The 135866-nt window shown below is 57.9% G+C and overlaps 7 protein-coding genes across 14 annotated transcripts; 1 reads left to right on the plus strand and 6 right to left on the minus strand.

The window, feature by feature from the left end:
• Nucleotides 1-4365: 4365 nt before the first annotated feature.
• Nucleotides 4366-22209, minus strand: CDC42BPG (CDC42 binding protein kinase gamma; the record flags this gene model as incomplete). Of its 3 annotated transcripts, none has more annotated exons than XM_084895788.1 (37): nucleotides 4366-5500; nucleotides 6466-6563; nucleotides 6655-6769; nucleotides 6963-7080; nucleotides 7256-7376; nucleotides 7506-7590; nucleotides 7668-7765; nucleotides 8999-9598; nucleotides 9717-9779; nucleotides 10707-10923; nucleotides 11590-11671; nucleotides 11769-11908; nucleotides 11985-12118; nucleotides 12312-12417; nucleotides 12665-12724; nucleotides 12807-12902; nucleotides 12985-13037; nucleotides 13301-13389; nucleotides 13466-13614; nucleotides 13821-13935; nucleotides 14020-14126; nucleotides 14342-14414; nucleotides 14501-14622; nucleotides 14767-14859; nucleotides 15072-15251; nucleotides 15348-15445; nucleotides 15726-15806; nucleotides 15895-15992; nucleotides 16707-16786; nucleotides 17099-17347; nucleotides 17467-17667; nucleotides 17921-18014; nucleotides 18474-18622; nucleotides 18921-19016; nucleotides 19375-19458; nucleotides 19542-19633; nucleotides 22050-22209. In XM_084895788.1, the coding sequence occupies 37 exons, from the start codon at nucleotides 22207-22209 to the stop codon at nucleotides 5444-5446; spliced, it is 4653 nt and encodes a 1550-aa protein (XP_084751914.1). In that variant the 3' UTR covers nucleotides 4366-5443. The 3 variants fall into 3 exon arrangements, with proteins under 3 accessions (XP_084751914.1, XP_084751915.1, XP_084751913.1); XM_084895789.1 differs by having other exon boundaries at nucleotides 6466-6551; nucleotides 12807-12905; XM_084895787.1 differs by having other exon boundaries at nucleotides 12807-12905.
• A 7092-nt stretch (nucleotides 22210-29301) lies between these two features.
• Nucleotides 29302-47640, minus strand: EHD1 (EH domain containing 1). Its single transcript, XM_084895866.1, has 5 exons — nucleotides 47053-47640; nucleotides 42079-42176; nucleotides 32678-33090; nucleotides 30400-30564; nucleotides 29302-30025 (listed from the first exon to the last, which is right to left on the minus strand). Exons 1-5 carry the CDS (start codon nucleotides 47454-47456, stop codon nucleotides 29501-29503), a joined length of 1605 nt encoding a protein of 534 aa, XP_084751992.1. The 5' UTR covers nucleotides 47457-47640; the 3' UTR covers nucleotides 29302-29500.
• Nucleotides 47641-62885: 15245 nt separating this feature from the next.
• ATG2A (autophagy related 2A) lies at nucleotides 62886-79252 on the minus strand. Of its 5 annotated transcripts, none has more exons than XM_084895751.1 (40): nucleotides 79000-79252; nucleotides 77196-77358; nucleotides 76959-77111; nucleotides 76767-76869; nucleotides 76301-76436; nucleotides 76081-76179; nucleotides 75695-75791; nucleotides 75448-75612; nucleotides 75211-75351; nucleotides 74622-74859; nucleotides 74292-74529; nucleotides 73741-73830; nucleotides 73394-73637; nucleotides 72967-73063; nucleotides 72715-72874; nucleotides 71834-71976; nucleotides 71609-71742; nucleotides 71356-71513; nucleotides 70884-71034; nucleotides 70578-70777; nucleotides 70402-70482; nucleotides 70188-70294; nucleotides 70006-70098; nucleotides 69327-69397; nucleotides 69106-69182; nucleotides 68509-68679; nucleotides 68274-68400; nucleotides 68001-68197; nucleotides 67363-67571; nucleotides 67010-67145; nucleotides 66404-66610; nucleotides 66179-66280; nucleotides 66010-66094; nucleotides 65780-65912; nucleotides 65245-65317; nucleotides 65000-65082; nucleotides 64664-64785; nucleotides 64367-64521; nucleotides 63592-63741; nucleotides 62886-63520 (listed from the first exon to the last, which is right to left on the minus strand). In XM_084895751.1, the coding sequence occupies exons 1-40, from the start codon at nucleotides 79168-79170 to the stop codon at nucleotides 63284-63286; spliced, it is 5697 nt and encodes a 1898-aa protein (XP_084751877.1). In that variant the 5' UTR covers nucleotides 79171-79252; the 3' UTR covers nucleotides 62886-63283. The 5 variants fall into 5 exon arrangements, with proteins under 5 accessions (XP_084751877.1, XP_084751875.1, XP_084751876.1 ...); XM_084895749.1 differs by having other exon boundaries at nucleotides 68515-68679; nucleotides 73741-73899; XM_084895750.1 differs by having other exon boundaries at nucleotides 68001-68149; nucleotides 73741-73899.
• An 8215-nt stretch (nucleotides 79253-87467) lies between these two features.
• On the plus strand, nucleotides 87468-95904 carry PPP2R5B (protein phosphatase 2 regulatory subunit B'beta). Its single transcript, XM_084895891.1, has 14 exons — nucleotides 87468-87806; nucleotides 88242-88700; nucleotides 89340-89536; nucleotides 90078-90179; nucleotides 90334-90426; nucleotides 90528-90658; nucleotides 91903-91962; nucleotides 92056-92164; nucleotides 92603-92656; nucleotides 92730-92780; nucleotides 92893-93012; nucleotides 94312-94439; nucleotides 94676-94777; nucleotides 95134-95904. The coding sequence occupies exons 2-14, from the start codon at nucleotides 88502-88504 to the stop codon at nucleotides 95279-95281; spliced, it is 1494 nt and encodes a 497-aa protein (XP_084752017.1). The 5' UTR covers nucleotides 87468-87806; nucleotides 88242-88501; the 3' UTR covers nucleotides 95282-95904.
• A 154-nt stretch (nucleotides 95905-96058) lies between these two features.
• On the minus strand, nucleotides 96059-97650 carry GPHA2 (glycoprotein hormone subunit alpha 2; the record flags this gene model as incomplete). The annotated part of the gene is made up of 2 exons (XM_084895991.1): nucleotides 96584-97650; nucleotides 96059-96429 (listed from the first exon to the last, which is right to left on the minus strand). The coding sequence occupies exons 1-2, from the start codon at nucleotides 96684-96686 to the stop codon at nucleotides 96059-96061; spliced, it is 474 nt and encodes a 157-aa protein (XP_084752117.1). The 5' UTR covers nucleotides 96687-97650.
• Nucleotides 97651-99074: 1424 nt separating this feature from the next.
• Nucleotides 99075-112579, minus strand: MAJIN (membrane anchored junction protein). The gene is made up of 10 exons (XM_084895950.1): nucleotides 112470-112579; nucleotides 110196-110241; nucleotides 108370-108445; nucleotides 108071-108196; nucleotides 107109-107140; nucleotides 106462-106553; nucleotides 104516-104579; nucleotides 100410-100482; nucleotides 99511-99628; nucleotides 99075-99416 (listed from the first exon to the last, which is right to left on the minus strand). The coding sequence occupies exons 1-10, from the start codon at nucleotides 112568-112570 to the stop codon at nucleotides 99371-99373; spliced, it is 774 nt and encodes a 257-aa protein (XP_084752076.1). The 5' UTR covers nucleotides 112571-112579; the 3' UTR covers nucleotides 99075-99370.
• A 16975-nt stretch (nucleotides 112580-129554) lies between these two features.
• Nucleotides 129555-134134, minus strand: BATF2 (basic leucine zipper ATF-like transcription factor 2). Of its 2 annotated transcripts, none has more exons than XM_084895948.1 (3): nucleotides 133912-134134; nucleotides 132749-132853; nucleotides 129555-131315 (listed from the first exon to the last, which is right to left on the minus strand). In XM_084895948.1, the coding sequence occupies exons 1-3, from the start codon at nucleotides 133948-133950 to the stop codon at nucleotides 130671-130673; spliced, it is 789 nt and encodes a 262-aa protein (XP_084752074.1). In that variant the 5' UTR covers nucleotides 133951-134134; the 3' UTR covers nucleotides 129555-130670. The 2 variants fall into 2 exon arrangements, with proteins under 2 accessions (XP_084752074.1, XP_084752073.1); XM_084895947.1 differs by having other exon boundaries at nucleotides 129555-131318; nucleotides 133912-134128.
• Between the last annotated feature and the right edge of the window lie 1732 nt (nucleotides 134135-135866).

Genomic DNA, 135866 nt, shown 5'->3' on the forward strand with positions numbered 1-135866 from the left:
CTCCATGCGTCCTGAAATGGCTCCACAGGACACATCGTTGAAGGAAAAAAATATGCCGTACAACATGTTTGATCGGATAGTACTCACGTTCACATTGTAAACCTTCACAACAGTCCTAAATAACTTACACAGAGACATTCATTCATACCCTTAGTCATCCCTCAAACAGATTGTTGGTGCCTACAATGAGTCAGGCACTCCGTTCTAGGCACTGGATATGAAACAGTGAATAAAGCAGGTCAAATTTCTGCCCTACTTCACCTCTGTGGCTTTTCTTCTTCAAAATCCATAAGCCTAGTCCTGGCCAGTGTGGCTTCCTAGTTAGAACTTCGCATCAAAGGATCATGGATTTGATTTCTGGTCAAGGGCACATACCTCAGTAGCAGGTTCGATCTCCAGCTCCAGTCAGGGCACTTGCAGAAGGCAATCAATTGATGTCTCTCCCACATCCATCTCTCTGTCTCTGTCTCTCTCTCTTTCCTCCCTACCACCCCCACCTCCCTCCCTCCTTCCCACACTCTCTAAAATCAATGGAGAAAATATCCTCAGGTGAGGATTAATAACAAAAGCCCCCACTAAAATCCATAACCTTAGTCTGATCATGAGAAAACATCTGGCAAACCAAACCAAAACTGAGGGACATTCAATAAAATACCTGTCCAGTTCTTCTCAAAAGTGTCAAGGTCATGAAAGACAAGGAAAGACTAAGAAACTGTTGCAGATTAGAAAAGATTAAAGAGACAGGACCACTAAATGCAATGTGGCGAACTGAATCCTGGAACGGAAAAAGGACAAATGGAAAAGCTGGTGAACAGGGTGGCCGACTGTCCCAATCTGCCCAGGACTGAGGGGACTAGGGGCATATGCAACTGTCAGTTTTGTTTTGTTTTTATATATTTCTTTATTGATTTTAGAGAGGAATGGAGAAGGAGAGAGAGAGAGATAGAAACATCAACAATGAGAGAGAATCATTGATCGGCTGCCTCCTGCACGCCCCCTACTGGCGATCAAGCCCGAAGCCCAGGCATGTGCCCTTGGTCGGAATCAAACCTGAGACCCTTCAGTCCGCAGGCCAATGCGCTATCCACTCAGCCAAGCTGGCTAGGGCACAACTTTCAGTTTTAAAACCAACCCACCCCTCACCCTTTACGCAATGCACGTTTGTGGGAACCTGGTGCTAAGCCATTTGTTTCTGGGCGGGGGTTTCACATGTAGCTGAGCAGTGTCCTCGCAGTGGTCTATTGAAAGTCAGCCCTCGACACAAGGGATTTTGTTTTTATTTTATTTAAAATTAAAGAAAACACAGCAGTCAAGTCTTGGGCACCTCGGAGCTTGCTCTACTTGTGAAATTCAAACAAAGTCTGTAGCTTCGTTCGTAATTTTCATCAATTGGTTTTGACAAAGGTGTGTGGTTGTGTACGATATTGACATTAGGCGAAGCTCTGTGAAAGGTATGGTGGAGATGAACTCACCAAGTGCTGAGTTCTGGTTTCTCCTTCTGCTGAGGTTGGGAGACAGGGCGGGGTCAGCCAGGGAAATGGGGGAACCCCAGATGAGCGCCTGGTGCGGAAGAAGACCAGACTTGGAGCCGAGGCCTATGGATAGTGTCAGAGGCTGCTCTCAGGTCAGCAAGCTGAGTGCCAAGGAAGACGGACTGGATTTAGCTCTGTGGGACCTTTTGGTGACCCCAGTAAGAGCAGTTCAGAAGAAAAAGCCCGAAGTTCTTGGGCATGAAAAATGGGAAGGCCCTGGCCGAGTAGCTCAGTTAGTTAGAGCATCCTGAGTATGCCAAGGTTTGGGGTTTGATCCCCAATCAAGGCACATACTAGAATCAACCAGTCCTGGCCAGTGTGGCTCAGTTGGCTGAGCATTGTCCCATGCACCAAGAGATCTCTGGTTTGATTCCCAGTTAGGGCACATGCCCAGGTTTCAGGCTCATTCCCCAGTAGGGGGCATGTAGGAGGCAACGGATGGATGGTTCTCTCTCACATCCATGTTTCTCTCTCTCTCCTTCTCCCTTCCTCTCTCTCTTTCTAAAATCAATTTAAAAAGAAAATCAAAAGTAAAAAGAGTAAGCCAATGGCCCTGGCCAGTTAGCTCAGTTGGGTGTTGTCCCAATGCACCAGGGTTGCAGGTTCTATTCCCTGTCAGTGAAGGCATGAATGAGTGGTACAGCAGATCAATGTCTCTCTCAAAAACAAACCAACCGCCAAAACCGGTTTGGCTCAGTGGATAGAGCGTCGGCCTGAGGACTGAAGGGTCCCAGGTTCCATTCCGGTCAAGGACATGTACTCTGGTTGCGGGCACATCCCAAGTAGGGAGTGTGTAGGAGACAGCTGATCGATGTTTCTCTCTCAATGATGTTTCTAACTCTCTGACCCTCTCTTCCTCTCTGCAAAAAAATTAATAAAATATATATAAAAAAACCCAATCAATCAATGAATGCATAAATAAGTGGAACAACAAAATGGATCTCTCTCTCAATAAATAAATAAATAAATAAATAGGAGGGAAAAAATTGGAGACAGGGATAATATACAATTCTGTCAGGGAGCTTTGCAGCAAAGGGAAGGAGAAAAATAAGATGGCAGTTGTGGGGAGGGGAAGAGGGTAAATTATAAGGTGGTTGTTGGTGCTGGTGCCTTTAAAAAAAAATCAGGGTTTATTTGCACCAAACTAACAACATATGCTGGGGAGCAAGAACTCAAATGCTCGGTGTGCTGTTCTTTAATAGGAGAGCATTGCTGCACTGATGCCTTGAACGATGGAGGGAGCTCCTGAGTGACAGGTTAGGCCTTTGCCAGGAGCGCGGCCAGGGGACACCGGCACATGTGACGAGTACTTGAATTCTCTCAACGAAATAGGAGGCCTCGTTGGTCTTCCTCCCTCCCTCCTTCACACTTTTGCTCAAATGTCACCTTCTCAATGAAGCCGACCCAATCCTGACTAGACCTATTTAAACTCAGTCTCCAACCCAAGTTCCTCTTTCCATCCTACCACTCCACTCTATTTGTGTGTGTGTGTGTGTGTAATTGATTTTTTACAGAGAGGAAGAGAGAGGGATAGAGAGTTAGAAACATCGATGAGAGAGAAACATCGATCAGCTGCCTCCTGCACACCCCCTACTGGGGATGTGCCTGCAACCAAGGTACATGCCCTTGACCAGAATCGAACCTGGGACCCTTCAGTCCTCAGGCCGACGCTCTATCCACTGAGCCAAACCGATTTCAGCCTTGTTTTGTTTTGTTTTTTCTCGAAGGCAGTAACATCTCTGGAGCAGGTTTCTCAATTTACGCTGCAGTGACTTGGGGGCCAGATAATTCTTTGTGTTTTGGGACTGCCTGTGCACAGTGGGATGTTCAACAGCATCCTGGCTTCTACCAGCAGATACCAATAGCACCCTCCCCCTGCAGTGGCAATGGAGATGTCTCCAGTCATTGCCAAAGGACCCATTGGTGGCAAAATTGCCCGTTGAAGACCGCTGCTCTAGTACATAATACAGTTTACTTACTTGTTTACATTGTTTGTCTTCTACCAACAAAACATAAGCTCCACAAGGACGAGGAATGTCCCACCCATAACTGGTGTTCAACAAATATTTGCTGAATAAATAGAATACAATCATGCAAAAAAGTGGCTACAATGAATGCCTGGCCTGGAATCAGGCTGTGTGCGGAGACATAGAACGACACGGGAGGGGTGGGGAGACAGCAAAAGTGTGGATTGTAGGTTCCAAAATTCACTGGAGCTGGAGGGCGGTGGATGGGGTGTTGGGGGGAGGGGGATGCCTGACATTAAGAGTATGTCGTTACGGGCAATGACAAGATCTGGAGCGGTGCTGCCAGTGCAAACATAACATGAGGGGCATGTGTAGTTTTTTAAAAATCATTTTTATTGATTTCAGAGAGGAAGGGAGAGGGAGAGAGAGAAACATCAATGATGAGAGAGACAGTGGTTGGCTGTCTCCTGCACACCTCCTACTGTGGTCAAACCTGCCACCTGCCAGGACCTGCAGGGAAACTGAGCTCCCGCCAGGGAGGAGGAGTTTACTTCCTGGGAGCCTTCCTGCTCGGCCATGGCCAAGTTCTCCTGAGCCCCAGCTCTTCTCGGGGAGCACCACCGCATTCTCCTGCTACGTGGGGTCTGGGGCACCCCCCCTTCCATGGGCTCCCTAATGCGCCACCCCTTTGTTACTGAACACTCTTCACTTACCCCATTGGATGTGTCACCGGATTCCTGAAAACACGGGAAGACAACGTGGTCTTCAACTTTCTTCAATACCCTCCCTCCTCCTCCATTTCTGACACCCCCCGCCCCCCCCATTTTCTGAACCCCAGGGAGACAGATCCAGGCAGGGAGGCCAGCAACTTACAAAGTTGTCTTTATTGCTTTCTTCCTGCCTCGCAGCGCATCAGGCCGACCCCTCCCGGGAATAGGGCATTTGAGGAGATAAATACTTACTTTGCCCCTCACTCACCAGTAGGGGGAGGTTTAATAAAAATAGTAATATAATAATAATAATAATAATAATGGCTGTGCTCAATAATAAAATGTCCCCTATGACCCCCTAATACACAGTTGGTCGAAGCTTTGAGAAAAAGGACCCCCCCTTTTTTGGGGGAGGGCCAAAGTGTGCCTGGAGACCCGCCAGTGGACCGCCGGGTGCCCATCTCCCACCGCGTAGCCCCTATAAATACCCTCCCCTTCCATCCCGGCTCAGGAACCTCTTCTCCGGACGGATTAGGTGACAAGGTCAGTTCCTTATGGAGCTTCTCCGTTCCCAGCCCCACCCTGCTCCTCCCCAGAGAAAGGACCTGTGGGTGTGTTCCCCCAATCCCTCTCCCCTCGTCTCTTGTTCATCCATCTTCCTTCATCCCGCTCTCCTTTTCCCTTTTCCCTCCTCCTAATCACCATCGCCTCCTCGCTCCCTACTTGCCTCTCACTTTCTTCACCTGCATCCTTCCCCCTGCTTCTCTCGCTTTCTTCCTCTGGCTCAGAGCCTGTCCTTCTCGCCCTGTCCCTGAGCAGGACTGGGATATGCCCCAACGTGGCCTCCCTGGGGGCCGGACAGGGCGCAGCCCAGACCTGAGTCTGCTCCCAGGGACTGGCCCTTCTCCGTCCCTGACTTCCAAAGCCCGAGGCTTGGCACTGGGAACGAGGGCTTTGGCACGATCACCCGGACGCCAGGCGGAAGAGCCCCCAGCCCCCAGCAGAGGGGGCCGCTCTGTCCCGTGCGAGCACAGGACGGGCTGGGAGAGAGAAAGGCGGGGTGCGGGCTGGGAGCCCGGCTCCCAGGCCCCAGGGACTCGGCCTCCCAGCGGCTCCCAGCCGGGCTCTCCCTGAGTCCGAATCTCCATGTGTCCGGGCCAGCCGGGCGTGGCCTCCTCAGGCTCTCTGCTCCCTGTCTCAGGCCCGGGATCCGGGTGGGCCCTGCCGGAGGGTGTCAGGGGGAGCTCTCGGGCTCAGGGGCCGGGGGCAGGCTCCGGGGCCGCTCCGAGACCTGGAGGAGGAGAGAAGGAAGGCGGGGTAGGGGAGGGAAGCAGGACTCTGTTCACGAGCCCCCGCCTCCGGGCCTTCCTGGGACCATCACCGGCCGCAGCAGGGCCCTGGGAAGCGGCTGATGTGGGGGGCTGGGGGGGTTACGTGAGAAGAACCAGGGAGCTCGGACTTAACCCTGGAGTCCAAATTAAAGCCTCTTTGTTCACTCGCTCCATTCTTCACTCAACCAACAAGCATGCTTTCCTCTGGACGGAAGACAAACCGATCCCGCCATCAATGAGCCCACGGCTGGGAGGACTGGCACCCAGACAAAGCCAAAGCACAGCAGCACTGACAGGAATGGGTGGGAGGCGGCACCACCCCAGCGGGCAGACACCGGACCAGGTAGTCGGGTGGTCTCTGGAAAAGGTGACACTGGTGCAGAGCCTTGAGGTGGCCTGGCATTAATCAGGTTGAGGACAGGAAAGAGCATCCAAAGGAGGAGGAGAGCAGGGGTGACAGAACAGGGCAAGGCCCAGGCTCTGAGTGCCTGTGTGGCTGGGGGTGGTGATGGGGTGACAGCTGGAGAGAAGCCTGGAGGGTGAGCAGGAACCCCCCATCTCCAGCCAGAGCGAGTAGCTCTCTGCCACGGCTGGGCCTCTGCTAAGAATCCCAAGAGGTCCCTCTGGGGCACTGTCCCCCGTGAGGAGCTATGCACCAGGCCTCACAATAACTGCGTTTTACAGGCCAGACAAGCTCAGGGGCCAGGCACCTTCCTGGGGCCACACTGCGGGGCCAGGCAGACCAAGATCCCCAGCGCCAGGCTCTGCAGGGCCCGCTGTGGGCGAGGCAGGAGACAGTCTGCATCGCTTGGGATCCCGGGCAGGATGGGCTAAGCCTGTTCTCCGGCCTCGGTCCCGGTGAAGGGCCTAAGACCGAGCACACCTGCCTGTGCTTGGGGCGGAGGGATCCGCCCCCCCGGCTCACCTGTACCAGGGAGGCTGCGGGGCTCAGGGACCCCTGCGGGCAGGACACGGACTCGCTGGACAGGGATGTCCACGGCTTCTTCTTCACTGTTCCGGGAACAAGAGGAGGGGCAAAGGCACCGGTCAGGTGAGAGGGGCCCGAAGGGTGTGGGAATTGTGGAGGTACCGGAGGCTGCGGGGCTGTTCTTACTGGGGTCCGCGTTCCCATCGCTGCCCATGGAGGCGGGGCGCCGCGAGGCCTCGGAGAAGCTGTGGGGCCGCTGCGGGACGGAGCTGCGGGCACCGCGGGCCTTCCCTTCAGGAGCCTGCGGGGGGCGGAGCGGAGGGGGGACTCAGCGGCTCCATAGACAGTGACCCTGAACCCTGAACCGCGGCCAGCCGCCGGCGCGTCGCGCCGAGGGCCCCGCACCAGGTGAGCTGGGGCCGCAGCGAGCGCACCGGAGGAGCGCTGATTGGCTCCACCTCACCGCGGAGGGCTGTGATTGGCTCTGGACTCACTGGGGGCGGGTCCTTGGCGCCGGGCTTTCTGTCGGTGAAGCCCACGTGCACCAGGTGGTTGAAGTTGGTGGGCGGCGAGATGAGCTTGGAGCGCACGAAGGGGTCCTTCAGCATCTCCCTGCGGGCGGGAATGGTTTAGGGCGGGGGAGGAGGGAAGGCGAAGGTGCCATCCCCCCCCCCAGCCCGCCCTAGACCCCTCTCCCGGGGCCGCTCCCGATTAGCCCCGCCCCCAAGAACCGGAGCCCCGCCCCCAAGAGCCGGAGCCCCGCCCAGCCATTGCGTCATGCGCGCACCTGCGCTGCTGCTGCCGCTGCTCGTCCGACACCCGGAAAAAGAAGCGGCGCTTGCTCTTGGTGCGGATCAGCTGGCGCCGGCTGTTGTCGGTGAGGTCGGGGATGTTGAACTCGTCCTTCTCTGTGGGGGAGGCAGAGCTGGGCAGTGCTCCCAGGCCCCCGGGCCCCGGTCCCGGGCGCCGAGCCATTCGCCCACCGTGCACACAGGTGAACGTACGCTGTACCCACAAGCACAGCGAACACGCCTCACCTGCCAGACGGTTCCTGAGGTAGGTCAGGCGGACCTTCTCGGTGCCGAAGAGGAACAGGGAGCCCTCTGGGTTCAGGGGCCGCACCTGCGGCAACAGGCGGAGGTCACACCAGCTACCCCGCCCTCCCCCGGCCGGCCCCAGGGGCCCCGGCGGGCCCTCACCTTCTTGAGTGGCACCGTTTGGACCCATTCTGCTTTCCTCACATCAAACACGTCGATGGAGTTCTCACTGAACACCGTCAGGTAGGGCACCGCGTAACCTGCGGGGCAGAAACCGCCCGTGCTGTGCAGCCCCGAGCAAGTCCGCCGCCTCTCTGGGCTGTTCCCGCCCAGCACCTCGGGAACAGCCTGTGCTGCCAGAGCACAAACTTTCTGCAGGCTTCCCAGGCGGCCCCACCCAACTTCCACCACAAACAGAGATAACGATCTGGAGTGCCACTCTGTGCCATGCCTGGCATAGTTCTAACCACTTTGCATATTTTTCCTCCTGTAATTCTCAAACAGCCCCCGCCTGACAGATGCGGGATGGGAGCCCTCAGAGCTGAGTGGCGGGCAAGGTCACCCGGTGGTGAGTGAGAGCTGGGAACTGGCCCCGGGCTGTCTGGGTCCAACGCCCACATGTTGAAAGTCAGGGCTACACCCAACCCGCAGGCCCCGCCCAGAAGAGCCATGGCTCATGCAGGGAGCTCTGTCCCTCTTTCAGCCCATGCTCCATTACTCCAGTGACCTGTGGATGTGCCAAACTCCTCCGCCGCCCCACTCATCCATTCATTCATTCCTCCAAACTGTCCTAGCACCTGGAGTGTGCTGGGTGTGACAAAGAAACCAGCCCAGCTGATGTGCAAGCCGCCGGTGCACAGTCATTACAAGGTGCTAAGAGCCGGGGCAGAGGTCCAACCACAGAGGTGGGGGAGTAAAAGGGAGCAAAGGACCCATGATGAGGAAGAGCAGGGAAGGGAGCATGGACCCATGACAATGAAAGCAACCATGGGGGTCCTCTGTGGAGGGCCTGCTCAGGCCCGGGGGCTGGATGCACGTAAGAGTCTGCCAGCCATACCTGGTTTAGCTCAGCGGATAGAGCGTCAGCCTACGGACTGAAGGGTCCCAGGTTCGATTCTGGACAAGAGTAGGCTTTGATCCCAAGTGGGGGGCATGCAGGAGGCAACCAATTAATGATTCTCTCTCATCATTGATGTTTCTCTCTTTCCCTCTCCCTCTCTGAAATCAATAAAGATATTAAAAAAAAAAAAAAAAAAGAGTTTTCCAGGTACAAAGAGAAGAGCAGCTCAGGCAGAGGGACGATGGATCTAAGGCATGGAACATGGAAGAGGACCATCCTCCCAGGCCCCGAGGGCAGGGCGTGGTCAGCCAGGAGGTGCAGCTGGCTTCCAGTGCACGCTCCGGTGTCTTCCTCTGATGCATGGGCTACGCCTCAGCTGCCTGGCCCTCCCCCAGCCAGCCCCAGGGGCCAGGCGGCTCTCTGTGGGCCTTACCCCAGCCCGTGGGCAATGCTGGCCACAGCAGCTCGTGGACGCGAGACTTGCGGCCGGCGCCGTCCACGTAGACGCCAGCGGTGGTGAAGAGCAGCAGGAACTCGCTGAGGCTGAGCTCCACGGCCCCCAGCGCCTCGCCCAGGCCCCCTCTGGATGGCGGCAGCTCCTCGGGCATCAGACTGCCCCCCAGCGCTAAGGGCGCAGCCTCGTTGAGCAGCGGGTAGAGCGAGAAGGCCCCAGCGGCACCCACACACAGCCGGTCGCCCAGCAGCTCCAGGCTCTGCACGGGTGCTGGTGCCTGCAGCTCGCGGATGCGGTGGTGCCAGGGCCCGGGGCCGGGGCCCAGCTGGTAGCAGAGCACTTGGCGCTTGACAGCTACGCAGAGCACAGGGGTGCGGGCCTGCAGGATGCGCCCGGCCGCCAGCGCCTGGCAGCCTCGGGACTCGGGGATCTTGGCTCCGGCCACCTCGGCGCTCTCCAGCTCGGCCAGCGGGAAGAGGCGCACGCTGGGGCCTCGGCCGCACAGCACGGCCAGGAAGCCCGCGGTGGGGCTCACGGCCAGCCGCTGCACCCGCCGGCACTCCCCCACCTGGAAGATGTCTGGGGGGGGGGTGAGAGAGAGAGTCCCCATCAGGTGGGGAGAAGCAGCTCAGGGCCCCTCCTCCTGCGCCCTGGGGCGAGCCCCACCCACACCAGCCTGGGCCCGGCGGGCACGTACCATTGCTGTGCAGGTGGATCACAAACAGCCCCTCCTCGGTGCCCAGAGCGAGCCGGTCCTGGTCTGGGAGACGGGGAGAGGGGGGGCAGGGGGTCAGAGGGCCTGCCCAGAGGCAGACTGGGCAGTCCGCCTGTCCTTGCTGAGCCTGCTTTACCCTGTCCCTGTGTCCTTAAACCCTTCTGTCCCAGAGTCTAGACTGGCTCTAATGGTACAGGCTGTGGGGGCAGGGGTCGGGTGAGAGGCCCTCCACCCCAAGCTGTGGGACCCTGGGTAAGTCTTGGAGATTCAGTTCCCCCTAACGCAGTGGTCGGCAAACTGTGGCTCGCAAGCCGTGGTTTGCCGCTCCGTTGACGAATGAGTTTGCCCACCACTGGCCTAGACTCTCGATTCCAGTAATTACAGGCTGCTGTTGTTCCTGGTGATTAAGCCCCCATCCATTGGTCGGCAAACTCATTCGTCAACAGAGCGGCAATCCTTGCTCCATAAACACCCCTGAGCCCCGGCTCCTGACTGACACAGGCACCTGGCGGCCCGCAGGAGGCCCAGGCTACGGGAGCCTCCCCCGCGCCCGCCTGCCTGCCCGCCCTCCTGCCCGCCTGTCACGGAGGCTCCAGGCTCCTGCTGACCCAGCAGCCTCATGGGAGACGCGCGAGGCTCAGGCCACCCAGCTGCTAGTGCGGAGGGCTGAAGGCAGACACCTGGCTGATTTCCCATGAAAACCTTCACTCTGTTCCCTCGCCCGAGATTCTCTCAGGAAAAGCGAATGGAGGCCCAGAGAGGCTGAGCAGCAGCAGCCAGGCTCCCGCCCCGGCCCGGGCTCCTCACACAGCCAAGCCGAGGGGAGGCCGAGGAGGACTCGTGTGCGAGGCGGAGTCCACCTCTCGTAGCTGCAGGGACCGGGCAGTGACGGCGGCCCTCGTGATGGCGGCTGGCAGGCCCTAACCGCTCCCCGGGCCTCCCGGCCGGGCCGCGCCCCCGCACGAGGCTCACCGATGATGGCGGCGCAGAGCGTGTGCGACAGCAGGGGCAGCCCGTTGTCGTAGGCCTCCTTGAGGGTGTACACGGGCCGGGGCCTCGGCCGAGCGTCCAGCAGCAGCCGCTGCAGCTCGCCCAGCACCTGCAGCCAGCGCTCCCGCTCCGCCTCGCTCTCCGCCAGCAGCAGCACCGTGCACGTGACGGGCGGCACGGTCAGCTGGGAGGCTGTCACCTGCGGGCAGAGACCGGGCTGCGGGCTGCGGGCCAGGATCCTTCCCGCTCTCTCTGAGCAGCAGTTGATGCTAATTAACTCAGACGTGAGCTTGCTGGGCGAGAGCTCGGCGCTGCTGAGAGCAGGTGATGAGCGAGGCCGGGGGTCAGACAAGCACAGGGACACCTGCAGGGCCCTGAGCGGTGCTGTGGGCGGGGTGTGCGGGCACCGCGGGGACACAGGTGAGCCGGGAAGGGTGATCTCCCAGGGAGGAGGCAGTGCGGGAGTGGCAGAGGAGGGGGGGGGACTGGCGGAGGGAGCGGAGGTGAAGGGTCCACAGTGCCGGGCCCTTTCAGAAGTGGAGAAAGCAGGGTGTGGTCAGGGCAGAGAGAGACTCCGGGAGAGGGGGGGAAGGCCTGCCGGGTCAGAATGCAGGGCCTCAGTGGGAGCTGAGCGTGATGGAGCCACAGGTGAGCCCTAGCAAGCAGGAAGCCAGCTTCCCGTACGAAAACTCTGCCTCCAGGATGGGGCGGGGGTGCCCGGGCCGAATGGAGGCTCGTGTAGCCACCCATGTGGAAGGGAGGGGCCGGGATGCAGGGTCAGCCGGGGAGATGGAGAAAAGCCGGTGAAGGGGTCAGCCTGTCAGTGGACAGATGGTGACTGGCCCGCCCCGCCCCAGGCACTCACCCTAAAGATGCGTGGCAGGTCCTTGGATTGGGCGTGGATAACATCAGAGGCCAGGACTGGGGTGGCTGAGAACTGGGGGTCCCTGCGAGGTTCATGGAGCAGGTCAGAGGTCACGCTCCCCCTGGCTGCACCCCATCCACCCACTTGTCCCGTGTCCCATGCCGATGCCTGGCACCCACCTCAGATCCAGGGCCTGCAGGAGGGCCCCGCTGGCCGGGCTGAGCCGAGGGTCCGGGGCGTCGAACAGCAGCAGGCGCGAGTCGCTGAGGGCGGCGAACACCCGCTGCCAGCCGCGCCGGACGCCGGAGGGCCGCGGCACCTGGGGAAGGCAGGCATGGGAGGGCCCGCCGGCCGCCGCCACCGGGCCGCCCTCCCCCTCCCCGGCCCCAGCTCACCGACAGGAAGCCCTCGTAGGCGGTGCCCGTGCCTGTCTCGGGGTGCACTCCCAGGGCCGTGCAGAGGAGGTCCGGGGGCACGGGGCAGGGCGGGGCCTGCGGGGCGCAGGCCCAGTGACAGAAGTAGCCACAGGCTGTGGGGAACGCAGGAGGCGGGTGTGAGCCTGGGTGGGCACAGCCAGAACCAGGGCTTCCCCAAGGCCCCCGAGCTGTCACTATTCCCCATCAGGTGAGGAAAGAAAAACATGGCATGGGAAGGGCAGCCCGGGCTCAGAGCCGGAGCCTGGTGTGTGAGGATCGGGGCTGGGCAGGGGCGAGGGGTCTCACCGTCACAGCCCAGGCCCTGGCGGCCCAGGCCCAGCATCAGCGAGGTGCAGCGCAGACACTTGGTGGGGGACGGGAAACTCCGGGGGCGCAGCGTGTGTGAGCCAGGCTGGGGGACATGGCCGTTATTCACGTCAGACCACAGCCTCTCAGGGCCCTGCACCCCCTCCTGAGGCAACCCTGGGTGTCAGGCAGGACCAGGGATTGAGCCCCTGGTCTGTGGCAGCGCTCAAACCCATTGCCACCGCCACCCGCGATGTGGTCTGGGGCCCTGGTGCAGGTGGAGGAACCAGAGGGCCCCTGGGAGCCCAGCAGGATGTGCGGTGCCCCCACCCGCTCCCCCTCTGGGCACCGACCTTTGCAGGAGGACCTTCTGCAGGGGCTGTGGGAGCAGCGGGGCCCCTGGGGAACACAGCCTGCGGGGAGGGTAGACGGGCAGGTGAGAACTGCGAGGGCAGAGCCCCCCACCCCCCCACTGCAGCTCCCCGCCGTCCTCACCCCCAGGCGCAGGCTGCGCCGGCCCTCCGGCCTCAGCTCCGGCTCCACTCCGGGTCTTGGGGCCTCTCCTGAGATGCCAGGGTCCTTGGCAGCATCCTTCTGGGGTTTGGGGGCAAAATCAAGGCCTCGGTGCCTGTCCCAGGACCCTCCCCCACCAGCCCCAGAACCGGGCTCTTACCTCTGCGCTCCGGGAAGGCAGGAAGGGAATCAGGGAGTTCGAGGACTTGGTGTCTGAAAAGAGGGGGCGGGTCACGGGGTGGGGGCTGGCCCAGCCTGACACTCATTCCTGAGGAGCCAGGGGCCAGCGGGGCCTCAGTTTCCGCCTCAGTAAAGCGGGGCCTGGCATACAGTAGGTGCTCAGTAAGTGCTGGCTAACAGATGGGGGCTAAGCGAACAAGTCCTTGCCTCCGCGCCCCGCCAGGCTGTGAGGGACCCGTGGTGACGGAGGCTGCGGGGGGACTTGCTCCCAGACAGCCGTGCCCACGGCCACTCACCTCCCGGCCCGCGGGTGCACAGCTCCTCCCGCAGCGCGGCCAGCTCCTGCTGCAGGCCCCGGTTCTGCTTCTCAGCCTCCTGCAGGCGGCTGGGAGAACGGCGAGAGAGAGCTCACCACCCGCCCAGCACGGCCCGGTGCCCGCTGCCGCCGGCCCGGCGCTCACCTCTCGGCCTGCAGCTGGGCCTCCTGCACCTGCGTCAGCTGCTCCTGCAAGCTCTGCCTGGCGCGGATCTCGGCCTCCAGGGCCAGCTGCAGCTCCAGCCTGGCCGAGGCCTCCATCTTCTGCAGCCGCCTCGCCTTCCACTGGTGGTCCTGGCGGCCCGAGGGCACCCATGTGAGAGGCCCCCTGGGGCTGGCTGCCTCAGAGGCCCCCTCCCGCCAGAGCACACCACTGCCGATGCCACCCGGTCAGGCGCATGGCCCCAGCTCTGCCAAGGGCACTGTGGGCGGAAGCTGTGAGCTGTGTCCTCCCTTCAGAATGAGACACCTCCTCCCCACTGGGTACCTCTGGGGCTCACCAGCGGCCTGGCAGGGAGTGTCTGGGTGCCCACGTTCCTCAAGGACTCCAGCTCCTCTGCCATCTTGGTGGCTAGGGCCTGCAGGTAGCCTCTTGAGACCTTCTCATCGTTCACCCTGGTCGGGAAGGGGCCTCGGGGTCAGGGCTGAGCCCTGAGCTCCACCTGCGCCCGGCTTCCACCTCCGGCCCATGGCACCCACCAGCTGAGGATGTCGGCGATCTGGGCCTCCCAGTTGCCCTCTGTCTCCCGCCGCTCGCCCTCCAGCCGCTGCCGGCTCTGCTGCTCCCGCTCCAGCTCTTCCACAAGCTGAGGGCCAGGGGGGAGGCGGGGTCCGTCCCAGGAGCCCGAGCACCAGAGCCCGGCCTATGTCCGCCCTTGCTCACCCCCTTACAGCCTGCCTGCTGCGGGCACTCCTCCAGGGAGCCAGCCGGCCCTGGGCCCTGGCCTCTCTGTCCGCCCCTCCTGCTGTGCCCGTCAGGCCCCTCTGCCTGGCTGCCTTGCCCTCTGTGTGCCCCACTGACCCGCTCCTGCTCGCGGCTCAGCCGCCGGTTCTCCTCCTGCAGCCGGCACAGCGCCTCCTCCTTTCCGCCGGGCCTGGAGAGGAGAGGAGCCCTCGGTCACTCCCACCTTGGGCCCTGGTCCTGCCCCCCCGCCCCCGCCCCCGCCAGCCGCCCACTCACCCGTGGCCGCGGGCCTGCTCCAGCTGCACACGCAGGGCGGCCACCTCCTTCCTCAGCTGAGCCTCCTGCGGCCCGCCCTCGGGCAACCCCGTGCCGTTGGTCTCAGAGGCAGCGTGGACGGTCTGGAGGACATGGAGCGGGCTCAGGGCAGGGGCCTGGGAAGCCGTGGCCCACTCTCCCGCTGGGACACGGGCCTGGGCGAGGGCCCTGAGTCGGGTCAGGCAGCGGGAAGTGCCCTTAGGGGGGTGGGGGTTAGAACGCAGTACCTTGACCCGGGAAGATTCTTTCTCGAGGCTTCGCTCGCGCTGTCTCTGAAGCTGGGTCACCTCCCGGCTCAGGGCGGCCACCTGGGCCTGCAGCTGTGATGGGTGCAGAGGCAGCCAGTGCTGACCCGCCCACCCCGAGCCTCTGCTGGCCTCGCTGCAGACTCTCAGCTTTGCCAGCCACAACGGGAATGAGGCGGGACCCCCAGCCGCCCACCCTGACCATCACCCCCTGCTCAGGCCTCTGGTGTTCCCAGAACCCTGACCCAAGCTCCCTGGGCTTCCCCCAGCCACGAGGGGTCACACACCTCCCTCCGGGCGGCCTGCGCTTCCTCCAGCTGCGAGCTCAGGGCCTGGGTCTGGCTGGCCGAGGCCGCCTCTCTCTCCTGGGTCTCCTGCAGCCTTCGAAGCAGCTCCTCCTGCCCGCCCTGGGCTCTGCTCAGCTCCTTCTCCTGTGCCCGCAGCCCTGCCTGAGCCTCTGCCAGCTCCTGGCGATCGAGATGTGGAGGACAAAGCCTGGAGTCAGGGCCAGGGCCTCCTACCATCGAGCCCCGGGCCAGTCACCCACCTCCGCGGGCCCTCACCTGGAGGAGCCGGTCTCTCTCCTGCTGAAGGTCACTGCCACTGCCAGCGGGGGGCCCATCCGTCTGGGACAAGGCGGCCTTGCTGTCCCTCAGCGTCTCTGCCGGGAATTGTCACTGAGACGGCACACACTGACTGCCCGGCCTCGGCCAGGCACCCGCGTGCAGTGTCTCCTGGAGCCCCGGCCGTGGCCTGGGAGGGGGTCTGCTCGGCCCGTTTCCCATGTGCAGGCTCAGAGTTTAAGATAATTCCCTGAGCTCACACAACGTGCACAGCGCAGGACCGGAACCCAGGGTGGACTCAGATGTTCTGGGGAAGCGGGTCCGCCCCACGGTGAGGGCAGGGGGCAGAGAAGGGGCAGGGTGGGTGAGCGGGGATACCTGACAGCCTGTCCTGTAGGGTCTGGACTTCCTTCCGCAGCTGCTCCAGCTCCCGATGGTCCGTGGGGGTCTGCAGGGCCTCTGCCACGGGAGAGCCACCGGTGAGCAGCTAGTCCGCGGCAGTGGCCCTGGTCAGACCCGCGGCCCCGGCCCCGCCGGCTCCCGGTACCTTGGAGCTTCCGGCTCAGCTCCGTCTTCTCCTGCTCCAGACAGCGGAGCTTCTGCTCCAGGGCAGCCAGCTGCTCGGAGCCGCTCTCGGGGCCGGGACTGGGGAGGGCAGGGCAGCAAGGTCAGCAGAGACCCCACCCGCCAAAACCGCCTCCGTTCCCCTGCATCCCCTCATTCATTCACCCAAGAAACACCCGCAGTGTGCCAGGTCTGTGCCCAACCCGGGGCTCTGTGCCAGGAGGAGGAACCAATCCGGCCAGACCCTGCCGTGGGAGTCCCCAGGCCGGTACCATGGGCAGCAGCCGAGGGCGGTGGCTCCCGGACCCCCCACAAGCCATGTGACTAGGAACAGTCATCTAACAGCCGAGCCCGTTCCTCCCAGGACAATGAGGTGATAACAGGGTTTCTTCAGGGACTGACAAGAGGCCTCGGGGACATGGGTCCCGCGGGCCCCACGCCTGGGCGCCATGAGGGCGGCACCCAGATGCACTGGCTCACACCGCAGCGCCTCTCCTCCCGGACCCCACTACGGGCTCAGGCCAGCCCCGTGCGTGGAACGGGTCATCCCGCCCATTTCACAGAGGCACAGGTGAGGCTCGGGCAGCAGGACGGCCCTTCCAATGGGAGGCCTCTGGCTTGCAGTCCAGGATACTGCTGGTCTGTGAGGGCTGAATGCCGGGGCGGGACCCGGAGGGGCCTGGGCGTGGACTCACTGGGACCCTGCGAACATGGGCCTGCCTCCCCGCGGGCTCAGAGCACACCTCCTCAGCCCCTGCCCCAGCTTCCCACCAGCGGGGCGAGGACCAGACGCACCTGCCCGAGGTGTAGGTGAAGCCCACGAACGGCAGGTGGTGGCCTGAGAAGGCCCCGTGGGAGGGGGGTGGCAGGGTCCCCTGCGGAGGGAGGGGAGAGGGTTAGAGTCTCCGGGCTGAGGCTTCAGATGGCCCCCACCTGACCAGACCGCACTTCCCATGAGCCCTTGAGGCTGCGGCCACCCAGGCACCACTGGGAGACTTCTTCCTTATAAACCTCTGGTCAACAGAATGACGCGAGGCAAAGGACCCTCGCCTGGCACAGCCCACCTCGAGGCAGGTGGACTGTGTCTCCCAAGAGCCTCTGGGGTCTGAAGGCCTCAGGCCCAGCCCAGCAACTGCTCTGGGGAACCTCTAGGGGGTCCCCGCAGCCAGGGCGGGACCCCCACTCACTGGGTGGTTGAGGGTGTCATCATCCACGTCGAAGTTGGAGGTGTCCACGGGCCCGCGCAGCTCCGGGATGTAGGGGGCGGTGCTGCTCGCCAGCCGCTCCCAGTCCACGCCCTCGAAGAAGGGATGGTTCCGGAAGTCGTCCAGCCCCCCTCGGCCCAGACGCTCCTCCTGGCGGCACAGCAGCTGGCGGATCAGGTCCTGGGCGCTGGCCGGCACGTCGGGCACGTCCGGGGGGAACTGCAGGTGGTCCTGAGGCCGGGGGAGCGGAGCGGTAGGTATCCGGAACCCCACCCCCGCCCACAGGCATCACCAGCCGCCTGCCCCGGGGGGCCCGCTGCCCGCCCAGGAGCCGGAGCCCGCAGCCGGACCTCGTGGTTCATGATCTTGGCGTAGGTCTCCACCAGGGACTCAGCGTAGAAGGGCGTCTCCCCGTAGAGCAGCTCGTAGGCGCAGACCCCCAGCGACCACCAGTCGCACTGCGGGCCGTAGTGGCCCTTGCCCTCCTCCATGGCCTGCAGGATCTCGGGGGAGATGTAGTCGGGGGTCCCCACGGCCACCGACGAGTCCACCTGTGGGCGGTGGTGGTGATGAGGACACGAGGACAGCCCCCGGCGTGGCTGGGCCCGCGGGCCCCTCACCCAGGTCTAGGCCTGGCACCCCCACTCCCGAGGGGTCGGCTGGCCCGGTGCTCCCCCTGGGCCCTGGGCCGAGTCCTTCCTTCCCCTGGGAACCGGAGGCCCCCTGCACCAGGCCGGGTGCCCCCTGGGCCCCGGGAGCGTTTCCAGCCACGTGTTCCCTGCCCCCACGCAGGCGGGGCCTCACCATGCCACTGCTGTTGAGGCGCAGGCAGGAGCCGAAGTCAGCCAGGCGGATGTGCCCGTTCATGTCCAGGAGGATGTTGTCCGGCTTGACATCCCTGGGGGAGGCGGGGGAGTGAGGAGCCTGACCTGTGTGTGGCTGGGTGTGTGCTCGGGCTCATACGTGTATGCTCACACGTGCTCCTGCATGCACGCGTGTGGGATGGGTGAAGGCCGGTGGCCAGGCCCCCGAGCTCCCAGGAAGAAGGACGGTGGCTGGACTGGGGAAAGGGACCCGTGAGGACGACCCTCCCAGGCAGCGGACACGGGAGCAAACCTGCGCCTGGCCGCCCACCAGCCGAGTCACCTGGAACAGGCAGGTGCTCACCGGCGCTGAGCCCTGACTCGCTCATCTATGGAACGGAGCGGTAAGCAGCCCCGTCACACAGCTTTTGGGGTGAGCAAGCAGGTGAAGCGCCCCCAGCAGGGCCAGGAACGTGGTGAGCGCTCAGCAATCGGCAGCTGTCCCCAGAGCCGTCAGCAGGGACTTGGGCGGGCGCGGGGCTGCGCGGGCCCACCTGTGGACGTAGCCCAGCTGGTGCAGGGAGTGGATGGCCAGCACCATCTCCGCCAGGTAGAACTGGGCCAGCTCGGGCGGCAGGCGGTCCTCGAAGCGGCTCAGCAGAGTGAGGAGGTCCCCGCCGGCGTAGTAGTCCATCACCAGGTACTGGATGGCGGTGGGGGGGCAAGAATCAGGTGGAAAAAGGGACACCTGCCCAGGCCTCACCTCCCAGCGGCCCCGTGGGGCCCTGGGAGGCGGGGCTAGTCCCCATCGGCTCTGGGGCGGCCAGCTCCCAGCCAGTACTCAGCCGGAGGTCGGAGGGTCCAGGCCCTGAGCTGTCTGGGAGGGTCAGCCTGTTGGTCCCAGTAGGAGGGACCTCTCTCCCCTCCGGCCCAATGCTTCTGGACCCCGAGGGCCTCCTCTGTCCCCGGGCAACCCCTCCGCCCTCGCCCGGGGTCCTCACCAGGTACTCCTCGTCCTGGAAGGCGTAGTGCAGCGCGGTCACCCAGCGGCCGTCCCCCTTCACCAGGACATCCCGCTCCTCCCGGAAACAGGCCGTCTGTAGCGGGTTTGGGGGCAGGGGTGGGGTGGGATCAAAGCCCAGGAGAGCCCCACGCCGGCTCAGGGGATGGAGTGAAACTCAGGGAGCCTAGGAGCTCTGATTAAGGTCCTCTGTGTGAGCCAGAGCCCATGCTTCTCGGCTCTGGGCCTCAGTGTCACCACAGGGAAATGGGAACGACTGCAGGTGCTGCCAGGGAAGGCTCAGAGGGAGGAAGGGATGGGGCTCGGCAGCTGTTGGGGGTGGATCCTCCGGCTCTTGGGCAGCCACACCCCTCTTCTCCCGCAGGCTCTGTACATCAGCACCTCTCGCCCTCCCCCGTTTTTAGGGCGCCTGTCTCACCAGACTCCAAACTGACCTCGGCCCTCTTCAGCATCTCCCATTTGTGCAGCATTTTCATGGCGAAAATCTGCCCGCTGTCCCTCTGCCTCACCACGGCGACCTGAGGCCAGAGAGCACGGGCTCAGCGCCGGGTGCAGACACCCTCCCCACCCTCCCCCCCCGCCTGCCGGGCCGGCCGCTCACCTCCCCGAAGGCGCCTCGGCCGATCACCTTCAGGATCTCAAAGTCCTCTCTCTGCAGCCGCAGCTCCTTCACTTTTGTGACGAAGGGGCCGGCTGAGGAGACAGAGTGGGGCTCAGGGGACCTTCGGGGGGGCCCCAGATCCCGCTCCCCCCGGGGGAGGCCAGGAGCTATAACGCCTCTGAGGCCAGGGTGGGGATGAGCTCCCTGGGCAACCCTGGCTAAGGGGGTCGATAGGGTGCAGCCCATTCAGCCATGATCAGGATGCACGCAAGGTGGGTCCTGACTCTGCTGACCACCTGGCCCTGAGACCTCCCTGAACCTTAGCCCTCTGCCCCCGACTCCAGACAGCCTGGGTCCCAGGGGCTGATGGAACTTGTAGTCCTCCCCAGCGTGGGGCTGCCCCTGGCCAGCCAGGTCCCCCAGGCAGGCGGGGAGACCATGCCCACCCCCAGCTCCCAGTTCTTCACCACCCAGCAAGGCCGGGCCACAGCCTGTCTCGGGAAACTGGACAGGCAGCATTCCTCGTCCCCAGAGAGGCTTTTCTGCCACCGAGGAGCGTGGCCCAGTCCTGGGCCGCGTAGGCACCGGGTACCTCGGTTGGGGTGAGGCCTGGGGAGCCCAGAGGACAGGCAGGGCAGTGTCTCCCCGAGGGAGGCCTCCTCGTCGGCAGGCACAGAAAGGTCTGCCCAGAACCTCACAAGACTCAAGTGCAGGGCCAGACACCTCTCCCTGGCTCAGACGCTGGCAAGGAAGATGTGAGCACTCAGGGCCTCCTTCAGGCCTGACCAGCCCTCCTCCCCTCGGGACTGGCCTTCACCTGGCAGGAGCCTCCTCCTCCTGCAGTCCCTGACACGCCCACTGGCACCTTCAGCCACTCCCGGGCCCTTCCGGGCCTGGAGGTGGGAGCCGGGGCCTAGAAACTTAGGGAGGCCACGAGTGACCAGCAGCAGTTGGGGTCAGCTGCAGTCTGACTCCCTGCCTCAGTTTCCCCCGCCAGGAGGCACACTCCCTGCCAGATGGGCGGGCGTGTGGGTGGGACAGAGAGCTGCTCCACAGGTTTGTCAGGCAGAACCCCCGCAGCAGGGGTGGAAACCTCATTACAGACATTAATTGTCTCTTTCCCAGGTCTGTGTGCGCGGAGAGGAGCAGCCACAGCCTCCGAGGGGGAGCTGAGGCTGAGAAGGCTACCGGTCAGCCAGACGGGGGCCCAAACCGGGGGCCCACAGACAGGAGGATGCGGGTCCCCGGACAGGCTGCCCCGTCCCCTGGCCCTGCCCTAGGGGATGGGGCCCTAGGATTGGGGACAAGTTGGGGCAGGAGCAGAGTGAGTCACCACCCTGCGAGCTACCTCGGGAGATGTCAACAGACAGGCCCCCGCACGGGGGTCCCGGCAGAGGCGCCAGAGGCAGGCAGGGAGGAGTACATGTGTGTGCAAACACACAGACACACACACACACACACAAACACACACGTGGGTGTGGCATCACAGGGGGTGATGACAACACAGTGAGACAAGCATAAGGTCCGGGAAGAAGAGGAGGCGGCAAGGAGATGGGGCCTTCTTCCCGCCCTCACCCCTGAGGAGAGGCTGGGCTGGGGACCACTCACTGCCATGTCTCAGACCCCCAGCTGCACCAGGCTGGGCCGTGAGCCTGCCCAGAGCTCAGGAGAGCCTGAACACCCGTTGCCCACCAGGCAAACACCCTCGCCCTCCCTCCAGGCCAGGCCCCATGCCCTACCCCCATGGCCTGGCTGGCACCGGCGCTCACCGTGAATTCAGGGTCACCCCGGGCCAGCCACTCCCGGTGACTCAGAGGAGTCAACCAGGAAGGGGTACAGATCCACCTCCAGCCCGGCCTCCCGCCCTGGCCCTGGGGAAAAGCCCTCAGGAAACCTGGCCAGCGGCTGGCACAAAGGGGCTGAGGTTGGTGTCTTGGATGCAGGGAGATGGAAGTGTGTGGGGGAAGGGGGACGGGTGTGACACCTCCAGATTGTGAGCAGAAACAGGTGTCTCTCCACCAGCTGCCTATGGCGTCCCAGCGCGGTCGTGTGGTGTGTGGGAGACCGAGAGCCCATGTGTGACAGTGGGTGACATGCACGGAGTCTGCGTGTGAGTCTGTGTTCTCACAGGGCATGAGGTGTGATGCTGAGGGAGGGATTCTGGCCGGGCTCTGTGTAGAGCGGGTATTGTACCTGTGTCTGGGTCTATGCCTGGGACCACGTTTATTTGAGTCTGTCTATGGGAGATGTGTGTTGTGTGCACGGCCCAGGCTCTGTGAGTGGAAGGGAGTGTGTGACTCTGAGTGAAGGTAAGGTGTGCAAGTGACTAAGAGGCCCCGGGGTCCGCTGGCTCGTGTCAAGGCCAGTTCCCTGCGTCTGCGGTGGGGACCGGGGCTGTGGGTGCGCGGAGCCCAGCGGGAGAGTCTGGGCGTGGGGCGCGGAGGGAGAGGGTCCGGCCCCGGAGTCCCGCGCGGGGTCCCCCCCTCCGGTCCCGCCTGAGTCACTCACCCCAGCTCAGGAACTGCGCCACGTTGCGCTCTCGCCGCAGGGGGGCGCTGCTGAGCTCGTGGTGCAGCCCCAGCAGCAGGTCCAAGAGGCCGTCGAGGCCCGGGCCGCCGCCGGCCTCGCCCCGCGCCAGCCGGTCCAGCGCACGCAGCCGCCGCTCCATGGCCGCGGCCAAGGCTCCGGCCCGGGCTAGAGCCGGGCCGCCCGCATGTCCGCCGTCGGCCGGTCCGCCTGTCCGTCCTCGGATCCTCCGCGCGTCCTCCCCCCACCCTCCCGCCCTCCCCGCTGTCACCTTCCTCCGAGGCCTCCAGCGCGCCCTCACCTGGGCGCCCCGCCCCGCCCTCGCCCCGCCCCCCGACGGACGGGCAGGTGCGCGCCGACCAATGAGAGAGCCGACAGAGGGGGAAGGTGGGAGGGCGGAGGCGCGCGGGGCGGGGCCAACCTCGGCCAGGAAGTGGGGGGGCGGGCCGAACGCGACCCACTCCTGGGCGGGCGGGGCCGGGCGGGGGTCCAGGGCGCCGGGAAGGCCGGCCAGATCGCCGTGCGGCCCTAGACCCAGCCCACCTGGGCCCCGCCGGCCCCTCACCTGGGCGGGGGTGCCCGGGCTCTGAGCTCCCCTCCTCCGCCGGGGCAGCGGCCGCCTCTTCCTCAGCCTTGGGAGAGGGGCTCGGGACGCCCGCGGCCCCGGAGCCGGATGGGAGTTGTAGTCCGCTCCCTTCCCGGGATGTCCCCCTTCAAAACACTCGCTAGTTTCTGCTTTCATTTTACTTGTATCGCGACAGCCACCTGGGAGGCAGGTATGTGAGGCAGGAATAGTTACACCCATTTGGCAGATGGACACACTGAGACTTGGGAAGGACACAGTGAATTGAGGGGCTGAGGATGAGGGGACCCTTAGCTAAACCCTCCACCGCAGGCTCGGGGTGTGTGTGTGCTTTTATTAAAGCCGGTGACTGTGAGATAAGGAAGGGCTTAGCACAGGAGAAGCAACAGGAAAGCCTAGGCAGGGCTGCTTTGGTTCACTGAGAAGCCAGAGAAAAGGGAGCCTTGGGGACAGGCTCAGGGGGTTAGCAAGAGCCAAGCTGCTGCTGGCCATTGCTTCCCTGATTGCAAGTCTGGGGGGTCCCTTAGAGCTGAGGACCTGCACGCCTGTGGGGGGAGGGGAGAGTAGGGGAAGGGAGCAGCAGCCCCCACAGGCTCTCAGAGCCCCGGTGGGAGCAGGGCCATGGCCGGCCTGGAACTGAAAGGCCGAGGAGAAGTCTGGCGGAGCTGGAGGAGGCCAGGGAGGGGCTGGCTTATCCAGTGGTATTTCTGATTTCTGCCCAGCTGTCTGCAGCTGGGCCGGGCCAGAAACCACAGGACTGAGTCTCCGAGGGGAGGAATCAAAGGGTGGGGTTTCAGCGGCTTTAGATAACACATTCTTCATTAAAAAAGATCTCTCCGGGGGTTTGCCTCCTCCCTCAGGCGGAGACCTTCTGGAGTGTTCTGGGTCAGGCTGCGAGCCTTGAGGGAGGAGGCACTCGGAACATCCTAGAGCTGGAGTAAGCATCCCGAGCAGCCCGGGGCTGCCCCACCCGGCTCTCCCATTTGATCTCCTCCGAGGCCCGTCCCTGGGAAAACCAAGACATACAGGCTCTCTCCCCACCCGAGACAGGTGGGGGAAGGGAGCCAGGGTTTATTTATTTTTTTAATTCTTCTTTTTCTCTTCTTCTTTATTGTTGTTGTTGATGTTGTTACTACTACCAGAATTTAAATTTCAATGGCCTATGTGTCTTCTGGGGAAGGTGTGTGTGTGGGGGGTTGGGGGGGTTGGGATTGAGTGGTTGAGCACTCCGGGTTCTCACCTGTTGCATTCTGGGCCCTCCTTTTGGGGGCGGGGCAGGGGTGGGGCCCACCATAGGGTTAGTGCCCAGGGAGGCCACAGGAGGGTGCTAGAGACCAGAGGAAGTCCTGGTGCTCAGGACAAGCCCAAGTTCCCATCTTCTGGGGAGTTATAGGGTAGGGAAAGGCTCCTGGGTGGGAAAACAGACCATCCTCATTCCCCTCCTGGACTCTGACCCCAAACCCACTCCCGGCCCCCAGGGTCAGCAGTCAGGGGCCAACGGGTGGGGCCTCTGGGTCCTGGCTGACTCGCTGTGTGACCTGGGCCAAGTGTCTTAGCTTCTCTGAATGCTGGTTTCTCAGACAGGTCCCTCCCTGGCCCTTCATACTCCCTCCCACGAAGAGCAGTAGAGGGAAACGGACCAAACCTGAGACCCACTGGTGCCTTCGTGGGGCGGTCCATCGGGTACGTGATCCTCTTTGGTCCTGCGTTCCTTTTTGTCACATCCTGTTCCTAGCCTCCGTTTCCTTGTCCGTAAAGGGGGTGGCTCCCTGCTCCTTTGCAGCTCAAGGTCAGAAAACCCCTCAAGACTCAGTCTGTGCCTGAACCCCTGCTCCAGAGCCCACAAGCAGCCAGTCCTCCAGCCCAGCCATCACACACAGCACCTGCCCTGGGCCCAGCTTTGCCCCAGCAGGTCTGTTCTCTCAGCTTGTGTGAGCCAGGCCACAGGCTGCACAGGCCTCACCCCGGGAGCAGGGTCTGCGTGTGGCAATGGCCTGGCCCAAGGAGTCTGAGCAGAAGACCTCCCCACCGCCTCCTCATTCACACTCCCTGGTCACTGCTTCCCGGAAGCCCTCCAGGTGCAGGGACACCTGTTCCTCCCCCCTTCCCAGCCCCTTTGTTTTGTTGTTGTTTGTTTTTTAAATATATCTTATTGATTTTTTTACAGAGAGGAAGGGAGAGGGATAGAGAGTTAGAAACATCAGTGAGAAAGAATCATTGATCAGCTGCCTCTTGCACACCCCCTACTGGGGATGTGCCCGCAACCAAGGTACATGCCCTTGACCGGAATCGAACCCGGGACCTTTCAGTCTGCAGGCCGACGCTCTATCCACTGAGCCACACCGGTTTTGGCCCCAGCCCCTTTGGTATGGAGGTGTTGGCACTAGCTCTCGGGAGCCCCGGGGATAGCAGACCATGGTGATTCCATCTTCATTCCCGTGGTCCTTAGTATTTCAAAGCTAAGATCTGCTATCTTCACACGGGCCCTCCCGTGACAGATTAATACCTTGAGGCCGGGGAGGTGGGCGGTGCCGGCCTTGAGCTTCCCCTGGCTCCAGGCCTGGCTAGTGCCCGGCAGCAGCAAGACAGCCCGTGGCCCCAGACTCTGGGACAGGGGACAGGAGAGGCCAGAAGGCGGTGGACTTGATGTAGGCCTCTGGGAAGGGCCTTGATGAGGAGAAGAAAAGAAACTGTCAGGCCCTGTCTGATGTGCTCAGAGTGTAGACCCACGTACCGAAGGGTCGAGGGTTCGATTCCCCGTCAAGGGTATGTATCTGGGTTGCAGGCTTGAGCCCTGGCCCTGCTCAGGAGAGAGCAGAAGGCAATCAATCAAAGTGACTCACATTGATGTTTCTCTCTCTTCTCCCCTCCCCTTCCACTCTCTAAAAATCAATAGAAAATATGTCCTCTGGTATATTTCTGAGGCTAGTAGAAAGAAAACAGTGGTTCAGATAAGGGGGCTGCCACAGAGAGGGAGGTGAAGTGCAGGGGAGTGGCAGGGAGCCCAGGCCTTCTGAACCCCAGGGCATAGGTCCCTGATCTGGGACTGGCTGACACGGCAGCCTCAGGGGCTGTCACCGCCACAGCCGGGCCTGCAGGGCCACTGGCAATGGCTGCTGCCCTGGCCGCCGCCCACACCGGAAGCACCGTGCCCCACTCTTGCCCCTGAGAGCCAGGGACCAAAGGGCAGCCGGCTGTGGGTCAGCGTTGACCAGGCGTGTGGCTGGGGCGAGTGGTCCCCCTCTCTGGGCTGCTGTCTGTTCCCAGGGGAGGGCTGCCCCAGCTCAGGGGTGAGGGGCGGGTGGACCACGGGGCGCCCACCAGTGGTCGCGGGACTGTCTGGGAAGAGTGGCTGGAGGGTGGGGGCTGCATTGCCACTCAGGCCCCAGGTTTTATCTGAACGCGTGTCTGTGTGGGGGAGAGGCTGATGGAAATGGTGATGTTGAGGGTCCCCACTCCTCCCCAAGCCAGTCCTTGGCGGCCCGCACTCCTCCTCCCCGCCCGCCCAGCACAGCAGGGGCGTGTCCTTTGCAAAGTCCGAAGCTCCAAATGGGTGGACATATGGCGATTTCATCATCCTGGCTCTGCTTCCCAAACCTTCTCTGCTGCTCCAGCTCGCCACGGGGGCCCCACTCTCCACGGAGGCTGCGGGCCATGTGGCTTTATAATTAGCAGCCCTTCTGGGCGCCAGGAAGCCAGCCTGAGCCCCATGGCCACCACCCCGCTGGCCCACGGGCGCCACCGAGTCTGAGCTGCTCTAGGGAAGGGTGGGTCCTACCTGCTTTGTTCCGGGAGTTGGGCGGGGTGCTGGGCTCCCGGCACCGACCCTTAACCCCCACCCTCCCCGCCCCGCTGGCCAACTGCACTGGGTGCCGAGCAAAGGTGGCCACCCGAGGACCCTGCCTGCCTCTGAAACAGGAGCTTCTGTTTGCATTTGGCGAGGAATCGGGCTCAGGAGGGAAGACAAGTCTCAGCGAGCGAGCGAGCGGCAGAGCTGGGATCCGGCCCCCGGCCTTCCGTCCTCTGTCTCAGGATGGAGGGCAGAACTGGTGGCTGGGCGTCCGAACCCTCTTGAGCCTGGTGGCCTTGGGCAAGTTCAGTGAAGAGGGCCTTTCTCTCAGGTCCTGGCCAGCCAGGGAGCTGGGGACGAGGTGAGGGGCGGAGGCTGCCCTCCGAGGGGTGGCCACACCTTTGCCCACACACTGGCCCTCCCTGAACTCCCATCACAGCCCGAGAAGCCCCCCAACCTGTAAAGCTCAATCCCGGGCCTGAGCTCCAGGCCAGAGGGGAGCAGCCACCTGCCCTTGGCCCTTCCTTTAAGTCTCAGACCCGCCGCCACTTCCTGGGGTAGCTGTGGTGGTGCACCCTGCCTCTGCGAGGGGGGAGGGTGCCCAGTGTGGGTGCGGAAAGCCCCGAGGTGGTGGGCTCAGTGGAGGGGCAGGGTGGCCAGGCACTCTGAGCGAGCTGCACCTCCTGGTGGCCCTGGGAATGAGGGCTGTGCCAAGCCCCAGGGCCCTGTGCTGCAGTGGTAGATTTAATCTTTTCAGTCTTCCATGTGGTTTCTCAGATGGAAGAGCCCACAGCTATGGAATTGGGGGGATGGGGGAGGGGGTTCAGCTGCAGGCTTTGTTTTGCCTTTGAAAAGGGAACTTTGGATCAGAGGCTGATGGGCACACCAGGTCTGAATCATCCTATACACCTGCCCTCCCGAGCCTCGGGCTGTGCAATGGGGAAAACACTGACCTTCCATCAGGAGGATCGAGGTAACCCCGGTGCAAGGCACACTGCCCGAGTGGTGCCAGGCTGGCAATCAGATACTGTGTTCAGACCAGACACCCGCCAAGCTGGCTGGCAGAACCGAGGGCACAGGTTCATACACTGTCTTTTGCCTCCAGTGAGCCTGGTGCGCTCCACCTTGATTACACGTCTGAGGCCTGCCTGGTGCATCAGCTCCCGATTTGTCCCCTTCCCTGGGCTGGCACCCGCAGCTCCCCTCCCCCACCTGAGGCAGTGGCCCCACCCTTAGTAATTGTATCTCCCCCCGCCCCCCACTTCCCTCCAGGGCCTAGCACCAAGTCCAGTCACCCATTGTCTACTTGACCCCTCCCAGTGCCCAGAGCCCATGGGCGCCCACCTGTCTGCCCACTCCAGGGCGAGGCCCAGTTGGAGGAGATGCTGTGAAGATCATACCTTCTTCCCACCCCCAGGGCAGGCAGCCTAGTTCTGTCACCAGATTCTCCAATTCTCCCCGTCCTCTCCTAAAATAACCACTGCTCAGCCCCTCCGAGCCCGGGAAAGGGGCATCAGCCTGTCTGCAGCGCCTACTAGGAGGCAGTAGCTGCCAGACCTGAGCGTGCCTGTGCCCGGGCCCGCCCTGGCAGGCCTGCCAACCTGTCCCTGCCCTGCCAGCGCCCCAGCAGGCCCCGTGGGAGCAGGCCCTGGGAGAACGAAGCACCAGGAGCCAGCTTCAGCACAAACGTCTTTAATTCAAGAAAGTTTTGTCTTAGTTGCTTCTCTTCCCACAGGTGAGCGTGGAAAAGCCACTGCACAGGGAACAGTGAGTTCTCAACAATCACCGTCACCCTCACCTAACACCGTACGGCATGGCGGGCCGGGCCTGCTCCTGGCCACTGGGACCCCGCGGACGGACGCCTGGAGAGCAGCGCTGGGGGCTGGCGGGCCGGAGAGGTCAGAGTGCAGGAGTCCCTGAGGCCCCGGGGAGTGATGACAGTGCAGGCCGTGGGGCCAGCGGTGTGTCCGGCCTCCACGCTGCTCGGACGGCCCGGCCGCGGCGGCAGTGAGGCAGCCTGAGCTGGCCACGCGCTGCCTGGTCCTCCTCAGCCTGGGAAGGGGTTGCTCTCAGGGCGCCCCACCTTCCTTTGGTCAAGGGAGGGAAGGTCGGGGCGGCTTCCCTGGGAAGTGATGGAGGTAAAGGAGGGAAGGGGCTGGTTGTCCCTGGTCTCTGGCCGCGAGGCCGGGGCTGGAGCACCAAACCGTGCCAAGTTCACGAGGACCTGGCACCCACCCCAGGGTGGGGCGGGGAGGTGCACCGGAATGTCCAGGGGGTGAGAGGGTGCCGCAGAGAACACCTGTGGGGCCCCTGGCCGGGAGCTCGGCACACCCCCTAACGGCTCCTGGGCAGAGCTGCCCCTGGTGAGCACAGGAATGGAGATAAAAATCACAGCTTCTGGAGGAGTGGTTGGGAAGGGACTGGAACACTCATCGAGTATGAGGGGTATTCCTTTTCCAGAACCAACACTAGCTTATGTATCTCTGGAAGATGTTCTCTTTCACACACGCCCCACCCGACCCCCCAGAGGCAGCTGGGCCTTGCTTCCGTGACTGCCAAGCGGGGACGGGAGGCTATGGGAGCAGAGCAGGGCTGTGCGCAGGGGCTGAGGTGGCGGAAGGCACAAGAACGGAGTCCGGGACATGGGGAGGCAGCCAGGAGCGTCGCTCAGCTGAGGAAAAAACCAGATCCGGTCACTCCTGTCCACACGGGCCCAGCGCCCGGCAGCTGGCAGGGGGGCACCGGGAGTGGTCGTGGGGCGCTGCCGAAAGCTGCCCAGCCAGAGGGAGAGGCAGGCGGGGAGGCCAGCGGTGTGCGTGAAGGCATGGGGCTGTCAGACGGAGGAGGAGGCAAGAAAGAAGGCCGCCTCTAACGTTATATATTAAAAATATCCATAGTTCTTGTGCATAAAATTCCATCGTTCACATACGAGAATCACCCTGCCTCCCCTTTAAAGAAAGATGGTGGTTTCCTTTTCAGGTCCACTCAGTCTTTATGGCCTTGAGAACCGGCGGCCCTCCCTCCCCCCGTCCCGCCGGCCGGCTGCCCGGGGCCAGCTGGTCACTCGAGCCTCCGCTTGGAGGGCGGGATCAGGTGCGGGGGCAGGTCGGCGGGCAGCTCGTGGCCCTCCAGCTTGACCTTGATGAGGTGGTTGGCCAGCGCGAACTCCTCGTCGTCCAGCAGCCCGTCCTTGTCCACGTCGGCCAGCTTCCAGATCTTGCCCAGCACCGTGTTGGGCAGCTTGGACTTCACCATCTCCTTCTTGGCGTTGGCGCCCGTGATCTTGCCGTTGACGGGCGACAGCGTGTAGAAGATCTCGTCGTAGGTGGGCTTGTCCTTGCCCACCACCCACTCGATGTCGTCTATGCCTTCCCCGGCCCCCTCGCCGTAGCCGTGCCCGAAGGGCCCGTTCATGGTGCCTTCGAAGGCCCCGCCCTTGACGACCTGGGTGGGCATCTGGGACTCCTCCTGGCGCACCATCACCATCAGCCGGGCTATGTCGTGGGCCAGCATGTCGTCCACTGTGTCCAGCAGCTTGGGCTTCAAGGCCTGGAACTTGGTGAAGTCCTGGGTCTGCAGGAGTTCCTGGGGGGGAGCGGGGAGAAGGGTGGGTTGGGCCCTCCCAGACTCCAGGCGGAGTGGGCAAAGCAAGGGTTCCCAGGGGTTTCCTCCTCCAGCCCGACCGCTTCACAGCTCAGGCCACTCGGTGATCCCCACGGGCCCTGCGCCCCCCATTCGTAACCTGGAAGGTGAAGAGTCCCTTCCCGGCAGGGCTATGGAGGGAATGAACTGGGATGAGGCCGAGGGCCTGGCCCTGACCCCATTCCCTGAGGACCTTCGGGTGGGGGGCTGGGGACTTCCCAGCTGCCTCCACCCTGGGAGCCCCACCCACAGAGGCCCCGCGCCCTGGCTTCCTCCCGCCCGCCCCCCCCCCCCCCCCCGCGGGGGCGCGGCCGGACCTGCATCTTGCGGAGGCTCGGGAAGTCGCCGGCGGAGATCTGATGCTCCCGCTCGATCTTGGCGTAGATCTCGCCCAGGTTGTTCACCAGCTCCTTCTTCTTGCTCTCTTTGCCGAACATGTTGGGCATCTCCTTCTTGAGGGAGCTGATGATGTAGGCGTGCACCTGTGGGGAGAAGGCGCGTCACAGGCTTCCGGGCCCTCGGCAGGAGTGTGCCCTGCACCTGGGCTGTGACCCAGGGGAGGTGGGGTGGGAGGGGGCAAAGGCAAAGGCAGTCCAAAGCCCGGGTTCTGCTTCCTGCAGCCTCCCTCCCCCAGGGACCCCTCCATGGGGCAGCCCCACCCCCCGCATGTGCAGACACGCGGACACTCACATCGAGGTCATTAAACTCCCCTCTGTCATTACCAAAGCCTTGGGGATGACTAAGGGTTAGAAAATGCCACCAGCTTTCCCCGATGTTTCCAGCTTTATCTCGGCTCCAATGCCTTGCTCAGACATTTGCCAATTTAAGGCGGCACACCTTCTTTCCTCAGACCAGGCTGGTAATGTCGACCCTCCAGGGCACCAGCCCTTCACATCCTCTGCCTTTGCCAGCCAGTGCCCAGCCAGGAGGGCTGCAGCCAGCCAGCCACCTTCTCCAGACTGGTCCTCCTCCATGACCGCCCCCTTCAATCCCCCCTCGGCCTGGCCGGGCTGCCCTGGGCCGGGAGCCAGGCTGAGATTGGCCCGAGGGAACAGGCCTGTCGCAGAGCCGCAGCCAGAGTCAGCACAGAGAGCGCTCAGTCCGGGAGCAGGAGCAGCAGGTGGGGGAACAGGTCTGGAGCCGGGTTTCCCAGGCAAAGTGACTCCATGTGCCCTCAGGCCTGGAGGGACACAAGCATTTCTGAGGGACAGGCAGGAGGAAGTCTGCCCTTTGTTCTGTCCGGGAAGAGGGGAGCCGCCCTGCCCTGGTCTCTTCTGCGCTCACAGCCCTCCTCCTCCAGCTGGGGTGTCCCTCATGCTCTGAGGTCAGGAGCCAATCACTCAGGTTTTCTCACAGGCAGCTAGAGAAGCTGCAGCCGTGTTCTCTGCGGCCTCCGCAGCCCGTCTAGGCACAGACCACGGGCTCCGTCCACATGCACACGGCTCAGCAGGGCAGACGGGCCTGAGAACCCGTCTCCCAGCGAGCTCCCGTGTGCTGGTCCGGCACTCTGGGCAGCAGACCCGGCCGGTGGGGAAGGATGAGGATCAGGTCTCATCATTCAGGCCAAAAGCTACCTGACACCAGGCCTCCAGGCAGTGTGGGTGCCCTGGCCATGTGCTCTGTCCATGGCGGAGTCTCCAAACTCAGGGCTACACACTGCAGCGGCTCCCTGAGGCAGGACAGGCCCGGAGGGCTCTCGGCTCTCCCGGGACAGCCCAGCCAACCAGCGGGAAGCCCATCCTCAGACCCGTCCTCAGGGGCCCCGGTGACGGCTTCGCAGGCCACAGGGCTGCTTTCTCCAAAGCCAACGCCCACCGCTGCCTCCCTAGCCTCTGCGCGCCGCCCTGCTCTCTGCGGCCCTTTCATCAGAGATCGCGACACACAAGGGCCTCTGCAGGCCACTGTCGCTGACCGGCCACCCCAGGGCCTCATGTGCTTGGCCAGACACTGAGATTCCAACGTCTTGAGCAATTCAGAAGCTGCCAGAGGTGCCAGCAGGCCCCGTGCTTCCGCAGAGGGGCAGGGCGGTTCAGCAGGCCTCTGGGGACAGGCCGCCCAGCCTCCTCTCTGGGCCCGCAGGCTAGAAGCCCACCTCTCCACCAGCTTCCTGTCCTGCTTAAGCATCAGCTCCCACCAGAGGCCCCCAGCCTGGCCTGGCCCACCAAGCTAGCTCCCCAGTCTGCTTCTGCAGCGGCCTGTGGTCTCCCCAAATTGTGCTTTATATGCTGTATGCTTCCCCCCATGGCTGACCAGCGCTGTCAGTCCCCACTGTGTCCCCAGCGCCAGCATCTGCCGAGTGCACTTCGGTGCTCAAGGGACCTGGCGGGGGAAGCCCGCGAGGCCTTGAGCTGCGCCTCCGCCCACTGCCACTCCCCAGGCTGCTGGGGTACAGAGGGGCCTTCCAGTTTGAGGTTTATGCACATGAAGAATTTCACTAAACAGTTGCGCCCACAGGTGCCGAGAGAGGGCTGGTTCAGACAGTGCAATGGGGCTGGGGCAGAGATGGGCCTTGGGCACCCCGAAAGGCAGGGCAGACCAATCCCGGCCCCAGGGGCAGTCCCGGCACAGGAGCCCGCCGTGCCCACCGGGGCCTACCTTGGCCAGCCTCGCCCGCTTGATGAGGTCGTTGAGCTTCCGGAGGGCGGCGTTGCGGGGCAGGGACTGGATGTCTTTGAACAGGTCCTGCTCCTCGGCCTCGAAGAGCTTGCGGTTGTCGGGGATGAGGAGGGGGTGGGACCAGAAGGAGCCGATGTAGACCCGGACCACCTCGGGCGTGTTGATGATCTTGCCCAGGGACCACATGAGGGCCCCGTACACCCGCATCAGCTGCTGCGTCTCGATCTGGTCGGCCTTGTTCAGCACCACGCGTATCTTGTCCTCGTGGTTCTTGAGGGCCTTGATGACCTCGGAGAACTCGTCCGAGATGTCCAGCTTGTGGGCGTCGAAGAGCAGGATGATGCGGTCGACGCGCTCGGCGAACCACTCCAGGACGGCCGCGAAGTCGTACCCTGTGGGGAGAGGCGGTGAGCCCAGGCCCCGGGACAGGCGGTCCCTCCCTCCCCACCTGGTCTTTACAGCCCAGAACGGGCTCACGGCACCCTGAGGGCGTCATCGGGCCTCCCCCTTCTGTACCCGCCACAGCAGCGCCCTCACCCATGCAGGGCCTGGCATTAAGAGACACTTAGAAAATAAGCAACGCAAAGAAGTCACGAAGCCCACGCTCTGAAGTGGGTCTGACTATGGCCGGGGTGAGGAGACCCCAGCAGCGCGGCTCAGCCAGGGTGGCAAGGACAGACTCTGCCAGCCGGGCGCCCTGGCACAGCAGTGACGCCAAAAACAGCGCCCGCGCCTGCGGCCGCTGCCTGCCAGGCTCCCCGCTCTGCGGGGTCTCTGCAATCCCTACAACAGGGGCTGGCAGACTGCAGCGCGGGGCCCAAATCTGCCCCCCCCCCCGCTTCCCCACAGGAGGCTCCACTGGGCTGCACGGCCAGCTGCACTGCCGAGGCTGCTTCTGTCTGCAGCGCAGAGTTCAGGGGGTTGCGACAGACGGTAATGCCTGCCGAGCCTACAACGCCGAGTCTCTGACCCCGAATGAGCTTGCTGACCTCTGCTCCACAGCGCGCTCACGGAGCAACAAACCACTTCCCTCGCGAGACACTTCCCTAAAGTGCAGGCTGGCCTGACTGTTTCCCCTCCTAAGCCGGCGGGGCCCGGGCCCGGGCGTGAGGCAGAGCGCTGACCGGAACTCTTCCTTCAGCACAACTGTCCTGTCTCAGCTGGACACCCCCTCGCCTGGCTGCCCGGCAGCAAAGGAACAAGAACAGGAGTGTGACCCTTTGTCCTTTCTCCTCTCCTTGGCTAGAATGTCCACGTGACCATGGAGCCGGAGCGGCCACCTTGGGGTCGGAGCGCAGAGCCGAGCGGCCAGGCTGGCCTTGCTGGCTGCTCCTTCGCACACAGCCACCTGATATCTGACCGAGCGGGGGTTTGGGGTTGGATTTGTATCCTGTGTTGTAATTACACTTCAAAACGTTTCCCTTTCCCTCACTGCCCCCAGAGAAGGGAGCCTTTCTCTCCTCAGGAATCCCGAGGAGAGGCAGGAACCAATGGGAGCAGGGACAAGAGTCTGGGAAGCCTGGGTCCCAGCCCCCGTGCATGCTCCCTCTCCGGGGATTCTGGGCACCCTCCTGTCCCTGGGACCTGTCCTCTCTTCCTCACCTGCTCCCCACGGGCCCCCCAAATGTGGGCCGACCCTCTTAGGAGCCCCCAGTGCTTCCCAGAGGGCAGCTGGGCTCCGGAGATTTAGCCAGAGAAGCCCTCCTGTGGAGAAGAGCCAGGGACACAGACCAGCCACACCGATCTCCCCCTCCCCCACCCCTCAGTCCCCTGCCGGGTGGGGATTCAGACCTGTTTTCTAGGCCATGGCACAGAGAAGCAATCAGGTCCAGGAGGAGGACAAAGAAAAGAACAAAGTGTCACGAAAGGCCCAGCGCAACCCACAGGGCCGGGAGGGCAGCCCCGCACTAGGAACCTGAGCAGCGGGCCGGCTCAGGGCTCAGTGCCAGGCCCCGGCCCGGCCCGGGAGGCCGCCTCCCTGGGCCAGAACCCGGGCCCCTGCTTGGCTGGATAAACACTCTGGCTGCCAGGCCCCAGGTTCGAGTGCTCCTCAGAGCTGTCTGCACGCCTGGAGCCACGGCGTTCCCAGCCTCTCCCCGGGAACTCAGAAAACAGGACCTTAAAGACGGATCTGGGTTCAACTCCCAGCTCCAGCCACTGACTGTGACCTTCAGTGCTTAACTCTGCGTTACTCCTCCTTCGTCTATCCAGTGTGAACACCAAGTCCTTCTAAGACCTGGGAGGTCACATGAGGCGATGTGCTGGGCTCCCAGCGCAGGCCCAGGCACTGGGATGACTTCCATGGAGGCGGGGGCGAGGGGAGAGGTGACAGGGCCACTGGAACAAGGGACAAGCAGCTGGGATTGCGTCACTGCTCAAGAACTATGCGACCGGTGTCGGGTCTGCTCCGAGGCCAGGGGCAGCTCTCCTCTTTGGCAAGACACCGAGACTTCAGGAAGCCCCAAATCCACTGCTCTGTTCACATGGCAGCCTCTCCGGGCGATGTGGAGGCTTCACCCACCCCGGCAGCCAGGAAACAGGATGCTCTGACCAGAGGCAGCCACTCAGCTGGTTGGGGTTTCTTAACGCAGTGGAGGTAGGTGGAAGGGGGCGGGGACAGCAAAGCCCTCAGGACTCTGAACCCCAAGGCTGGCAGGGGCGCAGCCAGCCCTCCGAAGGCCCGGGCAGCTGGCTGGAAAGGCAGGGCCACCAGCCTCCCGTGGCAGTGTGGCAGGGCATGGAGCAAGGCATGCTGCTGCCAAAGTACAGCTCCGTGGCCCCAGCACATGGGGCCCAGCGCCACGGAGCACGCCCAGAGCGAGCGGCCTGCAGAGAGCAGGAAGGAAGGCGGAGCGCAGGCGGGGGACAGCGGGCAGGGAGCGCGGCTGTGCGGCTGGGGCTCCGGAGGCTGCCGGCTGCCCAGGCCGCTCCGCCAGCGCCTTTTATGGCTGGCTCTGCGGCCAGCAGGTCAGCGCTGAAAAAGCGATGACTCAGGCCTGAACAGAGGCTCCCTCTCAGCAGAAACGAGGCCCCACTTCTCCCCTCGGCAAGCCATTTGTCCTCAGACTGACCGAGTTCAAGTGACCAGGGTCCCGCAGCTGGGGAGGCAGCGCTGCCAGAATGAAAGCCCTGGAACAGGGGCGCCCTGATGGGCTGGGCTCAAGCCCAAGTGAGCTTTGGCCCAGGAGTGAGGACAGCGGCGGGGAGCTGAGGTCACCCCCACACTCCACCCAGCGGCCTCCTCCTCCCCCAACGGTGGGGGGCCAAGAGCACGACGGGAAAGGGAGAGGAGGAGGTGGAGTGAGGCCCAGAGCCCCAGCCAAGCTGAGCGCCTGGCGGCAACACACTATCGCTCACCAACACCTCAGCTCAGAGCCAACAGAGCTCAGCCCGTTTTCTGCAGGTGAATGAAATTTCCTGTTTATTATGGAAAGCGCTCACTCTTGGTGAGAGAGAAGGGGGAGGTCGCGGTTCCATTCCTGGTCAGGGCACATGCCTGGGTTTGGGGCTTGACCCCTAGTAGAGGGTGCGTAGGGAGCAGATGTGCAATGATCCTCTCTCATCATTGATGTTTCTCTCTCTCCCTTTCTGAAATCAATAAAAACAATCTTTTAAAAAACGGTTAAGTCTAGCTCTGGCCAGTGTTGCTTAGTGGTTAGAGGGTGTCGGGTTAGATTTTTGGTCCAGGGCATGTTACCTGCGTTGCAGGTTTGATCCGTGCGGGAGGCAACCCTCTCCCCACCCTCTCTGCTTGACCTCCCACCCCGCCCAAGAATCCCTGGAAAAAATACCCTCGGGTGAGGATGAACAAAACATGGGTAAGTGTTACGTTGTGCACATTTAACCCTCCCACACACACAGTCATGGGGACTGGGAGATGGGAGGGGCAGGGTGGAGCCCATCAGGCTGTGAGGACAGGCGGCCCTCACCGTGGTGGCTTCCGGAGCCTCCTCTGGGTCCCCTCTGCCTTCCGGGGTGCCTCCTGAGGGTCTGCCTTCCCGGCCAGCCGTGCTTCCCTCTCCCCACCCAGCACCCAGCTCCGAGGCGCAGAGGCAGCACTGTGATTGGCGCCGGCTCTCCTGTGCAGCACCCTCCAGACACAGGCGTTCCAGCAGCCAGAGGGGAAAAGCTGCTTCGTACATTCCGAGAGCTTCTAGAACATGAACAATAGAGCGTTTGTCTCCAATCACCTTCTGTTTCCTGCCATTCAAGCCGCGTGGGCCTGGGCATTTCTTACCACAGCTCTCCATCACACACGTTTCCAACTCGTGCTGGACCAGGAGAGCAAAACAAATGTTAAAGCGCTGAGAATCACCCAGCTGGTGTGGCTCAGTGGTTGAACTCTGACCCATAAACCAGTAGATCCCAGTTCAATTCCCGGTCACGACATATGCCCAGGTTGCGGGTTCCATCCCCAGTAGGGGGTGTGCAGGAGGCAGCTAATAATTTTCTCTCATAACTGATGTTTCTCTCTCTCTCTCTCCCCCTCCCTTCCTCTCTCTGAAATCAATAAAATTAAATTAAATTAAAATCTGCACTGTACACAAATGTTTATAGCAGCTTTATTCAAAACTGCCCCAAACTGGAAATCCAAATACCCTTCACTCGCTGAGCAGATAACAAACGCTGGTGCGTCCATCGGCTGGGCCAGCACAGCAACAAAAGGGGCAAACCACTGACGCTGAGGCACGTGACCAACCGAGATAGCACAGGCCGAGCGAGAACAGACACACACCAGACACAAACGGGATGACTCCACTTCAGACATTCCGGAAAAGGCAAAGCTTTAGGGACCAGTGTCAGAGCGGTGGGTTGCCTGGGATCTGGAACTTTCTGGGTGATGGGAAGACTACACCTCGGTCACGGTGGTGGTTAAGGACTGCTTCAGGGAGCTGTGCACCTGAACAAGGTGTGACTGTGTGTGATGTAGACCTCAGGACACCTGACCACAAGACAGGAGGACAGGGCCAGAGGGAGGACAGATGGACTCTGGAGCCAGGCCCCCATCTGAATCCTGGAACTTCTCAACAACCAGCAGCGTGGCCCCAGCAAGGCCACGTTCCCTGAGCCTCAGCGTCTTCATCAGCGATGTGAAGCCCTGCTGAGGCATCGAGGAGCGCCTGGCACACTGTAAGATCTTGGTAAATGTTTGCTAGTATTTACTCCAGGATCTGGACTCTGGACTCAAGAAGCTTTGGTTCTGATGGGTGTGTGGGCAACAACCGCTCTAAGGCGTAAGAATGCCTCGAACCCCAAATATAAACGGAACATTTGCAGGCGCTCGGGCCAGCTGCTACCCAGCCGGCCGCCGGGCTGGCAGCCCGGAACAGGTGCCGCGTGCCGGCACCAGCTGGTACCACTCCTCCGTAGGCAGTGCCCACGCCCCTCGGCAGAGCCGGCAGTTTCTCATCCTGGGCTTGGGCCAAAAGCTGTCCGGCTGAACAGGGGCGGGTGTGGGGGGGGCAGCGGGGAGAGGAGGGCTTTAGGAGGGAGCTGCCCAGGGCCCGAGCACCCAGGGGACCTGGAATCCGAAGGGAAACCCCGCTGAGTCAGTGCTCCCCACCCTCCAGCTCAAGATGCTATTGGGAAGAGCGCCTTCCTCATCAGTCTGGGAAGTCCTGGGTTTCCCGGCGTCTTTGTTTCCCATCAGCTGACACTGCAGGGCACTCAGCTGTGCCCTGGGCACCGGGGCAGGAGTCCATGTAGAAACGCCTGCAGCCCGGACCCGAACATCACCCTCTCCCTTCTGTGCAGCTCCGGCCCTAAAGCACCGCCCGGGACTGGAACCTCCCGCCATTAGCTGTGCTGGGCGCTGGGAAGCAGGAGCACGCAGCACTCCCGCCTGACAAGGGCCTTTTGGGAAACTCCACAGAGCATCCTCTGGCTGAAAGCCTGGGGAAGCTCCGGCCTGGAGGGCTTTGCGGGCTGGGCCTCTGAGGAGCGGTCAGCATGAGGGTCAGCGCGAGGGATGGCTCAGGGATGGGGGCTCCGGCTCCGGGCTGGGGAGGCAGAGCCAGCAGGCCGGCTTCCGGTCTGAGACAGACCCTGGGGCCAGGGACAGCGAGAGGAGGGCAAGTGAGAACCCAGGGACCAGGCAGCCGTGTCAGGGCTCCGAGGGCTGGTGCAGCGGACAGGAAAGGAAGATGGCAGCCCGTGACTTCCGGGCCCTGCTGGGCTCAGGCTGGCAGAGAAGCCCTGCTCAGTGATGACCACAGAGGGTCAAAGGCTTGTCCGACCCAAGCTCTCGGGGCTCCCTCACCCAGGGGCCCTCTCAGCACGTGCAGTGTGATCCCACCCTCACACCAGCGTGTCATCTTGGGCTAATTACTCAACTTTGCTAAGCCTCCGTTTCCTCCTCTAAAAGCAATAGCTTCCTCTTAGGTGCAGCTGCTGTGACAACTGCGAGAAGTGAGTTCACGTGGCACAAGGCCAGGCGCAAGGCCAGCCGGCTCCGACCTCCTAATCCAAGTCTAAGCAGCACTTCACCGCTGCCACTCCTTCCACACGGAAAACCAGACACGAGTTCCGGCTCAGCCCAGCCACGCGGCCACGGCAGGGAGCGACTGGCTGGGACTTCCGCCTGAGGGTGCCTCCCCCACTGCTACCAAGACCCTGATGCCACCGACTGCAGGCACCGAGCAGCGGGGAAGCCCAGCCCCCGCCCGGCCGGCCCGGACGCCCTTTGGGGCGCCCTGTCTGTCGCACAGGCAGCACTCCCGATGCAGCCTGCGTCCGCAGGTCACTCTCTTGCTGACACAGGAGAACGTTATCTACAAAGTCCCTCCGAATATTAGCCCAACAGGGAAGTGGGCTGCTCGGTCCCCCCTTAGCTGCCAGCAGATCCCCTGCACACATGAGGGACCACGGGAAAGGCAGGGACCGGCAGCAGGGTGGGAAATGGAAGCCGATGCAATGAGCAACTCCAACGCACACACTCCCTCCAGAGGATGCTCTGTCTCCAGGGAGCAAGGCTGGCGAACCAGCCGCCATGCTGCTTGCCCGGGACCGGGGCTGCTGCTGGCTCTGTCTTTCTGGGAGGGAAACACCTGCTTTCCACGCAGCAAAGGGAGCAGAGGCGGCGGCCAGGAAGCCTGGACACACTGCCCTGCTCTGACGTCCCTCTGGGCCAGGCAGCACGGGACCTTTGCAGGAACTGACGGTGGGCTTCAGAGAGAAACCCTCTCCCGGCCCATCCACCATGGCCAGCACCCTGGACCCGCACCCAGCACCTCTGAGAGGCCTTCCTCCTGCTGACAACATGCTGACACTGACATGTTCCACGGCAAATTCCCAGGACCTGCCATCTGCCCGCGGCTTGGGGCCAGGGCTGCCTCGCCCACCACGGGCTCCCCAGCCCCCAGTCAAACATGCTGTGTGACTGGAGGGAGCGCGGAGGCCCTGCTCTGGGAGAGAAGGGGAGGCAGGGCGGCAGCACCCTAGCAGACAGGATCTGGGCGCCTAATGCAGTAAGACATCCACTCCCCCCTTCTCAGCGGCTGAGCTCTGCACAAGCTGAAGTGCTGAAGACAGCCCAGCAGGGGACTTCCCAGCACTGGTGCAAAGAGCTTTCTGAGTTCCCTTTTCCGTGACAACAGGGGCCATAGAACCCTAAATCCTCTCCTACACATCTTCCCTCCCAGCTCTGAAGGCCGCAGAGGGCGGCATTCTGGGAAGATAAGCCTCTTTGTGAGCTCCTGTCCTTTATGCAAAGACACACACAACTGGCCTGTGGGGCTGGGAGCATGTGGAAGCCAGTCAGAGCCCCTCCAGGTCATTAAAAAGAATGCTCCATAGAGGTTCAGAGAAAGTCCCTCTAGGATAGCTCACCCTGGAGGAGATTGAGAATAAATCCCCCTTTGGGGGACTCGCCCTTTAAGAGTAACCGATTCAGCTTTTCTGGCCTTATTTTGGCAAATGTCAAGCCTTCTGCTTATCAGGCACTTTCTTAAAACCAGGCTGGAACAGTAACAGCAATAAGAGAAAACTGGCCCTGGCCTTTAAAAAGGGGTCCCTAAATCTGCTCCCTGAACCCCTAGGATGTCACTATCCTTGGGAGGAGAACCTAAAAGCTTAAGACAGAGCCAGAGCCAGAGCTAGAGCAGGCCAGTGAGCTCTGATGCAATCCTATAGGCAGGGACTCAGGCCTGGGAAGGAAGAGAAGGTGCGCCAGCACCAATGGCTGGGCCCAGCCCTCTCAGCTACAGCAGACACACACTACCCCCCGAATCTCAGGCTGCGGGCGTCAGTGCAAAGCTCATCAGCGCTGGGGGCCCTGAGGGAAAGGGTGCAGGGAAAATTTTCGAGTTGATGGTAAACAAACTTCCCTTGTCCTCAACCCCTCTGAGACTGCTCTCTTTTCATTTTCACATCTGCAGCTGCAGGCTTCACGCCTGGCCTGCCAGTTGTCCTCTGCCTGCCCTCGTGCACCTCTAAGCCCCGTGCCCCCCTGCCTTCTGCAAAAGGAGGGGCTGGGGGTGGACAGCAGAAACAGAACCCAGTTCAGGCACATCCTGAACAAGGTCTTCAGAAAAGCTGGACAAAACCGAACCAGGAGTTCACACAACTGAATGTGTCTGATGCCCTCATACTCAGCACAGACAACTTCCGCTGGGAGGCTGCTGCTTGCAGGCATTTAAGCAAAAATTTCAACACATTTCCACTAGCCCCTAAGCATTTAACAAATTCCTGCCAGTCTCCTCTGGGGAGCTTGCTAGAGTCCAGCTGATTTCCCACGCGCCTGCAGGACTCACTGGGAATGTGTACGGCGTTGGGAGGCAAAGCTTTAAAACACAAACTAAGGTGCGTGAGCCCAGCCGGGCCGGCATGGCTCAGTGGTTGAGCATCGACTTATGAACCAGGTCACGGTTCGATTCCTGGTCAGGGCACCTGCCGGGGTTGTGGGCTCCATCCCCAGTGTGGGGTGTGCAGGAGGAAGCAGGTCAATGATTCTCTCATCACTGACGTTTTTATCCCTCTCTCCCTCTCCCTTCCTCTCTGAAATGAATAATTTTTTTTTTTTTAAAGGAGTGAGCACAGAGAGCCGGGGCTGGCTTGTTCACGGTCAGCAATGCTGGCTGAGGTACCTTGGAGCCCAGATACTAAGCTATTTTCTGTGACCGCACAGCCAGCCGGAGGCCCCAGCTCCAGTCCTGGCTTCCTTCCCAGCATGCCCCAGGGGCAGGAAAGCATGACAGCCACAAGTTGGCTGTGGTTTCACCTGATGGCTCTTGTAACTTCAGCAAAGGAGCCCAGGAAGGAAGGAGCTCCTTGGCTGCGAGAACTGTGACAGAGGGCTGGTGGGCCATGGGCTCCCCTCAAGGGCAGCATCGGGGCTGCATCGCAGACCTCAGATGGGAGCGGCCCTGGGCTGCGGTCCGTACCTCTGCTGATGCGCTGTTTCTCTCCAGACAGGATGCCGGGCGTGTCGATGATGCTGATGCTGTCCAAGACCGGGTTGGGCAGCTGGGCGCACATGAACCTGCGGACAAGAGCCGGGAGAGAGGTCAGGACTCAGTCATCGCTGCTCTAGAGGGCACAGCGGTGCTTTCTTTCTTTCCCCCTAATTTTTTATTATTATTGATTTTTTACAGAGAGGAAGGGAGAGGAGAGTCAGAAACATTGATGAGAAGCATCGATCAGCTGCCTCCTGCACACCCGCTACTGGGGATATGCCCAAAACCTAGATACATGTCCTTGACTGGAATCGAACCTGGGACCTTTCAGTCCGCAGGCCGACACTCTATCCACTGAGCCAAACCAGACAGCGGTGCTTCCTGTGCTCCATCGCCACCTCTGCTTCCTTTCCAAGAGCGAGAAACTTACAGGAGGTTTCTATCATCTTAGCTGCCGGGGTGGCCAGCAGACTGCACACAGTCTCTTAACTGATCCAGCCAGCAGGCACAGACTGACCCACATCAGCACGTCCCTCACATTCGGCTTTCCCCCCGGAGATCAAGGGTTCAGCACTCAAGCTGCTGACATGTTAGCATGAGCCTAGGTCACCATTCAACCACGGGCTACACTTCTTTCTTTTTAAAAAATGTCTTAATTTATTTAATTTTGTTAATCCTCACCAGATGATATTTTTTCATTGATTTTTTTAGAAAGTGAAGGGAGAGGGAGAGACAGAAAGGGAGAACTGTCGATGTGAAAGTTCCCTCTTGCATGAGCCCTGATCGGGGCCAGGAATTGAGCCTGCAATGGAAATATATGCCCTTGACTAGGAATTGAACCTGAAACCCTTCAGTCCAAGGGCCGAAGCTCTAACCACTGAACTAACTGACCAGGACTGGTTTTTATTGATTTTAAGGAGAAAGGAAGGGAGAGAGAACCATCACGTGAGAAACACTGATTGGCTGCCTCCTGCATCCTTCCCCGTGCCCCCTCCACCCCCCACAGTGGGAATTGAGACCACAATCTGGGCATGTGCCCTGACAGGGAATTGAACCAGCACATCTTTGGTACATGAGACGACGCTCAACCAACTGAGCCACACTGGCCAGCGCACCACTACCTTTCCACACACCAAAGAGAGTAAGGAGATCCTTTGCTACCGCTGCCGGGCCCAGCCCTTCCCTTCCACCCAGCTCCGTGGGGGAGGGACTGCGGCGGGTGGCCAGTGAGAGCTGGAGGACTACCCAGGGTGTTGGTGGGCAGGGAAGTAGACATCATTCTCTGAAAGTCAAAGCGTGAAGGAGGCAGCTGATCAATAATTGATGTTTCTATCTCTTCCCTCTCTGAAATAAAAATTTAATAAAATCTAAAAAAAAAAAAAAAAAAAAAAGAATGAAGCCACAGAGAGGCTGGCAACTCATGAGGGAGAACTTGGCTGTGTGTGCCTAAGCTCCCACTGGACTCAGAGCAGCCCAGAGCAGCACGGGGCTCCCAACTGGAGCAGCGACTCTTTTATATATATATATACATATATATATATATATATATATATATATTTTATTGATTTTTTACAGAGAGGAAGAAAGAGAGCTAGAGAGCTAGAAACGTCGATGAGAGAGAAACATCGACCAGCTGCCTCTTGCTCACCCCCCACCGGGGATGTGCCCGCAACCAATGTACATGCCCTTGAATGGAATCGAACCCGGGACCTTTCAGTCTGCAGACCGACACTCTATCTACTGAGCCAAACCGGTTTCGGCAGCGACTCTTGATTAGACACAGAAAGGCCCTTTGACAAGGCCTCTGGGAAAGGTACTGTGTGCGCTGACCCAGCGTGTGCAGGACACAGGCTTAAAGCTGCCTTTCCAGCAACAGGGAGGAATCCAGCCGATCAGCTTCCCCTTTCGGCCCCACCCCTTGGTGACCAGTGGCCCCCAGGCCAAGGGTGGAAGGACCTGCCTATAAACAACAGAGCCCAGCCAGCTGCCCTCAAGGCGAACAAACCTTGGACCTCACCCTCCCGGTGCCGGCAGCGCTGTGTGCTGTAAACAGTGTGCGCCAGGCCTGGGCTCCTGCTGGGGAAGGCGTCACTGGAGAGAAGGCCAAACCGAAAGGATTCGGAGGAAAACTGGCTCCGGTAGTGGCATACGAGTACACAAATGCCTTGTAGCCCTGGCCATTGTGACTCGCTTGGTTGGGTGTCGTCCAGTGCACTGCAAGGTCACTGGTTCGATTCCTGGTCAGGGCAGGTACCCAGGCTTCATCCCTTTTATCCTGATACTAAGCAATTTATCTTGGTGCAGGAGGCGGCTGACTGATGTTCTACTCGGGCATCGATGTTTCTCTCTCTCTCTAAAATTCAATAAAAACGTTAAAGAAATGAAGCCTGGCAGATGAGCCTGGTGAACACGCGTAGGACGCAGAAACGACTGCTGTGCGGTGGAAACACTCGGGAGCAGGCGGTACAGGGGCCTCCCCTCCCATTGTCTCACCAACAAGGATGCTCAGATTTCTCTTCACGACGAGGGGTGGGAACGGCCACACAATGAGTTTTAACAGGACCAACTTAGGGCACTGACTGCCCTGCCTCCCTCAGTCAGCTCCATCCGACTTTGGTCTTAGAACAGCCACTTGGGGGGAAAAGACCGGAAAGTCAAGTTCATGACTCAATGGGTCTCTTTAAGAGCCTGGGAGAGGCTGTGCCAGCCAGAGAAGAGCCCCCTTTGTGTGCCCTGCTGGCCAGGAGGCACAGGCTGACACAGCCCGGGCCCTGGCGTCAGTGCAAACCCAGGCCCCCCACCCTCAGCTGCCAGGCCTTCAGGCAGGGCCATAGCATGTGGGGACCCTCTTGAGATGAGGTGGCGGCAAGAAGGACAGTGTGGCTGCTGGCCGCTGGATCACCAACATCACCCAGCCCTCCCGAACGGCTCTCTGCCAGGAGGAAGCGGCAGCAGCGGGCTGCACACACAGTCCGCAGGCAACCACCTGGGGGTGAGCGCCACAAAGCACCTCGGCTCAGGGCCGTTAGTTCCCTAAACTAATGAGGTGGGGATGGCCTAGGTCAGCGGTTGCCAACCGGTGGTCCTCGGGCCACTGGAGGTCCGTGAGGTCTGAAAGGTTGGCGGCCGCTGGCCTAGATGCTGAAATCCCTTCTAGCTCCCAAACTAGGTCTGCAAATCCAGAGAAGAGGTCACATGCGCTGGTCGGGTAGTTCATTTGGTTAGTGTCGTCCCAATACACGCCAAGGTTGTGGTCAAGCACATGTAAGAATCAACCAATGAATGCATGGATGGGTGGAACAACAGATCTCTCTCTCTCTCTCTCTCTCTCTCTCTTTCTCTCCCTTCCTCCCTGTCTAAAATCAATGAAAAAAACAAACAGGCCACATGCCCATTTCTTCTTCCAAAAAAAGGTTTCCTATCACAGCCGAAGTGGAAACCTGAGGGCAAATGAGGTAGGCATAGCTACCCTTCCCGCCAGCTTCCCAAAGTCCTGCGCGAACACAGAGACCTAATCACGCCTGGAATTCCCGGCATAGCGGCCAAGTTTTCCACAAGCTGCACCGCGCCCACCAGCTCGCAGCCTGAGCCAATCCCCTATCTACAGGCACGGCAGCTCCAAACCCAGCATCCCGGGAGAGGCTCCGGCTGCGAGGCCGCACCTCTCCAGGCCTCCCCAGAGGGTGCTCAGCTCAGGCCCCCACACCCAAAGCCGCCCGCCCGCTGTCCAGCAGAAGGGCAAAGACAGCAGCAGCCTGTCCCCCTGCTGACGGCCAGCCCTGTGACTGCAGACGGGCCTGGGCGGCGCGGACCGGGGGCAAGCCGGTCCTCCCTGCCCAGCTGGACAGCCTGGGAAGGAATGCCACCACACAGGGCGGGCGGAGACCTGGAGACCGGACCGAGCCCGGCATGCGCCCCTCCTTGAGTGGGAGGCGGCAGGTCGGTGAGGTCCCCGGGTACGCACCATGGGGAGGAGGGTAAGGAGTTTAGGAACACGGACTGGGGCTCCGAGCTCCTTTACGGAAGAGAGAGTTTGGCTGGGTAAGTCAGCTGGTTAGAGCATCGTCCTCCTACACCCGGGTTCCAGGTTCCATCCCCGGTCAGGGCACACACCAAAATCAGCCCATGAATATGTAAGCAAGTGGAACAACAAACTGATGCTTCTCTCTCTTTCTAAAAAAATTTTTAAAAAACCAATCAATAGTATTTTTTTAAAAGTGAGTTTGGCTGTTTGCACTCCTTAGAGGTCAATGCCTCTCCTGGGCAGCACCGTGAAGGACAGACTTTTGGAGGACCGATCCTCTCATCAGGAGAAGGCAAGTTTCACCCATTTAACCGGGGAAACTTAACCAAGTAGGTGAAGGAACCTCCTGGTGCGTCTACAGAGGGATTCCGGGTCCCAGGGTCACCCCCTGACCCTTAACCCCTAAGGCAGCCCGCCCAGACCCTGAGACAAGTGTTCCAGCCCAGGGGGCCCTCCCTGTCCCCCCCAAACCCGCGGCCCCGGGGAGGCGCCGCACAGCCCAGCAGCAGAGGATGGCTAAGAGCTTCACCACCTTCTCCCACTGAGAAACAGACCCCGAGGGAAGGAAGGGGTGGTTTGAATGAATTCGGTGCGTCCAGTCTGGGGGAAGCATGTGGGGACAAGACTAAACCCCTGGTTCTGAGGGGAGTGGGGCTGGGCTCTGCGGGGAGTTAAGCTGATCACCTAGAAAATTCCGGGAGGTGACAGACCCGGGGATGCCCACTCCCGGAGCCACAGGTGGGTGTCCCAGGGAGCGGCAGAGGACCCTGTCCCGGTCCCTGTCCCGTCCCAGGGAGTGGTCCTGAGGGTCTCGCCGGGGCCTCGGAGACAAAGGACGGTGGCGGGGCGGCGGCCGCGGGGGAGCGGAGCGCGGGGCCGGGGCTACGGCGGTCCCCTTCCCCGGCTCCCCGGGACGAGGGGCGAGGGGCGAGGAGTACCTGTTGAGGAAGGCGTTACCGAAGGCGTTGAGCTTGCGGAAGGGCCGCCGCGGGTCCACGACGAGCGCGTTGCCCGGCACCACGCCCTCAGTGGGGCCGTGCATCACCGCGATGAACGAGTCGGTGGTGGGCTCGGGCCCGATGCGCATTCCCGGGAAGTCCTGCTCGATCAGGTGCCGGATGAAGGTGGTCTTGCCGGTGCTGTACTGGCCCACGAGCAGCACCATGGGCTTGTTGTCGAAGTCGGCATCCTCCAGCGCCGGCGAGTGGAACTCGTGGAAGCGGTAGTGCTCCTCCAGGGGCAGCAGCTTCTGCGAGTACAGCTGCCGCAGCCCCTCGGCCACCGTCTGGAAGAGCTCCGGCTCCTTCTTGCGCCGCGCGTCCTTGCTCACCCAGCTGAACATGCTGCCGGACGCCGGGCGGGCTGCTGCGGGGAGAGCGGCGGCTGCAGCGGGCAGAAGCGCGCACCGAGGCGGGGCCGGGCCGGCCGAGGGGCGGAGAGGCGGCGGCCGGCTGGCGGGGCCGGGGGCGGGAGGGGGCCGCACTGCGCAGGCGCACGTCACAGGCCCTCGGCGGAGTGAGGCGCGCCCCGGCCGGCGCCCTTTATAAGGCCGGCCTCGGCGCGGGGGCGTGCGCGCCGCTGGGGGCGGGGCGCTGGGAGCGGGAGGCGGGGCCCGGCCCGCGGACCCCGCGCCACGTCTTCCCCGCACCCTCTCCCATTGGCCGATTCCAAATCTCGCGAGCTCTGCTGGCTCGCTCCCCGCCCGCCCGGGTGCCATGGCAACCACGCTTGTTTCGCCTCACACTCAGTGGGCGGCTCCCGGAAGTGCTGCGGTGGGAAAGGCGGGAAGCGGGGCGTCGGGCTCGAGGAGGCCGGGGGCCCGCGTGCCTTCCAGCCTCCGCGAGATGCCCAGTTCAACACCCCAGCTTCCCGACCACGGGCCCTCCCGCAGTGACCCCCCAAATGGCTCAGAATCCCAGGAGGCTGGGAGGGGCCCGAGGCCAGCGCCCATCCGCCTGCCCTTCCTTGCCGCCTCCATCCTCTCGCTCCCATCCCCGCTCTGGGAGAGGCAGTAGCCAGAGACGGTAGAGGAAGCTGAACATCCCGGGCGGGGTGGTGACTCGCAGAGAAAAAATGCGGAGGGTGAGACCATGGGGAAGTCTGACTAGCAGCAAGAGGTGACACCCTCAGGCCAAAGGGCTGGGAAATCGGAGATGGACGCGGCCGTGGAGGACGCATAGGACACGGGATGTGGGGGAGAAGAGATGCCGTCCTTACAGAGGCTGCATCTGTGGGAATGGGGAGGGGCCATGAGGAAGTTGGGGCACTCTGGCCACGTGCGCTGAGAAGAAGAGGAAATTCCCCCTGTGGGGAGGAGGGGGAACGTGGGGCAACAGTGAAATCTTGTGGGAACTTTGGGGGAATTAAAAAACCCCAATACTTCCGCTTTCCTCTCAGGTCACCACCAGTTACTCTTACCTACCGGTTCCTGGCTGTCCCGTTAGGCTCATTTTCCTGCCATCATCCCTGGCCGCACGCAGGCCCGCTGCTCTGTCCAGGCTGGTGGAACCCTGCATGGTGATGTCAGAGCTGGGGGACTGATTGTTAGGTAACCGGAACAGGACACCAAAGTGCAGGAGGGGGTCCGGGAGGCTCCGGGCAGATCTGAAATGTCCTTGGGAAGCTCCTGTCCAAACTTCCGGCTCCTGGGAGATGTGGGAGCCTGGAGGGCCGGGTGCCTGTATCCGGGAAGAAAGCAGACCGACTGTCAGGCTAAGAGGACAGAGGGAGGAACTCTGAGAATATACACTTTCAGGGGAGCTGGGCCAAGGGGAGTCAGAGGGGGCAAGATAGGAGGTTGGTCTCCCACCATTAGGGGGTCAGGCCTCAGTGTCTTCTGAGAGAATAAGGAATGTTAAATTCCCCTTTTTCTCTCGGCATTGGGGAGCCCGGCCCGTACGCTCAGGCCCCTGATTTACCCCTTTCATTTGGATTTCATTAGCATCTGTTCATCAGTCACACAGGAAAGCATGTGAAAAGGCGTCCGGAGCCTTTTTGAGCATTCTCCTCTATAGCGGCTATGGGAGCCCCGGGCAGGCGGTCTGCGCCTCTGAGGCGGGGTGCCAGCTGTGGCGGGAGCCTCCGGGCCCGGCCAGACTTCCTGGGTCAGCCTCCGAGCCAGAGGGCTTGGCACGCACAGGGTTCCGCCCCGGAGATGCAGCTTCTGGGCTGTTCCAGGGAAGGGCCCGAGGCTGGGGACCCTGAAAGGAGCGGTTGTCCAGTGGCCTGAATGCGGTTTTGAGGACCCGGGTCCCCGCACACTCCCACTGACCCCCCAAGCATCTGTCCCCAGAGCCTGCGTGCCGGGAAGGCCCAGCCTATAAAACTGGAAACAAAATGTTCCTGGTTATTTATAAACGGAGCCCAGCCCCTGTGGCTCGGGGATGGCCGCTGGTTTTCTCCAAGGAGCGCAAAGGCCGGGAGCGGGGCTCCGTCCCCCGCAGATGTCCGCTTCCCGGGGCTGGAGATCCGCGGCCTCCGCTCTGGGACTGCGGCTGGGAACGGCTCTCTCCTTGCTTCCTGAGGAAGGTAGTTTCTACTAACGAGAAAGTTCTGTGAACCCCAAATGAACCCTTTCACTTTTGGTTTCTCCGTTTCACTTTCTGTCTGTGCTCGGACCCGGGGAGAAAGATTGAGGAAGGTTTCAGATGTTTTCTTTATCTCAGAAATGATGTCCATCCCTCACTCCCAGTGTGTGTGTGTGTGTGTGTGTGTGTGTGTGTGTGTCTATGTCTATGTGTGTGTGTGTCTATGTCTATGTGTCTGTGTGTGTGTGTGTGTGTGTGTGTCTATGTCTATGTGTCTGTGTGTGTGTGTGTGTCTATGTCTATGTGTCTGTGTGTGTGTGTGTGTCTATGTCTATGTGTCTGTGTCTATGTGTGTGTGTGTGTGTGTGTGTGTGTGTTCACAAGCACACACCTGCAAAGCCCACGCTCCTCAGAGACGGGCTCAGGGGCAGAAAGGGGCACCTGCTTTCTCTCCGGGTGGTTTGTCCCGTCCCAGGTGGCCTGGTCTAGAGAAGTGTCTAAAGGTCTCTAAAAACAACCTAAAAAAAAAAAGAACAAAAAAATGGGTTGTTTTTTCTCCAAATATGGCAGAAGAATCGGGCTGGGGGAAGCCAAGCGCACACAGGTTTGTCCCGGGGTGAGAAGTGGCTCACTGTCCCACGGAGGAAGTGTGCACACAGCGCAGCCTCTGGTGCCGCCGCCATGGGAGTGATTTGGCCGACAGATCCGTTTTGCCAAAGCAAGGTGGTGAACTGGAGAGGCTGCTCCCCGCCAGGGTCTCCGCGCCGCCCAGAGGGCACCCCCAGCCCCCAGGCCTCTCTCCCATCGAGGCCAAGCCGAGCTCGGCCAGAGCGCGGGCTCCCCACGCCTCGGGGGGTCCAGCAGCCGGGGCGGCCCGCTTGGGAGCGACCATGTCCGGCTGCTCGGGGTCTCTGCTTCCGGACTCCAGGAGCAGAGCCCCAGGCGCCCGCAGTCACCGGGCTGGGCGAGCAGCTGGGCCTCCGGAATGCAAACACTGCTCTGGCCACACTCAGACCATCTGCAGTCGCAGGGCGGGCGGCCTGGAGGCCCAGCGGGGAGAGGGTGTCAGAGCGTCTTTCTCACGAAGCAGCAGCCCCTGCCCTGCGGCCCGAGACTCCCAGGGATACAGTGCTTTCCTGAGCTGAGCTGCAGAGGCCTCCGAACACTTTTAATACAAACTATGGTGGGCCGAAACCGGTTTGGCTCAGTGGATAGAGCGTCAGCCTGCGGACTGAGGCGTCCCGGGTTCAATTCCCGTCAAGGTCATGTATCTTGGTTGCGGGCACATCCCCAGTAGGGGGTGAAGCAGGAGGCAGCTGATCGATGTTTCTCTCTCATCGATGTTTCTAACTTTCTATCCCTCTCCCTTCCTCTCTGTAAAAAAATCAATAAAATATATTAAAAAAAGACAAAACTATGGTGGGCTGGAGGTGCCACCCACGGCCGGGCTTCCACCCTCTCCCCCACCCGTGACTTGAGCCCTTGGCCAACGGCCCCATCTCTCAGGGGCTGCGGGGCAGACCGCAGCGGAGCACAGGCTATGGAACACGGTGTGGGGGACTCCACGGGGAGTGATGCACACGAGAACTCTGCCTCACAGTTACTACCAGGGATCCCTGGGTGGGTCCTGGGTCCCCTTTCTCTACACTGATGGAAATGGGGGTGTAGCCTGATGTCGCTCCTCTCAGCAGCCTGACATGAGGTGCAGGAGTGTTGCTAAAAACCTGGTCTTAGCCCTTCCTGTGCCAGCACAGCCGCGTGCCCTCCTCACCTCCTCTCCAGGCACGTTCTCCGCTCCCCACCATGGCCTCTCCCTCTCCACAGCCTCTCCCTCTCCACGGCCGGTGGCCTCTGCCCCCTCCGCCCCCACAGCTGGAAACCAGCCTGAGCCTCACAGCAGACCTCACAGGTTGGGGGTACAGGGTCACTCTGTCCTGAATCATGTCATACTAAACCACCAGGGCACAGATCCCGGCTCATCCTTTTTTATTATTATCAATATGATTTTATTGATTTCATAGAGAGGAAGGGAGAAGGAGAGAGGCATCAATCAAAAGAGAGAATCATTGATCGGCTGCCTCCTGCATGCCTTCCACTGCATGAGCCCTGACCAGGAATTGAACCCTGATCTCCAGATTGGTGCTCAACCATTGAGCCACATTGGTCAGGCACCAGCTCTTCTTTAATGAGTCCATCCTCTTGCCTCTGGCCACCCCTCAACTCCACCCCTTAATGAGGGGTCATTGTGTCCAAATGACCCACCAGTCCCCTCCACTGACCTAACAACTCCCTCCTCTTCCTCCCATATCAGTCTCCACACAGGCCACTCTGAGCTGGGTGGTCCATAGCGCTGCCCAGCCAGTCAGTCTCTCCTCCTGGCCCGGCGGGAACATTGCTCTGACCTTTGTCTCCTCCTTCTGCCCTTAAGTGCAGGCCATGGGGGTGGGTCACCTGAAAAGGAGCTGGATGCAGAGGAGATGAGGGCCACTCCCGGTTCACTCCCAGACGTACCTGTTCCGGCTTCTTCCAGGGCAGGAATGCAGCGAGGCCCTCTGGGAGCTGGGGCCAAGCCCCCATCTCCTGCTCATCATCAGCGTGGCCTCCTGCCTCGGTTCCATGAACTCGTTCTGAGACACTCTCTCACACTTGGCCATTGTGGACAGAATTCCAAGATGGCCCCGAGATTCCCCACACTGCCGTGCACACCTGGAATAATGCCCGCGGTGGCCAATATGGTGGGCTCCCTCACGTGACCGCTCATGTGTGATGGCACAGTTGACTTTAGATCAAGGATTAGCCAAGTGGCCTGACCTTATCACATGAACTCTAAATGCAGGGCTTACTCCGCTGGCGTCAGAGGTTAAAAGCAAAAGAGTCAGCCCGCCCTTGTTGACTTGAAGAAGGAGGGGCCGCACGAAAGGAATGTGTGTGGCCTCTGGGAGCTGAGCACAGCCCCCGGCTGTGAGAATGGACAAGTCATCTTTTCTGTCAAAGAACAGTTTAAACAGCCGCCATGTTGGCCACATGGCCTGCAGCTCCCCTGGGGGCCGCCATTTTGAAACAGCAAAGGCCACCCCCTTCCTTTCAATTAGCCAATCGGGGAAAGACTGTGCACCTGAGCTCCAATCAAGAGCAAAGGACAGCCGAGACCGGTTTGGCTCAATGGATAGAGCATCGGCTTGGGGACTGAAGGGTCCCGGGTTGGATTCCGGTCAAGGGCATGTACCTTGGTTGCGGGCATATCCCCAGTAGGGGGTGTGCAAGAGGCAGCTCATCGATGACTCTCTCTCATCGATGTTTCTAACTCTCTATCTCTCTCCCTTCCTCTCTGTACAAAATCAATAAAATATATTTAAAAAAAAAAAAAAAGAGCAAAGGACAGGTCACGTGCATAAGGGATTATAAATGAAGCAGCCCACCTGCTTGGTGTGCACGCACTTCCAGACCATGTGTGCGCACCCTTCTATGTAGAAGTATGTTTGCCTTGCTGCCTGGCTCCCGAGTGTTTTGTATTCTATCAGAACCCCTGACTATTTCTAACATGGCTGACTGCCATCAAGGAAATGGGGACGTCAGTCCTACAACTGCAAGGATCTGAATTCTGCCGATCCTGGCCAACCATCAACAGGAGCAAGTGTGGAGGCAGATTGCTCAGAGTCCCTAGGGGTGAGCGGAGCCAGGTTAACGTGTATCTCCGCATTCCAGACTCCGGACTCCTTACCTTCAGGTCCTCAGGCTGATAAAGTGGCTGTTGTGGTACAGGTATCCCTCCGAGTTCTGAAAGCTCACAGCACGTCACTGCCCTTATGCGAAAGACCTCCATCAGTGCCTGTTTCTGCTCACCAGAAGAAACCCAAAGGGGGTTTTCACTTCTGGGAAAACAGGGTTGTGTGTGGTTAGCAGCGAGTTCTTGCAGAGCAGCGGTAAGGCTGGCGCTGCTTTTGGTGTGCGTTAGTGGTTTTTTAGGTGTGATGCGTTAGTTGGTAGGCCTGGAAGTTCATTTTTTTTTGGTCTGGAACTGCTCAAAAATTTTTCACATAAATTCATGGTTATTGCAAAACAAGATTAATGGTGACTGCTTCTTCGCTGTGCACCATGTCAGCTTAGGACAGGTTTCACAGGCCGGGCCAGAGGGGCGCAGCTGGTTGGGCATTGTCCGGCGCACCTAAAAGCTGCCAGTTCAGTACTCGCTTCGGCAGCACATATACTAAAAAATTGGAACAGAGAAGATTAGCATGGCCCCTGCGCAAAGATGACACGCAAATTCGTGAAGCGTTCCATAAAAAAAATAAAAAAATAAAAAAATAAAAAAGGTGCCAGTTCACTTCCCAGTCGGGACACATACCTTCAGCGGTACGGAAGGCAACTGATTGAGTTTCTCTCTCACATCAATGTCTCTGTCTGTCTCTCCTCCTTCCTCTCTGGAAGTATGTTCTGGGGTGAGGATTAAAACAAAAAGGTTTCACAGGAACACTCCACTTCCCAATGGGGGTGGGGAGGGGAGCCCTGTAGTTTGTTGCACAGCAATGAGCGGTTACCACGGCGACGGATTTGTCCTTTTGTTAATCAACAATCTACTTGATTGCCAACACCTGGAAGCCACTCAACAGGCAACAACAGAAAAGGGAAGGAAACTAAAGTGATCATGGAGTACTGATAACTGGGAAAGCAGATTTCAGAACTGAGTACAATGTGACCCGGCTTCACACACACACACACACACACACACACACACACACCACACACTACCAGCACAATCAAGAGGGCAAAGTACACAGGTTCAAGTTCTAAAGACTGTGTCATCGTTAACAAGACCCCAGGTGGCAGGGACCGGATGTAAATGGGATGATAAAGCCCTGGCTCCCAGGATTCCATGAGAGTCCACAGACCATCAAAGCCACAAGCTCCAGTGGTGACAGGAAATGTCTACAGGGCTACCCTTGCGTCATAGGAACTGGGGCAATTTTTGTTTACTTTTCTGTGTTGTTCAGATTTTATATCATGGACATATTTCTTTAATGAGGCAGATAAACTTTAAAAAATATGTTTGTATTGGTTTTAGAGAGAGAGGAGGGGAGAGGGAGAGAGCTAGAACCATCCATTGGCGGCCTCCTGTAGGCCCCCTCCTGGGGATGGAGCCTGGGCATGGGCCTGGGGAATCCATCGATGATCTTTTGGTGCGTGGGATGACACTCAACTCATTGGGCCACACCGGCTGGGCTATATCGTGAACATACTTCGATTTTTTTTTAAATATATATTTTATTGATTTTGTACAGAGAGGAAGGGAGAGAGATAGAGAGTTAGAAACATCGATGAGAGAGAGTCATCGATCAGCTGCCTCTTGCACACCCCCTACTGGGGATATGCCCGCAACCAAGGTACATGCCCTTGACCGGAATTGAACCTGGGACCCTTCAGTCCCCAAGCCGACGCTCTATTCATTGAGCCAAACCAGTCTTGGCTACTTTGATTTTCTTAAGGCGGGGGGTGTGGGGAGGGCAGGAAAGGGGAGGAAAAAGCTGAGGGACATTCTGTAAAATAGCTGGTTGGTATTTTTCAAAAACGCTAAGGTCTTAAAAATAAAGAAAAGCTGAGGTGGTTTCTATTAAAGAAGACTGGAGAGACCTGACAGCGCAGTGTGAGGCAGGGACCCATTTACTGGACACAGAGACACCGGAAGTGGCCGGCAGCTCAGATGTCAGCATTGCGCCAGGGCCACTGTGCCTGGATGTGGCAACCGTGCGGTGGTTGTGTAAGAGATGCCATTCTTCTGAGGGGACGCGTGGTGAAATGTTTAAGGGGGAAGGGTCATGACCTACGTAACGTACTCTCAAATTGTCCAGAAAAAATGTGTATGTGTGACGAGAGAGAGAGAGAGAGAGAGAGAGAGAGAGCTCGGGCGCAAATACATTCACTATTGGTGAATCCGAATGAAGGGTATATGAGTGTTCATTGTACATTTCTTGCAACTTTTCTGAAGGTTTCATAATTGTCAAAAAGAAAAAGAGCCCTAGCTGGTTTGGCTCAGCGGATAGAGCATCAACCTGCGGACTGAAGGGTCCCGGGTTCAATTCCAGTCAAGGGCACATGCCTGAGTTGTGGGCTCGGTCCCCTGGGGCTTGCAGGAGTCAGCCGATCAATGATTCTCTCTCATCATTGATGCTTCTATCTCTCCCTCTCCTTTCCTCTCTGAACTCAATAAAAATATTTTTAAGCCCTGACTGGTTTGGCTCAGTGGATAGAGCGTCCGTCTGCGGACTGAGGGGCCCCAGGTTCGATTCTGGTCAGGGGCATGTGCCTTGGTTGCGGGCACATCCCCAGTGGGAGGTGTGCAGGAGGCAGCTGGTCGATGTTTCTCTCTCACCAATGTTTGTAATTCTCTATCTCCCTTCCTCTCTGTAAAAAATAAATAAAATATATTTTATTATTATTTTTTTTATAAATTATATATATATATATATATATATATATATATATATATACTGTATATATAATTTATTATTATTTTTTTTTTAAAGAAAAGGCTATTAACAAAATGCTCCCCCTCAGACATCACGTAGCCTGGCCCAATATTACATTTGCAGCCTCCTGACCCTGCAGTACCAAGGTCTAGTTATAGGAAGTAAATCAATGTATTCTGGTCATGCCCCGGGCCACTGGACAGCAGTGAATGAATGTGAACCAACTATGGGCTCCAGCCACCAGATGGAGACAGCCAGACACGGCGGCAAGATTCATTTATATCATAAACAACAGCAACCCGGGCCCGATGGACACCTGGCGTGTGGGGCTGCGACACGGATGGCCAACCTCAGAGAGAGACAAGGAAGTGACTGAGACAAGGAAGTGACAAGAGAGAGAGAGAGAGAGAGAGAGAGAGAGAGAGAGAGAGAAAGAGAGAGAGAGAGAAAGGGAGGAACATCTACGTGAGAGAGCCGGTTGCTTCCGGCAGGTGTCCTGACGGGATCAGGGATCGAACCTGCAATTCAGATACGTGCCCTTGAACCAGGAATCGAACCCGTGATCCTTAGGCACGTGGGCCGACCCTCTAACTAACCATTGAGCACACTGGCCAGGGCTCTTCTTAACTGCTAGTTATGCAAGGACTCACTTTATAATTCTATGGGTGTCCAGGTTACATTTATGCTGAATACACACCTGACAGGTGTCAATGTCCCACCAGGAACCCCACTTTGTGTGAGGTGAGCACTGAGCGTCTGGGGCATCTGTGAGGGGCGCCCACAGTGTCCGGCCTGGTCCGGAGGGGCCTGGGGCTGCTGGCGGACAGGCAGGGGTGGAGCGGCGAGGGCTGCCGGCTCAGCACCCGCGGGGATCGGCCTGGGGCGCCCTCTGGTGGTGGCCGTGGGGCGTAAAGCTTAGGGAAGAGCAGGCTCCCTGGTCCCCGCCTCCTTCCCCTTTCTGCACCTTGGTCCCCGGCATTCCTTCCTTCCTTCCTCCTCCAAGGCTCATGGCATCTTCCTGGGCTTCAGGCTAGACTCCTCGCCTCTCAGGAGCCTTTCCCCTCGAGGCCGCCCCGTTCTGACCTCTCCTCCCCCCACGGCCTGCCTGGCGGTGGCACTGTTTGCACACTCTCAGCATCGCCTTGGTGCACGTGTGGTGACGGTGATGCAGACGGAGACGACGCAGGTGTTGGAGGGCCTCCTGCCTGCAGGCGCTGTCCTGATGCCTTCGGGCCGCTGACGGCCGCTCTGCCAGCACGTCGCTCCCTGTGGTCCACCTTTCAGCGGGCATTCACCTGTGCGTTTATTTGTTTTATAGTGACGCTCTCCTCTCTGCCCTGCAGCCTTACCCACATGTCAGTGTCCGATGAATGTCTTTTCATAGGCTCCTGTCTTTGAAACACCTGGAGCTCCTAAGTCATTATAAGCAGGTAGCATTCGTGGGTAAATGGGGTTGGGGAAATTGATAAACGGTTGGGTAAGTTCTAGAGAGATCTCAACATCATGCCTCATAATAACCAAGTATATCGCTCTCCTCGCTCTCTTCTAGCTAGTCCTGCTTACGGGCTCTTTATCAGTTCCTGCATCCAAAAAAACCCACACGGGACCTCACCTTATCCAGTCTTACCCCTCTCCCCACAGCCCAGCCTTCCTCTCTTCTAACCCTTACACCTGCTCCTGCCTCGTCTCCTCTTCACCAGCCTCCTTGTGTCTCAGCCCCGAAGACCTGCTCTCATTGCCCCCCTGTGACTCACTCTCGGTCTCCATGGGTGCCCCTGGCCGGTCTCCTGTGGAATGGCACCTGGCTACGCTCCCACTCACCCTTCCCAGGAAAGAACGGGGACGGGTTCCGGAACCTGAGGGGGAAAGGCCCCCGGTGCAGTCCGCGCCCTTCGCTCCCAAATGAGAAAGAAAGGAAATGGGGTGAAGGTCCCATCCATCACTCAACACCCCGCCAGGCCTGAGGGAGACCCTCCCATTCAAACACATGGACATCCCCGGGCCGAATGTAGAGATGTGAGTGAGAGGAGGGTGTAAGGTGAGTGTGAACTGACGCTGTTCGGTGGGGTTGAGTGTGCATTTATTTTTTATTTTTAAATATATTTTATTGATTTTTCTTACAGAGAGGAAGGGAGAGAGATAGCCAGAAACGTTGATGAGAGAGAAACATCGACCAGCTGCCTCTTGCACACCCCCTACCGGGGATGTGCCCACAACCAATGTACATGCCCTTGACCGGAATCGAACCTGGGACCCTTCAGTCCGCAGACCGACGCTCTACTACTGAGCCAAACCGGTTCCGGCTGAGTGTGCATTTATTAAGCACCTACTCCGCGCCGGTCTGACACCACAGGAAACAAGACGTCAGTGGTCACGGCTCCGGGGCTCACAGAGCATCATGGGACGGGGGCCCTACGAGAGGCCGCAGAGCATCATGGGAGCCAGTGAGTAGGGGTCCGGAGAAGGAGTGGGAGGGGGATCCCATCTAAGCGAGATATGCACAGGCCCAGGGCCTGCTGGGTAAAGGCCGCAGGTCAGGAAATGAAAGAGCCGTCAGAGGGAGCTGGGCTGGCCTTGCTCACAAGCTGGGACAGTGCCTCTGAGAGCTCTCTGGAGGCGATGGGGACACGCAGGGCACGGCTGTGTCTCCAACACCTTCAAGGCTGCCCACCACTCCCAGGGGAGTGAGTCACGGACTTTATCCTCCGGGAAGGTGAGCACACAGAGCCCTCCAGGAATGAGATAAGGGAGAGAGGCCCACAGGGGGCGGGAGCGGCAGGAGCAGGTCAGGGTCACAGGGTGGGGGGATCTCAGCAGTGGGGATGGGGCCCAGGGATCACAGGGCAGTGTGAGCAGAGCTGCAGGGGGTGGGCGGTGAAGACACAGGACAGTGACAGAGACCAGAGCAGGGGCTGCACGGGGTCCTCAGCGGGAGGAGGCCCCTCCAGCTCTGTGACTGGAGCAGCTGCTCGCCCCCTCGGAGCCCGTGTCCTCTCCTCCCAACCAGGCTCCCGGGAGCCGCCTGCAAAGCGGCCGGAATGAGTGCGGGTGATGGATGTGCCGGTCACAGGAAGCACTCAGAACCACTTCCTGGTAAAGCAACTTGAGCTTTATTCCCAGGTGCGGGTTTCCAATTTTTAAATTTTTACTTAAAAAAAAATTTTTTTTATTGATTTCAGAGAAGGGAGAGAGAAACACCAATGATGAGAGAGAATCATTGATCAGCTGCCTCCTGCACGCCCCCTACTGGGGACTGAGCCTGCAACCCAGGCATGTGCCCTGCCCATGAATCGAACCATGACCTCCAGGTTCATAGGCCAACATTCAATCACTGAGCCACACAGGCCAGGCTTGTTTTACTTTTTATTCACCAGCAGAAGTCTTTGTGTTCAAATGAAGATCCCCCCAGAAGACCCCGGGGTAAGAGCCAGGCAGGAGAGAGGCTGCTGTGGGAAGCTGGAGCTGAGGTGAGGCCACCTCTTGTCCACTGGGCTCTGGCCCGGACACTCACACCACAGGCCAGAGCGGTGCTGCAGGGGCATGAGGACGGCAAGAGAGAGGAGAGCGGCGAGCAGGGGCGGTGGGCGCAGGCGCCCTGTCTTCGGGGGCTCAGCACAGGCTGGGACCAGGGCCCTTGGCTCCCACGGCCACAGGGCATGCTCCCGGGCGTGCAAGGCGGAGGCTCCGATCTGTTCAAACATGTGAGCGCACACCCGGGCTCGGCCTGGGCCGGAGGCTGAGCTCACAGTGTGGGGGGACAGAGCAAGGGGGGAGTCTGTACTCAGGGGGAGCACCAGGTGCTGGGCTGCCGGCAGGCACCGGGCTCCAGCGGGCTTCCGGCAGGCAGCACGCGCGGAGGCAGAGCTTGGGATGGTCAGTAGGTGAGGCTGCAAAAAAGCTGGGAAGGGTGTTCCAGGCAGAGGGAACAGCATGGCCAAGCACAGAGGCACGCCGTGCGGCGGCAGGCAGCACAGGTGTGGCCAGAGGAGGGCAGGCTCAGGGGGGCACGTGGGAAGGGGAATGAGACAGGAGGGCCGTGGGCCTTGCGTGCTGCACTGGGCCAGCAGCTCTCCATCGCCCCCTGGACACAGCCCGCCCCCCCCCTCCCCCGCCTGGCAGCTGGCATTGAGGCGAACATACCTGTGACCTATGGAATTGGCAGCCAGAGGGGAGACAGAGCACTGGCTGTCAATTCATAGGTCAGAGCCCTGTGCACTCGGTCTCCGCGGCCTGCCCACAGCCCGCCCCCCTGCCACCCTGGGCCTGGGCGCCGCCGGAGGACCGGCCGCCACCCCCGATAACAGCAGCCCCACTGGAACCAGCGGGCACTTCCACATGGAGTTGCTGTTACAGGGGGTGGCAGCCACTGGAGGCAGCTCCGCTCGGCTGAGCCTGCGCCCTCAGGCCCCGGGCCCGGGCCTTTTTATTGGGGCTCCTTATCGTGCGGGGCCCACTCCTCTGGGCGAAGTCCAGCCTCAGCCCAGCTCTGCCCACAGAGCCGGGAGGGGCCCTGCCTTACGCTCGGCGGCAGCCTTTGCCCCTCTGACACCCACACCCTCTGCCCAGGTTCCTGTTTCCTCGTTTCTCTCCGAACCAGCCCGGGGCCCCAGTGCCATGCCCTTTGCCCACCCTTCCTGCCGCAGCCACAGGGCAGAGGGGCAAGGGGCCTCCAAATGCCCAGATTCCGCAGGAGGGCCCCGTGGGAAGGAGACAGACACAGAGAAGGGCGGGTGCAGGGGAGGCAGGGAGAGGGGGTGAGTGAGACGGAGAGAGGGATGAGGCAGAGAACGGAAAAGGGACAGAGCAAACAGGGGCAGAGAAGGGGAGGGGGAGGGAAAAGGGGAGGCAGGGAACTTGAAAAGATGCTGATACACAAACCTGCTGGCAGGATGGTGAGAGCAGGGCTGGAAAAAGCACTGGGCACCCGGGGGGCCTGGGGGTTGGGTGACCTTGAACCTGTGCCGCAGCTGGCTGCTCGGATGCTTTGGGGCTGTGGGCGTTGTGCACACTGGCCTAGACCGGTGGGCAGCGCCCTCCCTGCAACCTGTGGGTCTGCCCTGCTGTCGGGAGGAAGGAGCTGCCGGTGGGGGTCCCTGCGCTGGCCCCGCCCCCAGAGAGCAGACCTCTCCTCGGCCGTGTTTTCTCGTCCCCCCGGGACCGGCACTGACCGCCAGGCTTGAGTGACAGGCTCCTGCCCAGGGGACATTTCAGGGACCCCAAGGCTCTGGAGAGGAGCTGGGCTCTGAGCTCTTTCCGTGGACTCGGCCACTCCCACCCCCGCCCCCCGTTTCCCTGCGTGGAAACGGCCCAGAGAGGCCAAGAGGCAGCCCAAGGTCACAGAGCAGGGCCTCCAGGCCTGCTCTGCATGCAGCCTCCCTGAGGGGCGTCCTCCCAGGATGCTGGGGGGCAGCCTGTGGTGAGCACGCAGACCAGTCACCCTCCCTCCCACAGCCGCCGGCCCTGGCCCTCCGGAGGGCGCAGGGGCACAGCCGAGTGCCCCGTCAGAGGCAGCACTCAGGAGCCCCGCTCCCCCCTGGCGGCAGCGGAGGCCGAGGATGGCAGGGAGTGTGATCACTGGCCATCGCCCGGACCCTTCCTTCCCCCCGGGCTGGGCGGCCTGCGGAGGCGGCGGAGTGGGCTGAGTGCCCCGGGCAGGGGGCTGCAGGCTTACCTGGGTGCGGGCTGGCCCCGAGGCTCAGGAGGAAGTGGGGCCGCCGGGCCCAGCGCCTTTTGAGCCGTTGGCCCAGCCCGGAGGCAGTTAATGATTACCCCGCCGCCCGTCAGTACGACCACAGTGCGGTTCAAAGGGCAGCACACCCTGGACTGTGCCCGGGCAGGGGGCAGCGCCAGGAAGCATCAGGCCAGGCCCATCGGCCCTCCCGGTGGCACCAGTCCGCAGCCATCGCCCTCCTGGCACCCTCCGCCTGCTCGGCCTCGGCCCCCGGTGCCCATGCCCAGTGAGGACCCCGGGCCACCAGGACCCACCTCCACCCTGTTCACGTGGTGCCATGTCTCCCGCACGGGGAGGGGACACCAGGACACAGAGGGGAGCAGGGGGGCACTTGCTAACCAGAGGGGTCTACAGATGGCCCTACCAGGGGAGGGTGCGCTAAGCCTGTGCCTCAGTTTCCCCACCTACCTCAGTGCAGTGCTACTGGGGTGTGGGCAGGGCAGGGCGGGGTGAGCTGAGCAGCCACTCCTCCTTGTTCTCAAGAAGCAAGGTGTGTGGGGGGGAGGCGGTGCAGACAAGGGCCATTTCCTGACCCCGTGAAGTTTCTCCGCTGCTGCCCCCGTGCCCCTCCCCTCCAGCACCCTGTAGCTGGGACTCCGGCCGCTGAGGATGGTGGGAGCAGCCCCCAGAGGCCAGCCCTCCGGGAAGGGCCCTGACTAGCCCTCGGTCCTTGTACGCTGGGCAAGGAGTATCAGGAAGGAGCTGAGCTGAGGCCACGGGCCCGGCAGCCTGGGTCCCAGGGCAGCGTCCTCAGCGGGCCCCTCACACCGGGCCCAGGTAAGGCCGGACACCGGGCCCTGGCAGGGGCGGAGCCCAGGAAGTAGTGGGCGAGGTGGCCTCCCAGGGCTGCCCGGCCTCTCCCCTTCTCAGCTCCCACCACAGGAGGTGGGCCGGGAGGCAGGCTCCTGTGAGGGGGTGAGGGGGAGCCCAGGGCAGCGACGCTGACCATGGGGAGGGGGTGGAGGGTGGCGAACCGGCAGGGACGTGGGAGGTCCTGGGTGCAGAGGTGGGAATCCGGGTGCCAGCCAAGGGCAGTGCAGGTGGCGGAATAAGGGCTGGCGGTGGGCAGTTTATTCCACGTCATGCAGACACCGACCCACACGCTCAGGCGGTTAAAAATAATACATTGAACCACAGCGTCTCCCCCCACGTCCCCGGAGACACAGAAGACACTTGGCTGAGTGGGTGGGTCCGAGGGTCCTGGGACCAGGCAGCGGGTGGCCCTGGTTTGAGTGGGTCCAGGTGGAGGGGCAGGTCCTTTCTCCCCAAGAAAAGTGCAGAGACAGGGCCGAGGCCCAGGCAGGAGGCCCCACTCTCAGCGACGGGGTCCTTCCGGTCCTTCCTGAGGGCCCGGCCGCCAGGCTGTCCACGCCCAGAGGGCGCAGGAGCCGAGGTGCCACTGGCTCGCTGGGTGGGCTGGGCGGGCGGCACCCCGGAGTCCGAGTGCTCAGTCCTGGGCCTCGTCCGACCGCCACTTCTGCGTGTGGTCCTTGTGTGCGTCGGGGAGGATCTGGTTGCGCATGCCCCCGAGCAGGTTGGACGTGGCCTCCGTGGCCAGGATGAGGGGCCTCACCACCGTGGGGGGCAGCTGGCGGATCACGCCGCCCACGGCCCCCGTCAGCCCCTTCTGCTCGTGGCCCCGCGCCGCCACGTCACAGAAGGTCTGAGCCGTGTCCAGGAGGCCCTGCGGGGGCGGGAGGTCAGTGCGGCCCGGGCGGGCGGGGTGGGGAGATGGGGAGAGGCTGGGCTCGTTACCTCTCGGACGGCGTCGTAGGCCTTGGCCACACCCTCCCGGAGGTCGGCTGGCTGCTGGCCCTTGCGCTTTCGCACCGAGCGCTTGTCCTGCAGGGAGCGGGTGACGGGGGCCGCCGGGGACAGGATGTCATACACCGTCTCGGCTGTGGCCTGGGGAGCACAGGGGACACCAGTGAGGAGAGGCGCACAGGGCCACAGGATGCACCCCTAAACCCTGGTCCAGGGGCCCCGCCACTGCCCCTCCCCCACACCGTGCTTTACAGCCAGCTCAGGGCTTCGGGCGGCCTGCATGTCACCCAGGGCGGCTCCTTCCCACCCAGCCTTGGCTGACCCTCTAGCCTCGCTCTAGAACCCGCCCCTGCCTCATGGGCTGCACTGCAGGGCCAGGAAGACCCTGATCCCCACGCACCTGCCGCCCACCTGCCACGACCGCCCACCACGCCTGCCCCAGCCCCACGCCACGGGGCCCCCTGCAGGAGCTACTGCCCAACGACAGCCCCCAGGGCCTAGCAAGGTGCCGGCCGGAGGGAGCCAGGCCCGTCCGGGTCCTACTTTCCAGGCTGTAGAGCGCCCTTCCCTTCCTTTTGGGACTTGGCCAGGAGCAGAGACCCAGTGGCTACAAAGACGGGGTTCGCTCAGCCTCCTGCAGGGGGCACAGCCGGCCGGGGAGACCCGGCTGTGGGGCCCAGCCAGGGACCCGGCCTCTCCCTCCCCGTGACCGCTCCTCGGAAGACGGTGCAGACCCCTAGGCCCCGCTCAGCCGGGCGCCGCTCACCTGGATGGCCTGCACCAGCCGGTTGCTGAGCTCCAGGGCCGCGGACGCGGTGGACGAGCCGAAGGAGGCCGCGCCCCGCTGCAGCCCCCGCATGAGGCGCCCGTCCTTCCGGTACTGCTCAATGGGCAGCCACAGCAGGTCCCGGAACCCTTGGACTGGGGAACGGGGTTGTCAGGTGCCCGAGGCCACAGAGCCCCCCGGCCTACTCCAGGGCCTCCCCTACATACGCCCAACGGCACCGTCCAGGGCGCCCAAGACTAAGCCGTCCGTCCCAGGAGCCCCAGCGCCAGCACTCACAGAGCTGGACGACCGAGTGCATGGGGCCCACGCCCCGCAGCAGCCCGGGCAGCTGGTTCTTGCGGATGTCCTGCAGCCACTCGTTGAGGGCGTAGCCCAGCACCTTGTCCACGCCCAGGAGCCTGGGGAGGGGGAGGAGGATGAGGGGGGTTCACAGGGCCAGAACCTGAGGCACCTCACCATGCCCGATGGTCCCACCCAGCCCTGATCGGGGGAGGGAGTTACTGTACCCATTTTACAGAGAAACTGAGGCCCCAGAAGGTTGATCTCTTGGGGGTTGGGAACTCTCGGGGCCCCGGAGAGAGGCCGGGGTGCTGGAGTGTGAGGCGGGCTCACCCGTGCCGGCAGCAGAGTCGCTTTAGCTTCAGCTCCGAGCAGTTGAGCTGGGCCAGGCCGACGAGGAGGCCAGTGAAAGTGCCCTGGAGGGAGAAGGGCTCGGGTTTGCACCGGGGGGAACGGGGCCCTGCCAGCTCAGCGGCTGAGGGTGCCCGGATGCAAGCCCCGGCTTCCTGGTCCCCAAGAACAGGCCACCTGAGCAGAACGGGGACCCCTCAGCCATCCTGCCCGACGGCCCCCCTTACCACCTGGTCCATGGAGATGTGCTTGCCGTGGTAATCCAGCCAGATGGGCACCTCAGATGTGAACCGGAACTCCCTGGGGATAAGGAACAGGGTCCTTTAGGCACTGACCTGGCCTGGAGCAGCCCGCCCAGGCCCAGCCCAGACCCTGCCCAGGCCCAGCCCAGGCCCAGCCCAGGCCCAGCCCCAGGCCGCCCAGGCCCTGCCCAGTCCCAGCCGCAGCCCAGCCCCAGCCCAGCTACAGCCCAGCCCAGGCCCAGCCCCAGCCCCAGTCCCAGCCCCAGCCCAGCCCCAGCCCCAGCCCCAGCCCCAGCCCCAGCCCAGCCCCAGCCCCAGCCCCAGCCCCAGCTGCAGCCCGCCCAGGCCCAGCCCAGGCCCAGCCCAGGCCCAGCCCAGGCCCAGCCCAGGCCCAGCCCAGGCCCGCCCAGGCCCAGCCCAGGCCCAGGCCCAGCCCCAGCCCCAGCCCCAGCCCAGCCCGCCCAGGCCCAGCCCCAGCCCGCCCAGGCCCTGCCCAGTCCCTGCCCAGCCCAGGCCTCACCGGAAGTAGATGGGCTGCTGCTCGGAGGAAGCGCCTTGGCCACCCCCTGCGGCCTCGGGGGTGTCACTGGTCTCCAGGCCCTCGGGCTGTCCTTCCTGGGGGCTGCTCCCCGGGGCCCGGGCCTCTGGGTGCGCTGGAGAGGAGACAGGCCAGGGATGGGCCCAGGGCCGGGGGCAGGGCGGCACGGAAGCAGGAGACCATGACCCAACCCTCCCGGTCCGGCCGCTCACCCTCGGCGGAGGTCTCTGCCGGGACCATGGGGTCGATGCCCGCCGCCAGGCTGGTGAAGTAGTCCTTGAGGAAGAGCAGAGCGTCCTGGGGGCCGGAGTGGGGGCACAGGTTGGGCTCGGGCGCCCGGCAGCAGGGGCTCCCGCCAGCCCGCCCCGCCCCGCCCCTCACCTGGTCCACGTTGAGCCGCAGGGGCATCAGCGAGACCCGGAGGCAGCACTCGGGGGCGCTGGGGTTGGTCATGGGGACCACGTGCAGCGCTTTGATGGTGAGCTGGGGGCAGAGGCGAGCCGGCGGCCCCTCAGCTAAGCTGCGGGAGCCGCACCCCCCACCTCCCTCAGCCCGGCAGGCGGGCGTGAGCCGGGGACACGGCCGTCCGCCGGCGCGGCCACGCACCATGTTGGAGTGGGTGCGCCGCGGCATGCGCTCGCTGGTGTACAGGTACAGGAACTTGTTGATCTTGGAGGAGGGCAGCCGGTCCCGGACCTCCAGCTCCTGCACGATGAACACCTGCCGGGACAGCGGCTGCTCCTCCGGCTCCCGGTCCGGGGCCGCGGGGCCGGGGGCCGGCTCCACGGGGTACGCCTCGTGCTGGAAGCTGACCTGCGGGGGACGGAGGCGGAGCCAGGTGAGCAGGGGGTTCACCCCGGCCCCTCCTCTCCCAGCCCCCCTTCCTGTAACAGCTCCGTCGCAGACCCATGCCCAGGGCGTCTGTATGTGGCCATCACACAGGTATTTCAAACCCACACGGCCAAGATGACCTCTTGACCTACCCCCGAATCTCTGTCTCTGTTCCCTCCTGCCTCATCACCCTAAGCATAAACCCTGGTCCAGCTCTCATTCTCCAACCTCTCCATCACCATCATCAGCTCTGCATCCTCAGAACACCTTTCAAGCCCCCTCCACAGTAGTTCCCAAGGAGTCCCGGCTGAGCGGCCGGGGTGGGATGGCCTGCCGCTGCCCCCACCCAGCCAGCGCCTCGCACCCCCAGCCCCAGCTCACCTTGCTGAGCTGGATCTCCATGAAGACCTGGTGCTGCCGCCCGCCGCCCCCCTGCACGCGCCAGGAGTTCTGGGGCCGGTTGGGGCCAGAGCAGCGAGAAGGGGAGCCCCGGGGGCCTGTGAGGCCAGCTCTTGCCCTGGGAGGAAGGAGAGGGGACAGGCTGGCAAGGGGCACATCCCTTCCTCACCCCTCCTCTCGGCAGGCCTTCCAGCCTGGGGAGACCCCTCCGGGAAGGCTGGGCAGGAAAGAGCAGGCCGGGGAGGTGAGGACGGCGCCGAAGGTCAGGGCCGGAGCCCAGCCCAGGCCCCGTCTCCTGGGGCGGGGGTGAACCCCACTGTCTCTCTCCTCCTTACCTGTGGCTGGGGTGGGGGCCGAAGTCCCGACCCCCATAGAGGTGCCAGACGAGGGAGACCTCTCGCAGCACCACGCGGGTGCTGGGCACGGGGAAGTGGGCAGGCGCCCGCAGCAGGTCGGTGCTGCCCAGCGGCCGCGAGAAGTGCCCGTCCTGCACGGTGATGGGGCCTGGATGCAGCTGCGTCACCACGGGCTCCCCGTCCTGGGGCTGCGGGGAGGGGGTGTGTGGCGCAGACACCCTCCCCCGTCCAGGCACCGCCACCCGCTCCTCCCCCTCCAAGTCCCCCTCCCGTTCCTGACGAAAGCTGACCCTCCGGGGTCACTGTCCCAGCCTGTCTCTGAATACCCCGGCGAGGTCGGAGCTGAGGTCCCTGCTCCTGCCAGCCTCGTCTCCCTGGGCCTGGGTCCTCCTCGCCCTCCCGCTGCCCACCTGCCCTCTCCCCCGACTCTGATGGCCCAGCCCCCGCCCCAGACGCAAGCCTCTCTTCCTCTGGAATCCCCCAGCTCCTGCAGAGCCCAGGCTCAGGGCTGCCTTCCCACGGAGACCTCCCAGCCTCACCCCCCCACCTCCCTTTGCCTCTCTCCCCTCCAGCCTCCCTCTCCCACATCCTGCCCTGCCAGCGTGCCCACCGCATACCGGGATGCCCAGGCCGGGAGCATCAAGGATGCAGAACTCGTCACTGTCCAGAGTGTCTCCATCGCCCTCCTTTTCACTGTCCTCGGCCTCTGAACTTCCGGCAAGGACCCCCACAGGGGGCATGGGAGGTTGGGCCCCACTCCGTTCACCTGGGAACAGGTAGACGGACACGGGCGAGGCCTGAGGGAGGGTGCCACCTGTAGGAGAGAGGACGGTTTGGGGGAGCCTGACATGGTGCTGGTGGTGTCCGGCGCCCCCAAACGCCCCACCCACCTGCAGACTGGGCCAGCCCCCGCAGGCTGCGCTCGGTGTCCAGGAGGGCGTCGGTCAGGTCCCGCTGGTTGATGAGGGCCGTCTCCACCGGGGGGCACGAGGGCAGGGAGGCGGGGCTCTCGGAGAGCTGGGCCGGGCAGGGAGGGGCGGGGAATGAGTGCCAGGAAGGAGGGAGAGCACCCGGGGCTCCCCATGCCAGTCCTGGGGGGCCACGCGGGGGAGGGCCGGGCCTCACCTGTACCTTCTGGCCGGCGATCTCGGTGGGGCTGGGGGGCCGGGGCGGGGGGTGCAGGTCGCCGGTGCGCGTTACGTACTGCAGCAGGTTGACCAGCAGCGCGCAGGAGTCGGCGCAGGTGTGCACGTGCACCACGTTGTTGGAGCAGCGCAGCTCGAACAGCGGCTGGCTCTGCGGGAGGAGGCGGTGCTGTCAGCCCGCCCCCGTCCTCCCTGCTCAGACAGGACTGCCGGGCCTCCGGGGGCACTCAGCCTGCCGCACCCACTCAATGGATGAGCACCCTGAGCCCAGAGAGCGGACGGGCGTGGCTCTGCGAGTGCAATCCCCCAGTGAAAGGCTACATGGGCCCCGGCCAGGCAGGCAGGCAAGGTCCCCGCCTCCGTTCTGCAGACTCCCGCTGCCTGCCGGCACTGCCCTCTAGTGGCGGGACTCACACCGAAGGACACCCAGGAGGGGCCGGGCCTCCCCAGGAGAGCCGATCCCCCAGCCCAGCTTGGGAAGGGCCAGCAGTGACCATGACCTGAGCGTGAAGGTGACCCCGAGGGCCGCCCCGGCCCCCGCCTGCGCTGCCCGGCCTCCGGGGAGCGCCGCACTCACCAGTTTGCCCTCGGTGCTCCCCTTCCAGGTTTTGATCACGAGCTCCAGGAGGTCCACATCCAAGACGCAGACGTAATCTGAAGCAGAGGAGAGGACACGTTCCGGCCGGCTCCTCCACGCAGCCCGACCCGCCACCAGGGGGAGGCCCGGGGCTTGTGTGGGCGCCGAGCGGCCCTCAGGCGGGGAGGACACTGTGTGTGCCCGGGGCCCAGGCTGCCCACCTCGCCGCAGGTCCAGGGTCTCCGCCTCACACTTGTCGGACAGGTACAAGGCCGAGTCGTCGAGGATGAACCTGGTGGGGAACGGGGCTGAGACGGGGCCCGGAGCAGCAGAGGGACACCCGCAGCAGGTCCCAGGCCCATGAGACGGCAGCGGACCGGGTGCCATCCGCATCTGGGGGCAGTGGCCTGCTCTCCCACGTCCCAGGCCCAGACTTACTGTGCTCCGAGCACTCCCAGCTCCTCCGCCTCATCCGGGCCTCCCAGCAACCCGGGACCCCTCAGACAGTCGCTGTTCTTTTAACACAGTCCTGATTTTATTTTATCTTTCAAGGGGAGAGACCAAGAGCATCTCTCGTGTCTCCATTCCGCTAATATAATCTAGTTTTTTAAAATTTATAAAGTCCTTATTTTAATGGCAACATAACATAGCTCCTTTAAAAGATGTTAGAATACAGCAATAAAAAAAAGACACAGTCCCTAATTTCTAATCCTAATTCCCAGCCACAAATTCTGATACACATCTCCTTCCAGTCCTTTCTGTGAAGCCACACAGAGAAGCAGACACTTTTTTCATTAATTTCTAGAGAGTGGAAGAGAGAGGGAAAGACAGAGAAGAAAATCCCTGTGAGAGAAACACATCGATTGGCTGGCTGCTGCTCGGCAGGGAGGGGCTGTGCACCTGAGCAGGAAAGTGGAGGTGTCCATGATGATGTTACTGGAGAGGGTGAAGGTCTCAGCGGTGACCAGGACACGCACAGGGAGGTAGAGGGGCCTGGGGGAGACAGAGAAGCTGGGGCAGGCTCCTTACACACACGCGCGAGCCTGCCCCCCCCCCGACACCCAGCGGCCCGGCCTGGGTACCTGTAGTCCACGGCGCAGGAGAAGAGGTGCGTGTGGAGGACAGTGATGACCGTCGGGGGCAGGTAGCCCAGCACGGGGTCATCCAGCACATCTAAGAACTCCAAGAGCTTGGGGACCAAGGTGGGCGAGGTGGTGAGGACGGGGTGGCCTCTTCCCTCCTCTAACCCCCCACCCCAGCCCACGCCCATGGCACCGCCCCTCCCGCCCTGCTCACCTGGGAGTGCCAGCTCTGCTCCGGCAGGGTGATGTAGTGGCGCAGGGTGGCCCTGTACAGCCGCAGCGTCACCAGGAACTCCTGGGGGAGGACACAGTCAGCAGGGAGCCAGCCCTCCGGGCACAGGCAGGCAGTGGCCCCGGCCGGTGGGGAGGCAGAAGCAGGTATGGCTGTACCTTGACGTTCTTCTGGGGGTCCAGGTGGATGCGCACGGCGGCGGACAGCATGTGAGGGCCCTGGGCCTGGCCCTTCCGGCCGGAGGCTCCCCACTTGGTCACCCCTTCCTCTGACGGGTAGATGGTTGGGACCAGCTGGGCTGGAGGAGCAAAGCTGGGCAGCTCCAGGCGGATGGGCAGCAGGTAGTCGTCCACGGTGGCTGGGGAGGCGTCTGGTGAGCCCCCTGCCGGGCCAGCCGATCGCCTCCGCCACCCAGGGACCACATCCTCCTGAGAGCCCGCCCCGCCCCCGGGCCAGCCGCACACCTCGATGGTAGAGCGCCGCCTTGTCGGCCTCCAGGCTGAAGTAGCCGAGCCCCGGCTGGCCGCGGTGCTGGGATACGCTGAAGAGGGTGCCCTGCTCCACGTCCAGCACCAGCTCCCCGTGCACGGCCTCCAGTGGCCTCCCGCCCTCGTCCTGCGGCAGAGCGTGCGGCTTGGCCTCCGCGGCTGCAGAGCAGTGCCCACCCCTGGGGCCCTGGCCTAACGGGACCAGCTCAGCATCTACCCAGACTCCCTGGAGCCCAGGGCAGCACTGGTCTCAGGGGAAGAATCGCCCTGACCGGCCTGCCTCCACTGGGACCCCTTACGTGATGCCTTACGCTCAGGAGGCACCAGTAAGGGGCTCACAGGGTGTGATGGGAGGGGGGTGTCAGGGGGTGCACTGGGGCCTGTTTCCCACATCCCCAGCTGGGCGCTGCTCACTCTGGTCTGGTCTCCCTGCCCGGGCGGCCCTCACCTTGGCCTCACAGAGGGCGGTGACCCGGCCCTTCAGCACCGTCACCAGCGTGGAGAAGGAACTCTGGGAGCGCGGGCTCGGGGGCCTGGGGGCGGCCTGGGGCGCGCCTGCTGCCCCCACTGAGAAGAAGTGGGGGTCCTCTTCGTCCGAGTCGGAATCTGGGGGGAGACCAAGGAGCGAGTGGGAGGGAGCCCTGGGAGGGCCGCCCCGCTCTGCCCAGCTCTGGGCCGGACCCCACCGGTGCCCCTCCTACCCAGCTTGAAGGCCGACTTGCACATCTTGAAGTTGTCCTGCCAGCAGCCCGCGGGGCCTGGGAAGCCGGGAGGCTGGGCGGCGGGGCCGGGAAACAGGTCTGCGGGCTCCCACATGAGCAGGTCGTTGTTGATCCTGAGACGGGCAGATGGATGGTGGCAGTGAGGGCGGCCCAGCCCGGCTCCCTGTCACCCCCCACACACCCCGCACCCGGCCGCATCGCCACCTGTTGTAGAGGCTCTCGTAGACCTCCTTGCTGGGCAGGAAGACGTGGGCGCTGGGCAGGACCACCTCCAGGCTGCAGCGGGACAGCGCCAGCGCCCGGCTCTGGAAGGCCCTCATCTCTTCGGGGTCTCCAGGAATCACCATCTACGGGGGGGAGGGGGGGGCGGGAAAGGCCTGAGAGACGCAGCCTAACCGCCTACCATCCATTCTTTCTCTTCAAACATGTTTAAGTCTAATCCTCAGCAGAGCATGTGTTTATTGATTTTAAAGAGAGGATGAGGGAGGAGAAAGGGAGAGAATAACATCGATCGGCTGCCTCCCCTAGGTGCCCCCACTGGGAATCGAACCTGCAACCTTTCGTGTACAGGACGACGCTCCAACCAACTGAGCCACTGGCCAGGGTCATCCCTTCCTTCTCACCGACTCATGTGAGGCCCTCTGCTAGGAGGGCAGCTGTTTTGTGTGACGTGCCGGCCTCATGCAATCCTGCTCTGAGGCCTCACGTGTGCTCATTCCTGCGGGGCCACTGGGCCCACTTCCCAGATGGGAGCCTGGTCCTGCCCAGCACCCCGGTCCTCCGAGGGGTTAGGCCATAAGCTGAGATGACAGGCCACTGAGCAGCAGAGCCTGGATTCAAACCCAGACTTAACCCTCATCACCTTCAGAGGAGAGGGCCCCAAGGCCGATAAGGAATGGTCCTGACCTCCCCCGGCTCTGCCCTCACTTCCAGGCCCCCGAGCGGGCGTGCTTCCGGCCCCCCATCAGCAGGAGATGGTGAAGAGAGGAAATTCTCGCCGGGGCTGGGCTGTCACCTGGGCCCCAGAGTAACCCTCCCCCAGCCAAAGCCGCCCGCGGCTCCCACAGCCCAGGGCCCGGCCTCACCTCCTCCGTCTCATACATGGTCCTCCTGGAGGAGAAGGGCGAGGGCTCGGGCTCCTGCAGCTCACACGGACTCTCCACAGACAGCTCCAGCTCCTCTTCCTTCTCTGGGGCCGCTTCCCACTGTGCACTGCTGACCTGGGGGTGCAGGGTCAGCACTACCCTGCCGGGCACAGGCCTGTCACCGTCTGCAGGGCACCCGGCCCCGATTCCGCTCCTGGCCTCCTGCCCCCTTGGTGGCAGAGCCCCGCTTACTGGGGCAGGAAGTACTTGTGACCAGGGCCCTTGGGGTCTAGGGCCTTGGAGACTCGCAGACAGGGGACAGGAGGCTTCTCTCCATCTTCGTAGGTGCCTGAGGGGAAAGGGGGAAGGGGGGGGGGGGTCAGGCTGCCGTTCCCCATTCCCTCCCCAATGCCAAGTGGAGTCAGAGGTGACTGTCCTTCGCTGCTCACAGCCCTGTGCCTGTCTCATGCCCACGGTCTAGAGCAGGACAAGGATGACGGAGGTCAGGTGGAGCAGGGTCCACTCTGCCTGTGCCCAGAGCAGGCCCCACAGGCAATGCCAGGGCCCGGAGCTGGTGAGGCGGGGCCCAGGTCTGCTCCCATGACCCGCCTCTTTAGCCCTAAGCTCATCTCTCCCAGGGCCCGAACCTGCCCTGCATGCCGGTTCCCAGGGCTCTCACCGTGGAGGTCAGAGCAGGTCAGTTCTAGGCGGGCGGGGCCTGGGGGGCCAGGCCCGCTGCTCAGCTCCGACCGGAACTGGGGCTCAGTCAGCTCCAGCCGCAGCTGCTCAGCCCGAACGGCCCGGCCCGCCCAGGGGTCCCGCTCGGGCCGCAGGTCGGCGATGGGGAAGTGCAGCCGAAGGGTGGCCCGGGGTGCCGACAGCTGCACCACCGTCTCCTGCTCGGCGGCTGGCGGGGACTCCGTCTGTGGGCGGGTGGGGGTGGGTCATGCTGCCGCCGCGGGCCCAGCCCGGCCATCGCGAGCCGGAGGACTGTGCCCCACGCCCCGCCCCAGCTGGGCAGCTCACCAGCAGGCCGGCAGGCGGCTCGGGAGAGGGTCTGGTGGCCAGGTTCAGCAGAGCAGCGAGCCGGTCCAGGGTCCCCAGCTCCAGGTCTGCCTGGAAGTCGGCCAGGGCCAGGGCCAGCTCTGAGTGGCAATGGCAGACAGCTCTGTGCCGGGATCGGCTCTGAAGTTGAGGGTATTCAGGTCAGCAAGGGCCGTGGGGAGGGTGAGGCAGGATGGGAAGGGGCCCCCATGAGCAAAAACAGAACAGAGTTCTCCCAGCCGGTGAGAAGAGCTGGGGCTGGGGACCGGACACCTCACCACCTGCCTGAGGCGGATGACGGTGCTTGCTCAATAAAAGCCACCAGCATCCGCCGCTGCCAGAGGCCAGCAGGGCGTCTCGGGATGAGCCAGGGGAGGGGCACCAGGCTGAGAACAGCATGTACAGGCCCAGGTGGAGTCCAGGGCCCGGATGGGGAGGCGCACTCTCCTCGGACGGAGCACAGGAGGGGGTAGAGGGTGGGAACAGGGAGGTACAGGGAGGCTGGGCCTTTAGGCCTGGAGGGCGGGGGTTACCTTGGGCAGGCGGCGCACCGTCTGTGTGTGGCGCAGGTGGGCACAGGGCTGCGCCGAGGCCTGGGCGTCCTGCCGGCCGGGGAAGCTCAGGAGCTCCGTGTGCTCGGGCTCCGCGGCGCCCCTGGGCCACAGGCTCTCCAGCACCTCCAGCTGCCCGAGGCGCACGTCCGTGCTGGCCGTCCGGCGGCCCCGGCCCGTCCGCAGCTCCCAGGACAGCTGCACCGCCGTCCCCGTCAGCCTGCCGGGAAGAGCTGGGCGTCAGAGGGGGCGTCAGAGGGGGGCGCTGCGGGCTCGGGGGTCTCTCCTCAGGCCCCTGCCTCGGGCTTGTACCGGACATGGCTACAGGGACAGGCCCTCTGGAAGCGCGGTCGCAGATGGTGGAAGTCGCGGGAGCTGAAAGGCCCGTCCTTGGCAGCATCGAACTCGGCAAAGAAATGGGCGGTGAGGTCAGGTGGTCCGGAAGACAGGGCGGGTGTCTCAAGCAAGGTCAGGGTCAGGCCCCCCAAGGTCATCTTCAGCAGTGAGTCAGGGCGCATGGTGTCCGGATGGGGCGTGTGGGCCGTCTTGCCTGGGGGGACAGAGGCCTCACCAGGGGCTCCCCAGAGCTCAGGGGCCCAGCCGGACTGTGGCTCCGGTAGGACGCTTGGCCAGGCTCCATTCAACCCTCTCTAGGGAACTGGGAGGACCGGAGGTGCCTGACACACTCAGGCTCTCAATAAACATCGGCCAAAACACACAGTCCGGCAAGGGCAGCTCTCATTGCCCATGGGACGGAAGGGGAAACAGAGTCTGGGAGAGCCGACGTGCCCACCCAAGATCACGGACTGTAAAACCCAGGCGCTGCCCACTGCGCCACCAGAGGCCTCCTGGCGCGGGGCGGCCCCGGCCCCGCCAGCACCTCCCGCCCCCGGGCGCTCACCCGCTGGGGGGCCCGGGGCAGAGAGCCGGCGGGGGGTGGTGTAACTCTGCACCGAGGAGCCCAGGTCCACGTCGGAGAGGGAGAGCTCGGAGACGGCCGAGGCCACGCTGCTCGTGAGGCCCGCCATGGAGAAGAAGAGGTCTGTGGGCCAGGCGAGGGGTCAGGGCCCGCGGGCTCGGCGCCGACTCCTGCGCCCACGCCAGCCACCCCGCCGCCGCCGGTCCGCCCCGCACCCACCGGTGCCATCCAGGTTGACGGGGGGGTCGGCCAGGGGGTCCGGGCTGAGGGGCTCGGGCCCCGCCCCCGTCTGCAGCTGCTGGCTCAGGTCCTGCTCGATGAGCCACAGGTCCTCGGCTCCCAGCGGGCGGCTCTTGCCCAGCTTGTCCGCCAGGGACTTGGAGTCTAGAGGGGAGGACACTTCCTGTGTCAGTCCAGCCGGCACTTCACCGGCCGTGCCGTCCCCAGGGCTGCCCCGAGGCCTCACCTGCAAGGCTCATGGCGCTGAGCAGTTCCTGGAGCTGCTGGAGCTGCCGCGGGGTCAGCAGCAGGTGCAGGAAGCCCACCTGCCCGGCCACCTCCAGCTGCGGGCACAGGAGCAGCCATGGCGCCCGCGCCCGCCGACCACAGCCCTGCCAACCACTGCCAGCTGCTCTCTCCGGAGGCGGTAGGAAGCCAGCTGCCAGCTGAGCTCTCTCACCAACCAGCTGTGTGACCCTGGCCACAACCTGACCTCTCTGAGCCTGTTTCTCCAGGTGCCAAGAAGGCAGTAACTTCCCCCGCTCACGCGCCCACCGTGTCACAGGGAGGATAAAACTGCTGAGCACTCCGGGAGGGAGCACGCCCCCCCTCCCCAGGGGCCCCAACGCTCACCCTGGGGCCTGGGAAAGCCTCCTTCTGCTTCAGTTTCACCGTCAGCTCCACGTACCCCGAGCAGCTGCCGATCTGCGAGGGGGGGTCTGGGGATTCTTCCTGGGAGGCGAGAGGATGTGAGAGGGGAGGGGTCGGAGGGATGGAGGGGCGGAGGGGCAGAGGGGCCAGGGCACAGGGGGCGGGATCGGGAGGAGACAGACTGTGGGGTCGGCCGGCCCACCTGGCGGGGCAGCTCCTCGAAGCGCAGGCAGACGCCCGTCAGCTGCAGCAGCTTGTGCAGGAACGCAGGGGGCTCGTGCACGTCCACGGGGGGCGCCTGGCTGGGGTCTCGCACCGCCTCGTCACAGTATTCTAGTCTGGGGAGTGCAGGCTCAGCCTTTGCCCTGCCCCCCCCATCGGTGTGGCGCCCCTCGGCCTGCACAGTGTTCTGTTCTAAGGGCCTGGGGGCAGGGAGCCCTCACCACAGCTACGCCACCCTGCACCTCCATGGCCGGTCCCTGCTCCCCAAACCTCAGCATGTAACCTGATCCCTGGCACCCCCTCACCCAGGCACTCTGCTCCTTCACCTCCTGGCCCCTCCACTCCACTCCAGCCCGCCTCCCCCTTGCTGTGGCACTGCCCAGGCCCACCTGACAGCCCCTCACGCCCCCCCTCCCTCATGCCACACACCGCCAGGCCTACCCTACCTCTGCACGTGGACTTCCACGGCCACTCCGTGCTCCCCGTCGCCCGGGGCGTGCTCCACCCTCACGACAGTGTCCAGGAAGGTCACCTTGATCCTCCGCAGCACTGAGGGGGAGGAGGGGTCTCAGTCAGGCGGAGCCGGAGGGCAGGCGGAGTGCTCCCTGGGCGGCGCGGTGGCCCGGGGGCCTGCTCACCAGTCTCGATGGTCTGGGCGAACATCTCCAGGCCCTCCAGGGGCTGTGGCGGCTCCGAGGGCTCGGGCAGCCCATCCCGCAGGCACTCCTGAGCCAGCTGCAGGCTCGTGGTCATACAGGAGGCCCAGCTCTGCGAGTCAGCGGGCCCTGGTCCTGCGAGGAGGCCGGTCAGCGCCAGGGCCCAAGCCCGCTCCCACCACTGCGCTCCCACTCCCGCCCAGCCGTACCCGCCCTCACCTGGGCCGTGGCGGGGCTGCAGGGTGAGCTGGAGGCCTGACACGAGAACGGTGCAGTGGTCTGTGAGCAGCGCGGCCCAGGGCACGGCCACCTCGATGGAGCCCACAAAGCCTTCCACCAGCTCCAGCGGCCATTCCATGGACTCCAGCACCTCGTTCACAGACTGCGGAGACGGGGGGGACGAGGCCGGCTCAGGAAAACCCCCACCCGCGGCCTCCCTCTGTGTCTGCTCCACCTTGGAGAGCAGCCTCGCTCTCCCAGATCCTCCACGTGCTCCCCACAAGGCCTACCTTTGCTCAGGCTGATCCCTACTCTTGGCCCAATCACTGCATCGCTATTTTAGGCCGGAGGAGGGGGAGCTGAAGGATGGAGAGGAGAAAGCCAGGAGGAGGGGCTGGGAGATGGCCTGTTCCAGGCTCGGGAGCAACAAATTTACTAGGAAAGGCCTGGCAGGAGGTGCAGTGGCCTCCCAGCACCTCTGGTCAAGCAGACACAGGCACGGGCTGGCCCTGAGCTGAGGGGATGCATCCCAACTCCAAACGCATGGCGTGTCTCTCTAAGCACAGGGTGAACCCCCTCCCCACGGTACAGATGGGGGAACAGTGTCCCCGGGGCCCTGACCTTTGTCCTCATCCCACCTCAGCGTCCCCAGGCACCCGGCTTCTCCTGGGGCCTTCCAGGAGGGGCTGCAGGCAGAGCAGCTGGGAGGAGGGGCCGCTATGGAACAAACTCCTGCATCCCACCAGGGCGAACTAACCCAATCCCAACAGGGCCGGGTGGGGACGGAGTGTTTCGGGGCTGGAGGTGGGGAGAGGCAGCTGTGAGATCTGAAAGGCTTCCGCCCTGGGACTCACAGGCCAGAGGCTGCTGGAGACTCCCCCAGCTCCAGGCTCAGGGGACCTCACTCCACACGCACGCAGGGAGACCCGCCTCCCTAAAGCCCAGCTCTTCCTGCCCAGATTGCTGCGCCCAGCCCGAAAACTGAGAAGCCCTCGCCCCCATGCCCGTCCAGTGCCAGCCCCGGGCTGGTGCCTCTGATTGGTGGCTCCTCTGCAACTTTCCAGGTCAGCTGAGCCGTGAGTCACCGCCCCCAGACTCAGGTCAGACCCAGACCTTACTTCTCTCTAGCTCCCAGCATCTTCCCTGCCTCCTTCCTGCCTGGGGCCAGACCTCTCCGCCCTCCTCCGGGGGCTTCCCTCCAGGTAGGGATGCCAACCTATAATCCCCTCCCCAAACTTAATCCCTCCGCTCTCCCCGAAGCAGGAAGTAGGCAGCGCGGCGGTAGTCACACGAGGTGTTGATCAACACGGGCGCTGACGCGGTTGTTGACATCCACATCCGGAGGCGAACCCAGCCCACTGGGCCCAGGATTGTAGGGTCAGGAGGTCAGGGTACCTTCCCCACGGGTGTCCTCGGCGGGCTCCGCACCCCTACCCCTACCCTGGCCTGGTCCTACCCGTACCCCCAGGTCCTCGCTCTGCTCCACCTCTTTCTCTCCTAGCCCCTCGGCACCATACCCCTCCAATCAGGCCCCAAACTCAAATGTGCTTATTCTGGCGTCTTTCCGCCAAATGACAGCCCTCCCCCCAGCCTCAGTCTCTCCTCCCGAGAAGTGGCCGCATGGAACCCCTTCCCGCTCTGGAGGCGATCAGCCGGGTCCCGCTGACGCCTGAGAAGGGCCGGACTTCCACGACCTCAGCACGCCCGGCACCTGGTCCCTCGGCCCGACCCCTTCGCCGGGAGCCTCGTGTCGCCGCTGCCCGGTGCCCCCCACCGCCCTCCGGGCTCGGGCCTGGCTCCTCACCCAGATCTCCAGGTGGATGTCCCGCAGGGCGACGCTGCCCTTGTACAAGTCGAGGCTGAGCTGGTCCAGGCTGAGGTGCTCCTGAAAGAAGTGGCCCAAGTAGTGGTGCAGCAAGTAGCGGCAGACCCGCTCCTTCACGCAGTTCGACCACGGCCACAGCCATCGTGACATCTCGGAGACGCCGAGCCCCGGCCGCCCGCGCCCGCGCCCGCCGCGGCTGCTGGGTTCACTAAGGCTCGGGTTTGCCCCGCCGCTTCACTCCGCGCCAGGCCGCGCCCCGGGCGCGCTGCCACGCCCCCCGCGCTCACTGCCATTGGCCATCGCAGAGGGCGAAGCCTATTGATTGGCCGAGGGGGGCGGAGCCTCCAGGCGCCAAAAAAGGACTGGGCTCTCCGCGTGATATAATGCTCCCAATCTTGATTTACGCCTGCGTGTGAATTCTGAGTGGGAGGACCTTTAACCTTCCTTCTACAGGCTCCGGCGGAAGATTTGGAGGTGCCGTCCCCGCAGAGGAATGCGCATGTGCTGACTCGTCCAATTACTTGAAGTTGTTGGGTACGACTTAAAGGGACAGCGTCTCATAAAACTTCGTGGAAAGCTTCTCAGGGAAATAAAGCCAGTATGAGACCCCCGGCAGGTTAGAAACAAGTAAATCAACATTTGCATTTACAAAACGCTTTACCATTCTTTATCTTTTTCAACCCTAATAACAACCTTCTAAAATAGAGAGTATTTAAAAGAAAAAAAGAAAACAAAAAAAGAAGAGAGAGTATTGTCACCATTTTACAGATAAGAAAATAAAGGTTGCTGTGAGTGTATCACCAAGGTCTTTTCCACTCCTCCCACAAAAGCCTGGCAGATTTACTGACCCTCCCTCCTTGCTCCAGGTGGTCAGAACTCTATTCTCTCTCTGGAATAATAGTAGGTTTTGGGGGTTTTTTCCATATTTTTGAGCCTAAAATTAAATAAAGAATGGATTTTATTTTATTTTATTTTTTTTAAATATATTTTATTGATTTTTCACAGAGAGGAAAGGAGAGAGATAGAGAGCTAGAAACGTCGATGAGAGAGAAACATCGACCAGCTGCCTCTTGCACACCCCCCACTGGGGATGTGCCCGCAACCAACATACATGCCCCTGACCGGAATCGAACCCGGGACCTTCCAGTCTGCAGACCGACGCTCTACCACTGAGCCAAACCGGTTTCGGCAAAGAATGGATTTTAAATCCCTTGCGTAGGGGTCTATTGTTTTTGCACAGCTGGTGAACAAAGATGGTTTTTCCATATTTAAATAGTTGGAAACTATGTAAAACTATGCCAGTGCTCATAAATAGTTTCAGTGGGTCCCAATTAGGTAGCTCAGTTGGTTAAAGCATCCTTCTGATAAGCCAAGATTCCAGGTTTGATTTCCTGTCAGAGTACATGGAAGAAGCAATCAATAAATGCATAAATAAGTGGAGCAACAAATGGATGTTTCTGTCTGTCTCTCAAGTCAATAAATACATTAAAATGTTTCTTTTAAAAAACAGTGCTAGTGGAACACAGCCATGCTCATTTGGCTGAGGACTGTCTAAGGCTGCTTTCCTGCTATAGCAGCAGAGTTGAGCACCTGAGACACAGGCTGAAAGTCTGAAGTATTTATTTTTTGGTCTTTAACAGAGAAGTTTGCAGGTGCCTGCTCTATAGGGTGGATCAAGCAACTCAGAGATACCCAGAGGTCATTGTAAAGCTACTCTAGCCTTGCTAGGGAGGTGTACTTAGCTGCAATCTAATGGCGAAAGCCAGCCCAAAGCCAGGGCAACTGCCTGGCCGAAGGGCAGAGACCTGGATGCCAGGCTCAGTTCTACGCAGCCTCAGGCAAATCACTGCTCCTCCCTGAATGTGAGAGCCGGTTTTATCCCCAGGAACCTGGGGTTGGGTTAGTAGGAGGGAGGACTCTGGCAAGGGATTGAGGAACAGCCTCCAGGAGAATTTCGGAAGACACTGGGAGGCCCACGAAGGAGGCAGGCTAATGGGAGGGCCACTTGGAAAAGGGTATAGAATGATTCAATAGACCTGCCTGTCCCTCAGGACAGCCCAGGGGCACTGCTGTGTTCATCTAATGTTCATTAAATTGATAATAATAAAAAGAGGGAGGGGGGCAATGTTAAAATATGTACACAGATAATAATTTAATTTTAAAAAAAAAGAAAAGAAAAAAAATTGCCCACAAAAATAAATAAATAAATAAATAAATAATAAAAAATACCCTTAAAAAAATAATAATAAAAAGAATGCCTTAGCTGATTTTGCTCAGTGGATAGAGCGTTGGCCTATGGACTGAAGGGTCCCAGTTTCGATCCCGGGCCAGGGCATATGCCGGGGTTTCAGTCTCGATCCCCAATAGGGGGTGTGCAGGAGGCAGCCGACCGGTGGTGATTCTCTCTCTCCCTCACCCTTCCTGTCTGAAATCAATAAAAATATATTTTTTAAAATCAGACATTATGAATTAAGCCTGTGTGATGTCCTGGGCTCTGGGCTTGCCACTGCACTTGCATCACCTCATCGGCGCTCCACCACTGCTCACAGAGACGCTATTAATGTCCCCGTTTTAGCGGCGAGGAAAGCAGGCTGTGCCTCAGTGCCTGTGGAGGAGTGAAGGAGCAGCCGCCCTCTCCTCCCAGAGGCAGTGGGACTGCGAGGGCATGTTCTGGAGATGAGCGAACGCTGTCCTGTGTCCAGGCTGGGAGGGACGGCCATTCCCCTGCGTGGGGAGAGGTGCGCCCTGTGCGAAGGTGGAGGACAGGGTCCAGGCCAAGACCTGGGCCCCGGGTCTGGGGCGGCAGCGTCTCCAGTGAGTTCTCCAGTGAAGCTGCGTTCACATCTGTCTCTCGTGGTAACTTGCCTGGGAGCCACAGCTGTCCCTCAGAACAGGGCCTGCGAGCTGGGAATCTATCCCTCGTCTGATTCCCTCTGTGGCAGTGGTTCCCAACGTGGGGCACACGCTCCACAGGAGGGCAATCTGATTTTTAAGGGGGGCAATTCGAGAATGCGTTATTAACAGTGATTTCCCCCCATTTCTTATGGTTCTAGGGGCCTCACTTACAGTCTATAAATATATTGTGACATTTGTGCATTTCAGTTCTCTATGTCTTGAAACTTTGCTATTTTTCATGTCACTATATATATATCAATATATATATACATATATATCAATATCAACATATATATATATATGTATATATATTTAGCAATTTCTTAGTGATTTCTTCCTTAGAACTTCAACTTTCTTTTTGTTCTTTTATTTTTCTCTTTCACAGATGCCATGTTCTTTGGAAGCTTGTTTAGACCTCGTTAATGGCCTTTTAGGCTTCCTCCACAGGAATAGAGTTCACCTTTGGGATAATAGGAATTATATGTCAGTGGGCGGGGGGGGGGGGGGGGGGCGGTGTCAGGATTTTAGAGATGTGTAGGTGGGGCGTGGCCAGGAAAGGTTGGGAACCACTGCTCTAAGGCCAGGACATGCCATGTCTGCATCACCGCAGAGCAGACAGGACTCAGAGGGGTACAAAGGTCCTTCCTGCTGCCTGCCCCCCCAGACACAGCCCCGTGAGCTCTCCAGAAATCAACTCCAAGGCTTAACGGTCCCACAGCGTGGCCCAGGCCCGGAGAAGGAGCTGAAGGTGGGAATGAAGAACACCCCCAAGGTAAAGGGGGTGACATTCTTAGGGAAGGGTGTTGGGGCGCCGTTCCAGGCCCGGCCTTAGAGAGCTTTCATTGGACAAGTGGACCCCGAGGACTCAAGGGGCCTGAAGAAAGATGGGCTGTCATTCCCGCCCAGAGAAGAAAAGGGAGAGGGCCAGGCTCTGTGGGGCTCCTCGGAGACCCCCACTCACTAGACAGGTGGGACTCAACAGCCCTAAGATGAGTTTTTGGCCTCTGGGCTCCAGAAGGGAGGCCCTCCCTCCCCCAGGGCTGGTGCACCCGGCAGAAGTCCCGCACGGAGGCCGGGATGGGTGTGGAAGGGATCAGAGAAGATAGCTGGGGGCTGTGACTTTTGCCTCTGTCCCTGGTGGAAGGCCTTGATTTTGCATCTTTTTAAAAAGATAATATATTTTATTGATTTTTTACAGAGAGGGAGAGATAGAGAGTTTGAAATATCGATGAGAGAGAATCATCGATCAGCTGCCTCTTGCAGCTGCCTCTTGCACACCCCCTACTGGGGATGTGCCCGCAACCAAGGTACGTGCCCTTGACCGGAATCGAACCTGGGACCCTTGAGTCTGCAGGCTGATGTTCTATGCACTGAGCCAAACCGGTTTCAGCTGATTTTGCATCTTGTTTAAAATACACAAATTTTACCACCTTAACCATTTCTTATCTTGCCTGTTAATCCTTACCTGAGGACATTTCCCCATGGATTTCTAGAGAAAGTGGAAGAAAGAGGGAAAGACAAAGAGAGGGACACACCTTTGCCTGCCTCCCCAATGCATCCTACCAGGGCTGTGGGGCGAACTTGCAACAAGGTACGTGCCCTTGACCCGAATAGGAGCTATATGCCCTTGACCCGTATCGAACCCGCAATCCTTCAATCCAGCTGATGCTCTAACCACTGAACAGCGGGCTACAGCATGAACCATTTCTAAGTGTATGATTCAGTAATGTTAAATTTATTCACATAGCTGTGCAATCAGGCTCCAGCGGTTTTTTATCTTGCAAAAACTGATTCTCTGTAGCCATTAAACGACGAGATGAATGAATGTTATGGGATAAAATAAAGTGATATCTCAATAAAGGTGATGCATCAGATTTTCATCTGCACCTCCCAGGTGACATAGCATCTATTTTGAGGCCCAGTTCAAATGCAGGAAGTCTTATGTCTGTCCCCATCCTCAGTCCTCCTGTCCTCAAAGTGAGCACCCCTCTGTACTGAGCACCAGCCCCCCACTGCCAGCCTGACCCCGAGCCCAGGACATACCCTCCAGGGGCCTGCAGCTGAACCTCCTGGCTGAGGCTGGGAGACGGTCTCTTGCTGATGGCCTGTGTGACCTTGGGCGAGACCTCTCCTCTCTGGGGCTTGGGATCTATGTGGCTCTGGAAGACTCCACGGGCTCGCCCTCCCTGAGCTTTCTCCTTCTTCTTCTTCCTTTATTGAGTGATTTTGAGAGGGGGGGGGGAGAGAAAGAGACAGAGAAACTTTGATTGGTTGTTTCACTTATGCGTTCATTGGTTGATTCTTATATTTATTTACTTTTTATTATTGACAGTATTTTTTTAATAGTTCATTCTTTTTTCTTTTTTTAGTATGTTTTATTGATTTTTTACAGAGAGGAAGGGAGAAGGGTAGTTACCAAAAACATTGATGAGAGAGTCATTGATCAGCTGCCTTTTGCACGCCCCCTACTAGGGATGTGCCCGCAACCAAGGTACATGCCCTTGACCAGAATTGAACCGGGGACCCTTCAGTCATACTTGTCTTCCTCTGGCTAATTTCACTCAGCATCACACTCTCCAGGCTCCTCCACCGTCACAGAGGGTAGGGGACCGTTCTGACAGCTGCCTGTCTCCACTGTGTGAACGAACCACAGCTTCTTTACCCCCTCATCTTCCGCTGGGACCTGGGCTGTTTCTTAGCTGTTGTGAATAACACTGCTATGGCCCTGGCCGGTTTGGCTCAGTGGATAGTGTCAGCCTGTGGACTGAAGGGTTCCAGGTTCAATTCCGGCTGGGGACACATGCCTGGCTTGCGAGCTCAGTCCCCAGAAGGGGGCGTGCAGGAGGCAGCCCATCAATGATTCTCTCCCATCATCCATGTTTCTTTCTCTCTCTTTCCCTCTCCCTTCCTCTCTAAAATCAATAAAAATAATTTTAAAAAAACACACAAAACACTGTTATAAACATAGGGGTGCATATATATTCTTTCTGATTGGTGTTTTGGGATGCTTAGGATATATTCCCAGAAGTGAGATCACTAAATCAAATGGTATTTCCCTTCTTAGTTTAAAAAAAATATATATATATATTTTATTGATTTTTACAAAGAGGAAGGGAGAGGTATAGAGTTAGAAACATGAACGAGAAACATTGATTAGCTGCCTCCTGCACGCTCCCTACTGGGGATTGAGCCCACAACCAAGGTATATGCCCTTGACCAGAATTGAACCCAGGACTCTTCAGTCCATGGGGCTGACACTCTAACCGCTGAGCCAAACCAGCTAGAGCTTTAAAATATTTTTATTGATGCTGAAACCGGTTTGGCTCAGTGGACAGAGCAGACTGAAGGGTCCTGGGTTCGATTCCGGTCTGGGGCATGTACGTTGGTTGCAGGCACATCCCCGGTGGGGGCTGTGCAGGGGGCAGCTGATCGATGATTCTCTCTCATTGATGTTTCTAACTCTCTATCCCTCTCTCTTCCACTCTGTAAAAAATCAATAAAATATATTTTTAAAAAAATATTTGTATTGTTTTCGAGAGAAAGGGAGAGAGGGAGAAAGACACAGAAACATCAGTGATGAGATAGAATCAGTGATCAGCTGCCTCCTACACACACACACTGGGGATGGAGCCCACAACCCGGGCATTTGCCCTGACGGAATAAAACTGTGACCTCCATGCCTAACAGGCCCCGTTTTGAAAATTGCATGTGTAAGTGGATTCTGGGGTTGAGTTGTAATCATCTATTGGCCACTTCCTGCCCATCCCCTCCTGTGGATCAGTCAGCAACCTGGGAATGTGCCCCTGAACCCATGACCTCCTGGTTCATGGTGGGTCAACGCTCAACTGCTGAGCCACACCAGCCAGTCTCCCTTTTCAGTTTGATGATGGTTTCCTTTGCTGTGCAGAAGCTTTTTAGTTTGATGTAGTTTTTTTTCTTTCTCTTCATTGTACCCTGACTGGGGATGGAACCCGCCACTTCGGCGTATCAGGATGACACTATAACTAACTAAGCTCCCTGCTGGGGCTTCCCAGTTATTTCTGCAGGGATGTGGGAGAACTCCACCTGCTGAGCCTGGGAGCTGGGCATGGAGATTAAGGGCTTCCGTTGACAGATGAAGACACGAAGGGCCAGATGAACAAGCCTGGTGAAGATTTCTGAGCAAGGCAATCACTGGCCGGCTCTCTAGTGGTGTAGTCCTGGGTCCGTCTGGCTAAACGGGGCCTGGATTTCTGTTGCTTTAGCACATGGGCACCTTTGGCACCTAGGCTCCTATGCCACAGGGAAGATGGCTGGGTGGCTGCAATGGAGCACCAAGTGGGCACCAAGGCCCAAGGATGTGTCATCCTGATACGCCAAAGTGGCGGGTTCCATCCCCAGTCAGGGTACAATGAAGAGAAAGAAAACAACATACAAATGGAACTACTCCAGAAAGAGCTGGAGCCCCCAGACCCTTCCCTGACTCCACTGTGTGTTCTCACTGACCACTCCTGCTCTCATATGGACCAGCTAATTGCTCCTGGCCGGTGTGGCTCAGTGGTTGAGCATAGACCTATGAATCAGGATGTCAAGCTTCAATTCTGGTCGGGGCACAGGCCCAGGTTGCAGGCTCAATCCCCAATAGGGATGTGCAGGAAGGGGCCAGTCAATGATTCCCTTTCATCATTGTTTCTCTTCTCTCTCTCTCTCTCTCTCTCTCTCTCTCTCTCTCTCTCTCTCTCTCTCTCCCTTCCTTCTTCTCTGAAATAAATATTTTTTTTAAAAACCACTTCTGAGTTGAGATTTCACAGCGTAGTGTAGAGGGATGGAATCCGGGAGTATAAAGGGTATTGGGGTCCAGGGTTCTAGGAAGGGGTGAAGGGAACTGCAGGCTGGGAACTTCTGGCAGGAATGCCCAACTCCTGGAATGCCACCTGTGCCTCGGATACCCTGCGCGGGCTTTTGAACAAGAGGGGCTGGGAGGTCTGTCTGGGGAGTCCAGCTTGCCCGGAGGGGGGTGGTGTCAGTGCCAGGGAACACCTCCAGCTCTGATTCTCTGCCACTCCAAGGCTGGCCCTTTAAACCTCAGTCCATGATGTCACCATAGACAGCAAGAGGTGGGAGGGGGACTGCAGGCCTGAGGATGGACTGCATTTCCCAGCAGCCTGGGGGGCGCCACACCCTTCCCAGCAGGCACTGGCCCAGGCGGACTATTAACCGGCCCGGCGCCGGTTTCCATGGGGATTCTAAAGGGGCCATTCTGGGACGAGAGTGGGGGTCCCGTGGGGGTGGACGGGTTGGAGCAGGCCAGGTCTTTGGGCCTGGCATAGCATCGGGCCCCTTTCTGCGTGTTCTCTCTTTAGTCCTAGCTTCCCGGTGCAAACTCCGGAGCCCTCCACCCTCCTAGGCAGTCCCTTCCGGAACCTAGGCGCTCAGCACCACTCGGACCCCATCCCCAGTCAGCCCACGGGGCTGCCCGTCGGTCCGGCTGCCCCTTTAAGCGGCGCGCGGACTACATCTCCCAGCGGCCCCCGGGAGCGCCTGACGCAGCCGCCCCGCCCCCCGCCGCGGAGTGCGGGCTGGAGGGGGGTGACTTGATGTCATCCTGAGCAGCTGGGCGGCGGGCGCCGGGCGCATAAAGCCGGGCTCCGCGGCGGTGCTGCGCCAGGTCGGTCCGGCGCCCGGAGAAGCGGTCCCCGCGCCGCCCAGACCCCCCCGAGCCCGCCGAGCGCCCGCGCCCCGCCCCGCCGCTGAGCTGGGGGTCTGCCCGGCCCCCCCGAGCCCGAGAGGGAGCCCCGGGGCGCCGCCGCCCAGCACCCCGAGCGGAGCCGCCGGGACGGGGCTCTGAGCAGCCGCCCCCTCCCCGCCTGCAGCCCCTGCGGTTCGGGGCCCGGAGTCTGCGGCTCTCAGAAGTGAGTGTCCCCCCGCCGGAGGCTGCTAAGATTTGGGGGCGAGGAAGGAGCGGGGTGGGGGAGGTGCTGGGCTCCAGGAGGGGGTGGCATAGGGATAGGGCCCGTTCTTGGGGAGTCCCTAGTGGCCAGGTTAGTGGGGCAGGAATGGGGCCCCATTCTATCGGGGCCAGCGGGAGTGACGGGATCCCCGCTCCAGGCGGGGCTGGTTCGGGGTAGGCTCTGTGCGGAGCGGGTTATTTTGGAGCTGAGGCCCTCAGACTGAAGGAGGGAGGGACTTGTCCCCGGAGGAAGGGTCCCACCTCCGTTTAGGGTCTGGGCCGGAGGAGGGAACAGAGATGGGCGCCAGCAGCACTCAGCCGCTGTCTTCCCGGAAAAACTGACCGGCTCTCTCCATCTCTTCTTGCTGACCTCTCTGCCCGACTTCGCTTTCCAAAGACCCAAGTGGGAACCCCAACTGGACTCTCCGGGACCCCCAGGAAGAACCTGAGACCTCAGCCATCCTCCTCTCCACCCTGCCTGCCCCCCAGGACTGGGCGGTTGCCGAAGGCCCTGGGGGGGGCCCAGGACTGTGGTTGTGGCCCCCCCCCCCGCCCCAGGATGGGCCCGAGTTAGTCAGCCAAGCCTCACCCAGCACCTTCTAGGGCCAGCAGGAGCCCCGGGGTCCGTGCAGGCTTCGCCGCCGCCGCCTGACCATCATGGAGACGAAGCTGCCCCCGGCGAGCACCCCCACCAGCCCCTCCTCCCCGGGGCTGTCCCCTGTGCCGCCGCCCGACAAGGTGGACGGCTTCTCCCGCAGGTCCCTCCGCAGGGCCCGGCCCCGGCGGTCCCATAGCTCCTCTCAGTTCCGCTACCAGAGCAACCAGCAGGAGCTCACGCCGCTGCCCCTGCTCAAAGGTGAGCCCACGCTGGTGCCAGTGAGGGTGGTGAGCAGCAGCCGGCAGCTGCCATCAGAGGGGGTTTGGGGGGCCCCTTCCGGGTGAGGGACTCCCCCATCCGAGCTGACCCCCACCCCCAGCCCTCTGCTGACGCATGGCCTGATCGGCCTGTCATCCTTGGAGGTGGGGCATCGGGAGGTGGCGCCACCCTGGGGGGCAGACCATGGCCAAGGGTGGGGCCCACAGCCTGGGCTCCAGAGGCCACTTGAGGCCCAGGCGCTGCCAGGGTCCAGGAGCAGGTGTTGAGCAGGGCTCCCTGGGGTCACTGTGTAGCCCCCACCTCCGGGCTAAGGGCCTGACCCTCAGCTCTGACCCTTCACCCCACTTCTGGCTGTTAGAGGGCCACCTAGGGAGGGAGAGTGGCTGTTGGGGGCCCCTTGGGAAGCCCAGCAGTCGGTGCTCAGGCCACCAGGCCCTCTGTGGGTTCGGAGGAAGAGACTCAGAGGCGTGGAGTGGACAGGAGCCCCGGTGTGAAGGAGTGGGGATGGCACAAGAGCGTGGTGTCTGGGGGCAGGGGGGCTGCCCTAAGATCAGGAGGGCTCGCCCCTCCCCAGAGCCGTGGCAGCTGGGCCCAGGCTCAGCGCCCCCTCCTCCCCAGACGTGCCGGCCTCGGAGCTGCACGAGCTGCTGAGCAGGAAGCTGGCCCAGTGCGGCGTGATGTTTGACTTCTTGGACTGCGTGGCCGACCTGAAGGGGAAGGAGGTGAAGCGGGCGGCGCTCAATGAGCTGGTGGAGTGCGTGGGGAGCACGCGGGGAGTGCTCATCGAGCCCGTCTACCCGGACATCATCCGCATGGTGAGCACCTGCCACCGCCTGGGGGAGGGACTGGGCACAGGGACACTGCTGACCTGAGAAAAACCCAATACCCTCCTGCCTGGCCTCGAGTCCCACGTCTCCCCTCCCCACTCCGCCCTCCAGTGCACCCGCCCAGGGCCAGCGGGGTCACTGCTGCTTATGCTCTCCCCAGGCCTGTGCACACACACCACCACCACCACACCCCCCTCCCCCCCCCCCCAAGGCCCTCATCGCCAAGCCCTGGCTCAGGTGCGCTTCTAAGGAAGCCTCTCTCAGTGCCCATGCTAGAAAGCTCCCTTTTGCAGCCTGCAATGTCCGCAGTCCTTGCTGCTTCCCATCTGGTCTGCCCACGGGCTGCATGCACCACATAGAGGGTGGGACGTGTCTTATCCACCCGGACCCCCAGCCCCCGGCCCAGGGCTTCCATGAATTCTGTGATCAGGGAATGACTGCCACGGAGCGAGTGCTGGGGCAGGTGCTGGTCCTGGCTTCCGCCTCTGGGGCTCTCTCGCAGAGAACCCAACCCGTCTGTGCCCCTCAGATCTCAGTGAATATCTTCCGGACGCTGCCGCCCAGCGAGAACCCTGAATTTGACCCTGAAGAGGATGAGCCCAACCTTGAGCCTTCGTGGCCACATCTGCAGGTCTGAGGGCCGGGGGGGCAGGGATGGAGCTTTAGAAGAGATGGAGGACGGGGGCGGGTCTCCTCAGGTCCTGGGCTGGTGGATGAGGGCCACAGGGTGGGCTGAGGAGGGGAGTCTGTCCTCAAACTCACCTTTTGTCCGTCCCCTCCCCCAGCTGGTGTACGAGTTTTTCCTGCGCTTCTTGGAGAGCCCAGACTTCCAGCCCTCCGTGGCCAAGAGATATGTGGACCAAAAGTTTGTCCTGATGGTGACGTGGGGAACCCAGGCCGGGGTGCCAGGAGGCAGGGGGACAGAATGGAAGCACCCTGGGCTTGGTCTCTCCCCTGACCCTTGACCCTGGTCCCACAGCTCCTGGAGCTGTTTGATAGCGAGGACCCCCGGGAGCGTGAGTACCTCAAGACCATCCTGCACCGGGTCTACGGCAAGTTCCTGGGGCTCCGGGCCTACATCCGCAAGCAGTGCAGCCACATCTTCCTCCGGTAGGCGCCGCTGCCCGCCCGCGGGACCTGGAGGGAGGGGGAGAAGTCTGAGGCAGAGGCTCCGGGCAGGGGGTCCCAAGGAACCCTGGTGGCCCGAGGCCTTTCTTGGCAACATATTTTGTAATATTGATTATTCAAAGCCTGTGAGGTCAGCAGAGAAAGGACATTGGTTTCCATTTTACAGAAAAAGAAACGGAGGCTGAGAGGGATGCAGTGGTTTGCAGGGCCTCTGTCAGTCCAAGGGGGTCTATGATCTGTATCTTTTGAGTTTTATTGTGCTCAGCCGTAGGGACCTATAGAGGTTCTTTCTGCCCGGCTGGTGTGGCTCAGTGATCGAGCGTTGACTTATGAACCAGGAGGTCACCGTTCCATTCCTGGTCAGGGCACAGGCCCAACTTGTGCGGGCAGGAGGCAGCCAGTCACTGATTCTCTCTCATCAGTGATGTTCCTCTCTCCCTCTCCCTTTCTCTCTGAAATCAATACAAATATATGTATTTTTAAAAAAGATTCTTTCTGCAAATGTGTAGTGAGCACCAATGCTAGCATGGCCTTGTGGGTTGAGACTGGCTCTGAAGTAAAAGGCCTGTATTTGAGTTTGGTTCCAATATTTGGGTACTCGGGCACATTATTTAAGCTCTCCTAGTTCCCTCATCTCTAAAGTGGGGATGACAGCTACATCAGGGACAGTCATCAAGAAATGAGGCGATGCCTCCAAAACAGGACTGCGCCCTGACCGAGGCCGGAACTACAGAGTAGGTGAGACACGATCCCTCAGACTCCGTTAGACCCCCTGCTTATTCACTTTGGGACAAGCTTCCCTGAACCACTGCGCCTCCATTTCTTCATCTGTACAATGGATCCAATGCACCCCCCCTCCTGGGCTGGCAGAGGAGATGCTCCAAGTGCCTGGCATTCTTTCGGTTGACTGGCATGAAGAGTGAAGGAGCAGGCTAGGTGCCTGCTGACTGGACGGGGACCAGGTCAGAGGGTTGGGGTCTGGGGGAAGAGAATGCTCCCTGGCAGAGGTTTGAGCTGAGACCAGAGAGGCGCTGGGGGCTGGGCTGAGAAGAGCGGTCCGAGGTGGGTGTGGATCTCCGTGGGGCCTGCTCAGGGTGCTGGGAAGGGAGCGCGGCCCCGGTGGGGGGAGAGGACTAGCGTGCAGGGCTGGGTGGGCAGGCAGGCGGGCTGGGAGGGCTGGGCCTGCTCCAATTGCTCTGAGCCCTCCTGTCCTCCTCCTCCGGCAGGTTCATCTATGAACTCGAGCACTTCAACGGCGTGGCCGAGCTGCTGGAGATCTTAGGAAGGTGACTCTCCCGGGCCTCCGCCAGAGCAGCAGCGTTTGGGGAGACGGGATCGAGGCCGGTCACCTGAGCCCTCCTCTCCTGTCCCCTCCTCAGCATCATCAATGGCTTTGCGCTGCCCCTGAAGACTGAGCACAAGCAGTTCCTGGTTCGGGTCCTGATTCCCCTGCACTCCGTTAAGTCGCTGTCAGTCTTTCACGCCCAGGTAAGGCCCAGACTTACCCGCACAGCAGACAGCGGACAGTCAGGGCAGCCATGCGGGTCAGCCTGCCGCTCTGGCTCAGCCACACTAAGTCACCTCCTTTTTCTTTACTGATTCCGATCCTTCTACGTAGAGAAGCCCCGTGACCCTTTAAGGCTCTCAGACATCAGCTCTGCGAACCCTTCCCAGCCCCTTGGTCTCAACCTGCCATAGGCAGGCTTAAACGCTCCCGTGTTCGCATAGATTGCGATACAGATTTCTGTCGTGGAAACTTGTGTGACATTTGTAAGGGCTGGTTTGCCGAATGTCACCCTGTGAGGCCATCATTGTGTCCCTGCGCACTGGGCACAGTGCCTGGTACATCCCAGGAGGATGCTGGGGGATGAGAGTAGGTCCTGCCCTGGTCCCCTGCGGACCCACCTTCTCTCTCTGCCCCCATAGCTGGCATACTGTGTGGTGCAGTTCCTGGAAAAGGATGCCACCTTGACAGAGCATGTGAGTACCTGTGGGGGAGAAGGCAGGTCCCCGTCCCTGCAGGCCTGACTCCTTTCTGCCTCAACTCCCACAGGTGATCCGGGGACTGCTCAAATACTGGCCCAAAACCTGCACCCAGAAGGAGGTAGGAAGCGGGCTCAGACGACCACCAGAGGGGGTCAGGAAAGCGTAGCTTCTGGAGGGCAGTCAGGGGTGTGTGTCGGGAGATGGAACGCTGCCCCTGTCCCCGCCCCCAGGTGATGTTCCTGGGGGAGATGGAAGAGATCCTTGATGTCATTGAGCCCTCGCAGTTTGTGAAGATCCAGGAACCCCTGTTCAAGCAGGTGGCTCGCTGTGTGTCCAGCCCCCATTTCCAGGTATGGGGTGGGAATGGGTGAGGGTGGGGCCTGGGGAATGGACTAGGAAGGTTGACCAGTTGGCCTAACACAGCTCCCTCGGCCCCCTGGACTCTCCTGGGTCTGATAAGGGGGCGATGCTGGCCTTAGGGTCGAGCCCTTGGGTCAAGCCTTAGATCTGCCTCCCACTGGCTGAGGGGCGCTGGGCAGATCACTTCACTCTGAGCGATGAAGCTTCTCATCTGTAACGTGTCCAATAGGGACGTTAGAGATAGTGGGCTAAGCATGTTCGGTAACTAAAATGTGCTCCACGTGGGTTATCCCTACTTTTCTCTTTAAAATATTTTTATTGCCGAAACCGGTTTGGCTCAGCAGTAGAGCATCGGTCTGCGGACTAAAAGGTCCCAGGTTTGATTCCGGTCTAGGGCATGTACCTTGGTTGCAGGCACATCCCCGGTAGGGGGTGTGCAAGAGGCAGCTGGTCGATGTTTCTCTCTCATCAACGTTTCTAGCTCTCTCTCTCTCTCTCCCTTTCTCTAATAAGTCAATAAAATATATATATTTTTAAAAATACTAAGTATTATTTAAAATAAATAAATAAATATATATATATATATATATATATATATATATATATATATATATATATTTTTTTTTTACTGATCTCAGAGAAGGGACGAAAGAAAGATAGAAAACACCAATGATGAGAGAACCATTGATTGGCTGTCTCTTACGCGCCTCCCACTGGGGATGGAGCCCACAACCTGGGAAAGTGCCCCTGACCAGAATCGAACCCAGGACCTTTCAGTCTGCAGGCCGACACTCTATCCAAACTAGGGCATCTCTCCTTTTCTTAGTGGCCTTCAGTTTAATCAGTCCACCTCAGGGCCCAGCTGGGACCCCCCACTCCCCACCATGAGGCTGGCTATAACGTGTGACAGACTCGCTCCCATTCTCATGAGCCATAACCTGGTGGAAGCCAGTTCTTCCTCACAGTGATTCTGGCACCTCATTCAACAGCCCTGGGGAGAGAGCTATTAGTTATTAGCCCCCTTTTCAGATGAAACAGATGAGGAAACTGAAGCTGAGGTTAAATGCCTTGCCCAAGGTCATGTGACCAATGTGCAGGATTCAGCCCTGAGCGTTGGACTCCAAATCCAGTTTCTCTCCTCCTGTCAGTGCTTCCTCCAGTGGGCTAGGGGAGTGCTGAGGATGGGGGTGTGAGGCAGAGCGCCCTGGGGTGTGGGGTGGGGTGGATACAGCCCTTGCACCTGCAGGGAAGCCTCTGCCAGGCACTCCCTCCGCCATCTCCCGCCCCAGGTTGCAGAGCGGGCTCTGTATTTCTGGAACAACGAATATATCCTGAGCCTCATTGAGGACAACTGCCACACTGTGCTGCCTGCTGTGTTTGGGACCCTCTACCAAGTCTCCAAGGAGCACTGGAACCAGTGAGTGCCCAGGCCCGACCTAACGCGCAGAAGCGGGTCCCGGGGCAGCCAGTGCAGACCGGGGTCACTCCCAGCTGGAGAGCCTGAGAGGAGGGTCCCGGAGGGCTGAGGGGAGGCGCAGGGCAGGCGGTGTGGTGGCTGCACGCTGTTGGGGACAGGGACCGGCAGAGCGCTGTGGAGGGAGGTGGGGCCACGCTGAAGTTGCTCTCATCTCACCCCTCCCCTGACCTGCCAAGAACCATCGTGTCACTGATCTACAATGTGCTCAAGACCTTCATGGAGATGAACGGGAAGCTGTTTGATGAGCTCACAGCCTCCTACAAGCTGGAAAAACAGCAGTGAGTGTGGAGCTGGACACGGAGGGAGGGGAGAGCAGGAAGGAACCAGCTTCTCCTGGTTGGAGGGAGCCTCAGAGGATGACCGCACTTATTCAGATATTTACAGTCTCTCCCTGTTCCTGGCAAGTGCTGCCCACTCCACATGACCCGTGGTCCTCCCAGGGCTTCCCGCACGTGGAGTTTCCTCTCTCCCTAGCCAGTCTCAGAGCCAGGCCGGCCGCCTGCTCAGGACCGGCCGCCTCAGTGGTCTCCTCCCGAGCGGAGGGCTCCCCTAGCTCGCTGGCAGCTGAGGTGGTGCTGAGGGAAGCCGGCTGCAGGCAGGCCACAGACAGGGACCTGCCTTCCTCTCCCCGCAGGGAGCAGCAGAAGGCCCAGGAGCGGCAGGAGCTGTGGCAAGGCCTGGAGGAGCTACGGCTACGCCGGTTGCAGGGGACCCAGGGGGCAAAAGAGGCCCCGCTCCAGCGCCTTCCACCCCAGGTGGCCACCAACGGGGGTCAGAGCTAGAGATCCTGTAGAAAGGGAGGAACTAACCCCAGAGCTGTCAGTCCCTCTGTGCCCTCCTGCCCAGGGCCCAGAGAGACACACACCTACCCCTGGCCTGGCCAGAGTGCATTGGAGGGCTCCCTGCCTGGCCCAGCATGGGCACTTTACGGCGGGGAGAAGAGGAGATGGTGGTCCTGGCACAGAACTCTCCGGCCCTTGTGGCGGGACTTGACCAGGGCAAGCTTGACCAGGAAGCTGCCATCAGGGATCTCCCTGCCCCAAAAAGCTGGGCTCCCGTGCAGGCAGGCTCCCACACCCTGCTCCCAGCCTAGGGCAATGGGGCTCAGGCCTCATGCCCCCCACCTCGTGCCAGCGCGAGGTCCTCTGCACCCCACCATGGATCCATGGTCTATTTATTCTCCCCTGCTCACCCCCAACAGATGCTGGCCTGGGCCTGGGCACCCTCCTCCCCTCCTCCCCTCCCTCCGTACTTTCTTGTCCCCTTTTTATTTATTGGGCAGGGGGAGGGGTGAGGGCACAGGCAGAAGAGATTCCCCATGTCCGGGGCAAGGTGGGGTCACCGTTACCTTGGTCTGTCCCCCTTCCCCTGGCTGGGGGTAGACTTAATAAAGACAGAAACTCAAGGACTGCTTGCTTTATTGAGGGAGATGGCGGAGCGGGGAGTGCAATGATGAGACTGGTAAGGAGGTGGCAGGGGCAGGGGGTGAAGCTCTGTCCGCAGTGATGCTCAGGATATAGAGGGACTGACCAAGCGGCAGGAGGTGGGGGCAGGGGGGGCTAGTAGCGTGAGAGGCGACACATGTCGCACTGGCAGGCTCTGGCTGTGAAGATGTCCAGCTGCTCCCTCCGGCCCCCCCCACACTGCAGCTGCACCTTCACCTGTGGGAGAGGGGTTCGGTTCCAGTCCCCTTCCTGAGCCATTTTAGACCCCGACTCCTCTGCCTCCCCCAGCGGGCCCCTCACCTTCCTCAGGCCGGTGATGGTGCAGCATTGAGAGATGGAGGTGACATTGTGGCGATAGCCACTGGCCGCCAGCACCGAGTACCGCGAAGGGAAGGCGCTGGATTCGCAGTGGCCCACACAAGCCTGGGCCACGTGGGCGCCCTGGCAGGTGCCTTGGCGGTCACTGCGCACGGTCACGGTGAAGGCTGGGAGGAGACGGGTGAGCTGTGGACGGTGCCTCGGCGAGGTCTCACCCAGCTCCCGCGCCCGTCCCTCCGTGGGCCCATCAGGCTGCTGCCTGCCCCTGTCCAGCCCATCAGCTCTTTGCTCCCACCCAGCCCTCTGCCCCAAGTTACTCACAGTGCAGGTGGCAGCCCGGGATGGCCGCCTGCTGACCCCAGCCTTCAGTGGTCACCAGGAACAGCAGGCAGAAGAGCAGGGCTTGGGGGGACGCCATGGGCATCTGAAACAGTGGGCAGAGAGGTCTCTAGGGCGTGTGCAGGCGGATGCTTCCAGGTGAATGAGCCAGGGCCAGGTGAGCCTGTCTGACTGCCCTGTACCTGCCTCTGAGGGCGTCTGCTGAGTCTCTCTGGATGGCCATCAGCGTGAGCAGCAGTCTGGATGTGATTTGTCAGCTCACTGTGGTGGGTTCCCCCTGCATTTCTCCCACCATCTGGCGCACAGACATCTGCCCCGCCATCTGCCCACCTTGGCCTGTAGGACCCCATCTGCATCCCCGGGGCCCTCAGGGCTCCTGCCTCAGGGGCTTACCACTTCCAAGGCCCAGGACTGAGCGGCTGGCTGAGTGGCTCGGTGAGCAGCCTGCTGCTGCTCTTCAGACTCGCAGCTTCTCAGACTTTTATCTGCCAGCAGTAGGGAGCCACGCCTTCCCGGAGATCGGCTTTCAGGCTGCGCCCAGCCTCAAGCCTCAGGCCTCAGCCATCCCACCTGGGAGATCAGCTCCTCTGAGGTGTGTTTGGGGGCGTGGCATCTGCTTTCTGCTCCCTTCTGCCCAAAAGCTGCCCACGGCCCAGGGCTGGGGAAGCGAGGTGGGGAGAGAAGCCCAGGAGCCGGCGGAGTGGCAGCTGTGTGCAGGTGGAGAGAGGGCCCGAGAGAGGGCCGAGTTGTTGCCACCTGGGTTCTCTGTGTGGCCTTGGGCAGAACACTCAGTGAGGGCCTCACCACCCCAACCTTAGAACTACTGATGCCTGGCTGGCATGGTGCAATGGTTGAGCGGTGACCTACAATCCAAGAGGTCACTGGTTCAATTCCCGGTTAGGGCACATGCCCCGGATGCAGACTGGATCCACAGTAGGGGTGTGCAAGAGGCAACCGATCCATGATGTTTCTCACTGAAGTTTCTATTTCTCTATTCCTCTCCCTAAAAATTGGTAAAAACATCTTTTTTAAAAACCCCACTAAACTCAGCCCAGCTCAGTCTCCTTAATCTACCGCAGAGGAAAGGGTCTGGGAGATTTAAAAAAATTTTTTTTTGAGTGTGCGGGTAGGGGTGGGAGGTGGATTCTTAAGACAGAGGAAATGACAGCATGTTTCCAAGGGCTGTGGCTGGTTGTAGCCATGGTTCTCCAACTGCATGAGAGAGCAACCTGGAGAGACTGACAGCTTAGGTCAATGTTACAACTCAAGGCAGCTGCCACTGGCCTTTCCTGTAATTATTTTCAAAAAGAAATTACACCAGGGGCCGTCTGCTGAGATGTGCTTGGAGGCAGAGCCGGGGAGAGGGGATTCTAGGTCAACTTCAGAACTTCGCTTCCACTGTCAAGTGACAGGCTTCTCACCCTGGGGTCAGCTCCAGAGTGGCTTCTAGTCGCCGGGCCAAGAGATCTGGCACCGGGAAGAGCCTGACGTTGATCCCAGCAAATCCCATCATCCAGTCCAACTCTGGCCCTGGCTTCCAGGTGAGGCAGCTACAGATCAAGGGAGTGTTCCTGGGGTCACACAGCTGTTGGGGCGACTGGGAACCCAACCGTGCTCCATGATGGTGCTGAGTTACACTGGGACGGGAATGGGGCCAGCTGGAAAAAAACCCGAGCCACCAGGAGCTGCAGGGACCGGGTGGGTGGAAACCAGAAGGCGATTGGCCCCCAGCCCCAGGGCCACTGCCTCACGGTCCTGCTCAGCAGAGCCAGCGCAGGGCCTGTCGGAGCTCACCGAAGCCCACCTCTTCGTTTCCCAGAGGAGAAATGACCGGCGGGAAAGGGCTTTGCCCGGGCTCCGCTGTGAGCTGGTCAGGCAGAAGCACTCGGGTCTCCAGGTGCCGGAGCTGTGCCTGTTGGCAGCTTTGGGCCGCAGGCCGTGCTTGGGACAGAGGGCACAGGCTGTAAACGCACCTTGTCCCTAGTCCTCCAGTCCCGACCCCCGCTGGTTTCCCCTTCGGCCCTCCTCTCCTCAGGTCCCTGGCCCTTCGCAGCAGCCCTCCTCTTCTCCGCACCCCAGCTGAAGGCAGCAAACCAGGGGGCTCCAAGCTCCCACTCATCCCAGCACCTGACAGGTAAGTCAGCTGTGTAAAGACTAGAGGCAACAAGGGCTCGTTACTCCACAAGGTGGTCCACTCTAATACTAAACATCTCTAACAGTTAAAAAATCAGTCCTCTTCCTCAGCTAAAATGAGTTTCCCTCAATTCCCGACAATTACTTTGATCCTCGCTGGCCACACAACAGGAACCTAATCTGTCTGTCCCCGCAGTGCGTTTGGCAAGACCCTAACTACTGGCAGGCGACTGAAAGGTGGCAGTGAGCTGCAGACCCCACCCACCAAGCATCCTGTCAGCGAGAGCAGGCAGACCCAGGCAGACCCCCGGGTGGTGGCAGGCAGTGCTTCTCTGTATCTTGAGGAAAGAGTTTGCTCTCTCTCACCCTCTACTTCACTGAACTCAGTCAATAACTTTCATAAATAATTAATTGCCATAAGGATCCTAAGTGCTGGAGATGAAAGGTCTAAACTGAACCTCAGAGCAGAACAATTCTCAGAGTAGAGCATTTTAGAAAGTTCTTTTCTTAGTTTTAAATTGGAAAAAAAAAAATTTATTGGAAAGGGGCGAGGGACAGGACAGGCCAATAAGAAGACTCGGAGTGTGGGGCCCTCCTTCCCCAGGACTCGAGTGTCATAAGCAGAGGATGGAAGGCTCACTGGCTGCTCTTCCCGAAGAAATACCGGAACGGGAAGAAAGAACTGCAAGAAAGAAAGCAGAACAGGCTGAGACTCTAGCAGTCCCTTCTCCCCTCCCAGGGTCTCAGTTTGAAGGCAGGAGAGAAGTCTGTATTACCTCAGAAACCCAAAGAAGCCACCGGTCCCCGGGCCTGTGGGGCCCGCAGGTGGAGGTGCGTTGCTTTGCTGCAGCGGTGGGCTAGTCTCCCCTGGTGGGCTCTCCTCCCACCTAGAACCTGCAAGGAAAACGCTCAGGCAGGAAGTGTTGGTGGGGGGGGGGGGCTATTTCACATGCGCAGAAGGCAGGACACTCAGCATGAGCCAACAACAGCGCACACCAGGATTTTTTAAAGCCAGGTGAATTCTTTGTTCTGACTTTCCCAAGTTCATCTCAGCCCAGTAAGATGCTATCTGATCTTGGAGTCATTTCCAAAGCCAGGCCTCTGAGATTTCACACTGTAAGTCCCGGCCCCCCGCCAGGCTGGGGTCTGCATGTGGAGTGAGAACCTGAAGAACTCACTTGCTCACATGCCTGTTTCTGTGACACCTGCAGCCACACTGAGGCCCGATGCTGGGTAAGACCAGCGAGTTAGGAGGGCGACACCGCCACATGCATTCCCAGCCTTGCTGAGCATCTGCTACACCTTCAATATTAACACCACTGCCCCGAAGGGAAAACAAGAGACAGCTGCCCAGAGAGCGTTCTCCAATAAAACAAAAAGTCACACATCCTTTCCAACTTCTCTGTAAAACTCATCACCCATCATGGAGCTGTTGTGAAGCACTGGGAGCCTCAGTTTCACTATCAGAAGCACGGGGAGGCCATGGGAGCTGGGCGAGGCTGGCTCCTGTCACTCCAGGGCAGGCCCCTAGCCTGGAGAGCGGCCAACAGGCACCTCCATGGAAACAAGACACCACCAGCGAGCGCGCCCAGACTCGGAGCTCTGTGCTGCTCTGCTGTCAGAAAACTAAAGGCTCAGGACGTATTAGAGAACAAATGCCCTTCCCGGAACCTACCCTGTGCCTGGCCATCAGCGCCATCAAATGCTGGAGTCTCCTGACATCCCTGCTGGGTGTTTCTTTCCATGTTCTGTAAAAAGAGGACCAAAGAAAAATGTAAACTTGACTCTTAGACACCGTGGGGTCTGAATGCTATTGGTTGGTGAACTGATTTCACATCGGTGCTGGGGCCGGGCTTCTGACTGCTCAGGCAGGTTCTGTGTTTCCTTCGGTATGATGTCCTTTCCCATTTCAGCTTCCTAACTGTCCTCCTAAAATAAGATTTAAGAGCTGAGAATAAACCAAGCTGGGTTTAACTTATTATTCCGTATTACTGAGTGCCCACTCTTACTAATGGCACAATACTGAGGTTCAGCAATCGGGAGGACCTTCCCTTTACTGTGAGAACAGTATAACCTATGGGTAAACTGACACACAGACCGTCTTGCAAGGCGGGTGATAAGACACCCCATGAGTCTACAGGGAGTGCTGTGGTTGATGAGAAGGACGTGAATAGAGCAGGTGGCAGCTAATCAAGGAAGACTTCACTTGGAATGAGTGGGATTTTGTCCTAACGGGGTAAACTGGGGTTAGGAGGCGGTCAGGGAGAGCAGGCCGTTCCAGAACGGATGTGATGCACAAAGGCACAGTGCCACTGAGTGCCAGTAAATAGGATCAGCATGGCTAGAGCTGGGCAGGGGAGACATAACCACAACATAAGCAATCAGCACAATCTCATGATTTCTCCTTGTGCTCTCCCTTCACTAGTACAGTGCTTCCTTTTGACATCCCACAACCTGGTTCCAAACCCACATTTCCCGTAGCCAACCTGAGAGCCAGAAACTTGGGTCCTATTTTCTGTGGGAATCTCTACCACCGATAATTCCCCTCACCAGGGGGAACAAAGGGAACGAATGGGTTTGCCCTCCTTCCCATTTCCCCCCAAATGCCCTGTATGGAACCTGAGGGCCTGAATACCAAGCAGTGCTGGTGAAGAACTCTACAGCAAGGGGCTGCATACTGTCCAGGTAGGTCTGGGAGGCAGAAGCATGGCAAGCCACCAGGGAAGTTAGAATATAGCCCCCAGCCCAAGCAAGCTGGTATTTCTGATATGAGCTTTTCCACAAACCATCAAATTCCAGGCCACATAGACAGCCACTTAAATCATCTATATCTATATCTATCTAAATCTATATCTATATAAAATCCTAAGTGACCATTAGGACCCAATGACCAGAACGACCAGTTGACCAGTCGCTATGAGGTGCACTGACCACAAGGGGGCAGACACTCAACACAGGAGCTGCCCCCTGGTGGTCAGTGCACTCTCACAGGCCTCCCTCCCCGGCCGGCCATAGGCCTTGATCGCCATTCAGGCCAAGGGACCCCATCCATACATGAATTCATGCACTGGGCCTCTACAGTTCCTACAAAAGTGAAAGGAAACTCTGGGAAGGAGGAAGACATCTTTTAACTCTTCTAGATGGGAATTCAGAGGATTCAGCTCTGATTTCCAGCTTGAAGGAATGATTCTTACAAGTTTAATGAAGCTGGTTTGGTGCATTGACCCTAATGAAAGCATCTGGTAAGATGGCAGTGGTGACCAGAAGAGCAAAGGCCCTAAGGCAGAGGTAAAGCCCACTTCTGAACCAGGGAGCTTCCCCTCACAGATAACTGAGCTTTTCTGTTCTTCTGAAATCCTTAGGCAAATGTCAAGAGAGGAAAACACATTACAGCCTGAAATGAGGCTGAGGGTATCATCTGGGACAGCCAATGGGACACAATGCTCTGAAAACCAAACACAAGGTTGCTTCCGCATGTTCAGGCCAGATCTGCTTAGAAGTGCAATTCAAGCAGAGGTGGCAAACACAAAACCACCAACACACATGCAATGTGTTTTACCTCTAGACCATATTTCTGTTCTCCCCCATTTATTTTTTTTTAACTAAAAAAGTATCTTTAGTGACTTGAGAGAAAAAGGGAGAGGGAGAGAGATGGAAACATCAATGATGAGAAACTGATGAGCTGCCTCCTACACACCCCACACTGGGGATGGAGCCCACAACCTGGCATGTGCCTTCACTGGGAATTGAACATGACCTCCTAGTTCATAGGTCGATGCTCAGCCGCTGAGCCACGCCATCTGGGCTCTCTCCCAGTTTTTATCCTTCCACCCTCTGATCTCTAGGTCTTGGAAACGGGGGTAACAAAGGGAACGAATGAGTCTGCCCTTCTCCGCAAACAGAGGCCTTCTTCAGATGCATGGTCTTCCTTTAAGCCTTCCCCACATAGGCTCTCAATGTGTCCAGACGTGTATAATCCACACTGTGATCTCACACCCTACCTTCCCCCCAAGGGGAAGAGAAAATATTAAGCATTGGACCATAGGAGCAAATTCAATTTTTTCCAGCTCAAGTGACTTACACTGAGCGCCACTGTGATCACGTTAATTTAGGAGAAATCCTCTTCCTGGGAGCAGGGTCTACAACTGAGACTGTCTTTGGGCTTTGAGTCAAAATCAATAAACATGTTCCTTTTGGATTTCTTTCTTGCTCAAGAGGTTTTTTTTCTAAATTCAGTATCAGGTTGAAAAGGTAATTATGTTGAATAAGAAACTGTGAGTGCTGTTCCTAAAGGAGATGATTTGTCAAGCTAAGAATAGGACGGTATGAAGGGAGAAAGTGAAGGAAATGTTCCTTAAACAGTAATTATCTTGGTTGTATAAAGCATCTTTGTTCTCCAGAGTTTCATGTCTCCTATTGTACTTTTTTGAGTTCTTTTTCCCTCTCTAAAGGATGAGAGGATAGAAGAGAGCAACCATCTAACCATCTACCTACAATCACTGCAGGACCATTGGCCATGCGTGGCACAGGAGGCCTGTGCCCAGACCTGCCCACAGGTAGACATCTGAGCCTGGAGGGTGCCTGCTTCCTCCCACCACATGGTAAACTCCTACAAGAAACCAAATGTTACATGTTTTGGTGTGCCTCTGCATCTCACACAATGCCTTGCAAACAGAAGACAGAAGAATCATTAGGAAGGAAAATCATTTTACTCTTCTCCTTAAACATGCTTCAGGGAATTCCTGTCACCTGGAAGGCAGCCTTAAGGCCGTTCATGCTCCAGCCAGGGCTGACTCCCCAGTGACCGCTCCCAGCACCACTGCTCCAAGCTCCGGGCACTGGCTCGGAGTCACCAAATGCACTGTCCTCTCTCCTCTTGGCCTTACTTCTTTGAGCTACTCTGAGCTGCTACAGAAACCCTCCCTGACACCCACCTACTCTGAGTGAGGTAATCCTGTGGTCTGCCTTTATTCCTGCTCATAGCCTATCTATCAGCAATGGCCTGCCTAGCTTACACTGCTGGCATTTTAGGTGAGATTGTGATATCCTTAGTACCTGGCACATAGTAGATTACTTAAAAGTTTGCTGAATGGATGCATAAATGTTTGCTCATTAACTGATCATATAATGGAGTCCTGGGAAGGTAAGGGTGATGCGTTAAAAGTGTTTGGATATTTAAGGTCAGAGCTACTTTGGAGAGAGAGAAGAAAAAGGTATTAAATAACAGCTATTTTTAAAATAAAAGGAAAAGAAAAAGGGTACTATTTTAGAGACTATTACAGAAAAGAAGCCCTGAAATGGAGGCATAGCAGAATTATGAATACCTAAGTGGGGAACAGACCTCACAAATGAAATTAAATATATTGGGGCCAACCCATCACTGCTCTAATTAAGTTTTCTCTTACTAGTGTCCTGTGTTTTACATGCCTAGCTTGTCTGTAGACTCAGGCTCTAATGTAGAAGAAAGCAGAACGATTTCTAAAGAGAAAATTCTATATCGGATCCTACCTCAGTTCAACAGATCTCTTTTCTTATTTCAACTACAAGTACAAGAAGCAGCTTTTTAAGCTGAGAAGAGAGGGATTCACCGACGTGTTAGTGTTATGCAGCCACTTTGAGACAAGCTGTGGCAAGTACAGAATGGATGAATGCTGTTCCGCAGATGGTGAAACCTGAGAGTGAGTTCGGTCAATTCTGTCTGTACTAAGGACCGAGATGTGCTGGTAACAGGAATCCGGACTGACTGTAACAGAGCTAGGATGCCTCCACTGGAGTGCTTACCCTGCTGGTGTCCAGGAGGAGCTTCTTTCTGCTGGGACCTTGGCTGGAAGTCCTCATCTTGGCCCTGAGGTGGGAAAAAGCCCAGGAAATGTTGCTGGCAGCAGCAACATCACCACATTCAGGCAAACGTGGCTAAATGAATATTTCAGCAGGTTGGCTATTTTTATACCGCTCTTGGCCTGCAGAATGAATTGTATGGCCAACTTCTCTTTGGGTGCTGCTTTAACTCACAGTAGAATCCCCACTTAGGGATCTCGTGGTTGAGAAAAGGAAAACGGGCTGCCAGCAGGTATCGGACTTTGAAATACCTGATCGTGCATCAAAGCCCAGAGCGAGAGAAGATGTGAAGCTTCAGTTCCACAGAACATCCAGGCAAGTGGAAAGACGTGAAGCTCCACACCTCCAGTACCTCACACCCCAGCGGCTGGAGGAGTGCCTGCTCTCCGCCGTGTGCACCGGGAGGGGGTAAATCACCTCCTGGTGGTCCGCCTTCACTGCTCCTGGACGTCTTGGGGCCCCACATTCCCAGGAAAAGAGAAGCTGCTCACTGTGAACCTGGGAGGGAAGCACCCTGTGCTGGGGAGCAAACCACACCTAGGAGTATCCCAGCAGCTCTCTGGGTGCTAATAACAACAACTGAATTGTTTTACTGACTCATTTTGTCCCTGACAGAGAATTAAAAAAAAGAATTAGCCTCCTCAATAGCAACTTCAACATGTTAGCAATGTGCTCGATATTCCACCTAATATCACATATCGCAGCACATCACCCAACAACTGATACCCTCCTATAGACACTTATATTTTAGATTGGACTATCTTTTTTTAATAGAAACTTTCTGAAAATCTGTGGGGTTTTTAAAAATATATATTTTATTGATTTTTTACAGAAAGGAGAGAGAGCAAGAAATATCGATGAGAGAGAGCCATTGATCAGCTGCCTCTTGCACACCCCCTACTGGGGATGTGTCCTCAACCAAGGTACATGCCCTTGACCGGAATCAAACCCAGGACCTTTCAGTCCGCAGACCGACGCTCTATCCACTGAGCCAAACCGGTTTCAGCAAATCTGTGGGTTTTTTAAATGTATTTTTGTTGATTTCAGAAAGGGAGTAGAAGAGATAAACATCAATGATGAGAATCACTGATCGGTTGCCCCCTGCAAGCTCCTACTGGGGATTGAGCCCACTATCTGAGCATGTACACTGACCAGGAATCAAACTGTGACCTCCTAGCTGACACTCAATCACTGTGCCATGCTGGCCGGGCTAGACTGGACTTTTAAATAAATAAATAAATAAATAAATAAATAAATAAATAAATAAGTAAGTATTTCAGAGAGGGAGGAGATAGAAACATCAATAATGCAATAAATTCACTGATAAGCTGCCTTCTGCATGCCCCAAACTGGGGATTGAGCCTGCAACCCAGATATGTGCCCTTAACTGGAATTGAACCTGGGACCCTTCAGTCCATAGGCCAAAGCTCTATCCATTGAGCCAAACTGGCTAGGGCTGGACTATCTTTTACATTTCTAAAAGCTTACTGCTCACTAGGTAAAACAGTTACATTTTATTTGTTCTTGTATAATATCTTGGGACCTCTTAAATCTTGTGCCTTCTTACTGTTTTCTGGTATTAAGTTCTCATTGTAGGTATTGGACACAACTGTACAGATCTGATTGCTTTTCTTCTCAGCCTTGGTCTTAATGAACAGAAGAATCCTACTTTGCTGAAGAAGGGGTTGTGTTCACATTACATTGCAAATATTAACTTACTTCCTTTCCGGTCCAGCAGGCGCCAACCTTTCAGACCTCACAGACCACTGGTTGGCGACCGCTGCCTCAGTCCACCCACTGGAACAGGCAGATGCCAGTGAAGGCCTGAGAGGAAGTGACTCGCCGAAGGACAAGAACCAGCAGCAGCAGCAGCTGGCCTCACCACTGACCTGTCCGGCCCTGGCCTGCTGGGAGAGATGGACAGTTCCATGCGCTTTCGTTTCTTCTTCATGGCTCTTGCTGCTTTCCTCTCGGCGAGGACCTTCAGAGAGGAACCAGACGCCTGTGATTCCTCCTTTCTCAGAGCTGCTCACGGTTCATGGGGGCACAATGAACTCCCCATCTTTAAGTTGCAAAAGCAACTTCGTCAACTTTGCAAGTAAGGGTAGACATTCTGTTAGGGACAATCTTAGACAGTTAGCCACGGGGGAAAAGATGGCCTCATGCATCCAGTTCTGATTGGACCTGGGCAGCAACAAGGGAAAATAGAAAGGGACCAGAGCAGGATTTATTTTAATTTTTTGTCCCAAGAACCAATTTAAAAAATATTATTTTATTGATTTCAGAGAACAAGTGATAGGGAGGAAGATAGAAACATTAATGATGAGAAAATCACTGATCAGCTGCCTCCTGCATGACCCCATTGGGAACAAAGCCCACTACCCAGGCATGTGACCAGGAATGAAACCATGATCTCTGGTTCATAGGTTGATGCTCAACCATTGAGCCACACCGGCTGGGCTAGAGCAGGATTTTGGGGATTTTCAACATGAACTAATAAAGGCAGTTTTCACTTCCTATACGAAGGCAAACTTACCAATCCAAGGGAACCATCATCGACTGGTCTCCCTATAACAGGAAATTTAAATGTCATAATGGGTTAAGACATCGATTCACCTGGATTTCTGGCTACCATTTGCTTTTGTCTAGAACTGGTCCTAGACAAAACCCCCGTGTATACTCTTTCCCCTTCTGTCTGGTACCACCTATCCTAGAAATACAGTCTTCAAAAATCTCTTCCTCCCCTATTTTAGAATTTTATCATCTACAAGCTGAAAATCCAGAGTTTGATTCACACTGTATTCCAATGATATGCCACTTATAAAGGGGTCCCCCCCCCAAAAAAAGGGGGGGCCATACTATGAAACAAAAGGTGGACCTTCAGACATCAGTGACAAATTAATTGGGGAGATATTTTGAGGTAAGGCCTTTGCTCTCTTTTCCTAATCAAACTTGCAGGTGTCTACTTACCCCGTTATAAGTAAAAATAGCAATGACTCAGATTAAAAATTAGGAGATACTACTTTAAGATACTACTAAGGTGGAAGTTACTGAAACCTCTAAAATGGAAGAAAGTCTTCATAAATAGGCTCTTTCATTGAGTGATTAGACTGTATACTTCCTTTCCAACCTCCAATATTCATATATTGTATGGTTTTAACAACTCAATAAGTACTATTATTATTCACAATTTCACAAAAAAGGCACAAAAAAGGGCACAGAAATATTAAGAAACTTATCTAAAAATTAATTTTAAAAACACATATCCTTGGGTGAGGATTCAAAAAAAAGAAATTTGTTGAAGGTCACTCAGATTAAGTGGCAAGGCCACCAGGATTTGAACTAGGCATTCTGGGTTGGAGCACATGCTCCTGACCTCTCCACTGGGTGGTACTGGAGCCCAGGCTGACTGGCCATTTCCCATTCCAGCTGACACGGTGCAAGTTCAGCCTTCCCCTCTCTCTTCTCCACCACCCACCCTGCCATCACTCTACTTACCAGATGACAGGTTCTCATTAAACCACTTCAGCTCCACATACAGTGTCAAAACAAATGGGTAGGGGATCAACACGATGTCGCCGTTTTTGAATTTCAAGTGGGACACCCTCTCCCATTTGCTTTTATCTGGGACGGTGCTAAGGAGTGAGGAAGGAGTCACTACGGATCCGAGGACTCTTTTAGCGACGACGTTCTCTCCCTTCCCTGACCAGCCTTCTAGACGGTCTATGGGCTCATCGCTTCCATTTGAATCTACAATGTGAACTGTAGCTCCTTCCCATCCAGAAATGAAAGGATACAGGGAAATACAACAAAGTGTTCTGTAGCAAATGGCTGCAGACTGTCCAAATTTCCCAAGACCACACGAATAGAATCCTGGAAAATGACATGCTGTTAATTAATCTAATACTCAAAAACTCTATGAGATAGACATTTCTATCATCCCCATTTTATAGACGAGGAAACAGACAAAAAGAGGTAAAATGACTTATTCAAGGTTACATAGCTAGTAATGGTGAAGCCAAGATATGAATCCAGGCAGTGGGATTCCCAATTGTTACCCTCTTAACAATTAGGCTATACTGCCTATTAATAAATATTTCCTAAATGAATGAAAGAGAATGATAAAATCTGCCTCAAAACAAATGAGAGCAAAAGAGAACATATAAGAAGCACTTTGGAAACTTTAATATGATTATAAATATATATAAATGCTCTCTAGGTGTTATCGAGCACTATGTGGCAGGCACCGCACACACCTATTTCTAATCCTCGCTGACAAGGGAACATTCACAGAAGGTAGGTCACTTGCCCACAATCAGGCTGTGAGGCAGAACTGGAATCAAATCCAGTTTGAATGGCTCTAAAATCTATGCTCTCCCCACTTTACTGTGCTCCCATGAGCTCTTCTCTGCCCCGCTAACTGAAGCAAAGTGAAATAAATCCTGCTCTACTCACTATTAAAATAAGCAAAAAACTGTCATTGTCCTATATTGCTATTTATAACAATCTCTCTAAGGTCCTGCAAGATCCTAATGTATCTTCCAACACTTAGCTCAAGAGCCACAAGTATCTTTAAGGCTATGACTCAAATTTTTTGTTCCATCGATTGTCATGTTTATGTATTTAATTCTATTTGAATTCTTTGAAATGTGACAGCACATGTCTTCATAAACCACAATAGTCATAAATCACTGAGTTGGGAAGTTAGAAGAGAATAAACTACTTTAAAACTCTTAGTTTGCTGAAACTGGTTTGGCTCCGCGGACTGAAAGGTCCCAGGTTCTATTCCGGTCAAGGGCATGTACATTGGTTGCAGACACATCCCCAGTAGGGGGTGTGCAAGAGGCAGCTGATCAATGTTTCTCTCTCATCGACGTTTCTAGCTCTCTATCCCTCTCCCTTCCTCTCTGTAAGAAAAATCCATAAAATATATATTTTAAAACTCTTAGTTTATCAATGAGGCAATCAAGACCCAGAGAGAGAAATGATTTGCTGAGGGTCACACCGCTAATTAGTGGCTCAGCCAGGACTGGAATCCAGAACCAGTTCCCAGAACTCTAACCCCTTGCCCAGTGCTTTTACCAATTTACAAAAATGTCCACCTGCTCAGTCTCTTTCCTGTGGGAAAACCTAAATGTAGAGGAGCTGAGTAGAAAAGGAATGAAAATGAGATGGGAATAAAGCAATGGAAAATGTTTCCAATTAAAATGAAGACAGCAGCCTGCCTCTGTATTTACAGTGGAACTTCCTGGACGTCAAGCACCAGGCGGTGGTTGGATGTGCGGTTTCCCAGAGCCCTGGGAGGCGGCGGCCCCTCACTTCTCTGGAAGCTTCCTCTGTGCCAGCTGCCACAGAGGAAAGCTGCCCGTGGCCGGGAACTCTGGTAGAAACAAAACTCCCAGCCTCAAAGGTGCTGACACTTCAGCCAGGAAAGCTGGGAGAGTACGGGCTTTCCTGCCCCTGGAAAACAGTACGTCTGTTTGCAGAGGAAATGGAGCCGGAGAAGCCAAGTAATGGAGCGGAGGCTGTGACTCAGTTGGTGGGAAATAACTAGAATTTGGACATGGACACATTCTCGGCTTAGAGAACAACTTCCCCAGAAGGTGTCAGCTTCTTTCCCTACCTCCAGCTCCTGGATGATGACTTCCTTATTTTCTACATCTTCCCCTCTAGAAAGTAAGCAAACAGAAGATCAGCCAGGGAAAGCTCTGGAGACAGTAGACAGTAGAGCAGAAATGACACTGCCACTGAGCTAAAGAAACAGCTATAACAATAAAATCATAATATGCTAATTAGACCAGAAAGGATGGCCTTCCAGATGAAGCTGGGCTTTGAAGGAAGCTGGGGTCCTGGGTGCTGGCTGGGGGGGTGGGGGGGCTCCTGTGGCATGAATTTTATGCATCGGGCCTCTAGTGACTAAATCACAATTGCACGGGCTAACCCGGAGCTCATGGGAGGAAGTGATCCCCTAGGAGGTGTGGTCTGAGAATCAGAACAAGGCTATATACCAAATATCTTCTCCACTAACTGCAAAGACCTGAAATTCTCATATGAAAGTTACTAATCTGTTAGGCCATTTGTACTCATGTATGGGCAGATGACACCTAGGGGTTCTTAAGACCCTTCCTTTCAAGGGGTCTCAAAAGGCAAACATTTTCATAATAATATTACAATTTACTTGCCTTTGTCACTGTGCTAACATTTGATTTGTAATCTTTAGTGCAAAAACAATGGTGAGCAAAATTGCTGGTGTCTTAGCTTAAATCAAGCCAATTACACTTACCGTATTTTCCGGCGTATAAGACGACTTTTGAAACGAAAAAAAGTCAACCGAAAATCGGGGGCAAAGACCAAAATTGCACAAAAATTACCTGCAGATCTTGACGGCAAAGTAAGTCTTTTCTTTGTAGTGGGGGGGTAGTCTTATACAGTAAATATAGGCCTAAAACTGTAAAATTAGGGGGTCGTCTAACCATACTAGCAGTTGTAGTCATCATTACTGCCACACAGAAAGAAAAAAAAAATCTAGTTTCATTTAATATTCTTGAGGAGCAATAAAATCTCTCTCCCTTCCTCTCTGTAAAAAATCAATAAAATATATTAAAAAAATAAAATAAAAATAAATCAAGGGATTAGCCCTTGATGAGCTGCCATTGCCCATTGCTTCCCCAGTTGCAAGACTGTGGGGACTCTCAGAGTTTGGAAAATGCACGCCTGAGAGAGAAGACAGACATGGCATGCCCTGGGAGAGCAGCTGACTGTGGTGTGTTACAGTGATGGGTTTTGTATGTTGTACCATCCTTGTATTCTGGAGCAAATCCCGGGAATATTAACAATGCCAGCCTTCTCACAATTTTTAAAAATATTTTTATTGATTTCAGAGAGGAAAGGAGAGGGATATAGAAATATAGAAACATCAGTGATGAGAGGGAATCATTGATTGGCTACCTCCTGCATGTTGAACTGAGCTCACAAACCAGGCATGAGCCTTTGACCAACCTAGGACCCTTTAGTTTGCAGGCTGACGCTCTATCTACTGAGCCAAACCAGCTAGGGCTCTCATTAATTTTTTTAAAGATACAGTTATTTTAGCCTGGCTGGTATGGCTCAGTGGTTGAGCATCACTGTTAGATTCCTGATCTGGACACTTGCCCAGGATTTAGGACTCAATCTCCAGTAGGGGGCATGCAGGAGGCAGCAGACCAATGATTCCCCTCTCATCAATGATGTTTCTATCTGTCCCTCTCACTTCCTCTCTGAAATCAATAAAAAATATATATATTTTAAAATAAGATAGGTATTTTAAATAAAATGTTATTTGTCAACATTTAAGGACATAAGGCCAAGGCCAGGTAGCTCAGTTGATTAGAGCATTGTCTCCATATGCCAAGGTTGCGGGTTCAATCCCCAGTCAGGGCACACAGAAAAAGCAACCAATGAATACATAAATATGTAGAACAATAAATCAACGTCCCTCTTTCTCTCTCTCTCTCCCCTTCCATTCATCTCTAAGTCAATTAAAACATTTTTAAAATTTTTTTTCAATTAAAACATTTTAAAGATATATATTTTAAAATTAGTATGTTAATTTTGTTTTAATTTTCATATGATAAGTTTTGACAGTTATAATTCACATAATCAAAAACTTTGAGATACTCAATAATTTTAAGAGTGCAAAGGGGTCCTGAGAAAAATTTGAGAACCACTGCCCCAAAGGTATGCCATTACCAATTTAGGAAATTATATGAGTAATGACATATGGAACATAAAACACCTGGGAAAGACCCACAATGTGCTTCTCCAGCCAGTCTCCCGGACTGGGTGAAGGCAAAGGGATCACCTATGAGAAAATGCATTACCCGGCTTACAAAGGCTCCCCTCCCAGCTTTAAATTTACCTGATGCTGTCACCATATCTGATTTTGAATTTATACACACTTGTTCCTGAATGAAGAAATCTTGTCTCTGGAAACGGGTAGGTGAAGGGTTTTAAACTCATTGCTTCCACACAATAGCCTAAATAAAGTAGAAATGTTAAGAGAATTATTAAAAACTAAAGATAGGAAAGACTCTCTTGCCCAATCTGTAGCATTCTTTATAAGTAAAATGTTCACTACTCAGCACCACTGCCCATGTCCCAGGCTCAGTTCTGATATTCATCACCTAGACCACTATCCTAGCTGCATGGGGAGGGTACATGGTGTTTTGGGATGATCTCTATACTTAAAGTCAAAAGTCCTGAACAAGTTTTCACGTTTACCTTATAACTTTGTGCACTCTTCCTTGAGACTAATTCTAACATCTGATGACTCAGAGGGTTTTTGTTAGGATTAAGTATCTATCTCCAAATATTTTTTGAATCTATTCTCTGCCTTTGTCCTCACTTTCTCTAGGCCAGTGGTCGGCAAACTCATTAGTCAACAGAGCCAAATATCAACAGTACAACTATTGAAATTTCTTTTGAGAGCCGCATTTTAATTTTTTTAATTTATTTTTTAAAGTGTTTTTTTGTTTGTTTTAAAATATATTTTATTGATATTTTACAGAGAGGAAGGGAGAGAGATAGAGAGCTAGAAACATCGACCAGCTGCCTCTTGCACACCCCCTACCGGGGATGTGCCCGCAACCAAGGTACATGCCCTTGACCGGAATCGAACCTGGGACCTTTCAATCCGTAGACTGACGCTCTACCGCTGAGCCAAACCGGCTTTGGCGAGAGCCACGTTTTTAAAACTTAACTTCTCCTAACGCCACTTCTTCAAAATAGACTCGCCCAGGCCGTGGTATTTTGTGGAAGAGCCACACTCAAGGGGCCAAAGAGCCGCATGTGGCTCGCAAGCCGCAGTTTGCCGACCACAGCTCTAGGCTGATGTGAACAGGGCTCAAGCGAAATAATCTAAAGGATATACCAGTAAGTGGCAAAAGTCGGAAGACCTCTGCTATTAATTTTACATGCAGTTAGGAGAGGAGCACACCTCCCGGCCGCAGCCAGTGCCGCAGAAGGATGTACACTGACATCTCCCAGCGATGCTGAGCGCCTCGCCTTCCTGCCTCTCACTCACTCTCCGCTTCACTTGTGAGACTGCACTGTGCCACAAGGGTCCACTATCCTCCGAGCACTCCGTGATTTACTTTTCCAGCCCAGAATCTCTGCCCACTTATGGTCCTCTACGGAAACTCTGGAAAGAGGAGATGGAAAAGGATGGCATGTCTCTTCTCCTCCAAGAGGCAATTGGTATGGGCTCAGAGCTAAGATTCTAAGTCACTACGATTTTTCTGTGCCTCTTTTTTCTTTATAGATATAATAAGCCCTGCACTTTTTGTCTTTTCATACGGAAGTTGAAATAATAAATAATGAGAGCCAAAACCTGTTTGGCTCAGTGGATAGAGTGTTGGCCTGCCGACTGAGGGGTCCCGGGTTCGATTCCAGTCAAAAGGGCACGTACCTTGGTTGTGGGCACATCCCCAGTGGGAGGGGTGCAGGAGGCAGCTGATCAATGTTTCTCTCATCAATGTTTTTTTTTTTTTTTTTAATATATTTTATTGATTTTTTACAGAGAAGAAGGGAGAGATATAGAGAGCTAGAAATGTCGATGAGAAAGAAACATCGACCAGCTGCCTCTTGCACATCCCCCACTGGGGATGTGCCCGCAGCCCAGGTACATGCCCTTGACCGGAATCGAACCTGGGACCCTTCAGTCCGCAGACCGACGCTCTACCACTGAGCCAAACCGGTTTCGGCATCTCATCAATGTTTCTAGCTCTCTGTCCCTCTCCCTTCCTCTCTGTAAAAAATCAATAAAATATTTTTTAAAATAATGAGAGTAAGAGGTCCATTGTTCTTGAAGTTTGAAGCTACCTTTATACAATGCAAGGTATTGATTTCAGAGGAAGCAGAGAGGAGGTAAGCAGGGGTCCTCAAACTTTTTAAAGTGGGGGCCAGATCACGGTCCCTCAGAGAGCTGGAGGGCCGGACTATATGAACTACTAATTCCTACTGTAACACCTCGGCTGCGCTCACTGCCCAAAAAACCTGGCGGGCCGGATCAGACTCCTCTGCGGGCCGCATGTGGCCCGCGGGCCGTAGTTTGAAGACCCCTGAGGTAAAGAGAACCGTCACAAAGTAAAAACAATTCAGGTTTAAATCTCAGCTCCAATGTCATTACTTAGTTTCTCTGGGCTTTGGTTTTCTCATTTATATAATAATTACCAATTTTTTCATGCCCTCTTATCCCAATCCTCACAATAAGCCTATGAGATAAGTAGCCTAAATTTGATAGATGAGGAAACTGAGACCCTGAGAGATGAAGTAACCTTCAGAGCTTTGAATATTGGAAATGAAACTCAAACTGAGACAGTATAAACCAGACTTGATAACCTTAACCACTTTTCCACTCTGCTTTTTGGGGTTATTCAAAAGGAAAAATAAAAATAAATATAACATCATTTTATAAGTACTAAAATACCAGTATTAACCTCACATAAAGGACTATTTTCATTATTCTTTACTCCATTATTACTGATACCATGTCTACTCAGCAGGGAAAACTCTTACATGGTGGAGCCAGAAAATCTATGTGCCCAAAGAATGGAATTTCCCACAATTTCCAAAGTTCAAGCCTGGGGCTGCCAGTAAAGAGATACCTCAGTGTCTGATCTCAGCTGCTGGGGATTAGAATGACCGGAGGTTGGAGCCAGAGTCTAGTAGACTATTTAGACTAGAATTGCAGTCAAAAGTAAAGAGAAATAGTTGATGCCAACCGCAAAGTTACCAAAGGTGAAATACTGTTCATGTCCTGAGAAAAATCTTGCTGATTTTCTATGACCAAGACATAGCAGGTACCCAGGCTAGATTTGATGGTGTTTCTGGGTTTGGCTCAGTGGATAGAGCGTCGGCCTGCGGACTGAAAGGTCCCAGGTTCAATTCCGGTCAAGGGCATGTACCTTGATTGCAGGCACATCCCAAGTAGAAGGTGTGCAAGAGGCAGCTGATCGATGATTCTCTCTCATTGATGTTTCTAACTCTCTATCCCTCTCTCTTCCTCTCTGTAAAAAATCAATAAAATATATTTTTTTAAAAAGAAAGAATGGCAACTGTATGTCCCTGTACTATTAAGTTGATGGGATCTTGTAGTTGAAGGGACAGACTCTCAGCCCATCTTTAGGTGATCACAAAACATGATGGCTTTAAGACAAAAGAAGGAAAGTTATAGGCAATATGGAACAGTGGGGAAGACACAAGATTTGGAATTGGAAGACCAAGGCTTGAGTCCTAGCTCTGCTTCTTACTAGTTATTAAACAACTCATTCAACCTCTTCAGTTTCTACATCTACAGATGGGGACCCACCTATTCCTACCATTGTTGTGAGCACTGAATGAGATAAACTCAAACTCTAGAATACTATGGAAACATTAGCTTCTCCACTAATGCTTCACTTGAAAAGCAAATTCAAGAGAGGAAAACTGGTTAGCTTTCATCTCAGTGCAAGATCTGACAAATCCCAATAAAAAAAATCTTACCTTGAAAATACCCAATAGTCTTAAATGACACATTGGCACTGATGTTATAAAGATTTTTCAAGGTTTGAGTAATCCATTTCACATAAAGAAAAATCTGGGTCAGTGCACAGAACCCAATATGAGGATAATTATGTTGTCTATTGAGGTGGAAGGAGATGATAATAGGAAGTATTGTCACCAAATGTTTCTGGTGTTATTCGATGGAACAATCTTCCAGTGTTGAATAAAGAACTTCCAGAGGCATTTGTCCAAAATACATTCACTGAGGAAAACAGGACAGGCTCTGTGACCACCAATACGGGCAACAAAATAGGGAAATCACACTGATACTATGAATCCAACACCCAAGCTTTAGAACTGAGATTGAGGACAGATGACCAACTTCTCCTCACACCTTCAAACGTCCATGGTGAAGCGCTGTCCTGGAGGCTCAGCTGTTTGGTGCACTGTCCCATGCACCAAAAGGTTTGATCCCCAATTGGGGTGTATATGGGGTAACTGATGGATGTTTCTCTCTTACATCAATGTTTCTCTCTCTCTCTCTCTCTCTCTCTCTCTTTCTCTTCTTTCTTCTCTCTCTAAAAATCAATAAAAGCATATCCTCGAGTGAGGATTTAAAAAAAAAAAGTCCCATGGCTAACCTCAGAGGTCTGTCTGCCTTTGCGAAGTAGATTCAGACTCTTTGAAAGTCTGTATTTCCAACCAGAGAGCTATGGTTGTCTATATAGTGCCCTTTGTTTTATTTCTTTTTAATATATTTTTATTAATTTTAGAAAGGAAGGGAGGAGAGATAGAAACATCAATGATGAGAATCATTGATCAGCTGCTTCCTGCAAGCCCTCCTACTGGGTGGGGATTGAGCCCGAAACCAGGACAGGTGCCCTTGACCAGAACTGAACCCTATACCCTTCAGTCTGCAGGCCAACCCTCTGCCCACTGAGCCAAACCAGCTAGGGCATGCCCTTTGTGTTGGAGGAGACAAAAGGAAAGTGCTTCACCAAAGAAGTTAACTTCCACAAGGTCATATAACTCACTGTGGAACCAGGATAGCACCAGAGGAGAGAAGTATTGACATTAGAGAGATACATCGATTGGTTGCCTCCTGCGCATGCTCCTTCAGGGGATGGGGCTGGGGAACCTGCAACCGAGATACATGCCCCTGACCAGGAATCAAACCCACCAACCTTTGTCTGTGGGCCATGTTCTAACCACTGATCAAGCCAGCCAAGGCTACTTCCATGATTATTGATGTCATTCTTTCTCAGCAGGTTTCTTCCTACTCTTTCTGGTAAAGCACAATCTTTTTTTTTTTTTTTTTTTGCATTTTACAATTGTTCCCATTTGAGAAACAGAGTTAAACTGGATAATAATTATAAACACGATTTCACATGATAATCTGGATAATGAGCAAGAAGCATCACAATGTAAAGCACAATCTTTAAAATGTCATTGGCATTTGTCCAGGAATAGATTTGCTCTTGGAACGATGTCTGGTTTTGTTTTGTTTTGTTTTGTTTTGTTTTGTTTTGTTTTGTTTTGAAGGAAAGAGAATCTAAACCTCCTCACAGAGAGGCAGGAAGATGCCCTGAAATGAAATGGCCTCAGTAGACAACTCCACAGCCCCAGAAAGTTGTCTAAGTCAACCTCTGATTTTCTTCACTGAGGTGGGTGTGGCCCGGCAGCAAGACCGGTCCCTGAGGTCCGGCCGGAGGTGGGCGAGGATCTCCGCCGAGCTTCTCCCTGGCCTGTGGAAGGGGATCCCACGGACCCGCAGGGCCCGGCACCTGGCCGAGGCCCGCAGCCGCCATGGCGCCCCCTGGCCGCCCCCCGCCCCGCCCCCTCCTCCATCGGCCCGAAGCCTGGGCACCGGGCCTCCATGCTGACGAGGCCTGCGGTCGGGCACAGGGTGTGCCGGGCGTCCAAAGGGGCCCAGGGCTGGGAGGGCGGCACTGGGGGCGGCTGCGGAGGGGTCGGGCCGGAAATCTCCCTGGGGGATCTGAGCAACGCACGGGAAGGGAGCCCCGGCCACCGGGTCCGTTAGCTCACACCCACGGACCTCCCAGACCCAACTAGACTCCTTCTCGACCACTAAGGGCCCCTCGCACCTCACACGGCGGCCGCGGAGGAGTACTCACTGAGGAACGGTCTCCGTGAAAGGCGGGCGTCGACCTCGAACGAAGCGGGAGTTACCGGGCCCACCGCGCCCTCTGCCCGCGGCTCAGCCCGCCAGAACCCGGCGCATGCGCAGATGTGCTCCTCGCACCACCCACTGGGCGCGAGCACACAGGGTTGGCGACGTTGCGTGCGTGCGTGCGTGGGTGCGTGAGTACGTCCAGGGGTCAAGGGTCGTGCGAGGCGGAGACCAAGAGCAACCCAGCCCCACCTGTAGGAGCGGCGACGCGCAGGCGCCGTTCAGCAGTGCCCCAGGCGTGTGCAGCGGTTGTTCATTTCTCGCCTTCTGCCTACCTGGTCCTGTCCGGACTGCGCACTGCAGAGCCCTCTGTGCGTGGAGCTTAGTGCAGGCACTTCCGGTGCACGCTCTCGTTTAGCCATCGCTGGGCCACACCAGTGAAGCGGCAGAGAATATCCCAATTTTAAAGCGGTCTGGAGCTCTGGCCAGGTAGCTCAGTTCAGAGCATCGTCCGATGCTTCAAGGTAGCGGTTTCGATTCTGGTCAGGGCATATACAAGAATCAACCAGTGTTTTTGTTTTTCTCTCAAATAAAGTATTAAAATATATCTTTAACGATTTCAAAGAGGAAGGGAGAGGTAGAGACATCAATAAAGAGCCCTGGCCGGTTTGGCTCAGTGGATAGAACGTCGGCCTGCGGACTGAAGGGTCCCAGGTTCCATTCTGGCCAAGGGCACATGCCTGGGTTGCGGGCTCCCTTCCTCTCTAAAATCAATAAAAATATATATATTTTAAAAGAAACATCAGTGATGAGAAACATTGATCAGCTGAACAGGACAGGTGTGGTAAGTAGTCCTGCCCCAGGCACGTGACTTGTTTAATAAAAGGGTTACTGTCCCTTGTTTTTGTGCATCCACATTAACACACCTTTGAAACCACCTCATGACAGCAACTAATCTTTTTTTTTTATTATTGACTTTTTTACAGAGAGGAAGAGAGAGGGACAGAGAGTCAGAAACATCGATGAGAGAGAAACATCAATCAGCTGCCTCCTGCACATCCCCAAATTACATGCCCTTGCCCAGAATTGAACCCGGGACCTTTCAGTCCGCAGGCTGATGCTCTATCCCAGGGGTCCTCAAACTTTTTAAAGTGGGGGCCAGATCACGGTCCCTCAGAGAGCTGGAGGGCCGGACTATATGAACTACTAATACCTACTGTAACACCTCGGCTGCGCTCACTGCCCAAAAAACCTGGTGGGCCGGATCAGACTCCTCTGCGGGCCGCATGTGGCCCGCGGGCCGTAGTTTGAAGACCCCTGCGTCTATCCACTGAGCCAAGCCAGTTTCAACAGACAGCAGCTCATATTGTTAACAATCCTGCAATTCAATCCCTTTCCCACCCTCATGTAATCCTTTTTAAAATATATTTTTATTGATTTCAGAGGAAAGGAGAGAGAGAGAGAGAGAGAGAGAGAGAGAGAGAGAGAGAGAACTTCAGTGATGAGAGACAATCATTGATTGGCTGCCTCCCACACATTACCTTGTTTACTTGTAATCTACTCACCTGGATGTTGTTTGTACTAAGACTGTGGCACAGAAGTCATGAGTCTTCCATGGCCACCTGGGTGATGCGCTAATGACTTCCTGTGGAAGGGGACCCCTGCCGGGTGAGAAGGAAGGAGGAAATCACCCTGTTTGGATACAAAGAGCAGTCAGTCCCCCCTCCCCCCACCCCCCCCCCACCCCTCCGTCCCGTCCCACCCCCCCACCCCCGCCTGGAGGGAAACAGGCAGAAACTGGAGGATTCCAACCAGAGAGCTGCCCTGGCTGGTGTGGCTCAGTGGTCGGATGTCCATGCATCAAAACGTTGCCGGGTTGCGGGCTCAATCCCCAGTAGGGGGCGTGCAGGAGGCAGCCAACCAGAGGGCTTTACACAGCCTGGTGACTGAACTCCTCACAGGAGCTAGGGCAGTGGTTTGCCGCTCTGTTGACTAATGAGTTTGCCGACCACTGCATGGGCATTACCCTAACGCAGAAATTTTGACTTCAGGTTAAAGACATTAGCACATGATTAAAATGTTAGGTGTTTTCCCCTAAGGCAGTGGTCGGCAAACTCATTAGTCAATAGAGCGAACCACTGAACTAGGGAGTGTCAAGTGAAATGAGTGAGTGAGATTGAGCTAAAAATGCGTCCTGGCAGACATAACACGCACTGCTGTCCGGTGCGAACGGCACCTGGAGGGCCCAGCGGGTTCCTCCGTCCACGCGGCCCGCCGGCACTTCCCGCTGGAGAGGGTGGCGCCCCCTGTAGGCCACCGTTTTTTGTGACGAGGCCAGGGCTGTGTCCCCTGAGGCTCAGTTGGCTGAGCATTGTCCTCTGTACCAGGATAGACAACAGCAGGGATGTTGAGGAGTTGGGGTAGGGTGGGGTGAGGAGACCCAAACATCTCAAAAGCAAAGGAAGGCATAAAACATTTTCCTCTACGTGAACCGGGAGCAGGGGAGCCTGCTTCCAGCCAGGAGCCTCTGGCCGCCTGCTTGCTGGTCTGACGGATCGGCATATGTGCTTGAGTCCCGTTGTCATCTGCTGAGCATCGCTGTTAACATGTCCCAGTGTGTGGAGCCAAGTGAGAATCCAGATGAGTCTCTGGCACTGTAAGCTGGTTTCTGCGTTGGGGTACAGGTTTATTCATTCTCCAGAATCCCAAGGATGCATGAAAAATGCTCAGTATCATTAGGCATTAGGGAGATGCAAATTAGATCTATCCCGAGATACCATTAACATTATTAGAATGGCAAAAAGTTGAGAAACTGAAAATGCCGCATGCTGGCGAGGATGCAGAGCAAGTGAAACTCGCAGTTGCTGTCAGTGGGGATGCAAAAAGCTGCTCTGGAAAATAGGCTGGCATTTAAAAAAAAATGCTTTTGTTGATTTTTGAGAAAGAAAGAAACATCGATGTAAGAAATATCAATCGGCTGCCTCCTGCAGGCCCCCTACTGGGGACTGAGCCTGAAACCCCAGGCACGTGCCCTGGCTGGGAATCGAACCAGCGACCTTCAGGTACATAGGACAACACTCAACCAGCCAGGTCTCTGATGCATAGGTCTGGGAAGGAGGGTGTGGGAAACCCATCATTGTCCTGCTAGCAGAAAGGTGTGGACAAGGAACCCGGAAGGCTGGTTAACCTTGGAAGCTCTGAAAGGTTGGAGCTAATCACTCACTGTTTAGTTGAGACCTTGGTAGCTGAAGCAGCCTCCACCTGTTAGTCTTATATGAATTCTTGCTGATTGGCTATTATTGGAATTGCCTGTATCCCATAACCTTAATAAAAGGGATAGCCTGTTAACCGGGGAGTTCCCTTTTTAATGACGCAACCTGTAACGGGCGCATACTCTTTCTCTAGGACGTGTCAGTACGTCACTCCCGGAGGGCGTAATTTCATATTATTATTATTTTTATTTATTTATACTTAATTAAAATGAATTATATATATATTTTTTCGTTTATTTATATATATAAAGCACAAAGGAAAATACAAAATCACAAATAGAAAAGAATACCAACAAAAAAAATGGAAACACCGAATTAAAAAATTATAAATTTTTACAAACAATTATAAAGATTACAAAAAATAGCCGAAACCGGTTTGGCTCAGTGGATAGAGCGTCGGCCTTCGGACCTAAAGGTCCTGGGTTCGATTCCGGTCAAGGGCATGTACCTTAGTTGCCGGCACATCCCCAGTGGGGGGTGTGCAAAAGGCAGCTGATCGGTGTTTCTCTCTCATCTCATCGATGTTTCTAACTCTCTATCCCTCCCCCTTCTTTCCTCTCTGTAAAAAAATCAATATATTTTTTAAAAAGATTACAAAAAATATATACCGTTCCTCTCAGGGCACAACGTATATTTCAAGGACGTATTCATACGTCCTACCCGTTCCCGATAGTGTTTACGTTTGACGGATTTATAGGTCCCGCTCGGTTAACAGGATGGCAAGGCCAGAGCGGGGCATAGTCCTCCCCCTAGAGGTGGGCTGCCGCCTGGCCCCAATGTCACCAAATTAATATTTTTCTAGTCTCTTTCATCTGTGTCCGGCCTCCTCCAGAACCCGAACCCTGAACCTGAACCCCGATCCACACGGGACATGAAAGGGGCTCCCGCAGGAGGGGCCTGAGAATGTGCATGTGCGACTGCAAAGTCAGCTCCAGGTGATGCTGCTGGTGGGGGGGAGGGGGGGCCACCCTCAGAGAACCCTGACGTGGCTGTGGCTGTAATTCAGGTGCTTTCCATTCCAGTCCCTGGGCTGGGCATTCCCAAGGGGCTGTCATGGCTGCAGTTTATCACAAGACTATTTTAATTGCTTTAATTGTTTCCTTTGACTCAGTAATTTCCCTTCTGAAGTCTAGCCTCAGAAAAGAATTCAAAATGTAGTTAACCATTTCTGCACAGAGATATTCATCATGAGGTTACTTAGCGTGGTAAAAAAATTGGAAACAGCTGAAACCGGTTTGGCTCAGTGGTAGAGCATCGGTCTGCGGACTGAAAGGTCCCGGGTTCGATTCCGGTTAAGGGCATGTACCTTGGTTGCGGGCACATCCCCAGTAGGGGGTGTGCAAGAGGCAGCTGATCGATGATTCTCTCTCATCGAAGTTTCTAACTCTATTCCTCTCTCTTCCTCTCTGTAAAAAAATCAATAAAATATATATTTTTTTAAATTGGAATCAGCCAAAACCGGTTTGGCTCAGTGGATAAAGTAGGGGTGTCGAACTCAATCAGAGAAGAGGCCAAAATCTAAAATCCAGCCTAAATCGCGGGCCGAATGGTTTACTGAACAGTCATAAACTGACAATGTCATAAACTGACAGCGGAGTGCAGTGATGACAGCGCGGTGCGGGCCACATTGCAAGGCCTGGCGGGCTGGATTTGGCCCGCAGGCCTTGTGTTTGACACATGTGGGATAAAGCATCGGTCTGAGGACTACTGCAGTGTTTCCCAACCTTCTCTCATGATGAGAATCACCTGGTGGAGTTGTTAAAACACAGATTCCTGAATCCCAACTAAGAAGTGCTAAACTAGAATTTTTGAGAACATATAGGTAAAATTGCATACCTAACTTAGTGCTCTGTATATAACATCTGTGTTAGAGCACTTGTTAAGTATACAATTTTACCTATATGTTCCCAAAAATTCTAGTTTAGCACTTCTTAGTTGGGATTCAGGAATCTGTGTTTTAACAACTCCACCAGGTGATTCTCATCATGAGAGAAGGTTGGGAAACACTGGACTAGAGGGTCCCAGGTTCTATTCCAGTCAAGGGCATGTGCATTGGTTGTGGCACATCCCCACTAGGGGGTGTGCAGGAGGCAGCTGGTCGATGTCTCTCTCTGATCAATGTTTCTGGCTCTCTATCCCTCTCCCTCCCTCTCTGTAAAAAAAAGAAATCAATAAAATATTTCTTTAAAAAAACAAAACAGAAAATCATCGTTGCTATCAGTGTTGTATAGTTCATGTCATTTTATTTTTACAGTATATTTTTATTGATTTCAGAGAGAGAGGGAAAGTTAGAAACATCAATGATGAGAGAGAATCATTAATTGCTGCCTCCTGCACATCCCCTCCTAGAGACCAAGCCCACAACCAGGGCACGTGCCCTTGATCAGAATCAAACCCGGGACCCTTCAGTCCACGCTCTGTCCGCTGAGTCAAACCAGCCAGGAGTAGTCCATGTCGTTTTAGCATACCGTATTTTCCGGCGTATAAGACGACCCCCTAATTTTACAGTTAAAACATAGGTTTAGGCCTATATTCGCTGTATAAGACTATATCCCCCACTTCAAAGAAAAGACTTACTTTGCCGTCAAGATCTGCAGGTAATTTTTGTGCAATTTTGGTCTTTTGCCCCCGATTTTCGGTTGACTTTTTTTCGTTTCAAAAGTCGTCTTATATGCCGGAAAATGCGGGTATCTGTAGAGTTGTGTAACCACCACAAGATAAAGACTGTTGCATCACCTCAAAGATGCAACTGTTACAGTGATTGTTGTGTGGAGTAGTCAGTGACGTAGCGTGTCTATGATCTCTCTTAAGAGATAGCCTCTCATCCCCTCCCCCTACCATCTCTAACTCACTGTTCCCCATCTCTGTGATTTTATCATTCTGAGAAGGTTACGTAAGTGGAGGCATACACTACGCGGCCTTTTGAGGTTGGCTTTTTGTTCCACTCAGCGTAATGCATGCCCTTGAGCTCCAACCAAGTTATTACGCGTATCTATAATTCATCCCTTTTTATCGTTGAGTCGCCTCCAGTGGTACGGATACATCTCCCCCTTGCTTTTCAAATTTCCTGCTGGACATAAAATATTTCAATTTTTAGGGAGGAAAGGGGGAAACACAGGTGGGGGGGTGGCAATGCAGAAAGAAGAGGTTCATGCCTTCAAGGAAATTTGGTGTTGATTTAAACAGTAGAATTTTAGCCTTGGAGTGCCCTCAGCTGGCATCTGGGCAGATTCTTCGTGCGGAAGAAGGAAGTGCTCCTTGCAGTGCCTGCCGGCGGTGGTGCAGCCTCTGTGCGGCTGCTCTCAGTGGCAGGGAACTCACTCCCAAGTCAAGCAGCTCAGTAAATCGACAGAAAACATGCCCTCTTCCTGGCCCTTGGGCATGACTAAGAGAAGACCTGTCACAGGTCACCCCGCTTGGAGTCTCTCTCCCGTCCCCTCACCAGATAAAACAAGTCAGGACCGTAAGGAAGCCCACCAGAGCTTGCGCAAACCATTAGATAGGCCGGATCTAGGCCTCGCCTCCGTAGGGAGCTTCCGCATTCACTGGCTTAGCAAAACAAGGTGCGGCAGCCATTTTAAAAAGGGATGGCACTTGCAGGGGCACGCATACAGATACCCACGGTCCCCCAGGAAGAGTCTGCGTTCTGCATGGTAGCAATGCCCCAGAGGCACTGAGCCACCATCTGCCCGGAAAGGTCTCCGAGTCTGTCCTCCTCCTGTCCCAGCCACCAGCCCCGAGCCTCTTGCTTCCCCTCCAGCCTTCCTTGGGGACAGGCTCTAAGCCAGCCATGGTTCTGACTGTTCACGCGTCTCCCTCGGAGACAGGCATGGCTTTCTTCATTCCTCCGCAATAGCTAACGCTTACGGAGGCACTTCCTTTGTCGGGGGCTGTGACATGCTTCTTCCATTCACCTTCTTTTATTTTCTCTCGCTCTCTCTTTTTTAAAAAAAAGATGTTTTTATTGATTTTACTTTTTAAAATATATTTTTATTGATTCCAGAGATGAAGGGAGAGAAAGAGAGAAAGATCAATGATGAGAGAGAAACAACGATTAGCTGCCACACACTCACACACACACACACACACACCCCACTGGGGATCCAGCCTGAAACCCAGGCGTGTGCCCCAGCCAGGATTTGAACTGCTGACCTCCTGGTTAACGGGTCAGTGCTCAACCACTGAACCACACCAGCTGGGCCACCCTCTTTTTATTGAAGTATATCAGATGTAACACAAAAAAGAGCGCAGATCATAAGCACACAGCTCACCAGATTGTCATATAATGGATACGTTCACGTAACCACCACACAGATTTAGAAACAGAACGTATTGGTACCCAGAAGGCCCCTCGTGTCCTCCTCTGGGTGCTGTCCTTGCACTGTAACCATAACCTTGACTTTTAACAGTGTAGATTGGGTTCTTTTCTCCTATTTTTAGACTTTATGTAAACAAATTATACAAATTGTCTCCTCTTTTGTGTCTGGTTTCTATAGCCTGACATTAGCTTGGTGACGTGTATTCATGTTGTTCTAAGTGGTTGTAATCCGATCATTCTCTTTGCCCTGCAGCATTACCTTGAGCAAAACATCCCACAATGTATTCATTGTACTACGGATGGAACATCTGGATTGTTTTCCATTTTCTGAAATGTAGGTATTATTGATATAAACATTTTTTTTATTTAAATTCTTTATTATTTAAAGTATTACATGAGCCGAAACCGGTTTGGCTTAATAGATAGAGCGTCGGCTTGGGGACTGAAGGGTCCCGGGTTCAATTCCCGTCAAGGGCATGTACCTTGGTTGCGGGCATATCCCCAGTAGGGGGTGTGCAAGAGGCAGCTGATCGATGACTCTCTCTCATCAATGCTTCTAACTATCTCTCTCCCTCTCTGTACAAAATCAATAAAATATATTTAAAAAAATAAAGTATTACATGAGTCTCCTTTTTCTCCCATTGACCTCTCCCCGGCCACTCCCCTCACCCCCCTACATACACACACACACACACACACACACACACGCCCTCTTTTTTATCCAGTTGGATGACAAATAAGCATCTCAAATTGAACATGGCCCAAACAAGATTCCTGATTTCCCCGCCACGCGCACACACACACACACACACACACACTCTACACTGCTCCTTTCTCAGTCTTCCTTGGTCCCTGGCACTACCAACCACCAATTGCTCAGGCCCCAAACCACAACACCATACTTCCTCCCTCCCCCTCCCCTCCTCCAGTCCGTGAGCACTTCCCATCGGCTCCACCGGTGAAGCACACCTGAATCCGACTCTCCCCACCGGGCGTGGCCACCACCACCGCCCACCTGCACGCCTCCTCCCCGCCTCCCTGCGTCCAGGCGCCCTCTGCCGGCCGAGGGAGCAGCCTCCTCTGCCTCCTCCAGCCTCCGGTGGCTCCTGATGTTGCTTGGCAAGAGGCTGCCGAACTCCAGTCTCCGCCTCTGCCTTCACAGGGCCTCTCTCGGAGTCTTCTCTTCCTGTTACTGGTGACCTGCTTTTACTGGTCCTTGGATATAGTGCCCACCTGGGTAATCCAGGATGATCTCAGCTTTAGTTCCTTAACTTAATTACATTTGCAAAGATACTTTTTTCAGCCGAAACCTGTTTGGCTCAGTGGATAGAGCGTCGGCCTACAGACAGAAGGGTCCCAGGTTTGATTCCAGTCAAGGGCATGTGCCTTGGTTGTGGGCACATCCCCAGTCGGGGGTGTGCAAGAGGCAGCTGATCGATGTGTCTCTCTCATTGATGTTTCTAACTCTCTGTCCCTCTCTCTTCCTCTCTGTAAAAAAATCAATAATATATATATATACATTTTAAAAGATACTTTTTCCAAATAAGGTCACATACATTCATAGTTCTGGGTGGACAGATCTTTTTTTTTTTTTTTTTAATATATTTTATGGATTTTTTACAGAAAGGAAGGGAGAAAGATAGAAAGTCAGAAACATCAATGAGAGAGAAACTTTGATCAGCCGCCTCTTGCACACCTCTGGCTGCCTGTGCTTGCTGCAAGGCTAACCTGAGGCTGTGTCTCTAGGAAAGGAACTGGGGGGAGGGGGGATTTGGATGCCCCTGACCCCCTCCTGGTTTTTGTGTCCTCTCTCCTCCAGTGTGGGCCGGATCCAGGGACTTGCCTCTACTGCTAGAATACAGTCAACGTGACAGGATGTCGGTTCTGAAATTAGGTTACAGAAAGACTGTGGCTTCCATGTGCTCACCTTTCCTCGCTCTCAGCTGGCTTAGAGAAGCCAGCTCAGTCGCAGGAAGGAGCTTACCTCTCCAGCCAACAGCCTACAGGACGCTGAGCCCCCCTTCCAACAGCCGCGAGAAACAGACCCCTGCCACCAGCCTTGGAAGTGGGCTTGGAAGGGGCCCTCTGAGGCCTGAAGACAGCCCTCGCAGAGAACTTAGAACTGAGTTTCCCCAGTCAAGCCTTCGAGTGGCTGCAGCCCTGGCCAATATTTTGGCTGGAGCCTGAGTCCTGAGCCAGAGGCACCCAGCGAAGCCACGCCCAGACTCCTGCCCCCACAGAAACGTGAGAGGATAAGGTTTGGAGTAATTTGCTAGGTAGCAATAGATCCGCTCAGCTATAGATTCTTCCCAGCTATTTGAGCATGTGGAAGGTTCCTGCAATAGTGATGGCTTCACAGATATCAGCACATATCCCTCCAAAATCAACCCTACCTCCGCCCACTTCTTCGATTCAGTTTATATTTTTTAAACAAGCAGAATATCCAACTATAGTGACAGTTGCACATTCTATTTTTTTTTTTTCTGCTTAATACGTCAAAGCATTTTCTCATCTCATTAAATATTCTTCAAAGCATTCCTTATTCTCAGGGCCTCTTCACTCATCATGGTATGAGTGTACCAAGGCTAATTTAGTCACACCCCTCTCTTATTTGTTATCAACTTAAGGAAGGCTGCCCTAGCTGGTTTGGCTCAGTGGATAGAGCATCGGCCTGCGGACTGAAAGGTCCCAGGTTCGGTTCAGGTCAAAGGCATGTACCTTGGCTGTGGGCACATCCCCAGTAGGAGGTGTGCTAGAGACAGCTGATTGATGTTTCTCTCCCACCCATTTTTCTAATTCTCTATCCCTCTCCCTTCCTCTCTGTAAAAAAATCAATAAGCAATAAGATATATTTTAAAATAAATAAATAAACTTAAGGCTTAGACCTTCTTGGGTCATGTCCATTAGCCTGTGGCTGTCCCTCCAGCAGGGCCTACAGATGGGGAGCCAAGATAGCCTGTGGCCATACGGTCCTGATGTTGCATCAGTTCTATGCCATGTCCTAGCTGTGTGACCTTGAACTTGGTTAACTCCCCTGGGCCTCAGTTTCCCCTTCTGAACACTGTTATTAGGGGTGTCACTGAATTAACCCAAGTAAAACAAGCAGGTGCCTGACAAATTCTAGCTATAGAGACACAAGTCAGACCCTGGTCTCCTGATCCCGCATCGAGTCCTGGACCATGTGCCATTATATCAACTCTGGTCCCTCTAATTAGCATCTCGGCTTCCCTCCCACCAGTCTGCTCTCCCCGAACCTCTGGTGACCCAGCTGCTGCCACCCACAATCCTGTGACCATCGCACCTACTCTTGCTGGGTGACCCTGGGCAAGTCCATCCCATCTCTGGGTCTCAGGGTTGTTGTTTTTTTAATATATTTTATTGATTTTTTACAGAGAGGAAGGGAGAGGGATAGAGAGTTAGAAACATCGATGAGAGAGAGACATCGATCAGCTGCCTCCTGCACACCCCCCACTGGGAATGTGCCCGCAATCAAGGTACATGCCCTTGACCGGAATCGAACCCGGGACCTTTCGGTCCGCAGGCAGACACTCTGTCTACTGAGCCAAACCAGTTTTGGCTGGGCCTCAGTTTTTTCATCTGAAATATGGAGGGGGGTTAGATAAGGAGGTCCATGAAGGACTGCCCACCCCTGAGATTCTAGAAAACTCTCCCTCTCCCTTCAGAGGCCCTTTGTTTCCAGTATACAGTGCACAAGCAGAGCTTTAAACCATTAGCCGAAGCAAAAGGAACCAGGAAGCACTTTATTCACCATGGCGATGAGCGGAGACTCAGGCTCGGCACCTGGGGTGTGTCTAACGCTCGCGAGCAGAGTGCCTGCTGACCATCCGGACAGAGAGGGGCTCTTATCTGGAGCCCCTTCCGGCGCCTGTCCTGGTCTGAGTGAGAACCCCGTTTGGAGCAGACGCTGCGGCTGAGCGCCAGCCTGGTCCCCGGGCCCTGTTCTTCCGGGAACCATCAGACGGAAGAGCAGTGAGGGCCACCGATCGATCGGGGGGCCTGTGGCCGCACAGGAGGGGGTGCTCTGAGGAAGACAGGGCTCCCCCTGCCAGGCTCAGGCCCAGCGCGCGCTTAAAGGAACCTTGCACCCGGCCCTTCCCTCCGCCTTCTGTGCCCGGGTGCAGGCTCTCTGGGACGTCACTCCCCCTCCCCACGGGCCTGGGGGCCGGAGGGAGGCGGGAGCTATCTGGGAAAAGCCTGGGGAGTGGCCCTGCAGAACGCCCCAGGTCTTAGTGTGGCTCAGGCTCCCCACCTGCTGAAACCCCAGGGAGACTGTCCAGGCTTCTCCCCAGCCCCCTCCCCGGTTCAGTCTGAAACCGAAAGCCCGGCCGGGGGAGGAAGCGTCCCTCCAGGCTTCTCCCCACCCAGGCCTGGACTCTGGACCCCTCGCCCGGACACGGTTTCAGGGACTCGGCGCCCTGAGGCCCGGGAATCACAAAGCGGACGGAGAGCTCCTCCCTGCCCCCCACCTCATACATCCGCACACCAGCCTGCCTTCCGGGCTCCAGCCTGCGGGGCCGGGCAGGATCCCGCCGGCAGGGGAAGCGGCTGATAGTGGGGTTCTGGGTCCCAAGGAAGGCCGTGTGACCTTGGACATGTCGCTGCTGCCTTCTCGGAGCTTCTGTCTCCTTCTCTGAAAAAGTGGCGCCCGGACTGTGCGGGGTGACCGTGGAGGGGAGATAAGACAGCGGCGGTGGCAGGGCCTGGTCGGGGGCGGGCACACGGTGCCGGCTTCCTTTTCCCGGGGAGTCCTGGGCCAGCGGGCCGTGCCATGGAGGAGATCCGTGTGCCCAGCCGCTCCCTGAGCCCCAGGAAGGCCAGCCCCGCCCAGGGGCCCGGTCAGAAGTGGACTTGAGCAGAGGAGAGCAGGGGGAAGGCCTGGAGCGGGTAGGGGCCGAGGTCCACACCCAGCCCGGGCTGGTCTGCTGCCGAGGAAGCAGGCTTGTGCTCCGTGTCCTGCAGACGGGCCAGCCCCAGAGCAGCCGAGGGCCTGAGCGAGGAGGGCACCAGCTTCCCCCTGCCAAGGCGCTCCGGCCCAGGGGGCTGGTGAGGGGCCGGCTGGGCTGAGGAGTGGGGCGGGGGCGCTTTGAGCTTGGAGGAAGGCGCCAGTGGGCTGGGGCCAGAGGGTGAGGCAGACTGGGCGGGGCTCGGGGACAGCCAGGGCGGAGGGGCCAGGAGGGGGCCAGGGGAGCCCCCAGGCTGCGGGTGTGGAGAGAGTTGCTGAGCCGGGGGAGAGGAGGCTGGGGGCTGGAGCACAAAGCTTGGGGTCTGGAGCACAAAGCCATGCTGCCTGTGTGGCTCGGGGCCCAGGGGCCGCCCGGCCTGGCCCCAGCAGCCGGGGGGCAGAGGAGCCGAGCAGGAGGCGCCGCCCATCAGGCACAGGCGTTCGTGCATGTGCAGGGTCCGACCCAGCCACTCCAGCTCCTCCCGCAGGTCCTGGATCTCCTTCCGCAGAGCGCGGTTGTGTCTCTCCAGGGACTCGTGCTGCTGCAGGGAGGGGGGGGGGTGTGGATCAGCACTAGGGGCTCAGCACCAGCCCTATCCACCCCACCCCTCACCACCCCTCAGGCTCCCAACGAGGGAAAGATACATACCGCCGCCAGGCAAAGTGCAAGAGGGGGCCCTGGGCTCCCTCTGGCTAGGCCTCCACCACCACCACCACCACGTCTCCCCCATCTACTCCTCCCGGGCTCAGGTGTGCGGCCCCTATCCTCAACCCCCTGGCCTGCTGTTTCCACTCACCTGGGAGCCCCCAGCCTCCTCCCTGGGCGACTCCCAAACCACCCGTGTTCTTGGCCCGGGAGCCACTGGGCCGCTGTCATTAGCCAAACACAGAGCCTTTAGCTCCCCGCTCCCTGTGCGCGGGGAACCCAGCTCACACTTCAGCTTTCTCTCTCAGCGTTTCCCACCCGCCCACTTCCGGCCCCTCCATGGGCTCTCCTTCCCCAGAGCACTTCCTGTCCCCTCTGCCTGGACACCGTCCAGCGCCCCCTCCCCCGGCCGATCCTGATGGTGACTTCTCCCGCAGCCCAGCCTCCTCCTGCCCGAACGCCTCCGGGCTGCCCGGCGCCCTGCCCGCCCTCCCAGCGCCCTGCCCGCCCGCCAGGCCCGGGTCCTGGTCAGCGTCCCTGGGTCAGCTCGGGCCAGGCCCTGTCCTGCTGGGTTCTGAGAGCCCACGGGGACAAAAATCAACCTCCATTTCTAAACAACCACTTGTGAGCAGAGGTGGAAGAAGCAGAGAGAACTCTAAAAGGAGACAGAGTAATACTTTCAACCAGTGGTCGCCAACTTTTCAGACCTCACGGACCACCAGTTAAGTTTAAACAATGAAGAATTTAAAAAAACAAACAAAACTCTACTTCTTCAGCTCATGAGGCCGAATGACTTCCTTCGGCCTCCTCCCTCACCCTCCTCTTGTGGACACTTTTAGAAAGAAGAAGTTGGAAGAATGTTCTACATAAAAAAGTTGCTTAGGTCATGGACTCCAAGTCCCAACAGGCGTCACAGCCACCAGCAGCCCATCCAGGCTGGTCTCTGCGAGTGGAATGACATTTTAAAATGCCGTTAGGTCACCCTTCACCTACATTCTCCAAAGCTTCCATTCGCCTCCGGAAACGGAGTCCCTCCATCCATCCATCCATCCATTCATTCGCCACCTTATGCTGCTCAAATGTCACCACGCAAGGAGGGCATCCCTTGTTGGGTTTCCACCCCCTCCACACACACTCCCCTGGCTTCCCTGCTTTAATTGGTCCCCAGCCATCACCACTGGCATCCCAGTCACCTCGAGAGCCATCCCTGTGTCTGCCCGGCTCCCCATAGCAACGTGAGCCCTGGGAGGGTGGGCACGGAGGGGAGCTGGGCCGGGTCAGCACCGGCGGGGGGCGGGGGGGGGGGCGCGAAGGGCAAGGTCCCACCTGGTGCAGGGCGTCTGCCTTGTCCGTGTGCTTCCTCCGGCTGCGCTGAGCAGATGCCCGGTTCTTCTGCTGCTTCTTCAGCTGCCTCTGCTGCCCCTCAGGGTCCTGCAGGGCACAAGCTAAGGGTTCGGGCCCACAACAGCCAGTGCCCTCCATCCTGGCCTTTTGTAAAGCCACGCCCTCCCCGAGTCAAGTCCCCGAAGGTGCCCTCTCTCCCAGAAGCACCTCTGGCTCCCTTGGAGCCCACCCCCCATCGCAGGCACAGCACAGTCAGTGGCTTCCCTAGGGGACGGGCCTGACTGCTCCGTGCTCCACTCAGGCCCAAAGGTCACCCACTCAGCTCCGATTTATTAAGCACCTGCTGTGTGCCAGGCTCTGAGAGAGGGGGTCACTGCAGGGCCCTTTCCTTCCCGCCCTCAAGTCGCTCACATTCTAGCAGGGCAACAGCCTAGCATGAACGCATGAAGCTGGTTCTGATGGGAGAGTGGACTCACAGTGACAGCTGTGACCTTTCCCTGACCCCCAACCCCCGACCCCAGATGAGGGCTCCATGGTACTTAGATGAACTATTTAACCCAAGTGCCCAGAGGTTTGGAAGGTCAGGCCAGACGAAGTGTTGGAGGCCCCGGAACCCAGCCTCCCCTCACACAGGTCCCTCGGGGAGGTGTGTCCTGAGTGCAGGGAGCTCAGGTGAGACCCGGCCTCCTGGCTGAGGACGTGTGCTCCTAGGCCCCTGGCCACAGCAGGCCCGTTCCAAAGGCAGGGGCGGGGGCTGAGGAGTCTCAGGGGAGGGGAGACTGGGGCTTGGGGGAAAGATCCGCAGCGAGAGAAGGGGTGGCCTCTGGGTCCTGGGTCTTGGGAGAGGGGCAGGGCCTTCAGGGATAATTCGGGGAGGGGGGAGAGGCTGCCCTCAGGGCAGTGAAGGGAGAGCAGGTGGGGTAGGAGAGAGCACTATGGAGGCCAAGTTCTAACCTGGAGGCTGGATTGCAATGTGAGAGCTGGAAGCGTCATTCTGACCCCGAGGGAACTGAAGCCGGAGTCGGGGGGGCCCAGCCCGGGGACAGGGCTGGGATGAGGAGCTCCGACCGTAATCTCGCCACCAGGCTCCGGGACCTTCGGGCACATGCCCCTTCCCCTCCCCTCTCCCCGGACCCTGTACTCACCGTCCCGGTCAGCGGCCCCTCCCCCGCACAGAGGTGCATGGCCTGGGCACTGGGCAGAGGCTCACATCTGCTCAGGGTGTCCCTCGGCTGCGGTGACCTCCCAGTGCCCTCTGGGAACCCAAGGAAGTTGTGGCTTTTTAAATCCCCAGTGACCACTCCGCCCCCGGCCAGCCAAGTTTCAGTTTCTCCTAAAGCCACGGGCTGCCCAGAATCCCTGGCCGGGTGGCTCACGTGGCTGGAATTTCCTCACAGGCGCTGGCCTTCCGGTTGGGCCGCTCTCTGGGAGGAGGGCGGAGGAGGGAGATCAAAGCCCAGGTGCGGGGAGGGAGCTGGGGAGGGAGGGCAGGCTGACAGCGCCAGGCAAGACCGCGGGACGGCAGGCTCAGAGGGGCTCTGGGGCCGGACGAGCCAGGTTCCCGGCCCAGCTCGGGCACACTGGAGCCTGCAGCTCTGAGAAGGCGATTCACCCGGCGGAGCCTCAGTTTCCTCCCCTGCAAAGGCCGTGGGGGATGATACACATACCCACTCGTGCCAGCACGGGTGTGGCTCAGTGGATAGAGCGTCAGCCTGCGTACTGAAGGGTCCCACCAGGTTCGATTCCGGTCAAGGGCATGGACCTTAGTTGTGGGCACATCCTCAGTAGGAGGTGTGCAGGAGTTCAGCTGATGGATGATTTTCTCTCATCGATGTTTCTAACTCTCTATCCCTCTCCCTTCCTCCTTGTAAAAATTCAATAAGATGTATTTTTAATTACAAAAAAAACCCTACCCACTCACAGGCTTATTGTAGGAACCAGGAGAAGTCACGCCAAACCCTCTGAGACCAATGTTGAGGCAAAAACAGTCAGTGGCCCTTACCTAGGAGGGCAGATGCACAAAGGATTGGGTTCTCACTCAGAGACCTCCAGCCGTGGAGAAGGTGTGAGCGGCGCAGCTGCCAAGCAAGCTACGCGACACAGGTGCGTGCCTCCCCCTTCCTGCCCGCTGCGTCCAGCCTGTGAGGTGGGCATAGAACCCGTTTTGAGGAGATGAGATGCGCTGAGGCCGGTGAGGCACCTGCAGAGGGAGGGCTCCAGAGAGGGTCACAGCTGCCACCCGCTGGGGGGTTCAAAGCTCATGGTCCCCTAGGCCTCGCCTGTGAGTCCGTCACATCCGATTGTGTGACCGTCACAGCGGGACGAGATCTGAAGGGAATGCCTGTGAGGGTGATAAACATGCACGTGTAAACATGTAACGGAAGCGTAAACCCGGCAGGAGGAAGACTCAGAGAGCTGGGTGGATGGGATTGGGTGTGACAGCTGGGCCCGGCACTCCTTACTGGAGGGGCCTGGGAGCAGAGGCCGGAGCGGGGCACCCCAGGCAGTGAGACTGCCCCGATTTCTCCGAATTATTTTGTTTCCCGGAAACCAAAGGGTTGGGCGTCTTGCCTGAGACAGCACCTCCGGGGCTCGTTAAGGCAGTCCGCAGGGGGATCCGGGAGCCGCAGGCACGAGGTAACTAAGCAAAACCATCCTGCGGGGGGGGAGGCGGCTGGGGCGGGAGTCCCTGGCCCCAGACCCGAACCCCCACCCCCGTCTTCCCCTCTCCAGACCCCGGCTTTGCGTGGGCACTGTCTGTAAGTGTGCTGTGGCCCCTCCCAGGAGGCCACGCCCTGGAGGAAGACGGAGAAGACTGTTTATGGCCTGATGCCGCTGAGGAGTGGCAGGGAGGGGTGGACGGGGTGGGTAATGTTTAACCATGAATGGCTGTGCGCGCTCCCCCAGGGAGGGACCTGGATAGTCTGAGACTCAGCAAGAGGAGGGACTCAGCCAAGTACAAGGTGGCAGAGCCTGGCAGACTGGCTACGCCTCACCACTCCAGCCAGCGTCTCCTGGGGCCCGAGTGGAAATAACGGGGCACAGGGCCCTCAGAAGGGCAGGGGCGCTCGGGCCCAAGGCAGAAGCCTGCTGGGGTCAG

Source organism: Pipistrellus hanaki (assembly GCF_964339955.1).
Source record: "Pipistrellus hanaki genome assembly, chromosome: 9".
NCBI lineage: Eukaryota > Metazoa > Chordata > Mammalia > Chiroptera > Vespertilionidae > Pipistrellus > Pipistrellus hanaki.

Bases quoted from the DNA above. Each gene is read 5' to 3' on its own strand.
- BATF2 (XM_084895947.1), bottom strand. From the start codon at position 133,950: ATGCACCTCTGTGCGGGGGAGGGGCCGCTGACCGGGACG. The intron at 132,854-133,911 runs GTGAGTACAGGG...TGTGCCCTGCAG, and splicing joins AGGGGCCGCTGACCGGGACG to GACCCTGAGGGGCAGCAGAG. The intron at 131,319-132,748 runs GTGGGACCTTGC...CCCTCCCTGCAG, and splicing joins AGGCAGACGCCCTGCACCAG to CAGCACGAGTCCCTGGAGAG.
- MAJIN (XM_084895950.1), bottom strand. From the start codon at position 112,570: ATGAGTTTAAAACCCTTCACCTACCCGTTTCCAGAGACAAGATTTCTT. The intron at 99,629-100,409 runs GTAGGTTCCGGG...TTTTCCTTGCAG, and splicing joins CGCTGATGGCCAGGCACAGG to GTTCTAGGTGGGAGGAGAGC. The intron at 99,417-99,510 runs GTAATACAGACT...TCTTTCTTGCAG, and splicing joins GGCTTCTTTGGGTTTCTGAG to TTCTTTCTTCCCGTTCCGGT.
- ATG2A (XM_084895747.1), bottom strand. From the start codon at position 79,170: ATGTCACGATGGCTGTGGCCGTGGTCGAACTGCGTGAAGGAGCGGGTC. The intron at 69,183-69,326 runs GTGGGCAGCCTG...CCTCTGCTTCAG, and splicing joins GACCCTGGACCTGCGGCGAG to ATTACGTCTGCGTCTTGGAT. The intron at 68,680-69,105 runs GTGAGTGCGGCG...CTCCTCCCGCAG, and splicing joins GGAGCACCGAGGGCAAACTG to AGCCAGCCGCTGTTCGAGCT.
- EHD1 (XM_084895866.1), bottom strand. From the start codon at position 47,456: ATGTTCAGCTGGGTGAGCAAGGACGCGCGGCGCAAGAAGGAGCCGGAG. The intron at 33,091-42,078 runs GTACGGACCGCA...CTCTCCCCACAG, and splicing joins GAAACAGCGCATCAGCAGAG to GGTACGACTTCGCGGCCGTC. The intron at 30,565-32,677 runs GTAGGCCCCGGT...TTCTCCCCACAG, and splicing joins AGCGGGCGAGGCTGGCCAAG to GTGCACGCCTACATCATCAG.
- PPP2R5B (XM_084895891.1), top strand. From the start codon at position 88,502: ATGGAGACGAAGCTGCCCCCGGCGAGCACCCCCACCAGCCCCTCCTCC. The intron at 88,701-89,339 runs GTGAGCCCACGC...CCTCCTCCCCAG, and splicing joins GCCGCTGCCCCTGCTCAAAG to ACGTGCCGGCCTCGGAGCTG. The intron at 90,180-90,333 runs GTCTGAGGGCCG...CCCCTCCCCCAG, and splicing joins CTTCGTGGCCACATCTGCAG to CTGGTGTACGAGTTTTTCCT.